We start from the raw sequence: 144179 nt of genomic DNA on the forward strand, positions 1-144179 counted from the left end.
GTATTGTATTAAGAACAGAAAGATGGTTGGAACAGGAAGTGAGTAGCTACGAAATTTTAAATTCTGGTTGGCTGGACGCCGTGGTGAAGGAGTGTTTATAACCGTCAGTATAACAAGAATATCGAGTACAGCTACTACAGCTATTGATTGTGGAATACTTAGGGTGAAGGTAAGTTTTAAAGGCAATAAAAAATAATGATTTGATACTTTTGTGGGGCACATTGCTTTGGAGCCATAATGGAATGTTTCCGGGAAATGCTGTTTTGTCGAAAATTTGCGTGGCAAGAGTAAAAATGGAGAAAGCCGCTTGTAAAGTTTCTGCTCACATTATAATATTACCTTGAGCAGCTGAACAGTGAACCAATTTGTGAGAGTGATGTCTTAGGTCTCCTCGTTACAATAATGCCACAAATTTTTCGTTCAGTTAACGAATCATTTTCCCAACAGTACTGAAAACAACCGTGGCATTTACTCCATAGCTTATTCGGCAAAGCTGTTGATTCTGCATGTTCTGTTCATCATATATGCTAAACTGGACGTAGTTTTAATGTTCTATAAAAAAAGAAATTTTATCGACTGTTTCCGATACAATACATCTGACAGTACAAACAGTACAAACATTGATATAAAATACTGCATAAACTACGGAATGACAATAAGATGGGTCTGTACGAAGAACATGAGATTTGTATACAAAACAAGGAGGTTATTATTAAATGAAAAAACAGAATCCTGCTTCATGAATACCAGCAAGCTGTAAACAAAAGTTACGTAGCCACTTTAATTTCTAATTTTCATGAAATAATGATTGTTAGCAGAATAAGTACATGATGCAATAATATCAACTTTCCATGTCGGAAATCCAATTTATAGAGTTCTGTCACTTTTTCATTTTTTAAGTTACAGTAATTAATTTCATATTTGTGTAGTAATATGTAAACTAAAAGTTTTGAACGTTGATACATCACAATAGATTTAAAGCAGCTCTTGCTTGCCATACCCTTTGTGAAAAATAACATCTTTGAACTGTAAAATTTATAAATGTTGTGATAATGATGTGTGTAGTGACAAACACGTATAGTTCACTACGACAGAATACGGCAATTACATTCGCTCAGATATACTTTAAGTACAGATTTTATATACAGTAAATACAGAAAAGTACATACATCCTTTCAGTGCTGTATATAATACTGTCTCTTCACCAGTGCAAGATGACGTAACTTCCAAGACAGCGGTGTCTGCCAAAGAGAATACATATGTATATGTCACAAGGAAAGTCAGCTACATAAAAGTACAGTAATCCAACTGATAATGACGGCTTGACCATCGAAGCGCGCGGTGGCACTAAAATAAAAATAAGTCACTGAAGCAGAATACAAATAACTCTTTCATCATAAGGTCATTGTAACATAGCGAACTACGTGTGCCAGTAGCAAAATATTTTTGCTTAGTTAGTGCGACATGAAACATATTACAAACTACCTAGAAAACAATGTCAAATATTCATTTCTCAATCACAAAATTTAGAGCATAAATGGACAAAACTCAAGAGTATCGTACAATACTCTTAGAAAGCCTAGTTGTCAAACAATAACTGAAGGAAGCTCAAAAGAATGTAATAACAGCTACGAGAGGAGGCCTCTGGAAACTTTATGTGAAATTTCTTCTACCTGTGTGACACAATATCTTAAGACTTTTTCAAATTACACGTAAGTTTACGAGCCAAAGCCATCGTTCCAGTCACTCAGCGGCTATACGGCAACGGAAGCAGATTGTGAGCGGGAGAGGTCAGAAATACTAAAAAATGATTCAAGTGGCTCTGAGCACTATGGGAATTAACTGCTGTGGTCATCAGTCCACTAGAACGTAGAAGTACTTAAACCTAACTAACCTAAGGACATCACACACATCCAGGCCCGAGGCAGGATTCGAACCTGCGACCGTAGCAGAAATACTACATTTCGGTTTCCGAAACTATATCAGTGACGAAAACGGTTTTACAGTTCTTGCTTTCAGTTGACGCACTAATGCCATACTGACAAATAAGTGATCTTAGTTACAATGACTGCGTCATACGTAATGAATTTACCAACATTCGCTGGCCAATGAAGGCTACGTTCTGGTAGGCGACCTGCGCACAGAACATCAGCTAAAATCGCTCAAACGGGGGAGGACAACTGGACCTGTTCGTGTGCTTACAAGATTGCATGTAGGATTTCTTCTGTTAGATCGCTGGAAGGGCTGCTGCTTTAAAAAATGTGTAGATCATTCTCGTTTTCGAGAAGGTTTGTCGAACAGTAGAACACACCTGTTGACCTATACCATTAGAGTCACACAGCTGCAGATTTTTTGAATACGTTTTCTGCTCTAGTATTACGATTTTTCTGAAGATCGAAAATCTCCTCTGTAGGAATCGTCATGAAATACACAAACAGCACTCGTATGAAACCCAGCTCGTTCTGTTCGTCCAGAGACCCGAAATGGAGCAGTGACACCAAGGTTTACACTTCGTTCTTTGACTTCCAGAAATTCTATACCTGTATGTAGGATGTTTAGGTTTTTTTTTATTGGTAACGCCGCCGCCACGTAGCTCTCTGTATGAAAATCACTGGCTGTGCTGTGTGCAGTCTGTGGCTGGTTTGTATTGTTGTCTGCCATTGTAGTGTTGGGCAGCGGCAGCTGGATGCTAACAGCGCGTAGCGTTGCGCAGTTCGAGGTGAGCCGCCAGCAGTGGTGGATGTGGGGAAAGAGATGGCGGAGTTTTGAAATTTGTAAGACTGGATGTCATGAAGTGCTATATATACACTCCTGGAAATTGAAATAAGAACACCGTGAATCCATTGTCCCAGGAAGGGGAAACTTTATTGACACATTCCTGGGGTCAGATACATCACATGATCACACTGACAGAACCACAGGCACATAGACACAGGCAACAGAGCATGCACAATGTCGGCACTAGTACAGTGTATATCCACCTTTCGCAGCAATGAAGGCTGCTATTCTCCCATGGAGACGATCGTAGAGATGCTGGATGTGGCCTGTGGAACGGCTTGCCATGCCATTTCCACCTGGTGCCTCAGTTGGACCAGCGTTCGTGCTGGACGTGCAGACCGCGTGAGACGACGCTTCATCCAGTCCCAAACATGCTCAGTGGGGGACAGATCCGGAGATCTTGCTGGCCAGGGTAGTTGACTTACACCTTCTAGAGCACGTTGGGTGGCACGGGATACATGCGGACGTGCATTGTCCTGTTGTAACAGCAAGTTCCCTTGCCGGTCTAGGAATGGTAGAACGATGGGTTCGATGACGGTTTGGATGTACCGTGCACTATTCAGTGTCCCCTCGACGATCACCAGAGGTGTACGGCCAGTGTAGGAGAACGCTCCCCACACCATGATGCCGGGTGTTGGCCCTGTGTGCCTCGGTCGTATGCAGTCCTGATTGTGGCGCTCACCTGCACGGCGCCAAACACGCATACGACCATCATTGGCACCAAGGCAGAAGCGACTCTCATCGCTGAAGACGACACGTCTCCATTCGTCCCTCCATTCACGCCTGTCGCGACACCACTGGAGGCAGGCTGCACGATGTTGGGGCGTGAGCGGAAGACGGCCTAACGGTGTGCGGGACCGTAGCCCAGCTTCATGGAGACGGTTGCGAATGGTCCTCGCCGATTCCCCAGGAGCAACAGTGTCCCTAATTTGCTGGGAAGTGGCGGTGCGGTCCCCTACGGCACTGCGTAGGATCCTACGGTCTTGGCGTGCATCCGTGCATCGCTGCGGTCCGGTCCCAGGTCGACGGGCACGTGCACCTTCCGCCGACCACTGGCGACAACATCGATGTACTGTGGAGACCTCACGCCCCACGTGTTGAGCAATTCGGCGGTACGTCCACCCGGCCTCCCGCATGCCCACTATACGCCCTCGCTCAAAGTCCGTGAACTGCACATACGGTTCACGTCCACGCTGTCGCGGCATGCTACCAGTGTTAAAGACTGCGATGGAGCTCCGTATGCCACGGCAAACTGGCTGACACTGACGGCGGTGGTGCACAAATGATGCGCAGCTAGCGCCATTCGACGGCTAACACTGCGGTTCCTGGTGTGTCCGCTGTGCCGTGCGTGTGATCATTGCTTGTACAGCCCTCTCGCAGTGTCAGGAGCAAGTATGGTGGGTTTGACACACCGGTGTCAATGTGTTCTTTTTTCCATTTCCAGGAGTGTAATATGCGGTTTGACAGCGTTCTGAGATAGCCGTTGTGGCCTAGCGGTTCTAGGTTCTTCATCCGGAACCGCTCTGCTGCTACGGTCGCATGTTCGAATACTGCATTGGGCATGGATGTATGTGATGGCCTTAGGTTGTCCTTAGGTTAGTTAGGTTTAAGAAGTTCTAGGTGTAGGGGATGTTAAACCCATAGTGCCTAGAGCCATTTCAACCGGTTTTTTTTTGTTTTTTTTTTTTTTTGATAGCGTTCTGATGTTGTAATTCTTCTATTCGTAATGAGTCTGCAACGGCAGTCCTCTGAAATAGTAAGGGAAGAACTATTATAGGTAACATCGTTTCGTTGATGGATATGAACTGCATTTACAAAATCAGAGCTGCTGCAGTCACATTACCTTAGTGCCTGCCGTAGTTTGAATCTTTTATTTAGCTGGCAGTAGTGGTGCTCGCTGTATTGCAGTAGTTAGAGTAATAAAGATTTTTGTGAGGTAAGTGATTTGTGGAACGTATAGGTTAATGTCGCCATATGAAACGTCCACTTTGAACAATTATACACGAATGTGCTTAAACTGAAACACAATATTTTTGGCGCAACGCAATCTGGCTTCCAAAAATCCCTACGAAAGAATGGCCCTGACTAGCATTAACCTATACGTTTCACAAATCACTTACCTCACAAAAATCTTCGTTACTCGAACTACTGCAATACAGCGAGCCGCTGTCGTCAAATGAACAGAATACAAGTTTATGGAGTATCTGACCACCTTCGTGATTTAAATGGAGTGTTAATAGAACAACACACTATGTCGTTCTTAACGGAGAGAAATCCTTAAATGTAAAAATACCTTCGGGTGTAACCTGAGAGAATGATAGAGCCATTACTATACACTATAGATTTAGTGAATGACGCTGTTCCCGGATGACGGATTTGTATACAGACGATGTGCAGTACTAGGGAAGTGTGGTGAAATGCGGGGAGATCTGCAGAGGATAGTCGCTTGGTGCAGGAAACAGCAGCTGACTCAGCATAAACAGCTATAACATAATGCTGTTAAACACATGTGTATGTCATTACATGATTGTTAAGCAACCTATGGAAACAACGGCATCCGTTAAATTTCTGTGAATACGCGTACGGAACAATTTAAAGAAGAACGACTGCATGAAAGCAATCGCAAGCAAGGCCAATGCTAGAATGAGATTCACTGGAAGAACTCTCAGCAAATGTGGTCCACCCATGTCGAAGAAGGCTTAAAAATTCATATCCGACCCTTACTTGAAGTGACTCACTACTCTTACCGGATAGGAATGGTAGAGGAAACGGAGAAGATCCAAGGAAGAGCGTCACGTTTCATCACAGTTTTCTTAGTAAGACAGGAAACATCGCCGAAATACTCGTTCAACTTCAGTGTCTGATGCTACAAGAGAGTCGTTGTGTGCATCGCAATGAGGTTTGCTGTCAAAATTCAGATTCGAACGTTTCTAGAAAAGTCATCTGATATTTTGTGCCTCATATATATATACATCGCGAAAGAAACCATAAAAGCACAATTAGATAAGTTAGAGATCACATGGAGCCTTATCCACCATTGTTCTTCCCGTGCAACCTACGCGACTTTAACAGGAAAGACGGAGGCGACATCGACACACAAAGTGGTCTCCGCCACACGCCTTAAGATGACATACACAGTACCGATGGAATTTAGTAAGTGCAGGTATGACTTTAAAAAGTTCACGGCAGTGGCAGTGCACGCGCAGGAGGCTACGGAGGTGTGATAAAGGTGTTGTCCGACGTTTTCCACAAAAGAAAGGAAATGGATGTTAGTAAATAAATTCAGTTACCTTTGGTAGCATTCAAAGTTCACACGCGTCCCTAATCATTCTCTAGCTTGAGGAATCATAATAAGTACTACGGATTGTTTCATCTGAAAATTAGCAAACACAGTCCGAAATGTCTTCCTGTACGGTTTGAGATAAAATTCACTGTCCTAGTGTTGGGGTAACAGTATGTAAAGTCAAATACTAATGAAATAATGGAGCTTGTACTGAGAAGTTTACTTAATTGTGTTTTTATCAGTGAACATCATCTCCTGTGAATGAGATCATTCAATTAGTTGAATATGTGCTTTTTATCAGAAATTTTATTTTAGCAAAGAAACAAAAAACCGAGTTAGGAAAATACGATACCTTTTTTTGGTTTTGAATTTCTTAAAAATCCCGTTTCCTTTTGGTTTTCAGCGTTCCCATAATTCAATGAAATGAGTTCCTCTCCAAATAATTTCATTCCTGGGAAATTGTTTGCAAATTCCTGTCAATGAACAGCGCGCGTGTAGGGAGATTGAGAGTGGGAGTGAGTGAGAGGGAGGAAGGGGGGGGAGTGAGAGGGGAGAGAGAGAGAGAAGGGGGGGGGGGAGTGAGAGGAGAGAGAGAGAGAGAGAGAGAGAGAGAGAGAGAGAGAGAGAGAGAGAGAGATTGTATGTATTTTATATGCAGTGTGAAGAGGAAGAAGTAAAACTGAAATAAGAGAAGAAAAAATGTCTCTAATACTTTTATTTCATCGTAGATCGCAGTGAACTGGCGCACAATTGAAACTGGAATTTTCGATAAAACGGTTCATAGAACGAAGTCGAGTAAATTAAAAGATAAAAAAAGGTGTGACTTGGCTGGCCCAGTGTACTGCGCTCCGGCTGAACAGTTCAACAGTTCACCAATCTCTTGCAGGCATCGGGGTCTGCAGCTACACTCGATGTCAAAGACGGGTCCTACGGGACGGAAAATTTAATGCTGCCGCGCTGAATAAATTATAAAGCCGCCACGGAAGGGACAGAAGAGATCCCCTAGCTTGCTCTCTTTCCCTGTATTTTACAGAAGCTTTATGTCGGTATCGTGTTATGTAACAAAGCAATCAAATGGTTCAAATGGCTCTGAGCACTATGGGACTCAACTGCTGTGGTCATCAGTCCCCTAGAACTTAGAACTACTTAAACCTAACTAACCTAAGGACATCACACACATCCATGCCCGAGGCAGGATTCGAACCTGCGACCGTAGCAGTCGCACGGTTCCGGACTGCGCGCCTAGAACCGCGAGACCACCGCGGCCGGCACAAAGCAATCGATGAGTACATTGGACACACAGGATATCATTTAAAATTTGTGTGTATCCTCTTGTAAGCGATATAACTGGGTTACAAATATTAATCGTGACAAAATCATTTTGTTACTAAATGAATTACACGGAATTAAAAACTGGGAGCGTATGACTCCAGTTGTTTTTGCACTCTAAAGCATAACGGAATTAAGATACCAAAACCCTGATAAGACGTACCTTCCCGCACATTTCTTTGGGCAGAATTCAACAAAGACCACACCAATCTTTGACAAAGCTTTCTCGTGGTCGATTTTCAATATGAAAAGTACCGTACCTTTTCTTCTGATATGCTTATATAATCATTAGTTTCACTGATCGTAAAGTGGCAAACGTCAAACAAAATAAAAGGCATTCCTTTGATATTTTCTTATTGGGAACCAATTGTGAGACGTCCTTTATATATATAATCTTCAAGATCACTACAGGTACATTTGAAATCAGCGAGACTTTCCTGAGCTGTTGAGAGTGACGGAGGACATCTTTAATAAACGTAATCCAATTTCCGTTTTCATAATCCGTCGACAACAAAGAATTTTGAGACCCAATGAAATTTCAGTATGTCCAACAAAACACGACGCTGACCTATAAAGTTTACATTTGCGCTAAAAGCGCAACTTTTGCGACTGTAACAAAAATAAAATATCATTGTAATCAGTGCCATACCTGTGTAAAACGGAGAACTTCTCATCTTGCCCCCGTATCGACCGTAGGGCTCCATTGGCAGTATTATTCACAAACCTTGTATCGCTAGAACACATTTTCTTTTAATCGTAAATGAATATGATTGATAGTCATACGGAGAAAATAAGTGTGTTTGTACGACTTCGTTAGTCTGAAACCTTTTTACAGAAATAACACACAAATATTTCCTTTAATATTTTTCTGCAGATTCAAAATTACATCTTTATCGTCATGACTTTTTCGCATAACTTAAACCCAATACACTTCAAAGATAAAGCACATTTTAGGTATCAACTATTCTCAGATTGTGTGTCTTTCAATGAAATCACGCTTGTGTGCAAAGAGTGCATTTAGTATGACTGCGAAGTCAGACCTAGCACATTTGTTCAAAGAATCTAAGAGCTGAAAATTTTGCCTCCGTCTTGCAAATATTAAGTGCTATTAGCTCTAATTTGCCTAACCTGACCTTTCTGTCTTCTCTACGCACCACGTTCATTGTGTTACGTATAAAACTAGCCGCAACTTCCTCTAAAACATCACCTCAATATAATTATTAAAAAATAGTAATCACTTTTAAAACACAAACTTCTTTTACCACACACACTCTAGTCCTGAAATGGCTTCTTCACACAACTTACAACTGTTTATACATAGAATATATTACCAACAAGAATCTTTATGATGCGAGGTTAGAAGGAAACAGAGGTAAGTTAATTTACACACACAGTCAGAACAACAGATAGTAGTCTTAATCGTTAATGAACTATATATTTACAGAGCAATAGGATATGTATATTGACAATACAATCTTTCTGCTTCTTCCCTGATTCTCACCAGCAAACATGATAAAAAAAACACTACACTGAGTAATCAGAGACCCCTTATCTAAAACAGCTATACTAACACGGAAACCGTCCCAGAGCTTTGAAACATATCGTGTACTACACGATATGAAAACATTGATTCTACTTTGTTCACATCGCGAGCAATTAAATGCCGTATTCTAAGTAACTTTAGTTTCCGAGTTAGAGAATAATGACGCAGGAATCAGAATACTCCGACAATAAAGCGTCAACCTTCATCTTGTCAGTTTGTAATGAGGTAGCGTAGTGCGCCACTTTTCGATTTATATTGGTACAGAACTTCATGAAACCATACGTTTAATTAAAGTTAACAATACACTGTACGACGCTGAATTTGAAGAATCTGTAAAGCATATTATTACAAATATTTTCTGTGACATTTTTGAGCAAATTATACGTGCAACAAGTTGGGTAGAAGTCAAAGCATAGGTAGTGTTTTAACGCCTATTAATTTTATTAAGTGAAAAACGAAGTCAGAGCAGCTGATGAATTATATGGCATTATCGTTCCGGTGCAGTAAACAGTTGTTGAAATGGAGAAATTGATATTTTGTTGCCTGCTAATATAATTTAATGGCGTTGCGTTAGTTAATCTGGACGCAGGAGAGCTAATGAAAAGTGTAATTTGGTTCGAGATGGATGGCGGAACTGTGCACGACGTACACCTTCCAAAAGAGGTAAGATACCCCACAATAAACTAACTTTCGTGATAAATGTAACAGCCACAAATGCTTCCACTCGTAACAGCTCTTCGAGACTTATGTTCAGTCTTGCTAATTTTTGTTGTCTTCTAAAACATCAACCCGATTCAATAAACGAATCCCAGATTTAATTTTCTGTAGTACGTTGCAAAATTGTTTTACTTGTAACTTCTGGCAATAATTATATTTTACTGTAGTATTCTACAAGCACTGTCTAATAAATTACTTAATACTAGTGTTCAACAACTACTCATTATGGTTTAGGGTCTGTTTGCTAAGGGTTTTTGTCTGTTGGTGATTTATGCAGGTTATTGGCAACCTGCAACTTTTTGAATTTGATATTACTGGTTATTTTTCAATCCACCGCAGTTCCATCAGCAGATGGAAGAGTATCTAGACCATTTGCAGCTAGATGCTAGCGTTATGGCGATGGGTCTGCCTCCGGGTATCCATTGTAAATTAATTCCGGCAACGTACATTTCAGCAAGGTCCCACAAATACACATCCATCCCCTCACTTACACATAGTACTTCATAGATTCTCTGGGCTTCAAAGTAGACAAAATCGAAGTCACATTTCGTCGTCCTCGATGGATATAATGACGTTTCTATGTCTGAAGGTAAAAAGACGATTATTGTCTAATGTTCCGTCGACGAAGACGTCATTAGAGACAGAGCTACTGCTCACAGTGGGGAACTGACGCGCCGCTTCAGAGGAACCATGCCGGCATTTACTTTAACCGATTTAAGGAAATAAAAACACGAAGTCCTGATATCTGGACGTAGATTTCAGTCGATATCCTCCCGGATAAAAATCCATGTCTTGTCACTAGGCCACCTCGCTTAGTATCAATGTTTCTACCACGTTTAGCATAATACCTCTCGAACAAAATTGTTTTCCTATAGTAACTTGCTTTTTATTTGACACAAACAGTTTCTTTCGTTAAATTTGTGATGTGCTAAATTATAACAAAAACTTGTGACATATCATCACAGCGTATCATAATACAGGCAGCAATGTGCAAAAACCATATGTAATGACCCCCTAGTTATTTTCAATAAAAAAACTGTTTCACTCAGGAATATGACTTCTTGCCCCAAACCGGTCATGAGCACAAGCAGGTCAACATCTTCTCCTACAATGACAAGACTTCCGAAATCTTTGGCTCTTGAAATGACAGATGTTACAATCATAACGTCAGCATCTTCTTGTGCCTGGTGCACTTCAACGCTACACTCCAGAAATTCCTTTTTAAGAAGTGTGATCAAACGCATCTTGTTTCGTTCGTTGTACAAGAACTTTTCCTGAGGGACTTGGTTCAACATCTCTGATTCAACCACAACGTCAACCGAAGAATGTTTTTTGGACCTACGAATCCTCTCAGCACTCTTTGTGCTACATTTGTCTCCCTCACATAGATACCCACCAAAAACAATAGCAAATTGAGATCCAAATTGACATTGCAGGTAAGAAACATAGCTTTGGGCTACTGACTTGAAGCAAACATTTCGAGTCCAAGTCACTTTGTGGATAAGGTACCCTCCATCAAAATTTCGTTTGGCATATGGCAGTCGTAACTGCTTGGTTAAAAAGTCATCATAATTCCCTTCACATAAGAAGCATCTCTCTTTGAACTTGAACTGACCTTTTTCCTGCAACCGACGTAGCACGCCTGTTGGGTTCTGAGGATGTCGAAGGCTAGCTGCTATCATTCTCTCATTAATGTACTTCTTGTAGCATGCTTCATGCACCATCACTTCACAGAGCGTTTTCAAAAGAACAGACTCCCTGCGTTTAGCGCTACAATCGGTAAGCGTGCTCAGTCCTTTCTTTTTCACATTGCATCCACCACTCATCACAGCTTTTTCGCAAATGAAACACAAATTCATGTCAGACATACTCATTTTCATCACCACAACATATACTGAATGAAAGCGACTCCAAACTGTAGGACCCTTATTGTTGTGTGCTAATAGCTGTCAGCGCGCTGTGAACAATCACTAGGGATAATTGCCTTCCTCCCGCCAAAGAATAAATACGCTTTTGTCCGCTAAATAACAATTGCTACATACTTTTTCTTATAACTGATCGTTAACGTCAATCAACTGTAGAAAATGTACGGCACCTGCATGCAATCGTATTACATATTGTAACACAAACTTCACGCAATCCGGCGTGAATGTCTTCGTAGTTACTGAATATGATGCTGTTTGTCCTGGGCCTGCAGCAGAGTAAGATGGTAAATTCCAGTGAATAACATGAGTAGTATGTTTACACCACACAAACAGAAACTGAACTAACAGTGTTCAAAAATTAGGTAATTTGCCACTTTGCTCGAAATTTGAAAAATTAGTATTTTTTGACACGTTGTAGCGCCTTGAATATTGGGAGTAGAAAAAAATGGTAAAAAATTTGTCGAGAATTTTGTGCTCTTTAAAAAAGAAAATAGACGTGAAAGCGATATGAGCAAATGAAACTGATATATTTTGAAAAAAACTGTAAAAAGTCCGAAAGTTTTTTGACTGCAGAAAGTTTTCCCAAGAGAAATTTTGTTGGCAAAATTTGGTTTTCTAACCTTTACAACAATATGAACGAGTCAAAAAAATAACGTCTTCCACCCCACCTTTTGCAAGGTACTGGCTTTTTTCTGACAATTTCACTGGACTACTAAGGGAACAGGCCATTCTAGTGTCGAAAAGGAGGACAGGACAACAGCTCAAGAGAGGTGTCGCCGAAGATCGACGCTCAATGACTCAATGACAGCCAACTCTGCACTGCTGACGACCGATTCAGTACTTTGCTGAGATTCAAATGACAACCCAGATCCTCAGAGGATTACATTTATGGCTTGTATGCCTAGTCCAAGTTCTCTGAGACCCAGTAGTTAATCCTTGTAAGCCCAAGCCTTTTTTTCTAAGTTGGATGCCTAAGGGGGGGGGGGGGGGGGGGGTGAGGGTTCGGCGAACCCACAGATGTCAAATGAGTTTACTGACGTAAAATTACAACTTTCAAAATGGTTTATGTATTTTAACTAAGTCATTGGTTTATAAATGTTGTTAATTGTTATAAATATTGGATTGAGTGAATAAAAAATTGACATATTACAATACAAAATACAGATATGTTCATATACAATAGACTACTCTGAGTCCCCAATTTCAAGGCAAGAGACACTCTTCACATTTTTTTCTGAATGTGTGTTACACACACGTTTATGACACTGTCCACAGTACCGTTTTGGTTTACTTAGGTTGTTGTACTTCTGCTTCTTTGTTTTAGCTTCTCCTACACAAACATGGCAACGACCTTTCACTGTAGGAGGCTGACGTGCTTCTGTTGTCACTCACTTCATTGATTTTCTTTTGTAGAATAGTCTCTATTGATTGAACTGTTTGGTTAGATAACCCTCTTGCATTGTCACTTCTTTCTTCTATCTGCAATTTCACTAGTTCCATCCCAGCTTGCAGAAGATAAAGTTTCCATTTGTTGTGTTTCTTTTCATTCCATCTTGGATGTTGCTGGATGAATATGGTGGTTGCATTGATAGCACAAATGCCGATGAGAGAGTAAAATACAGATAGAGACCATCTCTTTGTTCCCCTCTTGCAGGTGTACATACGCGCCATTTGATCATTGGTATCAGTTCCACCTTTAGTGGAATTATAATATGCATTTATCTCGGTTTTGTTCTTCTCTCCTCCAACAGTGCCTTTATCCTGGTGCATTGTTTACAACATGAGTAAGTTTTTTTCTTGGTTTCGTTTCTGCTATGTAGGACACCTAAGTTACTGGAGGCCTATCTGTTGATGGGTCTGTGAACAAGAACATTGATCAATATGGCTCTCGAATTGATGTGTTCTTCATTATATCTGGAAGATGCTTCCTGTTTGACTGGAGAGTTCCTACTGTAGTAACGTTTTAGTCTTGGTATAACTCTTCTGCCAAATCCACCGATGTGTAGTATCGGTCTGTAGCAATATTTCGACCAGTATTTTTCACAGGTGCTACAAGACGTTTGACGAAAGCCGCTGAGCCTCGTTCTTCTTTCGGCAAATTCTTAATATTACCTGTATAGGGTTCCATATTCAAGACGTATCTGTCAACTGCATCAGACATCAGGCGTATAAGGATGCCATACTTGGCTGGTTTATCCTACATAAATACGTCGAAGGAGCAGCGCCGTCTAAACAAGCTGAGCATGGTGAGGTGGGCCCCTAGTTTATACAGTAGTGGAAACCTATCATTCACTTTGTTGAAAATATAACAGATTGCTGTGAACTTGTCTTCTTCCCTTCTTTGCTGGAGGTTACTTCTGTCATCAAACCTTATGATTGCAATAAGTTCCTTGAAACGTTCTCTTGACATAGTACCCTTGTAAACTGGTCGACCCATTAGGTCTAACCAAAGATTGTGTACACTGACAGAACTAACCTTATTTGCCCCCACAAGTATCAGGATTCCTATAAAGGCAAACAATTCTTTCTCATTAGTCAAAGTAGCATTTCGCCCAACTGTCTCTTCATTTGAATGTTTTACTATAACATCCATGATGTCAGGCGTAAGAAGTAACTTCAAGGCTTCTCCAGGTGAATGGCAAACACCAGCTGGAGCTCCTCCTGCCTGCTCTCTTACTATATTAGCAACAGACCTTCGTGGAATTCTAGGATGTGTGGTTACGTACCTCCATCCAGACTTGGCCGCAATAACAATCTGATGGTCACTGCCTGAAGCTCTGCTATCTTCATCTTCTCTAACATCCACATCATTTTCCACATCTGAAACATACTCCATAACACCATCCTCATTTTCGGTTTCATTCCCCAGTCAGAATCTTCATCTAAAATTTCAATCAGAACTCTTTCTGAAGATGAGTCACGTATTCTTTTAGTCATTTCTAAGTCTGGGTTTGAGCAGTAGGAAACTGCACTAACTCACTGCAAGTTTACGAGATGAATAACAGCTGACTGACATCAACAATCACTTCCTTTGAAAGTAAACCGATTGTTGTGAATATTAAGAATACCAACCAACAAGAAACTGACTTGCCTTGTTGTAGAGATGAGAAATACAAAGCCCTACTAAGGGAAATTTTCTATAGCATGGAAGCCTAAGGGGGGGGGGGGGTTGTTGTACCCATAATAAGTTTGTTTATTTTTAATTTCAAATCAGGAATTTTCTATAAAATATATTGAAACTAACGTTTCATAAAATAGCCAACAAACAATAACTCAAAGGCAATATGTAGTATGAAAATTACTTGGGCAAAAGCAGGGGACATGAAAAAATTATGGGTTCAACGAACCACCCCCCCCCCCTTAGGCGTCCTAGTGTTAATGATGTTTCTTCGTAATTTGATAATTTAAGACGTTTTTTGATATTACTGTCTGTGTTCATCTCTGTCCTTCCGATGTTTTCCACACAATCAATGACTAGTGACATTTGGTTTGATTAATGGTGGTCATGCCTGCTAGTAATCAAACAAAACGTCAGTACATTTTTCCTTGTATCCTCTTAAAAAATTCCTATTCACCATATTTTAGCGTCGTGGAATCAATATTACACGAGTTACCACAGCATCGACAGCACTAAGTTTTATTATAATGGGCCAAGGAGAATGCTGGCGAAATAAGAATGAGTTGTTTATATAAAAATCTTAAACTGTGCTTTCCGATGCCTACACGTGAAAAAAAAGTGTTACAGAAATCGTGAAACAAATCAGGCCCAGACACTGACGTAATACTATGATGCACACGTGAGTATTGAGAAACTTAAACCTGTATGGACCGACATTCTACGCTGTGGTGGATGTTAACGCAGCATTCGGTTTGGTTAAGGACCCAATTACTGTACAGATACATTGTTGATGCCACTCTCTTTATATTGGGTAGGCCCGACCACTTTTAGTTTATATTAGTTTCCTTATTAATCGTTTCTATGTACGGTTACTACTGTGTCATCACTGATATACAACGTTGTAGAGATATATTTCAGAAATTCGAACTCCTAAACTGATTCTTTCCCGGAATGTAGTTAAATTTGTACCATATGATAAGTAAGGAGAAGATATCGAATATCTCCGGAAATCATCTTACCGAAGAATAAATTCTGCGAACGGTTACAATAATACGACCGCTTTCACTGTTGCCTTTTTCTTTGCCGCTGAAGTGACGCACTCACTTTTACTGCTTTTATTCTTTTTGGAAGGAGTGGGATTATTTTTTTAAGGAAATGAAAAGCAATGGAAATCAGAAGTCTTAAGAACCTCAAAGAATTGGTAATCGTTTCTGCTAGCACTTGGCTTACATTCACTGTAAAGTTTCCTTATTTTTTATCTATCTTATCTCTTCTACATACAACATAGTCTGCTATTTTTCGAATGCTAACTTCCGAGTCTGTTCTTCATGTGCACATGTTCAAATAAGACTCTTCTTTCATATTCTGAAATAAATCATATTATTGGCACAATATGAAGCTCCTGAGACAATGCTTCGAACAGCAGTACTGTTATCCTGAATCTATCCTACACCCACGAATAATGTATTACGAATCTGTACTACTTCCGATTGTACCTAATAAAATGTTCCCAGTACGCTTTTATAAATGCATACCTGAAGATCTGCCAGTATACTGGTTGACGTTCTTGCTACTTCATTATTTATATTTAGCATTTCACACCAGGTATCTGGCACTGTTTATCACTTGATTTAAGTTTAAAAAATGAGAAATTAAATTCGTATTTGTCATAATAATAATAATAATAATATAATAATAATAATAATAAGTTTTCAGGGCCTATAACATCTTTATGGCCTGCTACTATGCTTACTTTCATAGCTTTAAATGGATGCCAATGACATGATCGTCATTACATCCATGAATTTTAGGCTACTTGAAGATAAAACAAAACGTTATTTATAGTTTGAATGTTTAATTTTGATATTTCTGTAGGTTGCAATAACAGAAGGAAGCTCAGAGAAGGAACAGGCAGTTAGTGTCGCCATGTAAAATTGAGAATTGCTTCATAAATTCTTGTACTTGGGGAAACAAGAGCTAGAAGGGTACTAATAACTGTAAATAGAAAAAGGTGAAAATTGCTAGCGATGAGTTATACTGAAAACAATGGGACAGAGTACTTGTACCAGTCTAAATAATTCCTCGTATCTTCCGAATCCCCGAAAGCATAATAATCTTTTCAGTGCATCTACTTAACAATACAACCTCCCAAGAACATGCTAGATTGTATTTTCTTCCTGAAGAGCAAGGAGGAGAAACCTTCGTTCTGCTGGGTATCCAAACACTTTGTCTGATCAAAAGTATCAGGACAACTGTATGTAATGTGGAACTGACCACTAGAAGTCACGAGAGGCGGACCCCCAAGATAAAGGGAGATGGGAAGTACTATGTTGTCTGTTTAAAACCAGTAACAGCAGAATGCGTGCCTGAGGAGGTGTCAGTGACTTGTAACATAGACCAGTCATTGGATGTCACCTGAGTAACAAATCCATGAGAGACTTTTCAATACTTTCTAAAGCAGCCGTAGTGACTGTTGGTGATATTACGAAGTGAAAACGTGAACGAATAACCACACTTAAAAGAAGAGCAGGGAGATATCATGTATTGATGGACAGGAAGCGTCGACGATTGTGGAGGATCTCTGTTGGTCCATTATGCTGATGGGACATCGGCTGGTTAAGTAATTGTCAATGTCAACAGCTCCGCCTCGGTAGCGTTGCAGTAGCGTTACCGCCTTCCACACAGAGGGCCCGGGTTCGATTCCCGGCAGGGGACTGGGTGTTGTCTGTCCACCATCCTCCTTTTCATCATCATTGACTCGCAAGTCGCCGATGTGGCGTCACCTAAAAAAGGATTTGCAATACGGTGGCCTAACTCCTCCGAATGGGGCCTCTTGGCCAACAATGCCATACGCTTATTTCATTTCAATGTCAATAATATTCACCAACAACCATATTACTTATACATATTTTATTTTATTGTGAAGGCTACAAGATTCGGCATAACGATTGAATTCACGAAATACAGTGATTTATGGCACTATATGAGAAGTTCGTTTATTTTGATAGATGCATATGGGACCTAAACATGGCATAATAAAATGCCGAAACTGGTAGCTTTCAGAATAACATAATACCTTTAAGTACACACTGCTTGCGAATTTTATTGGCATCGAAAATTGTGGAGCATGGTTGTACAAAAGACATGAAATCACCGGAAGGAGTCAATCGTGAGGTCCAAAATGCTACCAATAGTCCAGCTGGCACGGTGGTAGTGCGTATGCAGTTAAAGAGTGGGGTACAGTGACTGAGCAACACTTGAAGTGATGTGAGGACTGACGGCACTGGACAATGCATGAATGGGAACGAGTGATTTAATGTATGCCAACAGCGAAGTACGGTGGATGTAGTGTTGTGGTATGGGGCGTGTCTTTCGTAGTTTGTCGGTTATGCTATAGTCCCGTTATTGTAGTTCAAATAGCTCTGAGCTCTATGGGACTTAACATCTGAGGTCATCAGTCCCCTAGAACTTAGAACTACTTAAACCTAACTAACCTAAGGACAGCACACACACCCATGCCCGAGGCAGGATTCGAAACTGCGACCGTAACAGCAGAACGGTTTCGGACTGAAGTGGTTAGAACCGCTTGGCCACAAAGACCGACCGTTATTGTAGTGAAGAAAACGATAATGGCGAAATGATATGAACACAGTTTATAGCATTGTGTACTGAGTATATCAGATAAATCTTTCGGAGACTGTGATTGTGTCAGCGTGGCAACGCAACGTGTCATAAAGCAGAACTTGTGAGGCATGATTTATGGAAAACAGTATTCTTGAAAAGGACTGGCCTTCCTACAGTCCCGATTTGAACCCAATAGAAATTTTCTAGGATGAGCTAGAAAGTCGAACTGACTTTGGTCTTGGCACTTGAAGATGAATGGGCTACCAGTCCTCCACAGACATTCAGACACCTCACTGGAAGTGCTCCCAGAAGAATTAAGGCCACATATTCATGTCCACTAACTGGCATCCTTATACTTTTCAGCAGATACAATATTTGAGTAAATCTGAGTAACTGATTTTGCTCTGATATGTTAAACAGAATTACAGAAGCGAAGTTTCGAATACTTGTCAGGTGGGAGTTTGAGAGAAGGATTAGCTGAGTAAGTGGTCTTTAATGCAAACGGATTAACGGGAGTATTAATAGTGCCTATTTGTTGTGTGATTCTCGACAGCTCCCAGACATTTAGGAAACATCATAATCGAGCAATAACATATTAAGGAAAGTGGCTAGTGATAGCTGGGGTTCTAATGCAAGCAAGTACCTTAAGAACTACAGCACAAGCAGTTGTGTATCTTGTAGCTAAATACCGTTCTTCTGTTTCGAATAGAAGTAGCCAAGTCAACAAAATAGATATCCCTACAAATGATGCGATGAGGAGTGTGGCGTTCGCCAATATCAAAATCAGAGGAGTCAGAAACTTACCGATTCATGAAACATTCAACAACTTACCAAGCACCCGATTAAAATCTGGATAATCAATCTCGGTAAACACTACCCAACTCGCCCCAGCAAGCTATAATCTAAATAGTGATTGGAGAAATCTATGGGCGTTCACTGTTGATCATAAGAAGTTAGGTAATTTAAATCTGACCATCCAACTCCCAGGTGCTAATCAAGCAAGAAAAATACGGAGTGCCCTCAACCGTATCATAAATGTCCACGCCGTGACCAAAGCAACGCTACACATTTGGGAGTTACCAGCGATGACCAGTGGGACTGCAGACAATCGGGAAAAACACTGGAGCACATTTTGCACGAGTGCCCAAAAAGAAAATTCATGGATACCTGGAAATACTTCGTAGAGGCACCACCTGCTGCAGTTATCTGTCTGAGGTCTTTGGATCTCCGACTACGATGGAAAATAGATATGTCAACTTCTTTTAGCTATTGATGATTCTCCAAATTACATTATTACCCATGCGTACATATACAGGGTGAAACGGGTCTAAGTGCACATATTCCTATTGGTAACTGAGAACGGTTACTGAAAAACATTACATCAGTGTTTATGTCATTTGCAGACTGATAATATAGATATTACAAGTTATATGTTTTTTAGGTTGGGTAGTATCTCCACATACGCATAGCCCAAGTGCTTATTCCGCCTTGGCTGCAGTGTTGAAGTGAGTACGTGTGAAAGCAGACAGGAATAGTCCACTTACGAGGAGAACACAGCAACTGCCATAACTCGATTTCCAGAAACTTTCTTCAGAGGAAGAGGGATCACATTATACGAACATGTGTCTCTGTTACCCGTAGATACGCCATCGTTTCTGAGAAAACGACGGTCAGAGTTTTCGTGGTACTTGATTTGCCTACCTGTATTTAGCGAGGAAATACTTTAACCTAAACGGTGGCACAGTGGCAGCGGTCCCTGCTTCACGCTTTTGAGCCCCATGGTCGAAACTTGATTATTGTTTTTATTTTTGTTTTCATTTACCTACCCATTCCTTTAGAAGATAACAGCACGAATGTGTGCCTATTTATATTAAGGCAGTGTTGTCCTTATTCGTCTACTAGTTGTTTGCTTGGTGAATGAATTAAGAAAATGCAATAAATGAGTAGAAAAATCATTCGGAATCGTTCCCGGTGAAATTCCTGCGGTGTATCTTGAGTCACAATCAATTGCAAGTGCGAGTTTTCCAAAACGTGGTCCCCTTTGGTGTGAAATTAATGCCAACGCGTGAAATATTCAGCAATTTCAGCGACGATTCTTTCCCGAATGAGACTGATACCCAGCAAGGTCACTGTTCAAAACCTGCTGTCGCGCGATGGTGATGGTGTTCTGCATTTCTGTGCTTTGAATCTTTTTAGGAAATGCAGCAAAATATAAGAATTAAGAACCATTATGAGAATAAACTATAAGAATATTTGAATTTAAAAAGAGTGTAACCCCTGAAAATGCCATACACAAATATACTATATAAAATGTAAGACAGATATTGTCAAACACAGTGTTTTTACTATTAATATAACGTGCTTGTATCTCCTAACTCCGTAACAAACGGCCAGCTGGGGTGGCCGAGCTGTTCTAAGAGCTACAGTTTGGAACCCCGTGACCGCTACGGTCGCAGGTTGGAATCCTGCCTCGGGCATGGATGTGTGTGATGTCCTTAGGTTAGTTACGTTTAAGTAGTTCTAAGTTCTCGGGGACTGATGACCTCAGAGGTTAAGTCCCATAGTGCTAAGAGGCATTTGAACCAAGAGCCATTTGGAGTGAGGTCATATCACACCGCAGGAGCATAGTGCTCAGTCATTTGAACCATTTTTTCCATAACAAACATTCATGAAACAATCTTCTACGGAGATGGATACATAATTTAAGTAAAAAAGTTAAATAAATGGAGACAGTAATCGAGTTCGAATACGGGACGCAAAACTGAGAGATCGCGATGCTTGCCACTATGCCACCACTTTGGCTGAGCCTGTCACATAATAAAAGGTATCTAAAGTACGTCGAAACTTTGAACGTCGTTTTCTTAGAAACAATAGAGGATCTACAGACTAGCTGAGACATGTGTTCCCTTATTTTGTCTTTACTTCCACTGCGATGTATATGGGAAATGGCACTTGTCGTGTTTCCCTCGTTAGTGGTGCAGTTACGGCAATCGAGAGAACATCATGTAGCAAATTATGTGTTTGTGGGAAGACGTAGACACACAGAAAGAAACAACTGAATGATGTGTGTACATATTGATGTGCAATATATAAAAATATCTGCACTTATACGAGTTTCACCCTGTATACAGATGTATGTATTTGTACTGATTCATATCATTTTATGTTGCAACAAATTAATTGTATGTAAGTCATGCGCTAAATAAATAAACAGATTGTGCCTGTGCCTCATGTGGAGACCGTCAGAGAGTTGGGTGGGACTTAGAAATGTGGGAGTTATATCGAGTGGTGGATCGTTTGGTGGCACAGCCGCCGTCCGAAAACAGCGGTCCTCGTCTGGGGCTAGGCAGGGCGCGATTGCCGGGGAGAGCAGAGGCGATCCATCAGCGGCGGGTGACAGCCGGACCGGAGCTCTGGGGGCTGCAGATGTAAGGGGGCGGCCGGCCGGAGCGAGGCGCCTCTTCCTCAGCGCAGCACTGCAACCGCAGGACACGGGATAAAAAAATACCAACCTACATGAGGACGTGTGCTAATGGAGCAAAGTCTGCAGTTGCAGTCAGTGGCATGCGTCCGCTAAAATGAACAGTTTACCACTTGTATGTGTGGTTCAAACCCTCATGTTTGTAAGACGTGCTAGGATGTCGTTTGTGTCCGACTGTAAACGAGAGTCTGTTGCTTGGAATTGTGCAGTTCTATCACACTTCATATATGTTGTCTCTATGTATTATCCTACCTGGAAAATTCTACAAGGTGTGTCAAACTGAAGCAGGTGATAATGGGTCTAGACTCATTTATACTTAAATGTGAAACCAATAGTTGGAAACGCATATTTATTGTTTTACGGACGTACACACCATGTACCGCACAGCAACGACTTGTCTCATAGCAATTGTTCAAGACGTCCACCACCATCCTCGACGCATGTATAGCAGTTTGCATGTAGTTCTTCCGCACTCTAGAAAAGATCCTGGGTTTCTTTTGTGTACTGGGACAGGCAGAGGGTGAAGAAGTCTACACTCCTGACTCCCAAACAGGCATACTATACGCAACTTAGCTCACAGCATGTATGTCATGTGACAGCAGCATTCATCCCACCAGGAAATTAAACTGTGTTGCAACACACCACTATCCCCAGTGTTAGTTCCACCAGACAGCTTATTATGTGTCCATTGCGAGGTTTTTTACTGCGTACAGTGTCTGACATGTAACCGAATATGGAACATCACTCATCACGAGAGTTGCCAGACATGCATTTAATGTATGGTGTAGTAGAATGTAATGCCAGTAAGCCAGGATGAATGTGCAGACAACGCTTTTCCAACAGGTATCCTGCTAAATGGGAGACGTTCATCTGTGTGGATACCAACTTATAAGAGATGGGGTCATCCACACAACAAAGAGCCGGTCAAGGTTCCCGCCAAAGACATGTCCAAACACTAGACTTTGAATAAATAGTGTTGGATCCCGTGGCTGACCAAGCACTTGTCAATTTACCTGTGAAACGTACAATTTGAAGCATGCAGCGTGGGGGGTAACAGTGGAAAATGTATTGCGCCCCTATCATCAAGAACGAATGTAAGAACCGGGACCCATATTCACTTCTGTCAATGGATTATTCACCGCATGTGCAGTAATACCGATCCTTGCACAGTTGTTCACAGATGAGGCCTCATTCACCTATGACGGTGTTTCCAACAGCCACAACAGCAATGTCTAGAGTAAGGACAATCGCCATGTCACCCACATCAGTGGCTACCGGCAACGATTCTTTGTCACCCTATGGACAGGCATTGCCCAAGATTACGTAACAGGACTTCATATGTTGCCTCCCGTTTGGACTGGTCCACGTTACTTGATGTTCCTGCGAGATGTGCTGCCACAAAAAAATGGCTCTGAGCACTATGGGACTCAACTTCTGAGGTCATTAGTCCCATAGAACTTAGAACTAGTTAAACCGAACTAACCTAAGGACATCACACACATCCATGCCCGAGGCAGGATTCGAACCTGCGACTGTAGCGGTCTCGCATTTCCAGACTGCAGCGCCTAGAACCGCACGACCACTTCGGCCGACTGTGCTGCCACAATTCCTGGAGCTTGTACCACTTGTTGCCTGCGGAAGGATGTGGTTTCAACATGACGGTTAACCAGCCTACTTCGATGTTAATGTACATAAGCACGTATCAGTATGTATCCTCATCGTTGGATTGGAAGGGGTGGTTCTGTTCTTTGCCACTGCTATCGCCCGATCTCACACCTCCATACGTTCTCCTGTAGTGCTATATTAAGACGTAGATGAAAACCTAGTTGCTAAGGTCCAAGCTGCCTTTCTTCTGGTAGAACAGACACCAGTGATCTGTGAGGGAGTGTGGCAGAATTTCATGCGTCACTGCAATGAGACTGGCAGTCGTCACTTTCAAGAATTAGTCTGAGCTACGTTGTGTTATGCAGTGTACGCTTCGCAGTCCACAACAAAATAAATACGCGTTTCTGACCATTAGTTCCCTACCTCAATACAGTCGGTTGTGGACCTACTATCGCCAATTTCGTTTTGATCCGAAAGATATGAGATGTCTTGTATGGACATTCATCCCTTCGTTGCATTAGATACTACAGATTGCTGGCGCGTGGCGCTGATGATGCTACAAGTTGTGGATAGTTGTAACAAGAGGAATCTGTGAAGGAGTAAAATATTCTTTGATAAATAACGTCATAAAGTAACTTTTGATGTCCTACTCGCTTTTGCCGGATACTAATCCAGGCATACACCAGACTTCACTGTACACAGTTGTTTCACAAGACACAAAAACCTAATACTTGGATAAAACACAAATTAGAACTCAATAATCGCTAATACACAACAGTGACCGGTTGTTCCGACATCATAGCGAATCAAGTGCGTTTTATTGCGGTGTCTTTTAGTATTTCACCACTGTGTAGTAACGTTTCTGACAACTGTGACGACAGCGTTCGTAACACGTCCATTTGAGTCGGACACCCTCGCTTGACTGCCCTCACTGCGCATTTGAGCTCTTGGAGCTTCCCGATGGCAAAAATCCTCTCAACCAATTCGGTGCCAGGACTCATTCCGTTTCCTTGTACGGCATGTATCCTCTGAGCAAATGAGAAAGAAACACGCACTTCCACGTCATCTGTTTGCTACGTGTCCAGTGCCACTCACTCCGTCTTCAGGCCACAAGTGGACCATCACGACGATCCGAACGCCGTGTCATCCTCAGTTGAGGATGCGGATAAGAGAGGCGTGCACTCAGCACACCGCTCTCCCGGTCGTGATGATGGCATTCTTGACCGAAGCCGCTACTAATTGGTTGAGTAGCTCCTCAACTGGCATCACGAGGCTGAGTGCACCCCGAGAAATGGCAACAGCGCACGGTGTCCTGGATGGTCAACCATCCAAGTGCCGACCACGCCCGACAACGCTTAACTTCTGTGATCTCACGGGAACCGGTGTAGCCACTGCGGCAAGGCCGTTACCCACGTGTCTACTGCTACGTCACTGCAAATTTCATCAGCCTCTCGTGCTCTGCCCAAAGCTCGGTACTATTGTTCAAGCTCATGAAATCTAATGGGTTAAATATGGGAAACTGGTGATCCAGAACATATCTATTACATAGTTCATCTATAATCTGCATTGTCAAACACAGCGTTCACTTCTAAACCGCGTCACTTGTTGATTACAAAGATGCCTACAGACATGGTATGGCTTTCTGTATCCTCAATGACAGGAGCGTGTTCATCAAGTGAGGGCATGATTGCCAACATACCTCTCTTCCTGTCTCCATACTGCACTAATATTTGCTGGCGTTGATTCGTGGGTAAAATGACTCATCCAAAATCCAATTGTGAGCATAATCCATAGTTGTGGATGCAACTGGGAATGGCGCTGCTAGACACAAGAAAAATATCAGTCGTCAAACCGCTGTGTCGTGATTTGCTGAAGAAAAATTCTGTGGATTCTGTATCAGAAGGCTAAGGAACTAGAGGCCAGGACCGCAAGGAGAAGTAGCTTGGAGTGAACTGGCAATACAAAGGATTGTTTTGAGGAGAGTAGGTGTGGATAAAGATTCCTGACTCCATGTCAGGTGTCGACATCCTCACATAATCGCCTTACAGTTCAGTAAAACAGTTCAAGAATGTGAGGGCTGCAACTCACTGTAAGAGGTAAGCACATCTCTAACATTTTTAACACCTCTTGCGCGTATAAGTATGATCTCATTAACACAGTAATTTGATATAATAAAACTAAGCAATAAATTATACAGAACTATTACATACCGTAGACAATTCAATTATATTGACATAGCTTGAGGTTACATCATATTTACTAGCTGTAATATGTAAATCACTAATGTATTGTCACTAGACACATAGTTATCAAATAACATACTAACACGTTTAAAATATCGTAGCTGGTTAGAATACTCATCATATGAGCAGAATACATGTATAAAAAAATGGTTCAAATGGCTCTGAGCACTATGGGACTTAACAGCTGAGGTCATCAGTCCCCTAGAACTTAGAACTACTTAAACCTAAATAACCTAAGGACGTCACACACATCCATGCCCGAGGCAGGATTCGATCCTGCGGCGGTCGCGCGGTTCCAGACTGAAGCGCCTAGAACCGCTCGGCCACACCGGCCAGCTAATACATGTACACCAATTAAAAATTGTAGTAATAGTACATACACAGGAGGTCAAAAGACAATGGCATCAAGTATATAAATAAAATAGGTACAATAAAGTTTATAATTTTTCCTCTGGTCTTGGGGTATCCAGCATCAAATACGATTGGTCACTGTTAGCTTGTGTAAAAGCATTAGGTTATCCAGCATTTCTATCCATGGATGTTTCACAGGTTTATGACCCCGTGTCACCAAAAGCATCGGATCCGTTTATCTTGAGGCTTTCTGTTTCCTCATTAAAGCTACTACCAACTTTGTGGCTTTCTATCTATAACTTCCCTGAACAGTGGACGCTGTACCTCTTTTCCACAGCGAGAACGTTGGAAAATTTTGATATGTGATCGGTCTTACACAGGGCATGCTTCCCAGGCCAAATTCTCCACCTGCCCCGACCTGTAATACTGCTTAAGCTCAATGGTCCTGGTGTTGATGGATCATCTAGGTGCTCCACTAAAAACTTTTCACATGTGCACGGTATGCGATATATTCCCGACATTGTGAGTAGGCCTTCTCGTCCTTTGACAGTTTCAAGGGAATCATGCTGAGGAATCAGTGTTGAATGAAGTAGGACACTGAAGCACTGAGGCTTTACATATAAGAAGGACTAGAGCTTGTCGTATAGGAAGACGAACCATACATCTCATTTATGGTCGTGATGTTATTGTACAGATTAAAAACTGATGTGACAATGTCTTCAAAGGTTTTATGAACGTGTACTTTCATCACAGAAACAAGGAAAAGCTGCAGGGTAGTTCAAATGGCTCTGAGCACTATGGGACTTAACTTCTGAGGCCATCAGTCCCCTAGAACTTAAAACTACTTAAACCTAACTTAACCTAAGGATATCAAACACATCCATGCCCGAGGCAGGATTCGAACCTTCGACCGTAGTGGTCGCGCGGTTCCAGACTGTAGCGCCTAGAACCGCTCGGCCACCCCGGCCTGCTGCAGCGTAGTCAGTCCATACAGTTATGTGTGAAGTGATATTTATAGAGGACAACACTACAAAAGAAGTTAGCAAACCAGTTTCATTGTACTGAGGGACAGTGCGTTGTTCTGTAAGTGTTTGATTGACTTTATACACCTATAACAACAAAATGCAGGAATTAAGCAAAGAATGTCCCCTAGGCCCACAAATCCCTCCAGTAGCAAATGCGAAGACAATGTTTTGACTTCTTACAGCACTCGTAGAAAGATTTAAGTAGTCATACTTCTCGTGCGCCATTGAAACGTGGCATTCAAATTTTCTTGCTTTTATCATTAATTTTGATATTGCTTAGTAGTTTAGAAAATTAGGACTGTGGGGTTGCCAATAATAAAATATTTATTAAAGATCTTGGACTACAGTGACTCGTAGTAAAGTGCCCTACGTTAGTTCGTTTCTTTAATGCGATGAAGGACTCACTGATTTCCGAATGCTTTTGCGTGCATGGTAGGACACAAAGCTTCGCAGCTGAGGTGGGTGAACAGAAAACGTTACAGAGAACAGCACTTTGCGTGGCAACCAGAGGGACAGGCATAGATGTCGGGGAACTGGGACTGCGCATCGTCCCAGTGGGTTGTCGGGCAGATGTGGGGGCCATCAGGGGGTGGAGAGGCGTCATGAGATGCAAAATGTTCAAATGCGTGTGAAATCTTATGGGACTTCACAGCTAACGTCATTAGTCCCTAAGCTTACACACTACTTAACCTAAGTTATGCTAAGGACAGACACACACACCCATTCCCGAGGGAGGACTCGAACCTTCGCCGGGATCAGCCGCTCAGCATGAGCTGCACGAAAGGGCTGTTTTCTCATGTTTTTCAGACCGGTTTTGTTGGTAGCCAACGGCTGCTTTCGAAAATACAAGGTGAACGAAGTAATGGGCTAATCTGTTGAGCGGTAATTCACAATTCAGAGGCTCTCCGATGTCGGAGTATCGCGATGTACATTTTTTAGCGTTGGGTTGGGGGGGGGGGGGGGAGTTTTGCGATATGTTTAGCATATGAAGTTGATATTCTGTTTTGGTGAATTCTCTATATTGATGGGGAAACCTAACTATTGGGCCACAGTGTTTTGTAATTTTTCTGTTGGTACTGCTCAGACACTGTTCATCAGGAAAAAAGAGTGCAGAGAGTAAAGGAAAGCCAAATTTAACCAATGATGGACAGACGTCGGTCGGTTGTGGTCTGTAGTGTTTCATGAGTAGTCTTCACTTGGTGGCGCTTCTTTGAGATTCGTTGGCAGATTTCTGTAGAAGTGAAGAGGACGGTGTTGCAGACGTCACGATTGTGCTCTTGTTTTCTCCAGTCAGCCATCTCCACTTCAGCCGCATTCATCTCAGGATGCGAGAAATTTATGGTGAGCATTAAAAGTGGCACCAACGAACTAGTTTATTCTAATCATTATTTGACGAAATTCATATGATCGCCCATCTCAGATTAAACGTTCATTTATTAGATGTGTAATCGATTTAATGAGTTAATAAGCTTTGAGTCACAGTGTTTTTTGGCGGGAATCTGTGACATTAAATTTGAGTCTCATATCGGGATTCGACTTAAATGGGTGCAGTTTTTCAGATAGTAGAAAAACTCTGCTTTCCATAATAATATCTAAGTAGAAATTTTATACAGATAGAATTTATTAATTATTTCACTGTCTTCCTCATGAGTACCGTATGATGCGTCCGCCCGGCTTGCCGCACGGTCTAACGCTCTGCTTCCCGAGCGGGAAGGTGTGCCGGTCCCCGGCACGAATCCGCCAGGCGGATTAGCGTCGAGGTTCGATGTGCCGGCCAGTCTGTCGATGGTGTTTAAGGTGGTTTTCCACCTGTCACGGTGAATGCGGGCTCGTTTCCCTCATTCTGCCTCAGTTACACTATGTCGGCGATTGCTGCGAAAACACTGTCTCCACGTGCGCGTACACCATAATTACCACGCAAACATTTGGGGTTACACTCGTCTGGTATGAGACAGTCCCGGGGCTCCTGGGTATCCAGAGGGGTCCACTGGGAGCCGAACCGCACAATAAAACTGGGTTCGGTGTGGGGCGGCGGTGGGGCGGGTGGACTGGAGTGGTCTGTTGTAGAGCTGTCAACCATTGACGGCTTCAGCGGGACGAAGCCTCTCTGTCGTTTCTAGGTCCCCGGTTCAATACACAATGTACAATGAACACACCATATGATTCTCAATGTTTTAATGAAATAAATCAGAGTGTTGAAACGAAAGATTGTTTTTGTAAGTTATCCTGCTGTCATCTTGATTATTAATGCAAGGCTCCCACTTTTGATCTGTATCTAGGATCTAAAATCGGGTTACCCACCTAAAATTGTGCAGATGTAAATTTATATGGTATATCTTAGAGAAGTAGGAGGCTTACAATTAGTTTCCTGGGTTGGGAGATAGAAACAAGAAGGGGGGATTTTGCACCATATGTAAATGGAATGGTTAGAAACTCTCGTATTTGGTACAAATATCTCTGCTTGCGACTTCTTTGCGTTTTTCAATGTAGACGTGAAAGAAATAGTAATAGAACCTTTAGTCACCAATGGATGAACTGTAAGGTCTTATTTTTTATCTTATGATCTACGTAGCCATACGCAGATAGTAAAGTAGCTTAGTGGTGAGTATTATTACACTACCTGACAAAAAACGTGAAACACATAGAAGACATGATCAGATGTCATTGCAATTTCGTGCATATACGCATTATTGAAGGGTATGTAAATACTTAGACCTAAAGTTATGTTACAGAGAACAGCCACCAGCATTGTTACTGGTCCTAGTAGAATATATAACGGGTGTGAAGAGCGTCATATGTTGAGTGAGGATTGTGCAGGACAGGGAAATCAAACGTCATTGTGTGACACAGCGTTATCAGCACATGACAGAATTTGAAGCTGACCTCATTGTGGTTCTACATTTGGTCAACTGATCTAATATGGGGCATTTGATTCTGACAGCGGTTCCATGTTGGACTGCATGGAAACGTGAATGGCAGCAGAGTTTATCGTCAAGGTTCCGATCGACCACGTGTCATCACCGCAGTCTAGGATCGCCGTTATTAACGTGTTGTGCACGAAGTAGGTCATAGCTCATTCACATCTGCGCCTGCCAGCCAAGAACAAGTAATGGCGTCCCTTCAAAGTCGTGTGTCATCCTGAACCATTGGTTGGAGACTAGCAGCAGTGAGACTTAGGTAGGTAGGTAGCAGTTAACATTACAACACAAATATCTGAGTGTTGAGTGCTGCCATAAAAGGGAAGCATGGACTGCTGATCAACGGCATCGCACTGTGTTCTGTGATGAATGGCGATTCGGCACTTCCAAGGACGGACGGCCATCGTCGGCAGGGGTGGTGGCGATCTGGGCAGAGGTCCCAGTCCTCCAATGTTAATGAGATGCACAGTTTTATTACTGTCTTTATGGTGTAGGGAACCATAGGGTTTGACTTCAGGTCAGAGAGTTGATAGTGACTGAGGGAACTCTGACGGTAAAAGGGTGGATCACAGAGTTCTTGTGTTCACACGTGTCACCTCTCATGCGACACTATTGTGGTGCCATTTCTATGAACATTCTGCGTGATATTCTGTCCAGCAGGATCCCCAGATGTGTCATCAGTAGGACCTGTATGGGAGCAGTTCGGACGTCAGCTTCTTTCCAATGTCAGTATCTAGGATACGAAGGATCATTTACAACAGTTGTGGTCACCTTGCCACACGGGAGGACATAACGACTTTACGACACCCTTCTGCACCGAAACAGACCACGCTGCAGGCCACAGTAGGAGGAACATCATACTGATTTGTGGGGTCATACTCCCAATTCTTTGTAAATTTGACTCGATTTTGTAATCATAGAAATATGATATACCTTCTCAGTCTGTGATGTTTCATTTCGATTCCTCCTCTCCTTATGGGTGCTTCATGCAGGCAATGTGCATGTTATTGGTGTTCTAGAAATAGATACACAATAGAGAGATGCATGAATCATTTTTAAGTCCGGAAGAACCATGGGTGTCTGTACGCCTGTGTCGAGAACATCTAGATTTGCGCTGCGAGTCACGGCACCGCGCCTCGGTAAACGGCCCGTAAGTCTGTGCGCTGTCGGAACACGTGGCGGCGGCCTAGTCTGCTACACACGGCCAGAAATAGCGTAGCTGCCGCTGCAATATCGGAGCCGGCATATTAACAGCGCGTAAGCGCCGCCGCTGCGCCAATATGGACCACGGGTTGGCGCCGCGCGGTGAGAGATATTGCAGCCGTGGAGCGGCGGGGCGGCGTGGGGCAGGAACGGGGGGTCCTCCTTGCCGGCAGGTCGCTGGGTAAGAAGCTCGGAGGGGGCGGTGGACGTGGGCTCCCTCAGGACGATATCGCAGAGGGGCCAGAAACCCGCTGATCCTCAAGCGTCCTGCGCTTCTTGCTTTGGAAGAGACCGCTCAGAGAGGTAGCTATTGTGATTGCTTCAGGATGAAAAGGCCGCTGAGTGAATCTGAAAATCATTCCCACACATTCTCTCAGGTCTCCACCTGTCCACTGTGGATGATGTCCCACAAACAACGTGACTTTTGAGTGCATCTACATCTACATCTACTACATCTACATGACTACTCTGCAATTCACATTTAAGTGCTTGGCAGAAGGTTCATCGAACCACAATCATACTATCTCTCTACTATTCCACTCCCGAACAGCGAGCGGGAAAAACGAACACCTAAACCTTTCTGTTCGAGCTCTGATTTCTCTTATTTTATTTTGATGATCATTCCTACCTATGTAGGTTGGGCTCAACAAAATATTTTCGCATTCGGAAGATAAAGTTGGTGACTGAAATTTCGTAAAAAGGTCTCGTCGCGACGAAAAACGTCTATGCTGTAATGACTTCCATCCCAACTCGTGTATCATATCTGCCACACTCACTCCCCTATAACGCGATAATACAAAACGAGCTGCCCTTCTTTGCACCCTCTCGAATACAAATTTATTGATGAAATATATATACAACTGCCGATCGTTGCATCGAGCACCAGCCCCACCTGAAATACAGGTATTTGGAAAAATCAGCGGTGGCTGAACACAGCCTGCTTGACAACCGTAAGATTTTATTTGAAGAAACGAGAGTAATACCCCACGCATCGAATTACTGGGACTCTGCGATCCGGGAAGCAGTCGAAATTAGACTTAGCGATAGTAACTTTAAAAGATACAACGGCTATGCACTTAGCAACAACTGGAAGAGTGCACTCGATAAAGAAAAATCGCAGAAAAAAACTTCCCACACTGATTCAAGGGATGGTGCTGAAAGCAACGTGGGACAGAAACTTCATCTATGGAAGTAGAGGGCACCACTTCACTATGCGCCATATCGCTGTTTCCATGACGTATTCCACCCAATAAGAAGTCATCCTTTGCATATAAAAGTCAGATCCTCGCTAGTTTACGACCCCCCCCCCCCCCTGGCATCCTGTGTTTTCTCTCCGCCTAACCTCTCCCTACCTCCCTTCTCCCCCCACGCCGAACCCTTTTGTATTCCCCTCCTCTGCCTTCCCCACTCCCTGTCGCGTCTGCTCAGCACACACCACCCCTCTTATTGGTCCTCATCCTCCATTGACTCCTTTCCCCCCATCAGCCTTCTCTTTTCCTATCATTTCTCCTTTGTTATTTTCCCATCATCTGTCCAGTTTCCCTCCACTTGCTCTTGTCTGTGGTATGTCGTATTTGCCAACCTTTCAGTGCAGTTTTCCAGTGAATGATCAGTGTTGTTTCGTCTTTCCAAGTGTTGCGAACAGAAACCATGCTGTCACTGGGTGTGAATTTTATGTCTTTTGCGAACAGAAACCAGACTGTCGCCGTGTTTTTTCCTATTTCAGTCTCCGATTTTATCACCTGTTTTTATTATTTATTCTATTCATCTTTTTAAACCAAAGTCTGTAGGCTGAAGAGCGGCATACTAAGCTACTGCCAGCCCGCCCCCGTTGGGGGAGAGGGGGGGGGGGAATCGAAATTCAATACGGGGAAAAATAGTTTACGACAGTCAGTTTTTAGCCCTGACGACGACCATGGAGGTAGTGGTGGAAAGTTTGAAGTTTTATCCTGAATTGATGCGGCATGTACACCGAGAGTTCTTTCGTTCTAGAGTTTGTATGTGTTTATGTCCAGGAACTTCTGGACTGCTTTCAGTCAAATTTGTCACAGAAACAGCAAGCTACTTAGTTGTCAGTACTATAGGGTTTATAGCCTCCTAGCTCCAATATCTACAGAGATTGGGCAAAAACGTGTTTTTCTAGTCACCAGATTATAGGCTGTCCTACATGACAGGCTTATTGCATAGAAAGAGCATCAGTTGACTGATCACCCTGCTTTGTAAATCAGTGTAATTGTCAGGAGCAAGAAACTGTTTTCCAAGAGCTAGGCTGCCTTGCACAATAGGCATGCTGTGTTGGAGTAGTATCAACTTGTCTTATAGACCTGTTTTGCAAGGCAGCAAGAAACGGTTTTCCAGCACCCAGTATTTTGGCTTCCCTGCATGATAGGTGTGTTGTGTTGGATTAGTGTCAGTCCGGATGGAGGATCGACAGGAAGAGAGCCGGCCAAAGAGGCCGAGCAGTTCTAGGGGCTACAGTCTGGAACCGGGCGACCGCTACGGTCACAGGTTCGAATCCTGCTGCGGGCATGGGTGTTTGTGATGTCCATAGGTTAGTTAGGTTTAAGTAGTTCTAAGTTCTAGGGGACTGATGACCACAGCAGTTTAAGTCCCATACTTCTCAGAACCATTTGAACCATTTGATAGGAAGGGAGGCAGGCAGGAGGAGATGCAATGGGAGAATGGGGAAGGAGGGTAGAGATAATGACAACGGGAGGAGGAGCAGGGCAGGCAGTGGTAATAGAGGAGACAAGGAGTATGAGGAATGATAAGGGGGGGGGGGGGGTCCTCAGACCAAATGCCAAACCATAAAATTGCTGGTTGCAGCTGTAATATCGCTTCAGTAATTCCTCGAGGGTTTTCTGTGTCCCAAAACCTGCAGTCCTGTTCACAAAGCCATTCAACACAAAGTGTGCATTATCAGTGAATATTATTTTATTGATGAAATTATTGTCTGCTCTTTGTTTCGATCTTTGTTTGAGGAAATTCTTGGAGTTTTTCGTGATCTTTTGGCTTTAACTTTTGTGACAGTTGGATTTTATAGGCGGGAAAGTGCAGATCGTCTTCCAGAATTCGTTGCTTGCTGGTTCTTGAAATATAAAATTATTGTGAACGTCGACGGATACATTCCAACAGCAACATTATCACTCACGATGGTGATCTTTTCCGCAGGATGATTAACAAAAGGACACTCGGAGGGTTTAATGCCCACAAATGAACCAGTTTTCTCAAATTCAGCTATCAGTCTCGTCACTGTTGACTTATTTGGTGCATTATGGTAGTCAAACATTGCGGTGAGGCTGCGAATAGCATCTGCATAATATGCACCACTATGACAAGAAACTGTTCCGTCGTGAGGCTCTGCATTGCAAATCACAATGAAAACAGATGCAAAGCGTGCAACGTTCAGTTTTGCCACCATGTTAGAGCAAGAATGAGGTCATTTCAAAAGATGCATCCAAAGAATGAAATGGCGTGATGAAACATAATAACGCTATTTTTACTGATGATATGCCGACATTTGTTAATTCAAAATTCAAATACAGTTATCAGATAGAGTACATTTAGAAATGCCATCTTCGGGAGTGGAATCTCCCATAGGTCAATTACATACAGAGGAGTCCATCGAGAAAACCTAAAGGCGAAACTAGCAAACACAACAAAAGTCTGTAGAACATTCGGGCCCAAATCCGTGGCACATGCGGTTGATAAAGAGACGAGCAGGCCAGTGAGTACCAAGCACTAGCGAAGGCTGATGTCTGGTACCGCCGTTCCACGCAGTCGTCAACAAGGAGCGTGACCCAGCACACGGGGACCTCTGCTCGTGGTCCTCCAGCCATGCCTTATCCGCAGTAGTCGTCTCCAGCTACAACGGTATCACCAATGACGTTCGCAGACGCCGATTAACAACTAGTGGAAATCGAAGTGATTTAGAGACAGGATATCCAAGAGCGTTAAATCGCCGCTCTCGGGATATGAGGTATCGGGTCTACCCCAGACCGAATCCGCCTGCCTCGGTGATTAACGGCGGATGCTGGTGAGGTAGCGAGGCTGAATTAGTTTTCAGGTGGTTTCCCACATCCAGCTAGGTAAATACCGGGCTAATACCCGTGCCCGGCCTGAGATACATGTTACACAAACAATCAGAAAACTTTATCGATATGAACATGGTTTTACTCTAGATGCAGACAGATAGGGTACACAGATTACATCTCAGAGAGGGGTGGTAGAGTCAGCAAGGGAATATTGCTACCAAAAACCACTAACATATCTTAAACCCATGTAACAGTGCGATCCTGCCAATAAAACGGAAAAAGATAGCAAAACAAGAAAACCGTGGTGGTTAGAAAGCACGACTATTGAGGGAAGGAATCGGTTGCGCGGGCTTTTAGGAATAATTCCGGCAACTGGCTGTATCGATTTACAGAAACAATAGAAAACTTTAAATAAGAAGTACGCAGCAAAGTGAGCCTAACCTCCAGTCGTCGTCATCGATGTCATGAGAGATGCAGTACTAGCTGAACCAAGCTGTGTAAAGAAATCGGCCGTTTCTCAAAGGAACCATCAACGCATCCCCGAAACTGATTTTGAGGATTTTCGTAATTCCTAAAATAGGATGACCAGTTTTAGCTGCAACTGCCGGGTCTGCTGTTAGCTTTGACTGTCATCAACCGGAGTCCGATTCGAACACCATAGTTTTTTAGTAGATATGGTGGTTGTACGCCCTTGTCTTCCCTCGACCATTGGTTTAACATACGCATCCAGTTATAGGGAGGCCTGCAGTTTAGTGTGGACTCCAATTCGGAATTTTCCACAATAGCTAAAATTGTCAGAGGTAAAAGAAATGATAAGTGACAGTTCTGAATCCTAGGACTGAACGAGAATCGAACCTTGAGATCCAATCTCTGGCATTTCACCACTGAGCCACACAGACATTAACAAGTGGGCATGTAACCTTTAGCTTGTGGATACAAAAACTAAGTAAGAAGCAACACCAGAAAATGAGAAGTACACAGTAGAACATATGAGTACTACTTGGGTGTTCTAGCGTGTACATCGATACGCCACTTCAAACAATGCTCCAGAACTAAGCAGTTGGCTGGTAGAGGATCATTATAGTTGATATGAAATGGATATCATCACAAATACAAGTAAATTACTAAGCAACGCATTATGATGCCAAAAGGCAGGACGTTCTTTAATATGGAGTACGGTGACATTGGCAACCCAAGGACAATTTAATTTGACACAAATCGGTAACAATGTTTTGTTCAGCGTTTTCATTGTCAGAACAAAACTATGAACCTGTTCAGTCAGTATGATATAAATGTCCGGTAGGGGACTGACGGTCACTAGTGGATTTCCTTTTTTACATGTGGTAGATTTAGATCTTTTTAATGTGAGTTGTTATGGCAGGTAAAGTCTTTGTCTTAAAGCTGTTAACCCAGTAGTTACAAATAAAGGAGAACGGAGAGCGCTGCTAGTGCTTTCTGAAACATCTAGGAACAACAGGATGACGTTAATAACTGAAAATTACGTCAACTTTTGGCAGATTCTCTATGGGTTCGAGCAGCTAGCGGAATTGGTAAAAACTGCGTCTTGCTTGAGAAATTAAGTTGGAGTTCACCATCTGCAGCATCGTCGATAGAACCGACTGTGCTCCTTTGTTGCAGAGCTCGAGTGAAGCGTGTGAATCATAGACTCACGTGGTTCTGTGACCGTGTAGGCTGCAGATTCCTTGACTTGCGCCATCGGCTGGTGGGTTTTAGGGTTCTGATTAAAAGGTCGGGAAACCACTATACTCCTAAAGGCTACAGAGGCAGCGGGGGCTGTGTGGAAGGGACTGGTCGGCTTTTTAGGTTAGAGTGTTTCAGGAAACCACAGAAAGGGCGTCCTGCCAAACGGGGACAAGGGAAACACAGTGAGGTAGTTTTAGCAACAATCGGTATTCTAGTTGTAAATTGTCGTAGCTGTATTGGGAAAGAACCAGAGCTCCAAGCCCTAATAGAAAGCACTGAAGTTCAAATAGTTATAGGCACGGAAAGCTGGCTAAAGCTGTAAGTCAGTCCTGCCGAATTTTTTTCAAACGATATAACAGCGTTCGGAAAGGATAGATTAAATACAGTTGGTGATGGAGTATTTATTGCTGTCAGTAGTAGTTTACCTTGTAGTGAAATTGAAGTACACTCCTGGAAATTGAAATAAGAACACCGTGAATTCATTGTCCCAGGAAAGGGAAACTTTATTGACACATTCCTGGGGTCAGATACATCACATGATCACACTGACAGAACCACAGGCACATAGACACAGGCAACAGAGCATGCACAATGTCGGCACTAGTACAGTGTATATCCACCTTTCGCAGCAATGCAGGCTGCTATTCTCCCATGGAGACGATCGTAGAGATGCTGGATGTAGTCCTGTGGAACGGCTTGCCATGCCATTTCCACCTGGCGCCTCAGTTGCACCAGCGTTCGTGCTGGACGTGCAGACCGCGTGAGATGACGCTTCATCCAGTCCCAAACATGCTCAATGGGGGACAGATCCGGAGATCTTGCTGGCCAGGGTAGTTGACTTACACCTTCTAGAGCACGTTGGGTGGCACGGGATACATGCGGACGTGCATTGTCCTGTTGGAACAGCAAGTTCCGTTGCCGGTCTAGAAATGGTAGAACGATGGGTTCGATGACGGTTTCGATGTGCCGTGCACTATTCAGTGTCCCCTCGACGATCACCAGAGGTGTACGGCCAGTGTAGGAGATCGCTCCCCACACCATGATGCCGGGTGTTGGCCCTGTGTGCCTCGGTCGTATGCAGTCCTGATTGTGGCGCTCACCTGCACGGCGCCAAACACGCATACGACCATCATTGGCACCAAGGCAGAAGCGACTCTCATCGCTGAAGACGACACGTCTCCATTCGTCCCTCCATTCACGCCTGTCGCGACACCACTGGAGGCGGGCTGCACGATGTTGGGGCGTGAGTGGAAGACGGCCTAACGGTGTGCGGGACCGTAGCCCAGCTTCATGGAGACGGTTGCGAATGGTCCTGGCCGATAGCCCAGGAGCAACAGTGTCCCTAATTTGCTGGGAAGTGGCGGTGCGGTCCCCTACGGCAGTGCGTAGGATCCTACGGTCTTGGCGTGCATCCGTGCGTCGCTGCGGTCCGGTCCCAGGTCGACGGGCACGTGCACCTTCCGCCGACCACTGGCGACAACATCGATGTACTGTGGAGACCTCACGCCCCACGTGTTGAGCAATTCGGCGGTACGTCCACCCGGCCTCCCGCATGCCCACTATACGCCCTCGCTCAAAGTCCGTCAACTGCACATACGGTTCACGTCCACGCTGTCGCGGCTTGCTACCAGTGTTAAAGACTGCGATGGAGCTCCGTATGCCACGGCAAACTGGCTGACACTGACGGCGGCGGTGTACAAATGCTGCGCAGCTAGCGCCATTCGACGGCCAACACCGCGGTTCCTGGTGTGTCCGCTGTGCCGTGCCTGTGATCATTGCTTGTACAGCCCTCTCGCAGTGTCCGGAGCAAGTATGGTGGGTCTGACACACCGGTGTCAATGTGTTCTTTTTTCCATTTCCAGGAGTGTAGATAGTTCCGGCGAAGTGGTATGGATAGAGGTTATGCTTGACAGTCGGACTAAACTATTAATTGGATCGTTTTACCGAACCTACGACTCATAAGATATAATTGCTTAACAGTTCAAAGAAAACTTGAGTCTCATTTAAAATAGGCTCCCCAATCATACAATTATAGTCGGTGGTGACCTCAGTATACCCTCGACATGATTTAAAAATTATACGTTTAAAGCCGACTTCAGGCATAAAACGTCATCCGAAATTGTACTGAATGCATTCTAAAAAAATTATTTCCAACAGTTAGTTCATGTGCTCACTAAAAGCGTAAATGTTCACGAAACCATACTTGACTCTTAGCAACAAATAATACTGGACAAATAGTGAGTATCATGACGGATACAGGGATTAGCGACCACAAGGCAGTTGCTGCTACACTGACTACGGTATCACTCACAACCATCAAAGAGAAACGCTAAGTACACATATTAAAAAAAGCTGATAAAAATTCTCTTAATACCGCTTTAAGAGACAGTCTCCACTCTTTCCGTTCTCATCATGCAGCCGTAGAAAAGATGTGGAATGATTTGAAAGAGGTAGTATCGACGGCAGTTGTGAGACGTATACCATGTAAACTAATAAGTGATGGTACTGATACCCCATGGTACACGAAACGGGTCAGTTCGTTTTTGCAGCGGGAGCGGGAAAAGCATGCCAAATTTAAAAGAACGCAAAATCCCCTAGATTGGCAAAGTTTTCCAGACGTTCGAAAGATAGCGAGCACTTCAATGCGAGATGCTTTTAATAATTTCCACAGCGAAACTCTGTCTCGGAGATTCTGGTCATAAATAAAGCACACCAGTGGCAGGACGCAATAAATATTCACGGCGCGATAACAACGGTGAAGTCACTGATGACAGTGCCACTAAACCAGAGTTATTAAACACGGTCTTCCGAAATTCTTTCACCAAAGAAGAAGTAGTAAATATTCCTGAATTCCAATCAAGAACAACTGCCAAGATGAGAAACATAGAAGTAGATATCCTCGGTGTAGCAAAGCAGCTTAAATAACTTAATAAAGGCAATGAGTATGAGATAAGAGAATTAGGGCACGTACAGAGACATATAGACAGAGATTCCTCCCTCTCACAATACACAAATGGAACACGAAGAAATCGATTATATTGGGACGATGTATTCTCCGCCATCCACTGTACTGTGCGATGTAGATTTTACGTGTAAACATAGATCATTCAGAATTTTACATTTTCCAGTGCTGTCATGAAACACACCAATGATTTATCTTCATTTGCTTCTAATAAATGTAAAGCCAATATATGGATACAAGCATAACTATTACAGTGACATAAATTAAAAGAATGTAGCAAATGCTGTTCGCGAGAGGGATAATTTTTGGTTCAACATTGTCTGTTGTAGCTTAATTGCAATAAATCTGTGTATATTCAGTTTCTTACAACAGAACACGGATTTAACTTGCATCCTTGGTAAAATCAAAAGCCGCATCTCTCTAGAAGTTCTTGTTCTGCCTGAAATTGCTGCTGTTGCCAGAGTTCACACCGACATCTCAAGTAATGGCGTCTTTTCGAAGTAGACCGCGGACCGTGGTTTGCGCCTTCGGTATAAAATTATCGAAGACAGGGAGGAACTCAAAAGGCTCGTTTAGCTGAAAATGTCCCGAATTCTTACGTAAAAGTAACTCTGCCTTGCTTAACGCTAAAATTTTCACTTTTCTGTTCCAGTAAGGACCATAAGGAACAACTAATGTCGTTAACTGTTCCTCGAGTACAGCTGCGTCGTTAATCATTACCATTAGTACACCGACATATAGCAAGCTTTGAAATTTCCGTTTTAATCGATGAGATTTAAAACGAACGAACAATTAGCTGCAGCCACTCCGTTCTGTTTGTTGTTTACGTTGACATGATGCAAAAAAGTGTAACATTTCAGAACATCGAAGCAGAAGTATTTTAATTGACTGAATAAATGTAGATGGTAGCAAAATTCCTTGAAACATATTTCAGTAGGTCTCATAGAAGCAACGATTTTCATGAACTCGTTTGTTGCAATCATGAACGTAGAAAGATGAAAAGTTACATGTATACATAAGATGTAAGAATGCAAGGGTAGCTGGTGATTTTCTTGACGACGGTTATTGCAAAGCAACCACAAACCAGGTGTGTGGTTGTTTTGGAAGTCGCGTGAAAATTTAATTTTCGTCCCAACATCTCATTCGTCTCACTAACTGTAGCTTCAAAATTTAGACTGTTTCCTCACACTAACATTAATCACAGTTGTGGGACTGACTGAGCCATATCATTTTTCTGCGTATTTATTATGTATCCCATTGCCCAGATCTTTCATACCATTTCCAGGAATTGCGTGGTACTGGAGGTTTGAATCACACTTACAGCTTATTGCAGCGGTAGCAGACGCAAGCCACGATCAGACATTTAGTACAGAAATAAATGAATACCTGATATTACAATGATATGAGCCAAAATCAAAGCTTCAACCGAGTTTTAGATCGTTGTCTGCTAGCAGGTAATTCATGTTACACCGTCGGAGGAGAACTGAGGTGATAGATGAAGCAGCCGCTGCCTGTGTACGAGGACGAGGTGACCACAGGTACGGTTGCCAGGGAGGAGGGGCAGGGCTGTAGCGGAGCAGTCGGCAGCCGAACCACGCAGCTATTACTGTGCGAGCGGCTGAGAGAAAGTTCTGCAGCGGCAGCCTTCCTGGAAAGTTACCGCAATTCACGCGTCTTCGGAGAACCAATCATAACCAGTATAAAAGAAACCTAACTACGAATAGTACCAACCATCGAATCGTTTTGAAGAATTTCAGATTGGAAAAGAAACAAAGTTTAGTAAATTTTCTTCTCACTCTCATTTTGAACAGAGGTACAACACATGCTTAGCATGCTCATACAAGAGCTGCTTGCTCTCCAGAGATCTTATATTGTTACTTGACTTGCCTTATTACGCAATGTATTGAATATCGCCGGAAATGTTAGGTTAATTTAGGAATTTCTCTAGAAGATTTGTCTAGCGTAGTTCTGAAGGAAATTTACCGCCAATTTCAAAGAGGGTCTTGGAGTGAGGATGACCAAGGCGTACCAAAAGTACAGTTCACTTCGTTCTTACACCATCTGAACATTTGTACATGAAACGTAAGCTAGGAGAGCGATGTGATTAATTCAAATACGGTTGTAATTAAATGTTTTTAAAGACCTTCCTTTAGCGTACGGCGTCCCTCCGATATTCAGCCCAGAAGCGTAGTAGACAACATAATCGAAATTACTGACGTTTCGTGACAAAGGGTGTCGTCCATTCTTGTCGACAGAATGATCATTTATTCATCAGCATATCTTCGATCTTTGTATAGATATACTGGTAGCGTGCAGTAACACGTATGTCAGCTTTCGATGTCAATCGAGTAGTGACATTTATTACTACCTACGAGACTGAAGTGCTGTTCTGAACGATTTAGAACGTCACAAAAACTACGGAATCCTATAACGCCATTGAAATTGTATTACCTTTGCGTAATACGAACGATGAAGTGCTACAGTCATGGAACTCTATCACACAAACTGACATAAAATGCATGCACGTATGTATGCTTGCATTCAACGTTTTCGCGGTTATACCGATTACTAATGTACCAGCATTTCACATTTGTAGTGGCTTATCTCACACTTACGTTAATCTAAGATCTTGCAATGTTAATCACTTGGATTCGTTACCTAGATGTATGTACTCCGTAAATTTCATTACTCTACATTAATTAATTTTTGATGCTACGATTTTTTCTCTTTCAGTGTTTACACATCGCTCTTGTAAAATTATTTGTCAAGTTATTGGTTCAAAGTGCTCTGAGCACTATGGGACTTAACATCTGAGGTCAGCAGTCCCCTAGAACTTAGATCTACTTAAACCTAACTAACCTAAGGACAATACACACGTCCATGTCCGAGGCAGGATTCGAACCTGCGAACGTAGCAGTCGCGCGGTTCCGGACTACAGCGCCTAGAACCACATGCCCACCGCGGCTGGTGAAGTAGATACTTCCTGCGATGTAGTATGGGTAGAAGCTATACTTGAATACTTGACAATTGGACTAAACTATTAATAGGATCGTTTTACCACCCCCCCCCCACCCCCCCCAAATCTCAGAAGATACAGTTGTGGAATAGTTCAAAGAAAATTTAAGTCTCATTTCAAAAAGGTACCCCAATCATACAAGTATAGTCGGTGGTGACTTCCGTCTACCCTCGATATGCCGGAAACAATATACACTAAAAGCCGGTGTTAGGCATAAAACGTTATCTGAAATTGTACTGAATGCTTTCTCAGAAAATTATTTTGAACAATTGGTTCATGAGCCCACTCGAAGCGTAAATGGTTGCGAAAGCATACCTGACCTCTTAGCAACAAATAATACTGGACACATAGTGAGTATCATGACGGATACAGAGATTAGTGACCACAAGGCAGTTGCTGCTAGGCTGACTACCGTAACACTCACAACCATAAAAAAGAAACGGAAAGTACATATATTTAAAAAAAAGCTGATAAAAATGTTCTTAACGCCTGTTTAAAAGATAGTCTCCACTCCTTCCAATCTGTTCACGTAAGCGTAGACAAGAAGTGGAATGATTTCAAAGAGATAGTATCGGCGGCAGATGAGACATATATACCATATAAATTAATACGTGATGGTACTGATCCCCCATGGTTCACAAAACAGGTTGCATCGCTGTTGCAGAAGCAGCGAAAAAAGCATGTCAAATTTCAAAACACAAATTCCCCCAGACTGGCAAAGTCTTCCAGAATTTCGAAAGGTAGCGCGTACTTGAATGCGAGATGCTTATAATAATTACCACAACGGAACTCTGTTCGGAATCTGTCAGAAAACCCAAGGAGATTCTGGTCATACATAAAGGACACCAGTGGTAAGACGTAATCAATACCTTGTCTGCGCGATAACAACGGTGACGTCACTGATGACAGTGTCACTAAACCAGAGTTATTAAACACGGTTTTCCGAAACTCCTTCACCAAAGAAGAAGAAGTAAATATTCCTGAATTCCAATTAAGAACAATTGTCGGGATGAGAAGCATAGAAGTAGATATCCTAGGTCTCGCAAAGAGCTTAAATCATTTAGTAAAGGCAAGGCCTTCGGTCCAGAGTAATCACATAGATGTAGATGTAGATGCAGAAGCAAAATGTGTTTGTCTGTAAGTAAGCGCTCACGGACCGCTTACATCCTTAGTGTCAGTGCTTAGGATGAAAGGAAAAGGGCAAAGTTTTGCCGCAATGTCCTAAACGCTTCAAGTGGTGGAGCAGACACAAAAGCCGCGCCTGTGACAGAAGAAAAGAGGAGGCCCCGTCATGTGGTAGCTGCGGTGGGCCACATGGCCCGAACTGATGCGGCTCTCGGGCCTTCTCTGGCTACAGCCGAGCCACGGATGAGAAGACCACGACCAAGAAGAAACGTCGTCGAAAGGGAAGACCGCAGCATCACCACCAAGAAGCAAGCAGAAACGTGGAGACTGCAATCACCGCCTGAGAATATGCAGCAGGGTAGCGACGAGAGGCGAATCACACTGTAACAAGATGTCAAGATGACAATGGCGGCCTGCCGCACCCCCTTGCAAACGGAGAGGGGGGCACTCTCGGCTGACTTGGAGGCAGCGAGGGCAGAATAGAAGGCTGTTTTTGCGGTACACGTTGAGGAAGCCAACCTCCGGCTGCGGAAGCACTCAAGGTCGATTATAGGAGGCAGTGAGGGCAGAATCCAAGATTTTTTCTTGTTTTTGTGACACATGTTGAGCAAGCCAACTTCCGGCTACGGAACCGCTCCTAGTTGATTACAGAAGACTGGACTATCTTCATGGGCGTCACGTCGAAACGCCTGGAAGGGTGGCGACACTGAGTCAACGAAGCTGCTCCAACAATGGTTAACGAGGTTGACGGAGGAAACGAGAATTCGCGGATCGCGACGCTACCATTTGGGACGACGCTTGGAATCGGCAGCAACTCCTCTGAACTGTTGGACGTCCCAACCGACAGCGATGCTGTGTCCGTGGAGCTCTCCCATCAGCAAATACCTGGACGGTGAATGGGCGTCCGCGGCTCTTGATGTGGCGACTCTAGGGAAGAGACTACAGCCAACCGGAGCCTGCTGCACCTAGTCTCCCCTGACAGAGCGCAGCAGAGGGGGCCCCCGAAACAGCGCACGGCGCTGCCGCAGATTCGGACAGAGACCTCTTTGTAACACTGGTATCGAGCTGCGTCGTACCGTCGCAGGCAGCAAGCAAGCAAGTCTGCTTCTGTCCTTACTACCTGTCCAGAATGGCGCAGAGGTTTTTTCTCATGGTGCCTGCTCTTGGTATATTTTCCTTCAACCTTAAAACTTCAATTTCTTCGTATGTTCCTGTCCATATTTCCAGATGGGCCCCCATTAGTGTGTAATCTTACCCAGATGTATGGATTGACAGTCCCGCTCCCAGAGATAACCTCGATGTAAATGAATAACTAGTACAGAGGTGAGAGTAGCATCTATTGTGATGGTAGCCATGTCAGTGCGGCGTGGAGGGGCTCCATTCTTAATATAAGAACTTGAAGACCTGCCAGCAATTATGACTACTGTTTCCTTTCCGACAGGATATCACATACCCAGTTTCACAGCTAAGATGATACTCCGTTGGTACACAATTTGATTAGTAGCTCTTCGTGAGGAACTGAGTCAAAATCAACTTTAATATCAGATCACGCCGCGGTTCGCAACTGGAAAGTATTCTAGTTCATGAAACAGTTGAAATATATTTTCATCTTGTGTAGCGCATAGCTCCTCCCGTGCGGTCGAGAGAATGTATGAACTCGTGTTGACTGCGTAAGGCAGGAACAGCGTTTGGGAATCCTCATTTGTACTCTGTTTGCACATTGCAAGCGTTGCGTTAAAAGTGTACATAACTTCCGCTTATTTTTTTAAAACATTATCTAACCTTTAGGAAACTGCAGATACAGAGTATAGGCACTTTCTCTAGGACACAGTGCATCCGAACTTTCTCGAGCAATGTGCGTTCAACGCAAATCTATATACGTGAATACGATAATGTAACTTGGAGCTACCGGCAAATAGAGAAAACGAACTCAACTTTAGAATTTCATATGTGGAAACGAGAAAAAAAATTGTATCACTGACAACAGCTCCCTCAGCAGAAAATTGTTTATTTGAAAATCGTTCATTTTTGCACCGTAACTGTGATGTCAACTCATTGGTTTCGACGATTTGTGCGTGTTAGGAGATGAAAAAAAAATTTATAGCGCAATGGATGTGATTCATAATGTTTCATTCAGAACCAAAAATAGTTACATTTTTAGCTCTGAAAAAATTTGTTTCTAGTTGGAACATTTCGAAAAATTATTAAAAAGTATGAAATATTTGTGTGTTGGTTTGCGATAATAGATGTTCAAAAGGGTTTCCCACTTGTTTTGAGCATAATTGTGTCTGACTTTCTGCACATTGGGATATCTGAATGCAGCAAACTCCTAGAACTAACCATAATTTTCCTTCTTGCATTGTAAGGCCTATCAGTTTTGAAAGGTTTTTCGACAGTACTAATTTTTCTCGTGTTTCCACTTGAAATTCCGAAGATGGGTTCTCTTTCTCAATTTCTCAGCAGATAACAGGCAATGTAAATTTCACCATCCTGTTTGTCCTTATCGACTTCTCTAAAATGACTTTAACCCTAAAAAGATCGGACTCACAGATTTCGAGTAAAAGTGGCAGAATGATAAGTCTGAAGCCTCCTATATTTTATCAACTGTTATGTCTAAAATTTATGTCACAGTGTACAATGAGGTCACAAAAGTCATGGGATACCTCCTAATATAATGTCGGTCCTCTTTTTACCCGGCATAGTGCAGGAAATCGACGTGGCACGGACTCAACAAGTCGCTGTAAGTCCCCTGCAGAAATATTGAGCCATAGCTGCCTCTCTGGCCGTCCATAATTGCGGAAGTGTTGCTGTTGCAGTATTTTGTGCACGAACTGTCCTGTCGATTATGTCCCATACATGTGCGATGGGATTCAAGTCGGGTGATCTGCGTGGGGAAATCATTCGCTCGAATGTCCAGAATGTTGTTAAGACCAGTCGCGAGCAGCTGTGGCCCAGTGACATGACATAGATGTTTGGGAACATGAAGTTCCTGAATAGCGGAAAATGGTCTCCATATAACCGAACATAACTATTTCCAGTCAATGATTGGTTCAGTTGGACCAGAAAACCCAGTCCATGCCATGTAAACGCAGCCCACACCACTGTGGAGCCACAACCGGCTTGCACAATGCCTTGTTGACAACTTCGGCCCATGGCTTCGTGGGATCTGCTCCACACTCGAACCCTCCCATCAGCTCTTAACAACTGAAATAGGGCTCATCTGACTATGGCACTGTTTTTCAGTTAATTGTGGTCCAACAGATATGGTCACGAGCCAGGGAGAGATGCTGCAGTCGATGTTGTGGTGTTAGAAAATTCACTCCTGTCGGTCTTTGCTGCCACAGCCCATTAACGCCAAATTTCGCCGCACTGTCCTAATGCATACCTTCGTCGTACGTCCCACATAGATTTCTGCGATTGTTTCATGCAGTGTTATTAGCAGTGACAAGTCTGCCCAAACACCGCTGCTCTCGGTCGTTATGCGAAGGCTATAGGCCACTACATTTTCCGTGCTGAGAGGTAATGTACGAACTTCGGTATTCTCGGCACTCTCTTGACGCTGTGGGTTTTGGAATAGTGAATTCACTAGTGATTTCCAAACTGGAATGTTTCACGCGTCTGGCTCCTACTGACATTTCGAGTTTAAATTCCGTTAATTCCTGCTGTGTGGCCAAAATCATGTCGATATTTTCCCGTGAGTTATGTGAGTATGTATAACAGCTCTGCGATTTCACTACCCTTTCATACTTTGTGTACGTGATACTACTGCCATTTGTATATGTGCAGATTACTGTCCGATCACTTTGTCACCAGAGTGTATCAAGACTTGACGTGCGTTGTCATTTTCGGATCTGAATGACCAGTGTCCTCCAATTTATACTTGGAATGAAGAGTCGACCTGTTGGCACTACACACACTGGCAGATGATGTACACCGGGCATTCGCCATACCCACACTATGCCATCGGATCGTCGAATTGTGTACCGTAATTCATCACTCGACACAACATTTTTCCACTGTTGAATCTTCCAGTGATTACGTTCCTTACACCAAGCGAGGCTTCGTTTGGCACTTACCGGCGTGATGTGTGGCTTACGAGCAAGCCACTCGACCATGAAATCCAACTTTTCTCACCTCCCGCCTAACTGTCATAGTACTTGCAATGGATCCTGATGCATTTTGGAATCCCTGTGTGTTGGTCTGGATAGATGTCTGCCTATTACACATTACGACCCTCCTCAACTGTTGGCGGTGTCTGTAAGTCAACAGACAAGGTTTGCCTGTACGCTTTTGTGCTGTACCTGTCCCTTCACGTTTCTTCTTCACTACCACGTCGCCTAGGGATGTTTAGAAGTGTGGAAATCTCGCCTACAGGTGTGCGACACAAATGACACCCAATCACCTGACCACGTTCGAAGTCTTTGAGTTCCTCGGAGCGCCCCTTCTGCTCTCTCTAATGACTACTGAGGTCACTCATACGGAGTACCTGTCAGTAAGTGGCAGCACAATGCACCTAATATGAAAAATGTATGTTTCTTGGGGTATACGGATACTTTTGGTCACATAGTGTATTAAAATTGTTGGATTTGTGAAAAAAAGACTTTACTGTTTTCTCTGTCTTCTGCTTGCAAAGCTGAATACCGAAGCAAGTTCATTAGATTATGACACAACTGATCCGTCTCCCAAGTCAAAGAAAATCAGAAGGTATGAATAAAAACCAGTGTCAGTATTTCACAAGAATTTGTAAGGAGGAAATATGTAAGGGAGGACAGACAATTTGGCACCTCGCATCTGTCATAACACATGCGAAGTATCGCTATGTTCTCTAAAAAATAAGACCGTTTATTCGAGAAGAATTGTCAAAATTCAGTGATATGACAGGAACGATCTTTCAGAGCAAAAGAGTCTGGTAAACAAGGGCTCTAAAATTCACAGCTTAAGAGCTATGTGCGCTTAAGCATCTTTGCTACTGCATACGTGCTCATAAATCATAAAACATTCACAATGGAGCCCAAAATTTTTGGCTTCCAATGATCTTTCCTGTCGAATCCCTGAATATTGATCTTCCCGCTTGAGACACCCTGTACAGTGCATAGACCTTTTCCTGTTAACTGGTCTTACGAAGCCACAATGAAAATGACGAACCTTCAAATACTGAATTTTCTGTGCTTTTGTGTATGCTTCTGCTGTCTTGGATGTATCTTTGCAGGAACATCTTCAACCCACAAGGTTTTCAAAGGATCGTCCAAATACATTCAGAATGACTTATTGGACGGTATATTATGCACATTTCAGATTGCTGTAAAAACGAAGATAGGAGTTCAAGTTTTATATGGGCCATAATAGGTGGAACAACTGAAATTCCGGCCTGAACACAAATATGAAATCGTTATACAAGCCAATGCACACCAACTGAACTTGATTGTGTCGTAATGTGCAAGAGAAAAGCCAAGAACCCTTTCTTGCAGTCGAACTGAAATCGACAATTTTCTGCACAATATCTCGCTTAATAAGTATATTGTTTACGTTGATTGCTTCAAATCTGTACAGCAGAATTAACATTATGTTAAACAATTGAACGTAGGTATGTTTCTCTGTCATATACTGATTTATTGATGTTATTTTAGGCCAATTTATTTAATTTGTCGTTATATTTTATGCAAAATGACATTTATAATGATTTTCTATGCACAACCAATTTTGATTTCGAATGTATACCGTATGTTGTATTAGTCATGATCCGTCATTACTAATATGTAAGAAAATGCTTTTTGCATGAAAGTGTCTACCCGTCAGATACGAGGGCAAGGGTAGTAGTCTGACGCTCACAGTGAAGCGTAGTGTTTATAGGTACACTTTTCGGGCAATACACGTTGTCTGATTTCTTTCTATAAGATTAATTCATTCCTATGTGATTCAGGAAGGTCTTCAAAACATCCTTCTACAGCCACAAAATTCTTTAGATGTGGGAACACATGAGGTTCAAGAAGGTGTCTAGGTTAGTGGACGGGGCCTCTGTGATGCGCTTGGTATGAACTTCAAACATCCTCACTTTTCCATTACCAAGCAATCTTTGTGGACTAGTGCAGAGTCATGGTGCAAGATGGCTTCCTTCTGTTTGCTTGACATATAAGATTCTTCTAGGGTACTTTCGTAATATACATAAGTTTCGAATTTATCCTTTCTGTGGTAATGTCGTGGGAAAATCCATTTTGAATCCGAAAAATTCTGACTAGAAGATTACAACAGCAGAACTTGATATCGACTTTCTTAGGCAGAATCTCAAACTTTCAGCCACTGCTCTGATTTCTGTTTCGATTCTGGCGTGAGGCGATGAACCTTCATCTCGTCTAGAGTAAAAACTAAATAAACGAATAAATAAAAAGAAAATATTCTGAGGAAAGGTGGATTTATAAATCGGACCAAACATTGTTGAGAAATTCGTTTCCCCATTTGGTTTTCGCTAAGCAATATGCAAATGGGACACCCATTGTACAAGAAGTCATCTCATTGTTAGTTCTCCATGTGTAACACACCTTACTCCTTCTGACAGGCCTAAAGCCTCACCTGTTCCATGCGTCCTTAGCCACCGATCGTATACTACCACATTGCTCACTTTTTCGGTGTTTCAGTTTTTGGGATATGCTTCACTTCGATGATTTTCAAGACAGGTTAACCGTGGGAGGCGGTGGTGGTGGTTCTGGAAGTCGGTCGTTCAAGTACTCGACAGTAGTTCATATTTAGGTTTTCCATTATTTTCCTAATTCACTTATCAATGGCAGGATGGTTATATAGGAACAACACAGCCGTTTTAAGCCCTAATATTTCTGTCTTTAAAAACCTTCTTCGGCTTGAGAGTACTTCTAAGAGGCGTTTTTCCCATGGGGCCGATTTCGGTTCATATACTTCCATGAAAGACACAGAACACGACTATTTAAGTGCATTATTAAGGAAATTATTTCCTAGATCCAGTTCGCAATTGGAGTTATATTAGTGCGGAATACGTACCATCAAAAGAAAAGTATGCTATGAAGAATAGTTTCGTGCCAAGCGGAGAACTTTTGACGTTATCCTCTGACTTCAATACCTATGATCATTGAACATTTCAAATACTACTGCCCGGACAGAATGGCTACTGCACTGAAGTAGCCCACACGAAAATGCAAGTACTTACTGTTTTCAAAGACTCGAAATTAGAGTGTAACAGTCGATGGAAGCTAACGTGTAATATTTAGCGAAGCATAAAGCAAATGTTATCAGGAAAAATCTGCATCAAATTAAAATTGTAATTAAAGTTAATTAAAATTAATGAGCGGATGTTTTCGTCGGCGACAGGAATCAAAAGCTGCAGCCTCGGTTTGGAGAGGTTTCCAGTGCAGCCAACCAAGCACAGCCGATGTCAGTTTCTCTGTCGCCAGTAGATAGCACTGCTTGTATGCTAGAAAATCATCCGTAAGTGTTTCAGAGGCTCTTTCTTGCCTTCCACTGCCGGCGAGTCGGAGAAAAGAGCAACTAGCTGTAACCAATATTTTAAGTGGAAATCACTGTTTCAAATGTTAATAAATTCAGCTGAAATGAGATACCTTTATAAGAAGATAGCTGACACTCTGCAGATAGTCTGCACGTTAGAACAATATGCGTGATAAGAAACTCTCAATAATAAAATGCTTTTTAATCATTATCACAGTCAATGTGACACCCATTTTCCGGCCAACAAATGTGAAAGGAGATACTATACTACTACATTATTCTACATTCTTAAATATGTTCTCGGTATTAATAGATAATTGTATTTCACAATATATTTCCTTAACAGATTTCTTCCTGATGAAAGGTTCTCGTTTATTTTAAGCATGGAGCAAATGCAGTTTGATTTGCCAGGTGACTATTTGCAAATTAAGCTGCATCCATCAAGTCTGCGAAATTTTCTTTCTTAGTTTTTTTTCCCTGATAATGTGTGAAAAGCAAATTAAGGATTAATAACTTGAAAGCTTATCCCTTAAAGAATAAATAAGTTAATATTTATTCTAAAAAATTAAATAAAAACAATCAACTTTAAAAAATTAAATTTTTTCTTAAGAAACAAGATTTCTTAGGAAACGATTAACATCTCATTTCCATAAATAATTAACAATGGTTATGACACATTAACTACAAATTATTTATAAATCACCCTAAATCTAGAGAAGTAATATAAATACTAAAATTTTGATAAACCCTGATACAAAAGGTACAACAAATAAAATCTACTTTACAAAATTTAAAATATTATGTGTCATGATTTTTCCAGTTAGAGCTCTTCAACTTATCGCCGACCGCGGTGGCCGAGCGGTTCTAGACGCTGCAGTCTCGAACCGCGCGAACGCTACAGTCGCAGGTTCGGGTCCTGCCCGGGCATGGATGTGTGTGTTGTCCTTAGGTTAGTTAGGTTTAAGTAGTTCTAAGTTCTAGGGGACTGATGACCTCGAATGTTTAGTCCCATAGTGCTCAGAGCCATTTCTTCAACTTACCAACAGACGTGGGACACCTCAAAACGCAATACGTCGTTTACCTGACAGTTTTAAATTCTTAGGATTACAACTTGATAGTAAATTCAACTGAGAGGAACAAATAACATATCCTTTTTTCAACCAACAGCGTAATTCACGGAATCGTTACTAGAAATGAGAATTATATATTCATAAATATTTAAAGTCATCACTTTGATCAAGAAAAGTACAATTATTCAACACACGATTTCAGTTACTTGTACGCAGTCATAAAAAATTTAAGCCTAGAAGATGTTTTGGTGGCCAGTACCTTTTACTTCACTAATGAATTCCTCACTAGGCCCTAATGATGTATTATTATTAATGATCTGCAAATCTTAATTGCAGTTAAATGCTCACTATAAATAAGTGTCTTAAACCGATTTTATCTTTGATACGTGGCTATAAAAGTGTAAGAATTATCGTGTGGATCTCAGGGCTTTACACACTTATATGTTTTGTGAAAAGTTTTTTATTACCTCTGAAATGAAAATTAAGAAAGTTTTATTTATTCCACATCCATACGACCTGTAAATTTGGGATCAACGAAGAGGCGTTAGCATTTTTTTCCTTTTTGTAAATATTTCTTATATATTCTTGTTTATGGCGTGTTATTCGTTTTGGAGGATCTACTCAATACAGATCTATGAAACAAAAACTATGTATAATTTCATCTGCCGTCAAGCTCCTCTAACAGCTAGTATCAAGGTTTCGTCAATACGAAGAACGTTGGAGGGAGTATTCAGAACACACGAAGGGGTTTCAGAAAGTAAATTATACATTATTGCACTTGCCAGACAAGTTTTATTGAACGTTTCAAAACACGTCAAAATGACACAGATTCATAAGAATATTTTTTTACTATAGGCACCAAGTCTCCATAAACAACGATCGGAGCGCTCTACCAATTGTTCAGTTTCTCGAAGACAGAATCCCGTTCCTTGATTAAGCCATTCGAGGACCACTGTGTTAATGTTCTGCCCATTGGAAAATCTCTTTCCCCAGATGTTCTTTCCGGTTTTCAAGTAGATAGAACCCATGTGCTGCAAGATATGGACTTTCCTACAACACCACCCATGTCGGTGAGGCCTTTTGGCACCATTTCGCAACTTGGCATTTCGCCCGCAAACCTTGAGAATTTCACGGTGAAAATATGTGCAATTCAGAATTTTTGCCAGAAAAATCATGCTGTATCGCGTACCTCAGCTTTGGAGTACGCTTCCTGACACTGCACCATTTCAGTTGCAGACTGTGATGTACCTGTCACCCGCACCGCGGCAGAACTGTGTCTGCAGGAAACCGGAACACGTACTCTCACTTGGTAATGCACCACGCTATCTGCGCAGTGGCGTTAGCGTGGGACGAATGTAGCTTGTTTCCTGCAGCCTCCAAGTATTATCGATGTATTTCGTCTTGTCATGTCATTTAGTGGATCTGACTGCAGAACATTTAGCTTTCAAACTGCGCTGAATCCTTAGAGTCTTGTATAATGGAGAATCCTGTAGCATTAACCATTTGCTTAAAGTCTTGTACATACCAGTTGTATAAAATCTATTTGTCTCATATGTATCGTATTTTGTGTATAATCTTTTTATTCTCGTTATACACTGGAGAGCCTAAGAAAGTGGCACACCTGCCTAATATCGTGTAGGGCCCCAGCTAGCACGCAGAAGTGCCGCAATACGACGTGGTATGTATTCGACAAATGTCTCAAGTAGTGCTGGACAGAATCGACACCACGAATCCTGCACAGCTGTCCCTAAATCGGCAAGAGTACGAGAGGGTGAAGGTCTCTTCTGAACAGCCCGTTGCAGGGCATTCCAGATGTGCTGGTACACTCGTCAAACTGTCGTACAGGAAAATATCCACTTCATCGCTACCTCGGAGATGATGTGTCCCATCGGTCTTCCACCGACTACAACACCACGTTAAAACTCACTCAAACCTTGATAAGCTGCCGTTGCAGCAGGAGTAACCGATCTAATAACTGCACCAGATACTTGTTGTATTATATAGACGTTGCCGACCGCAGTGTCCTATTCTACCTGTTGATATATCTCTGTATTTGGATACGCATGCTTATACCAGTTTCTTTGGCGCTTCGGTGTACTTCACCTCACTGAAAAACGACCGCAAGATGTGATGGGACCGATGGATTTCACGTACTATCAAAACGCACTGTCATCATTCCGGCCACAAGTTCAGGTTTAGCGTGATATGTAGCCAGTGTCTTAATGTGGAAAAGTAACTGATTTATTCCACGTGGTGGTATTCGGCGATGGATAGTGTTGTCGGCCGCATCTATGTATTTATTTTCGTGTGAAGGTATGAGACCGGGCGAATGTATAGCTCTGGGAGACCGGTATCCGGGTTTCCCGCACGCTTTGCGGCGAAACTTCCATTGGCCCGCAGCCTTTCCTCCGCTACCCGCCGCCTCCCTCCTGCCACTTTCCCAGTGCCCATGGCAGCCTCATCAGTTACCAGGAGACCGTTTATCTGCAGACTTTTTCTCGGGCAGGCAGAGTTGGTCTACACTGCCGGCTTCCCTTCTGGCGCTGCTGTCAATCGTGAGCGAGCGCATGCTGAAAGTGCACTCTTTATGTCTCTTCCACTGACGGGGATGTTTCCTAGTCTGAGAACTCGGAACGGGAAAATAATACACGACTTCCAGCTGGGAGGGAGGCCGCTGGAGTGTGGCGTAATCCCTGAATGTATAAAGAAAGTGAAAGATCAATTGGAACGTAGAAAACTTCGCGGTTGGAAGTAGAATCCGTATACCATTAACAAGTGGTAAATATTGCAGGATTTCATGTATGGCCGAGCGGTTCTAGGCGCTTCAGTCCGGAACCGCGCTGCTGCGACGGTTGCAGGTTCGAATCCTGCCTCGGGCACGGATTTGTGTGATGTACTTAGGTTAGTTAGGTTTAAGTAGTTCTACGTCTAGGGGACTGATGACCTCCACTGTTAAGTCCCATAGTGCTCAGAGCAATTTGAACCATTTTCACCGGTGCCTAGGCTTACACACTACTTACTCTGACTTACGCTTAGGCTAAGGACAACACACACACACACACACACACACACACACACACACACACACACACACACACACACACACCCATGCCCGAGGGAGGACTCGAAACTCGGACAGCGTGAGCCGCGCAGCTGTGGCAAGGCGTCTCAGACCGCGTGGTTTATCTTGGTGTAATCAGCTTGTCCGATAATTACTATACTCATTAAAATTTTCAACACAGCTATCTACCTAACGAAGGAAGACTATTAGCTTATCAGTGAAGTATACTGATCCGTTCATATAATAAAAGTACTCTGTCAGTAGTATTTGTAGCTGCAACGGCACAGTTAACGTCCCTCCTGCAGAAAATGTCCACTCAAAAATGTCCACTCACTTTCCGGTGCTTCCTTCTTCTGAACTCCTGGCCATACGCCTGACCTGTCGGAAAATGCGTTAGCTGCACTACACGTCTCCACAGGTTGCATCAAATCCTTTTCTGGTATAAGGTTATAAGAGCTATTAAACAATAGACAGTTTGAGGGGGAAAATTTCAATGTATTGTTACCAGCGTGATACAACACCACCAAACCCTCGCTTATCTTAGGTAACCGACACTCACACGCAGTAACAGTCAATCTTATTAGCCAGCTTATGTTATGTAAGCGAACATGTTATCAAAAATATTACGAAACGCGTTGTCTGTGACAGAATACTCACTCAAATATTCCACAACTCGATCCCTTTGAACGTTTAGTTACTGATCTCGACTTGCACAATATGCCATGCGGAATTTAGTAAAAAGTCACCACATCTGTTCAGAGCTCCTAATACATGCTTCCAAACATGATGAAGGCTGGGCTACGAACTTTACTTTAGACTTCAGAAAGCAATTCTTTATCACACAAAATACGCTCGAATGTACTGTCTCCTGATTGGCTGGTGTACATCACAATCAATCCGATATCGGTATTAAGCCGCGCAATCCCGCATATTTTATTAGAAACCAATTGCACCGTGATAGCTGCTCTGAGCAATTAATTACAATAACCGATGTATAAAACCCACCAATATCAAAATAATCCCTTCTTTAAACATTTGAACTATTGTAAAATGTATCTTGTTTCCCTGGTCCCATAAACTGGGTAACTGCACTTCGCAAATTTCATCTGAGAGTATAATTCACTCTCTTTGTACTAATGCAATTCCCACGCGACCATTTACTCAGTTAACAGATATTAATTTGCACTCAGACCATCATTCACACTAATAATTAGACATGTTAAATCAACGATAATCAACAGAATAAGTGATACTCAGAGAAGGTACTGTTTTGTTTCCATTATGTACTGTTTTGCCTGCATATGACTTACGTGCGTTAGACGCTGACAACTTTCGGCCGCGGTCGTAACTATCAGGAAGTGCTGCATAGTAAGTACATCTATCGTGTCAGAAGCGTTAACTTGTTTAGGTACCATTATTTTCAAATAAACGTAAATAAATTAGTTTTGGGGGTTGAAACAACTAATAAATGGACTAAATAAACAAAATAATGCTAAAACATATTTTATGCAACATAAAAACAACAACATGAAGCCGTTATTCACATTTTAAGTACATTGTAGTAATATTTTTGTGGCAATTTCGACGTTTCAACTATTTTTTCTTTCTTTCTTTTCTTTTCTTTTCTTTTCTTTCTTTCTTTCTTTTTGTTGTTCTCTTGTCTCTTGGTAATTCAGCAAAGTAATGTCCCCTTCCATCAAACCGAGGATCTTGTTTTGCCCTCTTACTGTGCCGCCATCTGTTGATAGTCACCCTCTTGTTACTTTCAAGTACTCCGGTGATGATTCGACGACGAAATGTCAAATGAGCTAGGGTTTTTTCATTCTTCTTGGAAGGCTCCCAGACATTTTACTCTGCAATGTCTATGAAATGTGCAGTAGTGTGATAAAACGCCTTTTTTCCTCTTATACAGCATCTATACAAGGATACATATGATGAGCTCGATCTATACTTCCGCAAGAGAATTGTAGGATTGTAATAGGTTAGGCTGACGTACGCTAATCCTTTTCCTTTATAACTCTGTCAAAGTTGGCGGCTACAGTAACAACTTATTGCCTTTCTAACGGACAGTGAAAATCCTTGATGCTGAGTCGGATCAAACTTCATGTGATGCTCTCTTTTCTTTGTTTCTCTGTTGATGACTAAGTACAACTTCTAATCCTGTTTTCTCTTATTGTTCCAGTTGCTTCCACGACCGTCTTTATTATGTCACGTAGTCTTTCAACACTGGTAAAGAGGATATCAAAGAAAATTCTATGTGCAATGCGTAGAAGCAACTGGTCCACGTACTTCATTACCACACTGTAGGCCACATCTTTGGTCTCATAATCCATCCTACTGGTACCAGTACCTTGGTTGGGTTCGATCCAAATAATATATCCACTACTAGTGCCTCCACAGCAGAATTTGAATCCGCATAGGAGTGGTTTCTTTTTATGAATTATTTACACCCATGACTTCGAAAGTGCGAGTCATCGGTTCATCGACAGAATGGTGTCGCACATGAGGCGCAAATTATTTGAATCTATCATTCACCATAAACAGTAATCGACGGGTTGTCCCCAAACGGTTTGACTTCTGTAAATTATCGTTGTCGCGTGCATGCATGTTGAGAAAGATGAAGTCTGATCGATCTCCGTACTTGGCATGTGCTATAGTGATGGAGAATATACATACATGAAAAAATGTTTGGCATCACCTCGGTTCCGAGAGTTCCAGAACCTGTACAGAAAATTGGAATAGAGATCAACACAAACATCATTTCCGTCCTTTTTATAGCTCATAAAAACGACAGATTGTATGTTGTACCATCATACAACGAGACCATCAGAAGTGGTGGTCCAGATATCTATACACACCGCTACCTATAATACCCAGTAGCACGTCCTCTTGCATTGATGAAAACCTGTATTCGCCATGGCATCAAAGCACTATTGGTCCAGATTGTCCCACTCCTCAACGGCGATTCCACGTAGATCCGTCAGAGTGGTTGGTGGATCACGTCGTCTATAAACATCCCTTTTCAATCTATCCCAGGCGTGTTCGATAGGGTTCATGTCTGGAGAACATGTTGGCCACTTCAGTCGATCGATGTCATTATCCTTAAGGAAGATGTGCACGACGGGAGCGCGAATTGTTGTCTATGAAGACGAATGTCTCACCAACATGCTGCCGATATGGTTGAACTACCGGTTGGAGGATGGCATTCACGTATCGTACAGCCGTTACAGCGCCTTCCATGACCACCAGCGGCGTACGTCGTTCCCCACATAATGCCACCTCAAAGCAGCTGGGAACCTCCACCTTACTGCAGTGGCCGGACAGTGTATCTAAGGCGTTCAGCCTGACAGGGTTGCATCCAAACACATCTCGACGATTGTCTGGTTGAAGGCGTATGCGACACTCATTGGTGAAGAGAACATGATGCCAATCCTGAGCTGTCCATTCGGCATGTTGTTGGGCCCATCTGTACCGTGCTGCATGGTGTCGTGGTTGCAAAGATGGACTTCGTCATAGATGTCAGGAGTGAAGTTGCACATCAGCCTATTGCGCACAGTTTGAGTCGTAATACGAAGTCCTGTGGCTGTACGAAAAGCGTTATTCAACATGGTGGCGTTGCTGTCAGGGTTCGTCCGACCCATAATACGTAGGTAGCGGTCTTCCACTGCAGTGGTAGCCCTTGGGCAGCCTGAGCGAGGTATGTCATCGACAGTTCCTGTCTCTGTATCTCCTCCATGTCCGAACAACATGGCTTTAAATCATATCTAGACGACTGGACACTTTCCTTGTTGAGAGCCCTTCCTGGCACAAAGTACCAATGCGGACGAGATCGAACCGCGGTATTGACTGTCTAGGCGTGGTTGAACTACGGACAACACGAGCCATGTACTTTGTGATATTCGCTATTTTTGGCTTCATTAAAAAAGCAAATAGTTAACACTTTCAGCCAGAAGGCAAATACTTGTTTATAAAGAATGATTAATGTATAATACGGCATCGCATAAAGATGGTGGTATTTCCTAAATAATGAAATTGGTCGTCTTTGGCAGCAACATAAACAGTAGAATACGGATGGATATGCGATCCTTCACTATTTTGTTCGCTGGAGAACAAATGAAGCCTTGAGCGCTGAAGACCTGCACAGTATTTCTTAAATAAGACGGACGCAGATTTGTGGCAGTCTGATCTAATTTTTTACTAAATAAATAAAAAAGTGTTCCGCCTAAGTTTGAGTGAAGTGTGAAAAGGAGAATTGTTATAACTTATCGTGACGACGCACGAGCGACGCAAGAGGACAATGGTTATATAAAAGAGCGCTCAATGGACATGAAACGGACCTAAAAATCTACCGTCATTGTAGTACAAAGCTTAAGGTACGATATATGTTTTAGTTGTTATAAATATATGTTCTGGAAATATTGGATAATTTAGCAGTGCTCATTCCTATCATCTCTCGGTATTATTTTCATTTTAATTATGCATTTTACTAAGATTACAGACACCAAGACCAGCAGTCACATTAACAAAAAGAAAACTGTTTTATCGTCTTCTTGCACCAGCTTTAATATTGAATTTCCTTTCTGTGTGATGTAACAGTTGTTTTTGCGCCATTAAGAACTTTCTGGTCCCTCAGGAAATTGTTTTGTCATAAGAATAACTTGACGGCCGTGTATGATCGTACCTACGATCATGAAGTAATTAGAAAGACGATAATGCAATTTCTTAACCAATAGCACGCTAGCTGTGACTGCTTCAAGCCACGCGAAACTGCAAGTAAAGACTATTCACATTTCGTAATGCAACATTTTATGACTATGGTCAATGCATGATTCTTACGCCAATTGTGACTGATTTTCCATTGAACAACAACATCACTTTTATTTTGTTACATCAGAACCTCCTTCCTGGTGGAATGACTGGAACTGATCGGTTGTCGGATCCCCTCCATGTAATAGGCGCTGCTCATGCATGGTTGTTTACATCTTTGGGTGGGTTTAGTGACATCTCTGAACAGCCAAAGGGACTGTGTCTGCGATACAGTATCCACAGTCAACGTCTATCTTCAGGAGTTCTGGGAACCGGGGGTGATGCAAAACTTTTCTTCATGTGTGTATTATTGAGGACTGAAGTCTCTGTTATGTGTATGTGTTTTGTTTATTAAGGATATGGAAGAACACTACGAACTTTTGCACAAACCCAATTTATTGTGTGAAAAAGGTGCAACAACAGGCTATTACGCATAAGTGTCTTGGCCATTAGTATACAGGGTGTCTCTCCCAAGACTCGTCAGGCGCTACTGCTTATGCAGGTATCTGAACTTTTGTTTTTGCAGTGGTTAGCTGGTGTCATCCCAGACAAGTACTGCTCGTCAAGTGCTCCGTGAGACGCTCTGTGCTGACAGAAATAGTCGGTTTGTTTCCCGACACGAGAAAAATTAGTTTGCAAGTGTAAATTGAAATACCCATCCGATAGAGCGGTCCCAAATTACTGGCTCTGAGCACTATGCGACTTAACGTCTGAGGTCATCAGTCTCCTAGAACTTAGAACTAATTAAACCTAACTAACCTAAGGACATCACACACATCCATGCCCGAGGCAGAATTCGAACCTGCGACCGTAGCAGTCGCGCGGTTCCGGACTGAGCGCCTAGAACCGCTAGACCACCGCGGCCGGCCTCAAATTTTTCTAATGCTATATTAGTTCCTACGTAAAACCCGTAGGAAAACTAGCACTCTAGTAACAACTGAACAGCGCGGCTGCATCTCATCAGCAATCAGAGCGGGCCTGGGCGTTGCTGGCGTTGCTGTCGTTGCTGGAGTACTGGTTTTTCTTCGTGTTTTACTGTCCCTGTTAATACAGATCGATAAAACGATTATCGCACTAAAGTAATTTGGGCTAGTGTATCGAATGGGCAATTAAAGCTGCGCTTTGATCGTAACAGGAAATAAACCGATTTCCATCGACACTGGGTTTCGCATGAAAGACGTGATAAGCAGTATTTGTTTGGGCTGCCTCCAGATACATATTGCAGAAGCTTAATTGCAAATATTTTGCAACCAGCAGAGAAAATGCGCCTGCCGACACACGGGAGAGATAGCATGTAGGTGATACATACAACGCGTTTTTCATGGGCTTAAGTCGGCATCGGTTTCGTCATACATGATGAGTGGTCAATAATCGTGGATGTGACACACATGATCGTTCGAAGCAAATTAGTGTAGTGCACATGAGCTCTCAAATGCAGACCGTAAGAGCTGTGTGTACTTGTACAGAAGAAGGATGTGTTTCACTGTAGCGAGGATGAAAAAGCGCTCATAACTCTTAAGTTATCCACTTTAGCGCCAATATCTACCGGATACTGTTTTATTGTTGCGGCCCATATTGACACTACTTAAAACGTGGTAAGCAAAGAGTATGAAGTAAAACACAATTTCAGTTCTTGTATCCAACATGTATGAAAGCTAAAGAAACAGTGATAACTTATTCTTTCGCGAAGACAATGTTGTATAAAACATTGTCGGACGTCTTGCGGCTTGAACTTAAGAAACCGTAATGAACGTGTTGTACAAGTTCTGTACCATCACAGGATTTCGTCATCGAGTAAAACTGAAGTGATATCAGGTGTTCCCCAGGGAAGGGTCCTGGGACCTCTGCTGTTCATAATAAATATAAATGACCTGGGTGACAATCTGAGCAGTTCTCTTAGGTTGTTCGCAGATGATGCTGTAATTTACCGACTAGTAAGGTCATCCGAAGACCAGTATCAGCGATTTAGAAAAGATTACTGTATGGTGTGGCAGGTGGCAGTTGACGCTAAATAAAGAAAAGTGAGGTGATCCACATGAGTTCCAAAAGAAATCCGTTGGAATTTGATTACTCGATAAATAGTACAATTCTCAAGGCTGTCAATTCAACTAAGTACCTGGGTGTTAAAATTACGAACAACTTCAGTTGGAAAGACCACATAGATAATATTGTGGGGAAGGCGAGTCAAAGGTTGCGTTTCATTGGCAGGACACTTAGAAGATGCAACAAGTCCACCAAAGAGACCGCTTACACTACACTCGTTCGTCCTATGTTAGAATATTGCTGCGCGGTGTGGGATCCTTACCAGGTGGGATTGACGGACGACATCGAAAGGGTGCCAAAAGGGCAGCTCGTTTTGTATTATCACGTAATAGGGGAGAGAGTGTGGCAGATATGATACGCGAGTAGAGATGGAAGTCATTAAAGCAAAGACGTTTTTCGTCGCGGCGAGATCTATTTACGAAATTTCAGTCACCAAATTTCTCTTCCGAATGCGAAAATATTTTGTTGAACCCAACCTACATACGTGGGAATGATCATCAAAATAAAATAAGAGAAATCAGACCTCGAACAGAAAGGTTTAGGTGTTCGTTTTTCCCGCGCGTTGTTCGGGAGTGGAATGGTAGAATAGTATGATTCTGGTTCGATGAACCCTCTGCCAAGAATTTAAATGTGAATTGCAGAGTAATCATGTGGATGTAGATGTAGATGTAGGGGTCTTAGCTCTCAAGTTATGCATTTTAGAGCCCATCTTTACTAGACTTGTTTGCTTCAATTGATCGTCCCTGCCATATCCATGAATATAGGCTCTTCAGCCTGGGGCAACCAGTTGGCTACAGCCGCAAGTTCGAATCCTGCCTCGGGCGTGGATGTGCGTGATGTCCTTAGGTTAGTAGGTTTAAATAGTTCTAAGTCTAGAGGACTGATGACCTCCCATAGTTCTTAGAGCCATTTGAACAACCAGTTGTTGTTGTTGTTGTGGTCTTCAGTCCAGAGACTGGTTTGCTGTAGCTCCTCATGCTACTCTATCCTGTGCAAGTTTTTTTCATTTCCCAGTACGCACTGCAACCCACATCCTTCTGAATCTGCTTAGTGTAGTCATCTCTTGGTCTCCCTCAACGATTTTTATCCTCTACACTGCACTCCAGTACTAAATTGGTGATCCATTGATGCCTCAGAACATGTCCTACCAACCGATCCCTTCTTCTTGTCAAGTTGTGCCACAAACTTCTCGTCTCCCCAATCCTGTTCAGTACCTCCTCATTAGTTATGTGATCTACCCATCTAATCTTCAGCATTCTAGCTTCTATTCTCTTCTTGTCCAAACTAGTTATCGTCCATGTTTCACTTCCATACGTGGCTACACTTCAGACAAATACTTTCAGAAACGTCTTCCTGACACTGTACTCGATGTTAACAGATTTCCCTTCTTCAGAAACGCTTTCCTTGCCATTGCCAGACTACATTCACAACCAGTATAACTCCAAATTCTCGAAGGGAAAGGCAGCAGCATAAAAACTAATCGCAAAGCAACATAAAAACTCATGACATGACATAGTTTGCTATAGAAGAATACTGAAGATAAGGTGGATAGATCACGTAACTAATGAGGAGGTATTGAATAGGATTGGGGAGAAGAGAAGTTTGTGGCACAACTTGACTAGAAGAAGGAATCGGTTGGTAGGACATGTTTTGAGGCATCAAGGGATCACAAATTTAGCATTGGAGGGCAGCGTGGAGGGTAAAAATCGTAGAGGGAGACCGAGAGATGAGTACACTAAGCAGATTCAGAAGGATGTAGGTTGCAGTAGGTACTGGGAGATGAAGCAGCTTGCACAGGATAGAGTAGCATAGAGAGCTGCATCAAACCAGTCTCAGGACTGAAGACAACAACAACAACATGACATAGTTTCAGACCCAAAAATTTTTCGTGGCTGAAGCACACTCTTTTTGACGAACCAGTGTATTCAGTGGTCAAAGTGAAGTTTTCCTTCCAACTTTTTAGCGTAATGCAAATATACAAGATGATTCAACTGCCCCTGCAGACAGTTCTCATGCTACCTGCAACGCCTTCAAAAACCACGCTCGAAATCTTCATATTCTCTCGCTTGTTACGCGAAATGTAGTAGTTCTACACAAAACAATGAAGAGAACATTTTTTATAGGAAATTTAATGTAATTAACTTTTGTACTGAGATACGTTTTTTCTGGAGGCAACAGTTTTCGAGCTATTCAAGAAAAACGCGTTTTAAGGTGTCTTTTGTAAGTTTTTCTTGAATAATTAGAAACCTACGGCCTCTAGCGAAAATGTATCCCAGTACAGAATATAATCGTCATTAAATTTTCTACAAAAATGTTCCTTTCATTTTTTCTGTAGACTAATAATTTTAGTGTGGTGAGGGAGACAGTATGATGATCCTGCATGTAGTATTTGAAGGCACTGCGGGTTGCATAAAACCCGTGAGGAGGCATGAATGAATCAGCCTATTATGTATGTAGATTTTTCACCGGCACTAGAACATCAAACGTATGATTTGACGTACAGGAAGAAGTGTTGTGTACATCGTGCGCTCTGTTCACTTTCCAGAAAGTACTTGCGAGCGGTGCCCTCTATAATGAACACACAGAGACGCCCTGTCTTGTGGAGGGAGCAATTTCGGGGGCCGCCGCGATTTACATTTAATTGGTAAATAATTCTGCAGGCTTCATTCTTGTCAGCCAGCCGTTGGGAAACTCTCGTTCGGATAAGTGGCATCGGACACATACATTTATTTCCGGATCATTTATGTTTTAATTAAGAAATGCCTTGATTTAGTTGAAACGGTTAAGCGTAGGCGTTAACGACTCTCTCTGGTGGCTCGAATAGTATTGAGAGATCTAAATTAGAAGCGAAGTCACCCTCACGTTTTGCTCTCGCACAGCTCCCACCCTTTATACAACACATCAAGCTCAATTATCAGACTATACGTGGCTTAGTCGAACTAACACCACATTTCGAGGAAAATGTTAGTTACCAGGTATCTACCCTTTCTACGCAGTCAAAGGCTTCTGTCACCACTGCCGGCCGCTGTGGCCGATAGGTTTTAGGCACTTCAGTCCAGAACCGCGCTGCTGCTACGGTCGCAGTTTCGAATCCTGCCTCGGGCATGCATGTGTGTGATCTCCTTAGGTTAGTTAGGTTTAAGTATTTCTAAGTCTAGGGGACTGACGACCTCAGATGTTAAGTCCCATAGGCTTAGAGCCACATGAACAACTTTTTTTTTTTGTCACCACTGTCAGATTTTGGGTAAGAGGATATACCCAATACGGGCAGTCACTACTCGTACACATCATACATTGACTTTTGTTAGAATAAGACTACAGATAGAAATACGTCAGACCTGACGAAATAAGAGTGCATATTCCGTCAACTACATTCCACATGTGAAACAAGTATCCATGCCCGTCCTTTGCCATGTTATTGCATTCGTATGTGAAAGCCAGGCAAATATTAAAATCAACTATCCTTTCCCTGACCTATTAAATCAAGTGCCAGAAACCGAGGAACTTTGAAGCTGACGTACGAAACAACAACTATCACAATAAGTTTCCATGTCTTCCATGAAAAGTCAGTGGCAAATGAGGTACAAAAACCAGCTAAAGGACAAAGGATCATAAGAGACTCCATTTGATAATTTTTGGAAAATCAAAAGTAGATTTCTTAAAAGACTGAGGTAGGAAAAACGTTGCAGCCTGATTCCACTGATGAGCTTCTCAACTGACTGTTAATATTTCCAGCAGTGGCATTAACGCTTAAAAATTTATATTTACCCATCTTTTGGTGCACTGTTGAACAATGGGTGGCAATTAAAGAAAGTGATTTAAGTTACTGTACGTGAACGTATATGCATCCCATCTCGCTCAGTTTTTGAAAATTCAATGTATCACGGCAGTGCCAGTGATTTCCATTTGATGCCTTGTTTCCTGAACTGGTGTTTCATAAGCTGCGACATCGTCGGGAAAAAAACAGTGACCCGTATATGTAATAAGTTTTCTTTAATTTACGTCTATGGTCACAATTTTTTTGTTTTCGGTCTTTAATGACCATCATCAGATCTGCAGCAAAAATGGGAAAAGCATAAATCCACTCGAAAACTGTATACAGTGCTTTCACCTGGTATGAATAAGTCAACGCAACCACCAATCGTAATGGGGAGTTTTTGAGAAGCTTCAATATTGTTGTGGGATTGAATTGAGCCTCTGGCGTAACGCGTCTCTTGTACTTACAATATTTATTTCGTTGCTAGATCACAAGACAATTCAGATTTGAGATATTAACTAACAAAGACTAACTGCAAATTATTTCTTCGTTGGCTTGTGTAGTTCGTTTGATACTAACGACAATCTGTGCGTGATTTTTAAGAAGCGTAGGGCACCTAAGAATGAAATTGTCGGTCTGGGTGCCTATTTCTTGCCAGTCACACAAACATTAATATTTGAAAACACAAAGAACGGGAAATACATGATTCACAGACAAATGACTCTCTGCTCTGTTTACGTGAAGTGGACATCTCTACAGGATGGTTATCCTCTCACAGAACTCAAAGTTTCAAATTGATAGCGGCGAAGGCCTTCCGTGTGCGAAACTCGCGAAAGAGAGCACGACATCAAAGGGAAAGAAAAGCAATAAACAGATCATTTCATTGGAAGAGATCGTTTTGATAGCAATTTGTTTGCAATCGGAAAGAAAGAAATTAGTTCGATATTGCTAGCCCGTAAACGTGTTTGTCAAAGCCAAGGCTACGATGTGTGGGAAAAGGATAAATGGAAAAAAAAGTGTGCGAGTTGAAGAGGGGAGGGCAGGAGAGGAAGGGATAGCAGTGCTGTCTACAGTGAAGAGGGCTGGTCCTGAGAGAGCGTGTGCAGTACTACATGACTGGCTCAGAGCTCCTAACGGACGTTCTTTGAATTTGCAATGTCCGAACCGACGATGCGAGCAAGCGCTTGGCAGGCACAAGCCCCTCTCAGTGAACGTGAATGAGACAGTAGAAATATGTTAATAGTGCTCCAGTCGAGATAAACTCCTTTTTTATTTTGGTTCATTAATGCTCTCTCCCCCCCCCCCCCCCCCCCCACCCCTCCCCATAGTAACACTTGACTGTAACTTTTCACAGACATATAACTTTCTAAGCGTTTAGAGGAACATTCTGTACCGTTCGAAAAAAAATGGATCATCGAAATGATAAAACCCAAGACTAATTTCTTGGTCCCCTTGATCACTTATTAGCAAATAAACTGTTATAACTGATATGCTATGCGTCAAACGTTTTCAACTTGTACGTTAAACGGAAAAGTTTTTCTTACGCAAGCACTAGCTATGAAATAATTCTTCGATTATATATAACTGGAAGTAAAAGCTAGTGTATCTGGGATTCGTCGCGGAATGCGTTCTTTCAATACGTAAATCGGTTTCAGTGGAATTATATGTTGTTCGTCAAGTAATCCATCAATTGTTTCCGTGAGCAGCAGCTGAGAGTAAAACCTGGCCCGCAGTTCTGGCTTAAATCCGATCACGTAGAAGAAGTCCCAGTATTATACGGAAAGGAAAATAGCGTTTAAGGAACTTTCAGGATGCAAAGTAAGTGTGGCGGTTGCAGGGCCTCACGCATTGACGTCAGAGAAATGGCATCTTCCGGGACAGGGATTTACTCGGTACTGTCGCAGATTACCAGCGGTAAGGACGCGTCTCCGCACACCCACTAATCTGCCCGCTAGGGAGACTTAAGCGCCATCTAAAAAATATTAAATGAGGTGAAGTTTACAAAGAGCCTAGCGCAAGCTCAAAATTCGACTTGTTTCTTAATGAATTTGTATCCACCCCTAGAGGTAGTTTTCTCATTCAGAAATAAAAAAAAAAAATGTTTTTTAGCATTTTTAGAAATTCAACCACTAAGTGGGTAAAGTAGTGGGTGAGAGTCTTTTGATAATAGATCACGGTTAAAGAACTATTAAGACATTTTTAAAACTACATGTGTGAAAACTTTTATTTGACTTGTCGGTAGGAAATGAAAACATACGTGTTTCATTGGTTTTTTAAAAGTGAACCCTCAAAGGGATGAAAATTTTTATGAAATTATTTCGTTATGGAACCTATTTAAAAGGTAAATCTATGAAATTTTGATTTGTATTTAGCTTGTCTGTTAGGAATAAAGAAAGTACATGTTCCACTCTTTTTGGAAATTCAGTCCCTAAGGGGGTGAAATAGGGGTGAAAATTAAAAAAAAAATATTCATTTTGTTAAAAAAAATTTAAAGCTAATTCTATAGAAACTGAAGTTTCACTTCTCGGTTAGATACAAAGAAATGTTCGTTATGGGATGAAAGTTTCTGTGGAAATATCACCGCAAGAACGCAAAACTTTGGGTTCCATTTACCAGAATCGCTTTTCTGTGGTGTCACCGCCAGACACCACACTTGCTAGCTGGTAGCCTTTAAATCGGCCCCGGTCCGGTAGTATACGTCGGACCCGCGTGTCGCCACTATCAGTGATAGCAGACCGAGCACCGCCACACGGCAGGTCTAAAGAGACTTCCTAGCACTCGCTCCAGTTGTACAGCCGACTTTGCTAGCGATGGTTCACTGACAAAATACGCTCTCAATTGCCGAGACGATAGTTGGCATGGCCTTCAGCTGCATTATTTGCTACGACCTAGCATGGCGCCATGATCAGTTTCTACTGATATTGTAAATCATGTACCGTCAAGAGCGACGTTCGCCATTAATGGATTAAAGTTAAGTGTTCCACCAGCTGCGTCCTTTTTTCACAATTCCAGTTCCCTTGTCATGTTCCAGACCTCACGCCAGCCTGCGTGAGGTGAGACGCGTGCATTTCGGACTCCCTTAGGTATACGGGTTGGCTCTCCTGCGAACCACAAGACTTTTCTGTTAGAAGTACATTCGAAAAAAACTATGCTGCTATGGCCTTAGTTAGTGTGAAGAGTTTAGAAGATATTGCAATTTGTGAACCGCATAAAAAATCATCAAGGAAAAACAAAACAAAACAAAAAAAATCAATTCAGGCCATATACCTTACGCTAGCGTAGTAGCGGGTGTTAAGCTAGTCTCTTACAAGACACTAAAACTTACTGGCCCTGTTACACGTTTTCGTCACCGTTGTCTGCTTGACTGATTATGATGCCAAGTTAGAGGCATGCTGAGGACCATCACATTGGCCGCCATCAGTATCGTGTAGACGCTAGGAGCTTATGACGAAAGTACTACTGTGGGAGTCGTTGACGTGAGAGATTACGCGGCCTATCAGACCACGGTTAAAGAACACGAGAACCACATACGGTTCGGACACCACAAATCCGCGATGGCAGAACACCAAAATGAATGTGGGAAAGTGTTTGTTTGGATGCAGAATGGAAACGTCTTTACCGCCCATATTAAAATTTTCTGAAATGAGAGTGGATTAAAGTGGCAGAAGAGTAAAACTTCAACTGCATTTAAGATATAAAAATGCCCTAAAAACTTATACGAACAACTGTGCGCGCGCGCTCGGATTCACACGCACGCACATCCACCCATCACTCCACGCCCCCCTCCCACCACCTCAACCCGCTTCCTCTTCCCCTCCCCCACACACATACAAATGTCAAAATCATGCAGTAGTCGGAAAGAATTAAAATGCTGTGGCAGACACCAGAAGCTGGATGAGCGCTGAAATAAAAATGATGCGCCAACCCCTCTTCATCATACTAAAATCATCAGCTTGAAAGCTTTTTTTGGAAGCCAGACACTACACAAGATTTTATAAGTTTGTATCGTCATCAGCTAAAACAGAAGGCATATCCACAAATAAAATTGTAGCTGCGCTCTCATCACAACGTGAAATGCACTTGATTGAACTCTGGCGTACAGTGATTTTCACTCCGAGCCATCACAGAGTGGAGGATCCATTTGACGGAATACGAAGCCGTGTGGTTGGGTACAGTGCCATATTCGAAGACCGACCAGGATTATTTCATGCCGTCCAGAGTGGACGGTATGAGTACGCCATGGCCAAATTGTTGTCTTCACCGATCGCTGTTTGTTCCCTTGCTGCCAGTCACAGGCAGAGTTGCGTGCGTCGCTCTCTCACTCAACAGTGACATGACAGCGTGGAAGGGGATGGCCTATTGGCGTATTGTGCCACGTCGTTTTCTCTGCATGCCTCCTAGTTTGTTTCTTCTACCTGTTCTGCTCATTAGATTCCCACGTGCCCTGGTACCCATTGGAGTAAAACATGTTTGCCTTCATGTTGAGGAATGTAAAAGGTGCCCGACATGATTCATTTTCTTTGATAGGTAAATTTTCTGCACTGCCTGTACCGCATTAAAAGCAATCGGAGCACAAGAAAAACTTCTTGTCCCAAAGACGACTCATCTTCTTTAGGGACTTGACGATCGCTCCGAGGTCAGTATGCACGGTGTTTCTATTGGGAAGGCGAGTCCTGAACACATCAGAAGAAACCGACGGAACAGCCAAGGGAATCCCCTTGCTTTGAACAGTAAGCCTTCACTATCTAAAATGGTATAAAGCAAAGATGTAATATTTAAAGGAAGTTGAGACTTTCTTAAAACATGTCAACTCTAAAAATGTGCTGAGAGTCTTCAGGAAGCAAGGTGGAAATCTACTCCAACGCTGATATAAAACTTTAAAATCATAACCCATCTTTAAAGGCAGTGCCTGTGTGAATGCGGTATAACCACATTGCTCGCTGTCGACTACTAAAAGGTGTTTCTGTGATGTGTGAGCAAAAGTATAGTATGCAGGCTTCTGTGGCATAGATGCCTTATAGACCTCTCCTGCCAAGAGTTGTCGTCGCCCGATGTTAAGCGGCAGCTCGGCAGTCTCAGCTTGGAGGATTGGTAAAGTGCTGTTTCTAAAGGCTCCAGAGATCAGTCTCATTCCATCATGGTGCATACCTTTCAACATTTTGAAATCGGATGGTCTTGCACAATCATACACGATACACTGATGATCAAACTGAAATCGCACAAAAGCTCTTTACAAATGGAGCAGACAAATTTGATCTACTCTCTTGAACTTTTGCTAGTACATATTACAATTCTTATTGCCTTTAGGGACCGTCTTTTCAGGTCCCAAAGATTTAGCCACCGGGTAAGCTTTAAAACAAATGTCAGTCTCATAAACCTCCCTGTTTCCACAAGATTAAAAACAGTACTCGTTATCCTCAACTCAGTAAAAAAAGTGGAATGGTTAAATAGTCACACTTCTAGGTGAGAAATTAAGACCTCTCTTCTCCGCCAATTTCTCCAACCTACTAACAGTCAACTGCAACGCACTAATTATTTTTGCAAGGCTACGGGAGAAACAAGCATCAGAGAAATCGTCTACAAACGAAGATGTTGTAAAACAATTTTGACTGTCATCTAGCTTGACGTGTTCTGTTCCCTTGTTCAAAGCAGACAGAGAGAACAACACCGATGCGATATTCAAGATAAATCGGTGATTATGGGGTGGGTGGATGAAGATTGTGGGGCGGTGGTGAGGGGAGGAGGAGGGGGTGGGGGGGAGACAGTCTAAAGATGTACTGAAAACGCCCAAACTCCCATACAGCTGTCCGAGAACATTTTGCCTCCAAGTAATATTACAGGTCTTCTCGACGTCAAACTACAATACATCTGCCTCCCGAGAATGACGTATTGCTTACCCGCTTCCAGGAAGGTCAGGCTATTACAGTTTGAGGAGACTCCGCAGGGTGGCTTGTTCTTAAACTGCAACGTAAACCTAATAGTCATTGCAATAATCTCAGGTTGCCCTCCAGAATAATGACTGGGGAACCTTATGACAACTAAATGAGACACTGATCTCAATTATTTTGATTTATTCCGATGGATTTACTGACAAAATAAATGAAAACAGTGACAACAATAATGTAATAAAGCCTCAGCATATCTCATATAAGAATTGGGGAAGAAGGGGGGGGGGGAAGCTAATAATCACGCAAGTGAATTAATTGTAATCATGAAGTGTCCAGTGACTGTCGTGATTTTAACTGACAACAGACGGTACTAAAGAAGGCAATATAACACACGAATGGTTGGAGCTGAAAGTAGACCTTTCACTGTCGTTAAAACACAAGTCTTCAGAGTGAAGTTCGAGGCAATCGAATTACTGTAAAATGACTTCAACATCCGTACCCATCAGCTTGTGATTGTGGCTCAACTCAGCGTAGTACTGCAGGTGGAGACTAAAGTGGGTCCTACATTTTTCTATTTCCCCTATACTGTAGCTCAGTCGGTCCCCAGCATGGAAGTCTCGCGACAGAAGCTCCCGAAGATCGAGAAATTTCTGATTGAATTTTAATTAATAGGAAACCTTGCATTGCCCTGTTTGTCTCCCTTACTAAATTCAGATTGGCTGGGCTCCGAATCTTCCAAGCGCAGACTGGAAAAAAATGCCCCTTATAAAGTCAGTAATTTTCGTCCTACCATCTTCTACAGAAAAGAGTCGCTTCACTGACCCTCTATCTTTATCTGTGACCAACAGGCAATCTTTATTGTCACTGCTACGTTTCACTGAGTAACCTGTAGCGTATTTGCGTTAGACAATGCTGGCGGTTCTTGCTTTTCGTCAACATTTGTTTTTTGTGAAGTCAATGCATTCAGGATTACCTCACGTTTTCAAAGGGCATAAACTGGGGGACACCATTAAGTTTTTGAGTTGTTTATCACCGGTGACCGGCGCTTTCTAGACGAACGGGCTACCTTTTACATATGGGGACAGTAGTGCCTTCTGCTAAAAAGCGAACCTTCTCACTCCACTCCCAGGTCGTAAAATGTTTCCGCCAGGAGCTTTTGCCACAGGAGATACTGTATGTATTCGTTCAGAACGAAGGTGGACGTCCCGGCAGTACAAAAGCGTCATCTATGGCCCGTGGCCTCGTCTCTCCATTGGCAGGCTTTCTGCGAATTATCGCCAGGGATAGCAACCGACTATACTGTCAATGGTGAGCTAAATGCTTTTTCCATCATTCAGAATCCTTTCAAAGTTGTCTCACTTCCACAAGGCACGCAAATTCAAAACAAGACTAAAAGAAGAGTAATGTTGCTTTAGTCAGTTACTGACAATTACTTACTCATTAGTACTTTTATCTTATTCCTTAGTGTGAATTACATGTTTCTATCAAATATTTAGTTATAAATTTGCATACGTTTTGTGACTATTCCTGAAAAAACGCACGTTGTATTTAGGTAGGCCCTTAACCACAAAGAAAGATACGAGAAGTGGTACAGATTCTTCATGAAGAGAGAGAGTCAAGTTGCTCACAATCATGAGCCGTGATGATCAGGGGCCTCCATCGCCATGACAGACAGCACTAGCCGACATGAGTTCGTGAGATCACCCCAACACACGCGGCAGCATACATTTCAGTGGAAAGCACCCAACTACAACCAGATGCGGTGGGAGCAGCACTACGTCAAAACATGTAGCTCCCTCCTGGTTCGCCACTGTGAATGAATAAAACTCTGTCTTCAATTACAATGCCTTCTTCACCGCTCCAGACATTTAATTAGGAAGCGAATTTTGCTCGCGCACTGTTTAAAGGACTATTCGGACAGGAGTCAAAACATTGTAGTATAGTCAACGTTGCGTTGCCGCTGTTATTTTACATACGTTGATGAATGCCTCTTTCACCAGTGACCGAATATCTGGTACAACAAATCATGACGCGATTTACAGTCCACTAAAATAACATGGAACCTTTTTCACCTTAGATACCACACAATATAAAATTATGTGCAAAGCTTTTTTCTAAAGCTTTTACGTCAGATAAACAATCCTGTAATCAGTGCATGTAATAGACACTGCCAATTTCGGAGGCAGTCATTGTTGCATCAAAGAAATCATCTGATTACTTCCCAGTTTGATACACTACTGGCCATTAAAATTGCTACACCAAGAAGAAATGCAGATGATAAACGGGTATTCATTGGAAAAATACATTATAACAGAACTGACATGTGATTACATTTTCTCGCAATTTGCGTGCATAGATCCTGAGAAACCAGTACCCAGAACACCAGAACAACCACCTATGGCCATAATAACGACCTTGATACGTCTGGGCATTGAGTCAAACGAAGCTTGGATGGAGTGTACAGGTACAGCTAGCTGCCCACGCAGCTTCAACACGACACCACAGTTCATCAAGAGTAGTGACTGGCGTTTTGTGACGAGCCACTTGCTCGGCCACCATTGACCAGATGTTTTCAATTGGCGAGAGATCTGGAGAATTTGCTGGCTACGGCAATATTCGAAAATTTTCTGTGTCCAGAAAAGCCCGCACAGGACCTGCGACATGCGATTGTGCATTATTCTGCTGCAATGCAGGGTTTCGCAGGGATCGAATGAAGGGTAGAGCCACGGGTCGTAATACATCTGAAATGTAACGTCCACTGTTCGAAGTGCCGTCAATGCGAACAAGAGGTGACCGAGACGTGTAACCAATGGCACCCACATACTATCACGCCGGGTGATACGCCTGTATGGCGAGGACGAATACACTCTTCCAATGTGGAAGCGACCATCATGATGCTGTAAACTAAACCTGGATTCATCAGAAAAAATGACGTTTTGCCATTCCTGCACCCAGGTTTGTCGTTGAGTACACCATCGCAGGGGCTCCTGTCTGTGATACAGCGTCAACGGTAACCGCAGCCATGATCTCCGAGTTGATAGGCCATGCTGCTGCAAATGTCGTCTAACTGTTCGTGCAGATGGCTGTTGTGTTCCAAACGTCCCCATATGTTGACTCAGGGATCGAGACATGGCTGCACGATTCGTTACAGTAATGCGGATAAGATGCCTGTCATCTCGACTGCTAGTGATACGAGGCCGTTGGGATCCAGCACGGCCTTCCGTATTACCCTCTTCAACACACTGATTCCATATTCTGCTCACATTCTGCTCATTGGATCTCGACCAACGCGAGCAGCAATGTCGCTTTAGGCTACAATCCGACCTTTATCAAATTCGAAAACGTGATGGTACGCATTTCTCCTCCTTACACGAGGCATCACAACAACGTTTCACCAGGCAACGCCGGTCAACTGCTGTTTGTGTATGACAAATCGGTTGAAAACTTTCCTCATATCAGCACGTTGTAGGTGTCTCCACAGGCGCCAACCTTGTGTGAATGCTCTGAAAAGGTAATCATTTGCATATGAGAGCGTCTTCTTCCTGTCGGTTCTATTTCGCGCCTGTAGCATGTCATCTTCGTGGTGTAGCAATTTTAATGGCCAGTGGTGTATATCTTATTTTCTATGGAGCAAGGATATCCACACAGAGGCAGCAGCACAGCTGAGACGCCGCGATCGAACTGAGCGGTGGCTTGCCTGAGCGAACGGCTGACTGGTTTCCTGTTTCCTGGCTACATACAAAGCACTACCAGGTGCGAACCGTATTTCGTCTTGAGGAAGCTGGGATACGGCTGGGGACGAAGCTACTCAGGCGTTCAAAGATGCCACGTGCGGCCTAGCTACGAACAGTTTCAAGCTAGACCGGTTTCAGAAGAGAACCCGTACGGCAGAGTGGAAGCTGGCTGCGTTACGTCAGCAGCTGAGACCGTCAATCCTAGAGACCACAGTTCAGTGACCGGCAAGAGCAATCGGCCCGAGCGGGAGAGAGGGCTGCGGTGTGGCCGCTTCACGCGGCGGTGCGCCGCGCCTCGGAGCGGGGCCCACGGAGGATCGGAAATCGAACGGCACTCGATCAGCCGGCCTCTCGCAATTAACAAACGCGGGCGGCTGCAGCCTGCAGGCGGGAAACAGCCGGCCCGCCGCACCGCGCCGAGCACTCGTTAGCTGCTGACTTGTCCCGTCCCGACTCCCGGCGCGCCACTTCCTATTAAAAAACCAACAAATGCTCGCTGCCTGCGGCACGGTGGCCGCAAAGTGCGCTGTTCGCCAACCGTTCAGGCTGTAAAACACTCAGCACATTCGTATTTTACAATGGTGGTACCATTCCAGCATATTACGAAGAAAATAAGAAAACAACCAAAAGGCAACGCCTGGCACTTTTTTCCATTGAAACGTTTCGCAAAATATCCGAAGAAATCAATAACATTCAAACTCTGATCCGCTGGAATCAGCTATCGCAGTTTTCCTAAGCCTTCCTGATACACTTAGACGTTAGCGCATGCGACGGTCGTTCAATACGTAATGCCACACATCTGTTTCAAAAAGCGATTTGTATATGTTGTGTACATATACTAATGTCCACGTTGTCAGTGCGTACACAACGTTCGCACTAGAGCGCGCCCCGCTAAGCACAACAGCGCAGGCGCGGCACTCGTCCTTCTCCGCACTACGAGATGGCGCTGCAGTAGATATGGACCAAATTCTGCTTCCGCCGATCCTCGTATTAATATGTAACGCAGCCAATGAGATTGCTGCTAATGTAGAACCTTTTCTCCTCGCGGATCACACTCGCGCAGTGATACATGAACGCGCGATGTATTATAACGAGTGTACAGACCTTCGTTTACTCAGTCTGCATTTGTCTGCACCAGTCTGTACCCGTCTGCATGTCTGTACCAGTCTACAGTCAAGTTTCAGTCTGCGCCTAATAAGATTACCATATTCCTGCACATAGCCATGAAGGTAAATGTATAGGCATTTTTTAAGGAGCAGAGATATATGTGAAAACAAGATTAACGTACCAATACCAAAAGAACTTCAGATTGTCAATTGTAAATAGCATCCAGAACCAAGTTAAGTAATTTTTATGCTTGATTAATTTTCACACACATTTATTAAAATAATAACAAGTTCTGTTTAAAGTAGCTCACTGTCAATCTGCTACTCTAAGCGTGCAAGTGGCATTTCTATCGTCTGACCTAACGGCAGAAGATAAACACGCCACGATAAGTCCACGAGACTTATTGGTGACACTAGCCTACTTCGTTAGAGCGACAGGTGAAATAATCTGATGGTGTGTGTACCGAAGGTCTTACAGTACGCACAGCACAGTATACATAGACATCGTCCTTGTTGGTGCTTCACATTTCCTGTTTGTTCTGTGTGTCCTGAAGTTTCGAACCGTTCTGGCAGATGACAAACCGTATTACATAGTCAAAGTGTCGTCTACATACGACTCACGTTAGAAGCATCGTGCTGTTATTGAATTCTTGTGTGCAGAAAATGAAACCGTGGTGAACATCAATAAACCTTTGTGTGCACTGTATGGCGATGCTGCACTTGATAGGAGTACATTTGGGCGATTTATAGAGAGAGAGTTACAACCTCAGGAAACGCAGAAAAAGAGCTCCATGACTAGCCACGCTCGGGACGTCCTGTCATAGCCACTGCTCCAGACATGCTGATTCGTGCGGTGCCACTATTCGTGCCGACCGGCGCATCACAACTCGACAGTTGGCTCTACAGCTGTCGGTCAGCATTTGAAGTGCATTTGCAGTGATCGAGACTCTCGGAAATTCAAAGTGGTGCTCACGACACGTTCCACGAATGCTCACAGCGGACTAAAACACTCAAAGAAAGGCCATTTCATCTAAATTGTTCGAGCGTTTTAAGACGTACAGAGAGGCCTTTCTGTCACGGTTAGTTACGGGGGACGAAAGCTGGGTGCACCACTCTGCACCGGAAACAAAAAGGCAGTCCATGGAGTGGAATCATCCTAATTCACCACAAAAGAAGGAATTCAAGACAACCTCGTCTGTCGGAAAAGTCATGGTTACAGGCTTCCGGGATTGTGATTGCGTCATTCTCGTGGATGTGTTGCCAAGAGGGTCAACCATCAATTCAGAGGCATACGCTAAGACTCTGAATAAAGTCTAGAACCGTTTCCGACGTGTTAGATCGGACAAGAATTCGGCATAAATCTTGCTCCAATACGGTAATGCACGCCCACATACAAGTCTCAGAACCCGGGAACACATCGGCAAATTAGGTTGGATATCATTGACTCATTCATCCTACAGTCCAGACTTGGCACCCTGGCAATTCCATCTCTTTAGGCCACTTAAAGATTCTCTACGGGGAACGCACTTTGAAGATGAAGAGAGTTTCAGTCATGCAGTGAAAACATAGCTACCCCTACAGGACAAGAGCTTTTCCCAGCAGGGAATACACGCTCTTACACAACGTTGGCATATAGCCATAGAACGTGACAGTGACTACAAAGAAAAATAGGACATGGACAAGACATGTTGACGTATATTGTCACCAAATTCTGACTCTTAACAGTAAATGCGGGGCATTACTTATTGAACGACCTCCGTATATCCAAGGACAAAAGGTATACTTGAGCTTTGTCTATGTCGCATAAAGACGGGACAAGAGACAATACGTTCTGCCTAACTAGCGTAGGCCTATCTTCTTGTTGCATACCATGACGGCACGAGAGCTCCGCCTCACGCTGCTTACGCCACGACAGCCGATTCCAAGAGCCTTCAGTTGGATTGCATTTTACAGGTATTTTTCCAAGGGGATTTAACGACAGTATCACCAAGTGCTATATCAATGTACCTGGGTTTTCAGGAGCTTTAGAAAGCCATTAAAAACGTATATTGTTACATTAATGAAACAGATATGAGTTACGAGCATTAATCATGCAACAAAATTACGTATCCCTGTGCGTACTATCATTTCTTGAAAGGCTCGTTTGATTATCTTGAACCATTCAAGAAATAAAATGAGTGTTATGTTTTATGCATCTCACCTTAATCATAATATCTGCCCCTCACCTCCAGTTGTTTCTGGATGCATTATGTGTTCCTACCTCTCACCGTTAGAGTATGCGTCCACAATCGTCCAACAGTTTTCAACCGTGCTGCTGGAGGAATGGTACCGCCTACTGCAACAACTCGTTAGCAACTTTATGGCCAGCATGATAGCGCGTTGCAGAGCGTGCAGTCCTGCCCTTGTTGATCATGCACTGTATTAAGAAGCTTCTCTCGCATTTTATAGTGTTCGGGGGACTATTATACGTCGCGGTAATTTCTGTCTTTATTAAAAAAAATATGATTTCTGTTCGTGCCATTGTGATTATGTTGAATTACAATAATTTCACCATCTTTCTGTTTACTCAGTACGTATTTTGGAAGACGTAATGTATTTACTTACTCCTATCGGAATGTGGGATCTCGGAATTTCTCAGCAATGCACAACACCCTTTTTTGTATTGTCTTCCTTTGAAATTTGTACCACTATCAAGCAGAATGACTGAACCCGTAATTAATCGTTTATCTTCTGCACTTCTCCCGTTATTCCAAGCTGATAAGTCACCTACATCAACAAACAATACTACAACACTGATGACCGATTCCGTATGCAGTGGGTAGTAGTGTGTCAGCTGTGTCCCACACAGGTTTCAAATAAATCATTCCGGCCGTGCTCCTACAGATTCCAAACAATACTAATTCACTATCTCATCGGTGATGGGAAGTCAGCGAGGTGAGGGCTAACATCCTGCCAATGAGATGATCATTTTAGATGAAACATAAGTTCAGATTAAGTAAAAATGTGGGAGGATATCAGCGGTTTCCTTTTATACGAACGTTCTTGATGTTGCCTTGATTAATTAACACCTTAATCTGGGTCCGGCATGGATTCTTTCACCACTCCTGCCAAATGCACCGTCAAAGTCTTAACGATTGCGCTAGCATGTGTTTTGGTCTGTTTACATTACATTTAACTGCTTTGAGGTCCCCTTCTTGTGACTCAACCACTGCTCTTCACCTGCAGGTCATATTGCACTTTCTAACGACATAAGGACTTATTTGTACTTGCAACATACGGAAATAACCTAAAATGATGCAGATGTTATTCATATTGCTGATATTTGTATTACTGGCATTACGCCATGTTCTGAGGCATCGTTTCCTGCCTGATGTTTCTTCCAATGCGGAAGACAAGGCTTTAACGAGTCAGAAAGCAGCTACGGGCTCAAACAAACTGAAAAAGCCGAACAGTTTACACATTTCCACGCAACGGTCGGTTCGTGTTCACAGTACAAATATCAACAAGATTGAAAATAACGGCTATGAAATTCTTCATTATAAAAAATATTATAGATTTTCACCTATATGCTTACAAGAATGTGAACTATTTTCGACGTCAGAAGTCATTATTGGGGCAAGTACGATGTTCTGGAAAATTTATTTATTTATTTAGCTTATGGCATGACACACTGCATTGGAAACAGCCTAAAAGAGACAATACATTGTTAAAATATAGGATACAAACAAATTAAAATAATGTAAATTGAACATTGGCACATAACAATAAATGTAAAACTATATTACAAAACAATAAGACTGCATAAAGTTCAGATTGCAGTATTTTCAGCAATCACAATTCCACACTTAAGTCCTGCAGCCACTCCAAAGCTTTAGGTGTTACCCTCAGGACGTCGTCATCAGTGCCGGTGAACGCGCTCAGTGGACACTCGCTGACGGTGTGGTGGATGGTTTTTTCTTTGGCACCACAGTCGCACCCAGGGTCAGGGCTCAAGTTCCATCTCTACATCGAGGATCCGCATCGGCCATGACCTGTCCTTATTTTGTTCAGTATTATCCAGGTTTTTCTTGGGAGGTGAAATCCCGCTGGATGTTTGAGAGTCTCAAAGTATGCCGTCTAGGTCTCTCAAAAAGATCTGTTGGAAACGATGTATTGTAGATTTTGTAATTTCTGCCTTCTGGAGGAAAACCACTGACTGTTGGGGTAGGATTCTAACGGATATCAATCTGGAGGAACACTAAGAAAAACCTAGTGTGGAAATGAGTCTTATCCCTAACGAAACATGTATCAAATAGCTGAAAAACCTTCAATTCGTGAAGTGCATGTGTGTCGTCTTAAGATGTAGTAATGTGTTACGGTACAGTATTTAGACCGGCAGGGGCTACAGCTTCTACGAATTGTGCTTCGTTGGAAAATAGATGGAGATATTCGCTTGAGAAAAGCAAATTGAAACTAGAATATCAAATACAGTCATCTTCGGCGTTTATCATCGTCTTCACCTAAAATTCACAAAGCGGGTGTGCTTCTAGAAACTATTGACAGCAATATTCGAATGGCCATCTGTGGTTTGAAAAAATACTTGGCGTTTGTAATGAGGTCCGTTGTGGATAAGTGCTCCCATCACATTCGAAATTCTACTGGTTTTATGAACAAACTTATTTTTACCAAAGTGCCTCTGGAGAATTCACTATATCTCATGGTCAACAAGTTTGGGAAAGACATAACAGCACTGTTCGAATACACATACTCCTCTGTATATTTTTCGCCTCCTCCAAATCAGCAATTTGCCACTGACGACTATTATATATCTACTGCTCACTGATGGATTATAACGGAACGAAAACTGAGTAACACACATCGAAGTTTTGGCACTGTATCGTGAAGTAACAGCGTGAATAAGACTGTCTAAGGATGTTATCAATTGGGAGGGTGTTTTCCAGCCGAATACCACATAGAATTCCACAGTGGGGCTCCGTGCAATGCGTAGCCGACGTTCAGCTGAGTTTTTACAAATCGAAGATGACCTACCTGATATCGATATAGCGAACTTTCAGAGCAGGTGGCCCTATGAGCAACGCACAGGTTTCACAGCGGAAGTGCGTGCGCTCAAGTAACTCACGCACACCGACTATTGGGTAAACCACGCCTGCAGCTTCGTCGTCTTAAATAGAGGAGCTCGATATACCCTCATCAGCATACGCTTGATAATGGCCAGAAGACTCTTTGCTCAAATATTGTGGCAGATGCTACTGACGCCAGCCAGCACTCCTGTTCATGTGGCTGTCTACGGGCAGATTACAATTGAAAGGCTGTAACGCTAGGCAAGCCAACAATGACGTATTGATCGAGAGAATAATTGGAGAGAGAGTCTACCTTAGGCAATACAAGTTCTTTTTGTTTGTCAAATGTGTTCCGGCACTTTTTGTGCTATCTTCAATAGGATACTTTTAGTGTTCAACCCGTCCGCCCCAATAGCTGAGTGGTTAGCGTGACGGATTGCCGTCCTACGGGCCCGGGTTCGATTCCCGGCTGGGTGTTGTGCTGTCTACATCATCATTTCATCACCAGACGCCTCGCACGTCGCCCAATGTGGCGTCGAATGTAATAAGACGTGCACCAAGGCGGCTGGACCTGCCCCGCAAGAGGCCTCCCGGCCAATGACGCCAAACACTCATTTCCATTTCCACTGTTCAACTTGAAAGTTATTGCAATATGGTAACATTCGAATTTCAACTTAATGTTGTTATACATATGAAGGGATGATAATTATATGTTCAATTATACATTGGCCTACATATAGAGTTAATGACACATTTTACTTAAATACTATAAAAATTTTAGTTTTATAAGCAAATATTTGTATAGTTTCACACACACCTTACGTGATGCTAACAAGTTATTTTCATGCTCGTAGCTTTACAGATAATACACATATATAGAGTTAAGAACAGATTATTTTGTGTGTTATTCGATCATTTCAGACCGAAAACCTCGTTATTTCGTTATTTAGCATATTGATTACGATTTTTGCTTCTCTAGCTTTGTTTTTCGATATTTTAGAAAGAAGAGATTGCAACTTACGCTGTCGGGTTTAGTCAAAAAAATGTTTTCGTAAAATGTAATAGATTACGATTAACGTATCAGTCTCTCGTAGGTGTTATGGAAAAAGCTCTGTGTACGATATTATTGTTGTGTTCAAAGGTCTCTTTTCCAGCCAAGTATACTTTTATTCTTTTCCATTGTGAAACTTAGAGGGAATGCAAAGTCTATACTATAATCAATCATGATTAATAATCCAGACGATTAGATGAAGCTATTGATAATGTAGGCAAAATAAAGTTACAATTGATTTCTTTATTCCGCGCTGGTTAAGTTTTACACATGACGCTTGACCGCTTCCTAGTGGGATTCTACATACTGAATAATACGCAGTTAAATATTAAATGGAGGTTCAAACATCTAGAAACTGCCCTAGCGAGTTACATTCAGGTTTTTTTCTCATCGTGTGCGGAACTATGGAAGCCTAATCTGTGAGAGGGGTAGAACGCTCGGGCTGTCTAACATTAAAAATGAGAAAACCCCTGCTTCCAGCGCTGCTGGATGAAATATTAAAGGCGCACCACTGAAATTGTGGAAGCGTTAACAGCATATAAATATTGGCGGAGAAGCTTACAGAGGATCAAGGCATAAGGCTTTCTGCTGGCTTGTAGCTAAAATCAGGAAGGAACATTGCTTTAAATTGTCTTGATAATTTGTTTGAACCAGGTCTGGGACATTATAGCTGAACTTCCTTTGATTGTGGGTCGACTGCTAGATTTTATAATGATTGAATTCTACAACAGTGGCAAAAACATCACATACATAATGCTTGCTCGAAAAACTCTGTATTATCAATGGTATCTTATGAAAATATAATATACGACAATATTGTAATGCCATAAATACTGTTAATTTGATGTTAGCAAGAGAACTTAGTATCCGAACACATTATTCTATTCCATTTAGTTGAAAGGAGATTTCCCCTCACCAATTACGCTGCACAGTAACTGTGTCTGTTGTGAAGACAGGGTATAGAGTTTTTAAGGTGAAGACGGCAGAGGACGGAAACCAAAACGTTAATATAGGAGGAAGGCCACTCGAAAGAATGTGCATCTTGTAAGAAGGTCCCTGAAATCAAACTGGCCGCTAAGCTTCAAATACATGTAGATAATTTTGGCTGTACAACACCAGTGCTATGAGAACTCGATAAACAAATTCTATTTCAAAAAATGGTTAAATGTGTGTGAAGTCTTATGGGACTTAACTGCTAAGGTCATAAGTCCCTAAGCTTACACACTACTTAACCTAAATTATCCTAAGGACAAAAACACACCCATGCCTGAGGGAGGGCTTGAACCTCCGCCGGGACCAAATTCTATTTCCTCTGTTCATATAAACGAAGCGAACAAAAAGAAAAGTCCATTGAAAGACAACAAATTCAAACACTGAGTATCTACAAATGGGAACGAGCCAAATGTATACCTACAGCTCTTTTAAATTTGTCGCTAACTACAGTAGCTCCAGTCCTCAGTGGTTTGCACTTTTCTGTTCGCAGACTGGACAGAGATAATGAAGACACGCTGCAGTAAAGCTGTTCAATAGTTTCACAACACATTCAAGAATTTGGTAAAAGGGTAATCATTTTCAGCAACTACAGCTCCCACTCACTTCAAATTATTTCTGTCTCTGGATAAGATTTGCATCCAATTTCCTCTTAGAAACAGCACATAAGGAGTAGTACACCTCGACAAACGCAACAAGGATTAAAATTTTACCAAAACTTCTTTGTGACACGAGTTTCTTGGTCCGCTTCCATTTGGTTAAATCTGGTTTCTGATAACCTCGATTTTGAAAATGTGTTTAAACATGTTTCTCTGTTCTACTGTATGTTGGCAACCTTTTCACAATCTTGTAAACTTTCTCCTCTGATGCTTTTGCGGTGGCATTTCCGAATGAAATCAGAGACATCTTTCAAAAGCGCGAGTATTTTGTACGAAATAGCGTGATTTCATTCATATGGAAACTCCTCAAAATGGCTCCAAGCACCGTGGGACTTAAAATCTGAGGTCATCAGTCCCCTAGAACTTAGAACTACTTAAACCTAACCAAACTAAGGACATCACACACATCCATGCACGGGTCAGGATTCGCACCTGCGACCGTAGCAGCAGCGCGGTTGAGGACTGTAGGGCCTAGACCAGGTCGGCCACAGCGGCCGGCCTTATGCAAACTACTGGATAGGTGTTCTCTTGTGCATACTACCCAGACATGATAAAATAAGAAATGAGGATGTTCTGTGGATAATAGATAATATAGGAATATGTGAGAAACACTAATCAACAAGAGCTGGAGGATGATAGGACATAAGATATCAGAAATGAACTACCAAAATACTTGAGGGAGCCATAGAGGAGAAATAGTATAGGGGGAGACAGAGATTAGAGTATATCCAATGAATAATGGAGGATGTTGTTACTTTATAGTTTACACCTATAAGCTGCATTGTAATTTGCAGGTTCCAGTAGACAATAAAGTTAAATTATTTACACTACATGAAAATTGACAATAATACTCATTACAGATAACTATTGTATTGCTAATTATTTGTAGTTCTTCTTTGTTATCAACACAGTGAGAGAGTCTTTTTATTTCAGTAGCATCGTGGAGTCTCTTAGCTGACTCTGGAAGGGAAGTGAACAGAAGAGTCATAAAGCCGTTTGGCTCTGAAAGCCATTATTTGCGAAGGCACAAAAGAGGGTAAAATGGTCCACCATGTCCACACAGATAGAGCCTCTAGAAGGACGGGTGGCCCACCATAAAAACTGCATTGCGTAAGAAGCGTAAGCAGTCCTCCTTAGCTAGATAAGAATCTGAAGGCGAGAAGAAAACTTTAAATCTTCATAGTGTGGAAGTAGCCGTTGAGTTCCGGCGTGCCTTGATAGAGTGTTTGTTCATATTCTAGTAAGAGAATTTCTGATTGGTTTACAGTAATTATTTAGACAGAATAGATGAGCTTCTGGTTGGTCAGTGCCGAAAAACTATGATGTAGTGGGAAAGATTTTCTGTTTCCTTCCCAGTACCATATCATAATGGTTAACAATGACAAAATTCATAATATTAGAAAATTAACAAACTAATTTATAAAATTATTATTGTTTGGGATTCATAAGGTCTGGCGAGATTCCAACACTGGCAGAACCAGCTGTCTCACAGAGTAAAGTGAGAACACACTTTGCTTAGAGATGTTGCAGACAACACTTGTTCAAAGGCTAGATGTAGAATTACGGGGAGAGATATCTCTGAGTTGGAGCAGAGTATAGAGGACAAATTGAAGTTAGAAATTTCAGCCACTAGTGCACCCGTCTCCGACACCTGCACACTGTAAGAGTGGTAAGCATGCTCACAGCCAGCTAGCTGCACCCATAATGTATTTTGGTGAAAGCATTGGTCTTCGTTTATACTTTTCCTGAGCCTTTTCTCTAAATTACTAACCTTTTTTTTGCAATCATTTGCAGTATTTATGAGACTGTTTATTCCATGTTTTTGCGCATCCATCGAGCCATGTCAAGACTGTAGTTTATATTTACGACTCCTTGGCCACTTCTACATCTACATGACTACTCTGCAATTCACATTTAAGTGCTTGGCAGAGGGTTCATCGAACCACAATCATACTATCTCTCTACTATTCCACTCCCGAACAGCGAGCGGGAAAAACGAACACCTAAACCTTTCTGTTCGAGCTCTGATTTCTCTTATTTTATTTTGATGATCATTCCTACGTATGTAGGTTGGGCTCAACAAAATATTTTCGCATTCGGAAGAGAAATTTGGTGACTGAAATTTCGTAAAAAGGTCTCGCCGCGACGAAAAACGTCTATGCTGTAATGACTTCCATCCCAACTCGTGTATCATATCTGCCACACTCTCTCCCCTATAACGTGATAATACAAAACGAGCTGCCCTTTTTTGCACCCTTTCGATGTCCTCCGTCAATCCCACCTGGTAAGGATTCCACACCGCGCAGCAATATTCTAACAGAGGACGAACGAGTGTAGTGTAAGCTGTCTCTTTAGTGGACTTGTTGCATCTTCTAAGTGTCCTGCCAATGAAACGCAACCTTTGACTCGCCTTCCCCACAATATTATCTATGTGGTCCTTCCAACTGAAGTTGTTCGTAATTTTAACACCCAGGCACTTAGTTGAATTGACAGCCTTGAGAATTGTACTATTTATCGAGTAATCGAATTCCAACGGATTTCTTTTGGAACTCATGTGGATCATCTCACACTTTTCGTTATTTAGCGTCAACTGCCACCTGACACACCATACAGCAATCTTTTCTAAATCGCTTTGCAACTGATACTGGTTTTCGGATGACCTTACTAGACGGTAAATTACAGCGTCATCTGCGAACAATCTAAGAGAACTGCTCAGATTGTCACCCAGGTCATTTATATAGATCAGGAACAGCAGAGGTCCCAGGACGCTTCCCTGGGGAACACCTGATATCACTTCAGTTTTACTCGATGATTTGCCGTCTATTACTACAAACTGCGACCTTCCTGACAGGAAATCACGAATCCAGTCGTACAACTGAGACGATACCCCATAGCTCCGCAGCTTGATTAGAAGTCGCTTGTGAGGAACGGTGTCAAAAGCTTTCCGGAAATCTAGAAATACGGAATCAACTAGAGATCCCCTGTCGATAGCGGCCATTACTTCGTGCGAATAAAGGGCTAGCTGCGTTGCACAAGAGCGATGTTTTCTGAAGCCATGCTGATTACGTGTCAATAGATCGTTCCCATCGAGGTGATTCATAATGTTTGAATACAGTATATGCTCCAAAACCCTACTGCAAACCGTCGTCAATGATATAGGTCTGTAATTAAATGGATTACTCCTACTACCCTTCTTGAACACTGGTGCGACCTGCGCAATTTTCCAATCTGTAGGTACAGATCTATCGGTGAGCGAGCGGTTGTATATGAGTGCTAAGTAGGGAGCTATAGTATCAGTGTAATCTGAAAGAACCTAATCGGTATACAAATTGGACCTGAAGACTTGCCCGTATCAAGCGATTTGAGTTGCTTCGCAACCCCTAAGGTATCTACTTCTAAGAAACTCATGCTAGCAGATGTTCGTGTTTCAAATTCTGGAATATTCCATTCGTCTTCCCTGGTGAAGGAATTTCGGAAAACTGCGTTCAATAACTCCGCTTTAGTGGCACAGTCGTCGATAACAGTACCATCGGCACTGCGCAGCGAAGGTATTGACTGCGTCTTGCCGCTTGTGTACTTTACATACGACCAGAATTTCTTCAGATTTTCTACCAAATTTCGAGACAATGTTTCGTTGTGGAACCTATTAAAGGCAAATTTCGCGCGTCTGTAAATTTTAGCCCATCTTCGGGATTTCGCGTTCTTCTGAACTTCGCATGCTTTTTCCGTTGCCTCTGCAACAGCGTTCGGACCTTTTTTGTGTACCACGGGGGATCCGTTCCATCTCTTACCAATTTATGAGGTATGAATATCTCAATTGCTGTCGCTACTATATCTTTGAATTTGAGCCACATCTCGTCTACATTCGCATAGTCAGTTCGGAAGGAATGGAAATTGTCTTTTAGGAAGGCTTCTAGTGGCACTTTATCCGCTTTTTTAAATAAAATTATTTTGCGTTTGTTTCTGATGGATTTGGAAGAAATGGTTTTGAGCCTAGCTACAATGACCTTGTGATCACTAATCCCTGTATCAGTCATGATGCTCTCTATCAGCTCTGGATTGTTTGTGGCCAAGAGGTCAAGTGTGTTTTCGCAACCATTTACAATTCGCGTGGGTTCGTGGACTAACTGCTCGAAATAATTTTCGGAGAAAACATTTAGGACAATCTCGGAAGACGTTTTCTGCCTACCACCGGTTTTGAACAAGTATTTTTGCCAACATACCGATGGTAGGTTGAAGTCCCCACCAACTATAACCGTATGAGTGGGGTATTTATTTGTTACGAGACTCAAACTTTCTCTGAACTGTTCCGCAACTGTATCATCGGAGTCTGAGGGTCGGTAGAAGGAGCCAATTATTAACTTAATTCAGCTGTTAAGTATAACCTCCACCCACACCAATTCGCACGGAGTATCTACTTCGACTTCACTACAAGATAAACCACTACTGACAGACACAAACACTCCACCACCAATTCTGCCTAATCTATCTTTCCTGAACACCGTCTGAGACTTCGTAAAAATTTCTGCAGAACTTATTTCAGGCTTTAGCCAGCTTTCTGTACCTATAATGATATCAGCTTCTGTGCTTTCTATTAGCGCTTGAAACTCAGCGACTTTTCCAGCGCAACTACAACAATTTACAACTATAATTCCGACTGTTCCTTGATCGAAGCACGTCCTGTAATTGCCAAGCACCCTTTGACATTGCAGCCCATCCCGCACTTTCCCGAGGCCTTCTAACCTAAAAAACCGCCCAGTCCACGCCACGCAGCCTCCGCTACCCGTGTAGCCGCCAGCTGAGTGTAGTGAACTCCTGACGTATTCAGCGGAACCCGAAACCCTACCACCCTATGGCGCAAGTCAAGGAATCTGCAGCAAATACGGTCGCAAAACCGTCTGAGCCTCTGATTCAGACCCTCCACCCGGCTCTGCACCAAAGGTCCGCAGTCGGTTCTGTCAACGATGCTGCAGATGGTGAGCTCTGCCTTCATCTCGTAAGCAAGACCGGCAGCCTTCACCAAATCAGATAGCCGCTGGAATCCAGAGAGAATTTCCTCAGATCCAAAGCGACAAACGTCATTAGTGCCGACATGTGCCACCACCTGCAGCTGGCTGCACCCTGTGCCCTTCATGGCATCCGGAAGGACCCTTTCCACATCAGGAATGACTCCTCCCGGAATGCACACGGAGTGCATACTGGATTTCTTCCCCTCCTTAGCCGCCGTATCCCTAAGGGGCCCCATTACGCGCCTAACATTGGAGCTCCCAACTACCAGTAAGCCCACCCTCTGCGATTGCCCGGACCTTGAAGGCTGAGAATGATCCTCTGAAACAGGGCAGGCAGCTGCATCTGGCTCAGCCAGAGACAGTGCCTGAAACCTGTTTGTCAGACGCACCGGGGAGGCTTTCTGATCAGCCTCCGGGGACGCCTTTCGCTGCCTGCCACGCCTTGGAACGACCTCCCAATCAACCACAAGCGAGGGCTCAGCCCCACTGCGGGCAGCAACCGGGGCAACCACAGCGGCATACCGATCTGGGGACAGACGGGACGAGGTTGACATCCCCGTGATACCCATGTCCGGCTCCCCACAGTGGTGCCCATTGGCAACAGCCTCAAGCTGCGCGACCGAAGTCAGCGCCGATTGCAGCTGTGAGCGAAGGGATGCCAAGTCAGCCCTCATCCGAACACAGCAATCGCAGTCCCTGTCCATTCTAATCGATGTTGAACAACAGTTACTGAAACACGAGTCCGTGCCTAGATAACGCAAGCGAAACACGCAAAGAATGTATCAACTAACCTGTACAAATGCCTAAATGTTTGTATACTTGATTGAGTGGATAATTCACTTTGTTTGATGTCTTGTGGCAATAAACAAAACTGATCAAGAGTTAAAATGGCGGTGTTAATGCTTCAGATGCTTTACATCGTCTCCCCTCACTAGGTTCCTTTCGTAGTTTGGTTGCTCCATCCATTAATATGTCCATATGAGATGTAATGCTCATACTTTCACGCTTAATTGGGCCACCCGTAGTTAATTCCATTTAGTAAGACATTATATGTTGTGCGATCTTGTTCGTTTTGAACTTGCTTGAATATATGGGGAACTTCCCTTCCATGTAGGTCCCTGGAGATCGGATCTGTAGTATCTTAGGAGTATGCTAAACAGCTCAACCGCCACCTCCCAACGTCAGGTGTAGGTGCTACTCTGAGATGAAGAGATAGGCACAGGAGAGGAAGTGTGTGTGTGTGTGTGTGTGTGTGTGTGTGTGTGTGTGTGTGTGTGTGTGTGTGTGTGTGTGTGTAACGAGAAACGCTGACCTTATATAACATGGATGTCCACTATAGGGTAAGTCGCCCCAACACACCTCGCACACAATAGCTTAGTTCTGGGACGAGGACAGCCATAGATCAACCGTACTATGCCACATCTTTCCCATGTAATGAAGCATGTACGTATGGAGACTGGGGGGGAAATGTGTGGTGTCACCGCCAGACACCACACTTGCTAGGTGGTATCCTTTAAATCGGCCGCGGTTCCGTAGTATACGTCGGACCCGCGTGTCGCCACTATCAGTGATTGCAGACCGAGCGCCACCACACGGAAGGTCTAGAGACTTCCTAGCCCTGGCCCCAGTTGTACAGCCGAATTTGTTAGCGATGGTTCACTGACTTCTACGCTCTCATTTGCCGAGACGATAGTTAGCACAGCCTTCGGCTACGTTATTTGCTACGACTTAGCAAGGCGCCAGTATCCGTACTATTGATATTGTGAATCATGTACCATAAAGAGCGACGTTCTCCATTAATGGATTAAAGTTAAGTATTTCACCAGCTACGTCCGTTTTTCTCAATTCTAATTCCCTTGTCATGTTCCAGGCCTCACGCCAGCCTGCGTGAGCCAAAACGCGTGCATTTCGGCTTCCTTTAGCAATACGGTGTTGACTCTCCTGCCAACCACAACAAAATGTGCAATCCAGATAGCCTACTTCTGTGAAAGATGGTGGAAGTACTATACTGCTTAGGCTGTCGCGTAGTGTATTTCGTTGGAACCTATGGAACTAATGAAAGAAATTTTACTGGTAATGCCAGTGAAACTATTATATATGACAATGTTCATAGGATACTAAAAGAATTTACCGATCCAGTGATTGCATATACCCGCACACTCAGTCTCAAGGGTGGAGATGTCCATGGCTAATTCGATAGATATGAGGATGCACGATGATGACAATTAGAAGATTTCTTCGGTTCCACAAAAGTACAATTTTAAAATCATTGGTATACACTTGAATTAATTGTTCCTGGAGTTAATTTGCATGAGTAAATTGACAGAGTATTAAGTTAATTGGTTTTTAAATACGTCTACATGCTGGATATTTATATTTGCTTTCGGATAACAAAAGACAACATTTGCTTAGATAACACAAATCAGTATATAACACATTTTCACTAAATAAGCTACAGTTTTGTAAATATAGTTACTATCGAAGAGAAGAAATTGCCTAGAACGAACTTTTCACCTTACTTTCAAAATTTTCTTTGCTGTCTGTCGGGCATTTAATATCATTGGGACAGCGATCATAGATTTTGGTAGCAGCGTTATTCACTCCAATCTGAGTTAGAGTCTGTTTTGATGATGAGAAAAGAAATTAATTTTCTGTTCTAGTGTTGTGATTATTAATTTCAATATTCCTTTCAAATTATAATGAAATATTTATAACATAAAGTGCCTAGACTGGATAAACAAACAACAGAGAAGAGTTAAAAGGGCGGTTTTAACGCCTTAAATGTTTTACATCGTCTCCCCTCACTTGAGTACAGCGCAAAAAACGTTCATAAAACTGAGTGAAACTGTCAAAATAGTCGTTTTTTTGGATTTTTGTTCAGTTCGCGCTTTACATTGGCTTGAATGTCTGTTTATGTCGTCAAAACGTTCATTCTTCATATGATTTTCTGCCCTTTGTCGTTTTGTGGTAAGTTTGTGTTGATATCCCAAGTCTCGTTACCTGCTGTGATTCTTTTTTTTTTTCACAAAAGAATTGTCCACGTTTTGGAATTCAGTCAAGTCAGTGCAGGCGTCCACGCGTTGTTCTTTTTTTATTCGGAAATCAAGGTGTGCAGGATAAATTTTGTAAAAACTTTTCTCTTCTTGAAAATATTGTGGAGAATTTCTTCGACTTCTAGTTTAAAAACATTTCTCCGTTGCGATATATGACATAACAAAGTAGACACACTATGGCCGCATATCCTCGGATTGAGCCTGTCTACTCACAACTGACTAATCGAACGCACATCTCTTGTTTACAGTTGTTAGTTCAAGCAGCCACCGCAGTTACCGCACTGAAGCCGCTTATGCTCCCTGAACAAAGTCTGTCTCGGAAGGCCGGCCGCTGTGGCCGAGCGGTTCTAGGCGCTTCAGTCCGGAAACACGCGGCTGCTACGGTCGCAGGTTCGAATCCTGCCTCGGGCATGGATGTGTGTGATGTCCTAAGGTTAGTTAGGTTTAAGTAGCTCTAAGTCTAGAGGACTGATGACCTCAGATGTAAAGTCCCATAGTGCTGAGAGCCATTTCAACCATTTTTGTCTCGGAAGTTTCCAAGTGGACGGTGTGTATACTGTAATGCTATAGTTAAGGTACACTATACGTTCAACACTTAACTGTGGAAAGACGATCGTGTGTTAACACCAAATGTTATTCATATGACGTGTTTTCTTTAAAATGTATTACCGCAGAATTCAAAATTTTCTTCTTATCTGCCTATAAGGTAACATAGGTAATATAGCTAATAAACAGTTCGAAGTTCCCCAGCGGCTATCTGTATACAGTTACAATAATAAGTAACACACATATTAGTTCATCTCGCGAGTACATGCTTCTATGTCACGATGTCTACAAGATTCGTCCTTCAGTTCTCCTCGATTTCAGTTCGGCATTTATACCGGGTGTTTCCCCCAACTGCCGTCAGATCCATAATCTCTGGTGTTGCGACAGATATTTTCAATCTTTTTATTTGCGTTGGGTATTTGGAGTCAGATCAAACACTTGCTGCTTGTCACGTACTTCATGCGGCCCCCAGCGTCAGCAGAGAATGTCGGTTTGTTTCCGATTACAAACAAAATAAATTTTTAAACCGGAATTTTACGTGCCCATGCGATAAAGCGCTCGTAAATTAGTCTAGTCCTGCGTTCGTTTTATCGATACGTGTTAACGACAGTGAAACACGAAGAAGAAACAACATTTCAGCAGCGCTTCAGCAGCTCTGTGTGCTTGGCGGTAGCAGTCATCGCGGGCCAGGGAAGTTCTGTCTCTGCTGCAGCACTGGTTATTCTTCGAATTTTACTACCCCTCTTAATAAATATAGATAAAACGAATACCGTGATTAGCAACCGCTCTACCAAATTGGCAAGTAAAATTTCGCTTTAAAAATATTTTGCTTGTAACGGGAAACAAATCAGCCCTTTCCATCGACGCTGGGCATCGCATGAAAAACGTGATCAGAACTTTTTGTGTGGGCTGAGTCCAGTTACATACACAATGCAGAAATGAAATTTAAAATATCTGCCGAAACACCACAGAAAACGCTCCTGATGATTCTTAGGAGAGAGACCATGTACGCAAGTGTGAACTCAGGGACAGTTCTCCACAACTTACTTACTAACTCTACAAAAGGACGTTAAACCACTTATACTTAACTTCTCTAACCCTCTGTTTGCTACTCGTTCGGACGAGCACAAGGCATGTGTCTTTCCCTGACACTGTAGAGCTTCCAAATAAACAAGAAGCTTACGCAGTTTTACAATCCTTCATCTGCACATTTGTGGTAATTTTCTGCCACTGTAATTTCCTTTAAAAGGCATACCTGAATCCTGATTATTTCAGACAGTTCTACCTCGAATGATTCTGGCCGCCACGTACAGGCCTATTCCGTGCCAAAAGCTGAGCTAACCCAACAGTTCTCTGTTACGCAGATGTGGACGTGATTCAGCGTTTCAGCGTCTCTTAATTGGGCAAATCTGTATTGTCACACTTATTTTAAGCCAACGGTAGCCCACCCAGCTGGTATAAACGTAGCTGACGAAGACTTTGGTGGCTGGATGTCATAGTTGCTGATGAGTCTTCTGGGCTGTATGGCCTGATCAGAGAAACTGTTATGGCGTGAAGTCGGTGCTGAGAAGCCAGTGGGGAACGACAAAGAAGAGACGGCCGTGAGAAGAGGTCAGCCAATCGCACACTGAGCAACCTCCCTCCTGGAAGACAACGTGACATCGGCAGCCCCTATGTGTAGAGGACATAAGCGACGCGCCTGACTGGTAGCTGCCCCCTTCGGTAGCAGTTACTATGTAGGCCACGTCATTAGCGTGCGTCGTAGCCTCTACCATTAGTACTCTCTACGTAGCACAGACTTAAGTTAAGTCATTGTACACTACTGGCCATTAAAACTGTTACACCACGAAGATGACGTACTACAGACGCGAAATTTAACCGACAGGAAGAAGATGCTATGGTATTCAAATCATTAGCTTTTCACAACATTCACACAAGGTTGGCGCCGGTGGCGACACCTACAACGTGCTGACATGAGGAAAGTTTTCAACCGATTTCTCATACACAAACAGCAGTTGACTGGCGTTGCCTGGTGAAACCTTGTTGGGATGCCTCGTGTAAGGAGGAGAAATGCGTAAAAACACGTTTCCGATTTCGATAAATGTCGGATTGTAGCCTATCACGATTGCGGTTTATCGCATCGCGACATTGCTGCTCGCGTGGGTCGAGATCCAATGACTATTAACAGAATTTGGAATCGGTGAATTCAGGAGGGTAATACGGAACGCCGTGCTGGGTCCCAACGGCCTCGTATCACTATCAGTCGAGATTACAGGCATCTTACCTGCATGGCTGTAACGGATCGTACAGCCACGTCCCGATTCCTGAGTCAAGAGATGGGGACGTTTGCAACACAACTACCATCTGCATGAACAATTCGACGACGTCTGCAGCAGCATGGACTATCAGCTCTCAGACCATGACTGCGGTTACCTTTGATGCTGCATCACAGACAGGAGCGCCTGCGATGGTGTACTCAACGACGAAACCGGGCTGCACGAATGGCGAAAAGTTATTTTTTTTGTATGAATCCAGGTTCTGTTTACAGAATCATTATGGTCGCATCTGTGTTTGGAGACATCGCGGTGAACGCACATTGGGACCGAGCGAGGTGGCGCGGTGGTAGCACACTGGACTCGCATTCGGGAGGACGACGGTTCAATCCCGCGTCTGGCCATCCTGATTTAGGTTTTCCGTGACTTCCCTAAATCGCTCCAGGCAAATGCCGGGATGGTTCCTGTGAAAGGGCACGGCCGACTTCCTTTCCCGTCCTTCCTTAATCCGATGAGACCGATGACCTCGCTGCATGGTCTCCTTCCCCAAAACAACCAACCAACCAACCAACGCACATTGGAAGCGTGTATTCGTCATCGACATACTGGCGTATCAGCCGGCGTGATGGTATGTGGTGCCTAATCTCGGTCACCACTTGTTCACATTGACGGCACTTTGGACTATGGACGTTACAGTTCAGATGTGTTACGAACCGTGGCTCCACCTTTCATTCGATCCCTACGAAACCCTACATTTCAGCAGGATAATGCATGACCGCATGTTGCAGGTCCTGTACCGGCCTTTCTGGATACAGAAAATGTTCGACTGCTGTCCTGGCCAGCACATTGTCCATATCTCTCACCAATTGAAAACGTCTGGTCAATGGTGGCCGAGCAACTGGCTCGTCACAATTCGCCAGTGACTACTCTTGAGGAACTGTGGTATCGTGTTCAAGCTGCATGGGCAGCTGTACCTGTACACGCTGTCCAAGGTCTGTTTGACACAATTCCTAGGCGTATCAAGGCCGTTATTACGGCCAGAGGTGGTTGTTCTGGGTACTTATTTTTCAGGATCTATGCACTCAAATTGCGTGAAAATGTAATCACATGACAGTTCTAGTGTAATATATTTCTCCAATGAATACCCGTTTTTCATCTGCATTTCTTCTTGGTGTAGCAATTATAATGGCCAGTAGTGTGCCTTGTGTTGTTGTAATGAAACTCATTAATATGGGTTTTTTGATTGTTTGTCTAGTGAACCGAGTATTCAGGACGATTGGAGACAACAACATTGGCGACGAGATGAACGAATAGCATGGCGATGACGATGTCCAAAAAACATAGCGACAGCCTGTTAACCCCGAGGCATCGGCTGCCACTGATTGTCTCTGCTTTGTTTTCTCGTGGGCTTTAGTATTATTCTGGAACCTTAATTCTACCTTGTCTTTTCTTTGACGGGGTGTGTCTACATGTTTGAACAGTGTCTCTTAATTTTTTTTCCATTCAGTGCTTTCTGTGCGCGTTGCAGAAATTTTCCTTGCTTGTGTTCGTATTTTTCTTGTTCGCGTTCTGTTTATTGCATTTTCCTATTCCAAAATGAGCAACCCACCACTCCCACCACTGCTCAGGGGTCTCAGCTGCAAGCAATAGATGTAGCACAGCTAACACAGATGTTTCAGTTTCAGACGCAGTAGATTGCAACCCTTCTAAACATGGTACAACAGTTATTCGGCAACCTATCAACATATCTGGCCATGGTTCGTTCGATTTGTTTGGCTTTTAGGTTCAGGGCAATGTGTTGTCAGTGACTGCATTCAATGCCAAAGACAGTGTAGCTCACTTGCTGAAAGAATTCCCTGAACTCTTTTCCGGAGCTTTAGGCAAGGCTAACAATTTTGTTGCACATACTACTATGAAAGACAATGCTCAACCGAAATTTTGCCAGGCCAGAACTGTTACCATTGCACTAGAGGACAAAGTGCCTGCTGAACTTCAAGAATTGCAGGATAGTGGAGCTGATGCACCCATACAAGCTAGTAAGTTGGCAAGTCCACTGTTTTTGCTCCCCAAACCATCAGGTCGCATTCGTCTCGGACTTTAAGTCTACAGTCAACCAACAAACTGTGATTGACAGTTATCCATTACCACGCCCAGAGGATCCCATGGACGGATTAGGTGCTGGTCACTACTTTTCAAAAATTGATTTTCACGACGAATATCTTCAAATACCACTAGATGAAGAATCTCAAAACGTGTGTGTTGTGAACACTCATTTGGGCTTGATTACATATTTGCGTTTGCCTTTTGGTAGTGCTTCCGCACGCGCCATTTTCAAATGGTATTTGGAACAGCTGACTTCTCAAGTACTAAACTGTTGAAACTATTTGGACGATATTTTCGTAGCAGGTCGTACGCCTGAAGAATGCATTGCAAATTTGCGTGCTTTGTTTCATGTGTTACCTGATGCAGGACTAAAGTGCAGACTGGAGAAGTTTGATGTTTTTAACCCTGCGGTGCAGTATCTTGGTCATGTAACAAACAGTCAACTTATACATCCCCTTCAGTCACATTCGTTTATCATAAGTGACCTGTCAGTTCCTCGCAGTGTTACAGAATTAGAGTCAATTTTAGATTGATTGGTTGGTTGATTCGGGGGAGGGGACAAACAGCGACCTCATCGGTCGAATTGGTTGAAGGAAGGATGGGAAAGTAAGTCAGCCGTGTCCTTTTAAAAGAAGCACCCTGGCATTTGATTGAAGCGATTTACAGAAATTACGGAAAAGTTAAACCAGGATCGCCGGACGCGGGTTTCAACCGTCGTTCTCCCGAATGCGAGTCCAGTGTGCTAACCACTGCGCCACCTCGCTCGGTCAGTTTTAGGGAAAATGAACTATTACATTCCTTTCATACCGAATGCTACACAAATCGCAGCTCCATTGTATCGTCTGCGTCGTCCTTTGTTTGGACAGATGAGTGCCAAGGAGCTTTTAAAAACTTAGAGGTACCTTGATCAGTGATCGATGCTTGTTCAGTTTGATTCCGACAAACCAATTCTGTTGCAAGGTGACGCTTCTTCTTACGGAATCGGTACAGTGTTGTCAGACAGAATTGGTGATAAAGACAGGCCCATTGCTTTCGCATCAAAAGTGTTGTCCAAAGCTTAGTGTAAGTATTCACAAATAGAGAAAAAGGCATTGACTATTGTGTATGGTACCACTAAATTCCACAACTATTTGTATGGCAGAAAATTCTACTTGGTAACTGATTACAAGCCATTGCAGTCCTCGTTTCATCCGATGAAGCCGGTTCCTGTACGAGGTGTCCAAAAATTGCAAAGATGGGCTTTGTTGTTGTTTCAACACCAGTACGAGATTGTTTATCATCCGACAGCTCAACATGGTAGTGCAGAAGCACTTTCATGTCTTTCGATTGGCCCTGGTACAGACTTTGACGCTTCTGCTGCCTCTTGTTGTCACATCGGTGCCCACGATTCGGAATTGCCTCAGTCCTTTCCTCTGAACAATAGGAAAATTGCAGAGGCCACGGAAGCTAATTCAGGTTTGAACATATTGCGAAAATACATTAGCACATCTTTGCGTCGCTCACTGCATAGCGCTAAGAACTCTGTAGTGCCTCGATACTTTGCACGTCACCGTAGACTCACTATACAGCAAGGTATTAATCTTGTTCAAAATAGCAGTGGAAAGTCGCGTGTGTTGATCCCTAAAGGGGAACTGTTCGTACCAAACAGTTAGTCGTCGACACAGTACTTGGCAGGGTATGGACACCCAAATAGAACAGATGACGTCGCAGTATCACACATATGCGGAAAATCAGTCCGCTTCGCCACAAAATCTCTCTGCTTGGCGTAAGTCACAGTCACCATGGCAACGTGTGCACACAGTTTGCGGGGCCTTTTTGGAACATTCGTTGGTTGATTGTGGTAGACTCCTATAACAAGTTTCCTTTTGCTGCGCCAATGAACTCGACAACGTCACGTAGCACAGTTCAGGCCTTCTCCTTTTTTTTCCGAAGGTCTGCCTGAAGTCTTAGTGTCGGACAACGGTCCCCAGTTCACGTCAACTGAATCTGAAATATTCTGGGAACGCAATGGCTTACAGCATGTAACTAATGCACCGATCAATTCACAGTCAAACGACGAAGCGGAAAGTTTTGTCCGAACCATCAGGCAGCAGATGGACAAACTTCGCACTGAACACACCAGGAATCAAGAAACGCAACTGTTTCTCGCATCATATCACTCGTATCCACTAGATGGACCATCGCCGGCGTAATTGCTTCACGCCCGCCGCCATCGGGCACTGCTCCACCTGCTCCACCCTCCGCAGCATCCGGCGCCAAGGAGGGTCGCAAGTAACGCTTCGCGCCGCATGGTATTGTGTTTTTCAGGATTTGTAGCGGCAAGAGACGGTGGGAACGAGGAGAGATCCTTCGTCAACTCGGCGGATGCATGTATCTCATTTTTGGCCCTGACGGATTGCAGTGCCAACATCACAATCAAATTCGCCACTGTCTTGTGCACGGTGATTCTTCTGTATCTGTTCCCCCAGATTCACAGATCCCAAGGACAGCGCAGCCACAGCAGCCTCCAGATCATGTCATCACGACGGCCCAATGGGAACGGAGCCTTCACCTCCTCCACCTTCTCTCGTCCTACCGATGGAATTGGTCCAGTAGCCCACACCTTGTACATCGTGGTATGGGCCTAAGGAGGTGTACGAGTACCCTTATGGGCGTTTCCCGAGTGACGTTCCCACCAGAGCGAAGACCGGATGTTGGGGTATGACCGGAAGTCTGACGCCCCTGCAGCCACAGCTTCTGGTCCATCGGAGCGTCCACGCTCCTGCCTCCCATCCCCCCCCCCCCCCCTCCACCCGTCCACCACCCGTTGTCGTGTTCCATGGTCCGTCGCTTTTGGGGGGGGGGGGGGGAGGGAGGAATGTTACGGCGTAAAGTCAGCGCCGGCACGCCAGTCGGCAACAGCAAAGACGAGACGGCTGTGAGAAGAGATCAGCCAATTGCAGGTTGACAACGCGACAGCAGCGACTCCTACGTGAATAGGACATAAGCGCCGCGTTCGGCTGGTGGCAGCTTCAATGTTAGCCCCTTCGTTAGCGCCGCATCGTAGCCTCTATTATTAGTATTCTCCACAAAGCACAGACTTGTGTTTCTCTATTCTGAAGAAGACTGGTTATTTTGTATGTCGTCCTTTGATTGCGACTCATCTATCAAAATTAAGTAATTGTACCTTACCTTGTTGTAATAAAACTCATTAATACGAGTGATATGATTGTTTGTCTAACGAACCGAGTATGCAGGATGCCTAGACACAACAGAAATTTTTCAGGTCCTGATGTTTCGTCGAGAGCTTCACTAGACATCCGCAGAGATGCTCGTGGTAGAGCTGAGTCTTGCCGCCTGACGAGTCAGACGTCGGGGAGCGACATTAATACTGTATGAGGTGAGCGTGGACGATACGACAAGTGACCAGCAGAAAGAGATAAAACCTAACTATCGACTGTCGCTTGTCGGGATGAAAACTTATCTATCGATTCTGCAGAGCCACTGTTCATATACCCTTGATTTTCAGGGCATCTTGTTTCCTGTTAAAACTGTCACTATAACTGTCTCTATGCCCATACATTTCGATGGCTTCTCTATATAGTCGTAGGCAACAGTTCATCATAGAGGAGAAGTCCGCTCCCGATAGCTGAGTGGTCCGCCGGCACGGTAGCGCAGCGTTTTCGGTCAGAGGGCTACTGAGTAAAGGAATCAACGAGCAACTCGATCGGATGTCTCGTGACGTCCGCCCAGAGCAAACGCAACGAACAATACCGAACAAAAAATAAAAAAAAAAGTGTTCAGCGTGGCAGAATGTCAATCCTAAGGGCCCGGGTTCGATTATCGGCTGGGTCGGACATTTTCTCTGCTCAGGGACTGGCTGTTGTTTGTCCTAATCATCATCATTTCATCCCCATCGACGCGCAAGTATCCGAAGTGGCGTCAAATCGGAAGACTTGCAACCAGCGAACGGTCTAACCGACTGGAGGCCCTAGTCAAACAACATTTACATTTATAGAGGAGAGAATTTTGGTTTCGGAATATATCACTTCTTGATTTCCTGACTAAACAACATGCTCTGCTACAGTTGATTTCTTTGTTTTCCCTAGACTTCAATGTTGTTTCAGTTTTTATTAACGCTTCTCTTGATAGTTACGATGTAGAACTTTCTACAAGTAAAACTACAAAAGAAGAAGGTACTGAACTCAATGATGTATGGACTGTGCCTCTGCAGAATCGATAGATAAGTTTTATCCTAGACAGGTGACCGTCGATAGTTGAGTTTTACGTCCGACAAATACTATCTCTGCTGTTCAAGAGTAAACTTTACCACACCCACTTTACATAGTATTTATGTCTGTCTCCGGCGTTGGACTCAGCAAGACTCAGCGTTGCTAGGAGCACCTCCGTACGGAACGTCAGGAACAGAAAAGTTTCTTCGAGCACGGCCACATAACCCAGAAGATTCACCAGCAACTATAAACTTAGCTGTAACAGTTTTTACGTAAGTAAAGATAAAAAATCCTCTTGAGCCAAGTTCTGCGTTGACAGGCATCGAAACAGAGTAGTATGTTTCGACTGCGCTTCGTGTTGGGAGCGCGTTGACAGGCGCAACGCAAGTGACTTGACGGCGGCGCAGGGATGCCGCACGCACCCCGTCCAGGGGGTCAAGTCAGACGCAACAGCGCGCAGGGTTTGGGATGCAGAGCAGGCAGAGTTCCCACGGGCCGCGCCGCGCCGGCTGATGGAATCCTGGGGGCGCACACAGCGGCGCGGCTCGCGGCAGGCCCCGCGCCACTTAATATGGCGGCGCTCTGCTCCGACACACGACCTCGCAGCCGCTGCCTTTGATGTGCGCCGCCCCGCCGCTGATGGAAACTGTTATATGCTAGGCCTGCCTGCAAACACGTCACAGCTGGCTGTCAGCCGCGCCGCTTCCGAACTGCACCCAGCAGCACAAACAAACACCACCACTATAGCACAGCGCTTTTATAGACGTACCGGAAATGTTGTGATAACTCACTGTCGTGACGTGTTGGTGCTACTTATCAGTCAGAAGTAGGGGAGGAGGTATACGGTGCAGTCACATTAATTTGATCAGCAGCTGTGTTCGACATCAACCTGAAATAACCAATCACGGACGGTAGGTGGCAGCTCCAATAGTAGACGGTATATACCTCGGTGGTTTGATAAAACTGCTAAAAACGAAAGTTTGTTTCGTAAACAACTCACCGTACTTATCGACGTACTCTCCTTTGAGGGATATACAATTGGTCCAGCAATCCTCCAGTTGTTTCTTCCCATACAAAATAGGTTCTGTCAAACTCTGCAAAAATACTCGTTGACTGAAACTATCACTTCTTCACTTGATGAAAATTTCTTCCCAGCAAGGCAATGTTTCAAGCTAGGGGCCAGGAAGAAGTCACTTGGGACTAATTCTGGACAATAGAGTGCATCAGAAGCCTATTGAAAGCTCAGTTCGTGCACTTTCGTCACTGTTATCGTTAATGTGTGGAATGGTGTATTATCCAGGTTGAGAGTAATTTTTTGCGTGCCAAAGTTGGTCTTTTTTCAGCCTCCGCAAGTTTCAGACCTTCCAAAAATGACGCATAATTGGCTTCAGTTATGGTTCTGCCTTATTTCTAGTAATATGTGAGGATTATTACTTGGACATCCCACAAAGTATAGGCATTCACCTTCCAGCAGACAAACAGGTCTTTGCCTTTTTCGGTGTACTTTCACCAGGCGTTGTCCAATATTTTGACGGCCGTTTTCAATCTGGTATGTAATGATGGATCCAAGTTTCATCAACAGTCACAAACAGGCGAAATAAGTCTTCAGGTCAACTATTAAACAACGGGAGACGTTATGCTGAAATGTTGCACCGGATGCGCTTTTCGTCAACTGGTGCAGTCGTGGCACTTATCCCGCACATATCTTCTACGTAGCCAGTTTTCCGTGCAGGATTTTATGCAGCCGCTGAGTTCAGATGCATACAATCTCAACAATCTCACGAGTTTTTATTTGACGGTCTTGCATTATCATATCATGGTCAATGGTTTCCTTTGTGGTGACATCATTTCGACGATAGGAAACGGGTTTGTCTTCGGTGCTTGTCCAACAACGTTTAAACTCATTAATTCAAAAGTAAACGGTCTTCAATGATGGCGCAGAATTCTTGGGAAATTAATCAATTTACGTTTTGATTTGTTTTGCAGACCAACCCTTCAGATGGAAATGTTTAGTAAGAGCACGAAATTCGGTTTACTTAATTTTCAGTCACGGTCGACACACCGACCAATACAGACAGCTGTCAGCAATGAGCTGTACGATGTACACAGTTGAAATTTTTTATACGATCCTTGGAATAATCGCGGTAACCAACCACTAACTCACAATAAAACTGTTTCATTCTTTCGTGGAGAGTTATAAGACTTGCCAAACCACCCTCGTAAAGCGAGTTGGGAGGACGCTGAAAACAGTTCAGTCGTTGCGGTAATTCGAAAATTAAGCAATATCTCTGACGTCCAAAAGGGCATGATGATTGGCTATCAGGCCAAGGGTGAAATCATTTCTTGGTCAATACGGGGCCGGTTAATGCTGTTTGTGGATGATGCTGGAGTTGTCGTCTGATGATGTCCCATATGTGCTCGAGCCGATGATCGAGCAGACCAGGCAACGTGACGACACTATGCAAAGCATGTTGAAGTACAACAGTGGTAGTGGGTGAGATTTATCCTGTTGTGAAACACAGCTTGGAATGCTGTTCATGAATGCCACCACAAGAAGTCGAATCACTATACTGACACACAGATCTGCAGCCAGGGTGCCTGGGATAACTAGGAGAGTGCTCCTGCTGTCATATGAAATCACAGCCCAGGCCACTAATTCCAGGTGTAGGTCGATTGTGGTGGAACGTAGACAGGTTGGTTGCAGGCTCTCAACTGGTCTCCTTCCAGTCAACACACGGCCATCTTTGGCATCGAAGTAGAACTAGCATTCATCAGAAAACACAACAGATCTCCATCTTGCCGTCAGGTGAACTCTCACTTCACACCACTGAAGTTGGGGTCAGTGGAACGCACGCTGCAGGGCGTCTAGCCCGGAGCTGTCCTCAAATAAATCCATTTGTAACACTTCCTTTGTCACTGTGGCACCAACTGCTGCTCAAATTGCTGTTGCAGATGCAGCACGGTGTGCCAGAGCCACATATAGAACATAATGGTTTTACTTCTTGATAGTTTTACGTAGGCACCCGGAGCCCAGTCTTCTTTGCGATCTTACTTTCCCATAACCACCACTGCCAGCAACCATGTGCAATGGCTATATTCATGGCAAGTCTCTCTCCAATATCGCGTAAGGAACATCCAGTTTCTCGTAGCGCTAGTGAGCGACCACGATCAAACTCACTAAGGTGTTGATAATGGCACCTCTGTCACTTTAAACGCATTCTTGAGTAGCATCAACTCACCACGTCCAGTCTCAAACGCAACTCAAGCTCACGACCGTTACAGCGTGTATTTAAAGCAAATCTGATCTTCAACCTCATATTGGTGGTATTAGCGCCACTTTTATGTGACTGGCGCGAAGTCTGAATAGATACCATCTTCCAGATGTAGAAATACGCCTACCAACCTTTTTTATGGTGTACAACTCCTTCTCGGTGTTGCGATTTTTTTCTGTCTGTGTATCTGATTATCAAAGATGCTGCAGTTCAACGACACAGCACACAGGTGGCACTTCGGAAAAGAGGCGGATATTACCATTACATTTACAAATTGGTAGATAGATAAAAGTTGACGAGAAGGACTGTGGAAATCTCAAATGCTAATTGAACAGCGGAGACGGCAGTCCATTAAAATTTATTAGTATTGTTTCACATACGCCCCCTTTCCCGAAATGGTGTCTTATATAATATTGTAATGCAGCATCTTTGACACTCATGTACTTAAGAGTTCACTCTGTGTTTGCTTTAATATGTAGAAAGCCAGCCAAAACTCGTGATGTGGACTGGTAATTTGTTTTATGACCCAACAGACATACTTAATAATGGGAACAAAAGAGTATGAGTGTGAAAATACCAAAGCTATATGAATATGCCTCGTTGGAGAAACGAGTGAAAACGAATGTGCCAGGTGGGTATTTCACGAAGTTACATCCAACTCAAGTCTGTAGAGCAACTATCCTTATTACACGTTCGTAACTGTGAATTATTGTTTAGGGCAACTCGCCTGTAAACCAACATGAAATTTCCATAATGAGATTTTGACGCTGCAGTGGAGTGTGCGCTGATATGAAACTTCCTGGCAAATTAAAACTGTTTTAATCTGCCAGGAAGTGTCATATCAGCGCACACTCCGCTGCAGGGTGAATATCTCATTCTGGAAACATCCTCCAGGTTCTGCAGTATCCTTTCTTCCAGGAGTGCTAGTTCTGCAAGATTCGCAGAAGAGCCTCAGTGATGTTTGGATGAAATGAGACGAGGTACTGGTAGAACTGAAGATGTGAGGACGAGTCGTGAGTCGTGCTTCAGTAGCTCAGTTTGGAAAGCACTTGCCAGCGAAAGGCAAAGGTCGCGAGTTCGAGTATCGGTCCGGCACACAGCTTTTTATCTGCAAGGACGTTTTAGCATGAAATTTGTTCTGTCGAATGCATGAAAGCGAACTGTTCAATTCATATGCGTAATAATAATTTGTGAATACTGTAATTTGAAACAAATCTGTAGCAGTTTGCTGCTGTACAGCATAAACAACAGCCAAGATCTGGAATGACGTTTTTGTATGACAAAATTCCATAACTATTTCAACTTCCATAGGTTTCGACCTGCTTACTATATTCAAGCCTTGGTCTCTCTTGGTAATTTTTGCCCCACACACATTTTTTTTTTAAATTACCAAACTGACCATATCTTGATACCTCAGGCAGGTCCACTCGACCGATCTATTCTTTTAGTGAAATTTTGTAGATGAATTTATTTTCTCCCAATTTCGATTCAGTTCCTCCTATATAAAAATTCAGTCTCCCCACCTAATTTTCAGTATTCTTCGGTATCATTTCATTTGCAAAGCTTCGGTTATCTTACAGTTTCAACTGGTTAGCCTCCACGGTTTACTTCCATACAAGAATTTACATTATACAGCTACCATCAGGAAAAATTCCTTTAGACTTACATTCATTTATAATCGATGTTTCCTTCAGCCGTCGTTAGTTATTTTGCCGCCTAAATGATATAGTTCATCTACTAGTTTTGCTGTCTCATTTTCATAATCTAATTCTGACAGCCTAACCTGTTATAATTCGACTATATTGTATTAACGTTTCTATGCATATGTCTTAATTATGTACTATGTAGGACATTTCACGGTGTGTATCAGAGAATATACCTGCAATACTATCGCTTTCCTTGCCTTGCCTTGCGAGAGGGTATAAGTGCCAGTTCTCTAATTTTACTGTCATTGTCAGATTGTGAAAATTATCTGGGGGGAAATAACATACTTGATGATGCCACTTGGAACGCGTCGTTCCGAAATTCATACTGTAAACCTCTCAGCTATGCACAATAGCTTCGAAGTAGATTCTGCCTTGAAATTCGTTTATTATATCCGTGACGTTCTCGAGCTTAGTGGAAGAGTCCGCTACTATGCGCTACTCGTCTTTGGATTTTCTCTGTCTTCTGTATTAACCATAGCTGATAAAGATTTCTGGCTGACGAGCAATACTCTACTATTGCTCGAGTAAAGGATCTGTAAGCTACCTATTTCATAGATGATCATATTTTCTTATGGGCCTTCCAGCGAATCAAAGTCACGCAACTACCTTTCAAAAAACTTATACTGTCGTCCCACATGAAACTGGTCATCAAATGTTCAATCATATTGTCAAACCTTCAATATATTGACTGTCTGAGGGCGCAGAATGATGAATCATCACTACTAGAAAAACTGACGAACAATATTGTTGGCCCCAAAAATATTTTCTGTGTTGTCAGTAATTACTAATCGTGTAAAGTTGAGCGTAAATGGTTTGACAATATTCGCCTCTCAGGTTGACATAACTACATAAACTAACAAGACAGCGTTAGTGTGCAACGTTATGGTTTCAAATCATCTTTGTGCATGTACTGAATAGGACGTCTCTGGAGTAGTCTTTTATTTACCACTTTATTTTTTAATTTGAAAATATGGTAGGAGTGTTAACTTGCTGAACTACATAGCAGCGTAGAAAATCGCTTGTACTTCGAAGAGTTCGTCACATATACGCAGTGACTAGCAGGGTGGTCTGTCAAGAGCACGTCTGTCCGATCGCATTATCACAAAATGTAAAAAATATTTTACGTTAGTCACCTGATTATATCATTGTAGGATAGGTATAATTGCTTCACAGTTCTCAATAAATTCTTGCTAATTATGTTTGCTGCTATTACAGCACTAAACTTCCATCGTTAGAATGAACTGGCGGTCGCCTTAAATCTCACAGTTACAACTATCAGTCGTCGATTGGTACTGCTTCTCTCATAAAAGTATTTTAATTCTCTGTTTTATGTCGTATCAACATTAGTAATTTGCTGTAAGACGCAAGGCTCATTAGAGAAAAATTTTAATGAAACTTTCGGATCCGTGATTATGGTTTTAATCAGTAAACTAAGACATGACAAGTCGCTCCTTTTTCCGGCCATTCTCTGACCCACTTCATCTTTTTCGTTGTTTACAATATTTACCAGCTGTGGCTAATATTATTGCGGCACATCTTAACCTTTTAAAATCGCATTTCCCAATGATAGTATCATTGGTGGTGTGAGAAATACTGAAGATTTAACAAACCAGTATTGTCAATAAAAATTTAACGTGTGCAGGCCCCTTAAGACGATTCTGAAGCATTCTTTTAAGTGTCTTACGTTCGTGATCGCCTCTTCTAATTCAACGCCAATAGTTTAATCAAAGAACAATTGAAATGTGTTCATGTTAATCGTCTATGATCAGTTTTTGTACGAAATGTAGATCAGCTGGAGGACTCTCTGTAATTCGTTAAAGTTCTCTGCCTTCGTGAGTCCCGAGACCATAGCCTTGCCGATAACTACTGCCATGCCACCTAGCAGTGACAGGTCGTGCCAGTGGAATATTAGCGGCCAAAAAGGAATTTTCGGGTCTTTACGCAAGAATGTAGCAAAATGCGGTTGTAGGAAGCACAGCGAGTCACAATTGAGGAAATGCATAAATACGTAAAAAATGATGTAATAGAATTTGAAGCCATTTTGACTATTTTTGGACCATGAATGTCTCAAGAAATGTGTAAACATTTTTTTTTAAACTACCGGTACCAGTCACATACTTTGTCAACTATTGTATTAGTAATTTATTTAGCGACATGTTTCGAGGGTTAAATCTCATCTTCAGGCTAAATGGCATTACAAAAACAACTTCATAGTAAGGTCATATTGATATTACAAAGGCTTTTCGTAAATTCTGTGGTCATTTTTGTTCTTCTGGAGTGGCAGTCTCGTTGTGATGTGTTGCGGTGTATCCATTTCCGTGGCTCTGTTGGTCACTGTTCACAAATTGTCACTAGCATAGCAGTAACTTGGAAATACGATCACAAACAGTTCTGTTTGACCAAGAGAACCACGAAAATGGATACACCGCAACACATCACAACGAGACTGCCACGCGAGAAGAACAAAGATGACCACAGCATTTACAAAAAGGCTATGTAATATCATTATGACCTTACTGTGAAGCTGTTTTTGTAATGCCATTTAGCTTGAAGATGAGGTTTAACCCTCGAAACATGTCGCTAAATAAATAATTTAATAGTTCACAAATTTTGTGACTGGTAGCAGTAATTTAAAAAAAAACATTTTACAATCAAGTAGTAGTTGAGGGATTCGCCAGTTAAAATTGAGGTTATTGTGGTGTGTCGCCGTAATAGCCACGTAAGGAGAAAATTTTGTTAGGTAAAGTTTGAAAAATATTTTAAAGAAGTGAAGTGATTTTTTTACTTTGCTTCGCTATTTTGATGAAATATGTGGTGTAGATATGAGGGCAAAGCTTACTTACCAACCACCAGAAACTCCAAAGAGAGGGAAAAGACAATTCGTTTTAACTGAACGGAACCTGGAGTAACTGGAATATTAATTGAGTGTTTCGTAAAATTTTCGTTAGGCCTGCACAATGGATAAAATTATGATAGCTGTTTTAGTTTGTAGCATAAAATGCTGTTCTAAGATGTTTTTATGAACTATTATTCAGACAAAACTACTTAGAAACTGCTAGACCCCACAATAGAAATGCCTTAATAGTTTGAACACTCACAAACTTTTTTATTTCTAAGCCCTACAGTGAAATTTACTATTCTCAGCACCGTAATTACTTATTCAAATGCTACTGGAGGTCCCACACTACTGTGATAGGGCATACGTTGACGGACATCCACAGGATGCCTCTTCTCTCTTGCATCTGTTCTTAGGAAAAGGATACAATGGGGTAAGTACATTAGAACAAAAGTTACCTTTCGTTCACACATTGCAAAAATACTTTCACAAACATATTTTGTTATTCTGACGGGAACAAGTACTAGGAAAGATACTGTTGTGCGATGCACCTTATGCAAGTTTGAGTTATTTGTTTTAATTCAAATCGAAGAGTTATAACGATTTGTTTCTTGTCATCAATGAGTTACAGTTGAGTTTAGTCTTACACTCCTGGAAATTGAAATAAGAACACCGTGAATTCATTGTCCCAGGAAGGGGAAACTTTATTGACACATTCCTGGGGTCAGATACATCACATGATCACACTGACAGAACCACAGGCACATAGACACAGGCAACAGAGCATGCACAATGTCGGCACTAGTACAGTGTATATCCACCTTTCGCAGCAATGCATGCTGCTATTCTCCCATGGAGACGATCGTAGAGATGCTGGCTGTAGTCCTGTGGAACGGCTTGCCATGCCATTTCCACCTGGCGCCTCAGTTGGACCAGCGTTCGTGCTGGACGTGCAGACTGCGTGAGACGACGCTTTATCCAGTCCCAAACATGCTCAATGGGGGACAGAGCTGGAGATCTTGCTGGCCAGGGTAGTTGACTTACACCTTCTAGAGCACGTTGGGTGGCAGGGGTTACATGCGGACGTGCATTGTCCTGTTGGAACAGCAAGTTCCCTTGCCGGTCTAGGAATGGTAGAACGATGGGTTCGATGACGGTTTGGATGTACCGTGCACTATTCAGTGTCCCCTCGACGATCACCAGAGGTGTACGGCCAGTGTAGGAGATCGCTCCCCACACCATGATGCCGGGTGTTAGCCCTGTATGCCTCGGTCGTATGCAGTCCTGATTGTGGCGCTCACCTGCACGGCGCCAAACACGCATACGACCATCATTGGCACCAAGGCAGAAGCGAGTCTCATCGCTGAAGACGACACGTCTCCATTCGTCCCTCCATTCACGCCTGTCGCTACACCACTGGAGGCGGGCTGCACGATGTTGGGGCGTGAGCGGAAGACGGCCTAACGGTGTGCGGGACCGTAGCCCAGATTCATGGAGACGGTTGCGAATGGTCCTCGCTGATACCCCAGGAGCAACAGTGTCCCTAATTTGCTGGGAAGTGGCGGTGCGGTCCCCTACGGCACTGCGTAGGATCCTACGGTCTTGGCGTGCATCCGTGCGTCGCTGCGGTCCAGTCCCAGGTCGACGGGCACGTGCACCTTCCGCCGACCACTGGTGACAACATCGATGTACTGTGGAGACCTCACGCCCCACGTGTTGTGCAATTCGGCGGTACGTCCACCCGGCCTCCCGCATGCCCACTATACGCCCTCGCTCATAGTCCGTCAACTGCAAATACGGTTCACGTCCACGCTGTCGCGGCATGCTACCAGTGTTAAAGACTGCGATGGAGCTCCGTATGCCACGGCAAACTGGCTGACACTGACGGGGGCGGTGCACAAATGCTGCGCAGCTAGCGCCATTCGACGGCCAACACTGCGATTCCTGGTGTGTCCGCTGTGCCATGCGTGTGATCATTGCTTGTACAGCCCTCTTGCAGTGTCCGGAGCAAGTATGGTGGGTCTGACACACCGGTGTCAATGTGTTCTTTTTTCAATTTCCAGGAGTGTATATTATGCTGAATGAATGTTGGAAACGAAGCATCACATTCAGCTGTACGAACATAACCGAGTAATATGTGTTCCCTTATATATTATTTCTGATTGTTCCTAAATTGTTAAACCTATCAGAGCAAGCAGGCAGCACGCGTAACACTAGACGGCGGTGACAGTAGTTTACATTTGTTTACACTGATATTCGCTAAACCACATTTTTAACTCAAAATTTTATTTAGAATTTCTGTTTGTCGCGGCTTTATCTGTTGAGAATGATTGAAAGCTTTGTGTCTGAGCTGTTAAATAGCTTGCATACGGATTCTCGAGAGGGTTTATCTTGTGTATTATAGACAGGAAGGACAACAAAGCACTACAAAATACACGTAAACTTAACAAACATGTTGATAGTCCTAACCGCCGTCTGCTTCACGTCTGCTGTGCAGCGAGCTACCTTAATTTGAGTATTAACCGTATTTTTCTTACTTGTCACTTCTTCTTCCGTGTGTTTTTGCTTTTAGGAAGCTTTAATTGTCGAGTGCTATTAATAGTGTTCCATAGATTTCGTGTTTGTTTTGAATACAGTCAGAGAGAGTCCTTTTAGTCAACCATAGTGCCAGTAGTGCTAGTGTTTGTTTTGAATACAATCCAGAGACAGGTAGTGCTATTTTCATTGTTTTCTACAAGAAGTGGCTAGCAATCACAGTTTAGTCAATAATCAGCCACCTTTAGTGAATTAGCAGTCTAGTTAAAAGTTGATTAAGTCTCTTCAGTAAATTGATTCCTTAGGATGGATAGGATGTGTGGCTACTGATTACGGACGCAGGAGGAGCTGCCCACTCTTCGCGAACAGCTGAGCGTGTTGATGGCCACGGTCAGCCGTCTTCAGGCTGCTGCCTCGGAGTGTAGCGGCAGTGGGGAGTCTGGTGTGTCGCAAGGTACACCCGAAGTGTTACATGCTTCACCCACTGTCCCTGCTGTCGAGACATCTTCGCGGGTACCGGGCGCGGTTGGGCCATCCTCTCCCCAAGGGGAGTGGCGGGTTCAGCGGCGTTCGCGGCGCACGAGGCGGACGGTAAATGTGGAGGCAGGCCGTGTGGCATCGCCCGCTCTGCCTGTGAGTGTACATGTGGCTGCTCCTTCAGCAAGGTCCGAGCAGGCACACGGGGGCAGGGTTTATTAGTTATCGGGAGCTCCAACGTTAGGCGGGTGATGGAGCTCCTTAGGGAAATAGCGGAAAGGTCGGGGAAGACGTCCAGTGTTCACTCTGCCTGCTTGCCGGGGGGTCTCATCCGAGATGAGGAGGAGGCCCTACCGGCGGCGATAGAGAGCACTGGGTGCACTCGACTGCAAATTGTTGCTCATGTCGGCACCAATGACTCCTCCCGTCTGGGTTCAGAGGTCATCCTCAGTTCGTAAAGGCGGTTGGCGGAATTGGTGAAGGCGGAAAGCCTCACTCGCGGGGTGGAATCAGAGCTAACTATTTGTAGTATCGTTCCCAGAACCGATCGCGGTACTGTAATGAAATCCTAAACTCAGATTGGAATGTATACCGCAGAGACACGCTGGACAGTGAACGGGGAGGCGTGTTCATAGCGATAAGAAGTGCAATAGTATAGAAGGAAATTGACGGAGATCCGAATTGTGAAATGATTTGGGTGAAGGTCACGGTTAAAGCAGGCTCAGACATGGTAAATGGATGTCTCTATAGGCCCCCGGGCTGAGCAGCTGTTGTGGCTCAGCACCTGAAGAATAATTTGGAAAATATTTCGAGTAGATTTCCCCACTATGTTATAGTTCTGGGTGGAGATTTTAATTTGCCGTCTATGGACTAGGAGACTCAAACGTTCATAACGGGTGGAAGGGACAAAGAATCCACTGAATTTTTTTTAAGTGCTTTATCTGAAAACTATCTTGAGCAGTTAAACAGAGAACCGACTCGTGGCGATAACATATTGGACTTTCTGGTGACAAACAGACCCGAACTATTTGAAACAGTTAATGCAGAACAGGGAATCAGCGATCATAAAGCGGTTACTGCATCGATGATTTCAGCCGTAAATAGAAATATTAAAAATGGTAGGAAGATTTTTCTGTTTAGCAAAAGTGACAAAAAGCAGATTACATAGTACCTGACGGCTCAACACAAAAGTATTGCTTCAATTACAGATAGTGTTGAGGATCAGTAGGCAAAGTTCAAAACCATCCAATAATATGTGTTAGATGAGTATGTGCCAAGCAAGATCGTAAGAGATGGAAAAGAGCCACCATGGTACAACAACCGAGTTAGAAAACTGCTGCGGAAGCAAAGGGAACTTCACAGCAAACATAAACAGAGCCAAAGCCTTGCAGACAAACAAAAATTACGCGAAGTGAAATGAAGTGTGAGGAGGGCTATGCGAGAGGCGTCCAAGAAATTCGAAAGTAAAGTTCTATGTACTGACTTGGCAGAAAATCCTAAGAAATTTTGGTCTTATGTCAAAGCGGTAGGTGGATCAAAACAAAATGTCCAGACACTCTGTGACCAAAATGGTACTGAAACAGAGGATGAGGGACTAAAGGCCGAAATACTAAATGTCTTTTTTCAAAGCTGTTTCACAGAGGAAGACTGCACTGTAGTTCCTTCTCTAGATTGTCGCACAGATGACAAAATGGGAGATATCGAAATTGATGACAGAGGGTTAGAAAAACAACTAAAGTCGCTCAGAAGAGGAAAGACCGCTGGACCTGATGGGATACCAGTTCGATTTTCCACAGAGTACGCGAAGGAACTTGCCCCCCTTCTTGCAGCGGTGTACCGTAGGTCTCTAGAAGAGCGTAGTGTTCCAAAGGATTAGAAAAGGGCACAGGTCATCCCCGTTTTAAAGAAGAGACGTCGAATAGATGTGCAGAACTATAGACCTATATCTCTAACGTCGATCAGTTGTTGAATATTGGAACACGTATTATGTTCGAGTATAATGACTTTTCTGGAGACTAGAAATCTACTCTATAGGAATCAGCATGGGTTTCGAAAAAGACGGTCGGGTGAAACCCAGCTCGCGCTATTCGTCGACGAAACTCAGAGGGCCATAGACACGGGTTCACAGATAGATGCCGTGCTTCTTGACTTCCGCAAGGCGTTCGATACAGTTCCCCACAGTCGTTTAATGAACAAAGTAAGAGCATACGGACTATCAGACCAATTGTGTGATTGGATTGAGGAGTTCCTAGACAAAAGAACGCAGTATGTTATTCTCAATGGAGAGAAGTCTTCCGAAGTAACAGTGATTTCAGGTGTGCTGCAGGGGTGTGTCATAGGACCGTTGCTATTCACAATATACATAAATGACCTGGTGGATGACATCGGAACTTCACTGAGCCTTTTTGCAGATGATACTGTGGTGTATCGAAAGGTTGTAACAATGCAAAATTGTACTGAAATGCAGGATGATCTGCAGCGAATTGACGCATGATGCAGGGAATGGTAATTGAATCTCAATGTAGATAAGTGTAATGTGCAGCGAATACATAGAAAGATAGATCCCTTATCGTTTAGCTACAAAATAGCAGATCAGCAACTGGAAGCAGTTAATTCCATAAATTATCTGGGAGTACGCATTAGGAGTGATTTAAAATGGAATGATCATATAAAGTTGATCGTCGGGAAAGCAGATGCCAGACTGAGATTCATTGGAAGAATCCTAAGGAAATGCAATCCGAAAACAAAGGAAGCAGGTTACAGTACGCTTGTTCGCCAACTGCTTGAACACTGCTCACCAGTGTGGGATCCGTACCAGATAGGGCTGGTAGAAGAGATACAGAAGATCCAGCGGAGAGCAGCGCGCTTCGTTACAGGATCATTTAGTAATCGCGAAAGCGTTACGGAGATGATAGATAAACTCCAGTGGAAGACTCTGCAGGAGAGACGCTCAGTAGCTCGCTACGGGCTTTTGTTAAAGTTTCGAGAACATACCTTCACCGAAGAGTCAAGCAGTATATTGCTCCCTCCAACGTATATCTCGTGAGGAGACCATGAGGATAAAATCAGAGAGATTAGAGCCCACACAGAAGCATACCGACAATCCTCCTTTCCACGAACAATACGAGACGGGAATAGAAGGGAGAACCTATAGAGGTACTCAGGGTACCCTCCGCCACACACCGTCAGGTGGCTTGCGGAGTATGGATGTAAATGTAGATGTAGATAGGGCGTGGCTGTTGTCACTGTGGTGAGGTAATTAGGACTAGTATACAACATTCCTATATGATAGGTTACAGGATGTTAAATGAAAGTAATGTATTGAATTTCTTTAATTTTATTTTCAATCTTATAGGACGACAGAAATTCAGCAATATAATCGTAACTTTACTTCTACATACGATTCGGTAGTCTGTTAGAATTAATTCTACTGGCAAGCGAGAGTAACTACACTCCTGGAAATGGAAAAAAGAACACATTGACACCGGTGTGTCAGACCCACCACACTTGCTCCGGACACTGCGAGAGGGCTGTACAAGCAATGATCACACGCACGGCACAGCGGACACACCAAGAACCGCGGTGTTGGCCGTCGAATGGCGCTAGCTGCGCAGCATTTGTGCACCGCCCCCGTCAGTGTCAGCCAGTTTGCCGTGGCATACGGAGCTCCATCGCAGTCTTTAACACTGGTAGCATGCCGCGACAGCGTGGACGTGAACCGTATGTGCAGTTGACGGACTTTGAGCGAGGGCGTATAGTGGGCATGCGAGAGGCCGGGTGGACGTACCGCCGAATTGCTCAACACGTGGGGCGTGAGGTCTCCACAGTACATCGATGTTGTTGCCAGTGGTCGGCGGAAGGTGCACGTGCCCGTCGACCTGGGACCGGACCGCAGCGACGCACGGATGCAGGCCAAGACCGTAGGATCCTACGCAGTGCCGTAGGGGACCGCACCGCCACTTCCCAGCAAATTAGGGACACTGTTGCTCTTGGGGTATCGGCGAGGACCATTCGCAACCGTCTCCATGAAGCTGGGCTACGGTCCCGCACACCGTTAGGCCGTCTTCCGCTCACGCCCCAACATCGTGCAGCCCGCCTCCATTGGTGTCGCGACAGGCGTGAATGGAGGGACGAGTGGAGACGTGTAGTCTTCAGCGATGAGAGTCGCTTCTGCCTTGGTGCCAATGATGGTCGTATGCGTGTTTGGCGCCGTGCAGGTGAGCGCCACAATCAGGACTGCAAACGACCGAGGCACACAGGGCCAACACCCGGCATCATGGTGTGGGGAGCGATCTCCTACACTGGCCGTACACCTCTGGTGATCGTCGAGGGGACACTGAATAGTGCACGGTACATCCAAACCGTCATCGAACCCATCGTTCTACCATTCCTAGACCGGCAAGGGAACTTGCTGTTCCAACAGGACAATGCACGTCCGCATGTATGCCGCGCCACCCAACGTGCTCTAGAAGGTGTAAGTCAACTACCCTGGCCAGCAAGATCTCCGGATCTGTCCCCCATTGAGCATGTTTGGGACTGGATGAAGCGTCGTCTCACGCGGTCTGCACGTCCAGCACGAACGCTGGTCCAGCTGAGGCGCCAGGTGGAAATGGCATGGCAAGCCGTTCCACAGGACTACATCCAGCATCTCTACCATCGTCTCCATGGGAGAATAGCAGCCTGCATTGCTGCGAAAGGTGGATATACACTGTACTAGTGCCGACATTGTGCATGCTCTGTTGCCTGTGTCTATGTGCCTGTGGTTCTGTCAGTGTGATCATGTGATGTATCTGACCCCAGGAATGTGTCAATAAAGTTTCCCCTTCCTGGGACAATGAATTCACGGTGTTCTTATTTCAATTTCCAGGAGTGTATATACTACCTCTCTCGCAGCAGCAGTGGCCGACGTTAGTTTGTTATTTCGATGCCTAGAGAGAAAATGAGACATTATGCTAACATAGACTTTTTATTTACTACTTTGCTTTGTGTTTCCCACACACACACACACACACACACACACACACACACACACACACTGAATAATAAAAGATAGAGTTACTCCTAAAATAATGAGCACTAAGACGTGGACTCGCTACAGCTATTTCATTTCTTGGTCGCCATGAGCAGAGATATAAAAATTCGTTGGTAAGCGGAAAATCAGTTTATTAGTATAAAATCCATAAATTTAAGCAAACTTGCGATGGATATTACATCATCAATCAAACTAGGCGCAAGAACAGAGAGTCTTGTGGCATGTTCTCGGTAGCTTCTGGCTTGATAAGATCAGTAGTAACCAACTCATCTACACTGGAAGATAATCAGAATGTACATATGGATACGGCGAGTAGTGGTTAGTATGTCATTGGACACTTGCGGAGGATTCTGAACTTGAACGTACTACAGCAGTTGTTTACAGTGTATCGTAGCTTATTGTCGGCAGTGTAAAGTATTTTTCCCTCTGCGGACGTAAAGTGAGATAATAACGGGATCCGGCAGTCGATCACAGCAGGACGTATTGGAACCAATTTGAGGCTCGTCGTTTCCTACTGCAATGGGGCGTCGGGTATTTGTTGGAAACCGGGAGAGCGACAAATGCGCCCCATCCCATCTTCTGTTCGTCGTGGACAGAGTGGGCAGTGGTGGGGGAACGGGGTGGGGGGGTGGGGGGTTAGGGGTGTTCGATAAGCGGCGGGGAGCCATCGGCAAACCGGCAGAGCCGACCCCGGCTGTTGTGTGGCCGGGACGGGCGCACTCCAACTGCTCCAGCGGCGACCCTGCCCAGCCTGCAGCCCAATCTCCGCGACTTCTTAACAGCGCGTAGCACGCGCAGTGGTCTCACGGCGTTCTGTCAAGAGGTCCCGCTAAAGTAGCCGTGAGAGAAAATTTATAATCTATTTTTCTGCCTACCTCTAATTTACATCACCGAGGTAGATCAGCCGTGATCTTACAGCAGATAGTTCAAATTTGGCTAGTTAGGAGCCTCTGGACATATTGTAAAATCCTTACCTTACACAATATAAAGTTATTCCAATACCTTTTCCGAGAAACTATTGGGAATAAAAACATGGCGGTCGTATGGTACCGGTAGGCCTTTCGTGGCCTGAAGACGGAGTGCATTTCACCGTGAAACAACCAGCACTTAGTAGCACTCTTTTCAGGAGTACACAACTTGCAACATTTCCTTCACTGAACATTGCCACTGCATCAAAGACACCAACATGCAGTATACTAATTGACACAAACACTGTCTTGGAAATTCTGGCCTAGATTGTGCTGTTGATTATTAGTCTTATATCTTTGAAAGTTTATGTCAAGACCTCCACAATGGCACAATGTAAAGCTGGTTTGTGAATAAATTTCTCACTATTTTGCTGTGTTCTGTTGTATGGGCACGGAATCACTTTCTGGAGGGTACTGGCCACGAACGGGTTTATTATCTGCTGAAGAGAGGTGAGACAAAACTGTCGATACTGCTTTCCTCATATCTCCTACTCTGTTAACATTTCGCCTGGTGATCATGACACAGTAATATTCATTCTTTTTACTATGACAGATTATGTGAGTCTCTTCTCACCATCTAGTCCTCTGCCATCTTCCAATTTCTTTCCCTTGTATGCAGTACTCAGTCGCCGCAGCCTCGTACACACTCGCTTTTATACATGAAGTATGCACTCCAGTTTAGTAACAGTTACATTTCCATTATATGGTTTCTCTTCCTCAATTGCATTTACAGCTTTTGAATCCCTGTCTCCTCAATAATTGCCCTCGGACGCAAGTGATTCAAAAAGTCAAATTTCAGTGCGAAAACTGTCAAATGTACAGGTCACGCCCGCGCAGTGTTTTGTCTCAGTGAATGAGTAAATCAGAAATAAGGCAATAACATATATGCATTATACATCACTGCAAAGGGGAGATATCGTAGATTAAGGTCAATGAAAGAAAAGTTTGGAGCCCTTTAAAAGAACTTCCGTACTTATGATACACCTTCCAAAGACAAAATCGATGGAATTCCAGCTTTCAAGTCGTTAGATTCTACGAGGGAACACAAGAAAGTAATGAACCGTGTTTTTGTTCTTAGCCGAAAACAATGCTACGAATGCGAAACGTTACGTATGTGTCATCTGAAGCCTTCTGAGCGAGCGCGCCAAGTTTCCGTCACTCCCGACAGATAGCGTAGCTGCAGGACTGTTTCAAATTGGCGTTTGTAGGTGATGTACGTTACAAGCAACGTGCCGTCATTGAGTTTTTCACTACAGAGAGAGAAATTGTGGGGAATATTCACAAACGCTTGTGCAAAGTCTATGGAGCATCTGCGGTTAACAGAAGTACAGTTAGTCGCTGGGCAAGGAGGTTGAGGTCATCAGAAGGTGGTTCGACGGAGCTCCACGATTTGCAGCGGTCGGAGAGTCTAGCTACGGCTCTCACATCTCATACTCCTAACCTAGCCCCCTCGGACTTCCACTTGGTTTGGCCGTTAAAGGACGCCATTCGTGGAAGATATTTCGAGGACAATGAGGAGGTGAGTCACACAGTGAAGCTCTGGCTCTGCCAACAGGACAAGGACTGGTTCCGACGAGCCATAAACGCCCTTGTTTCGCGCTGGAGGAAGGCCATAGTACGAGATGAGATTACGTGGAAAAATGGGGTGTGTGGATAAAACACCATTCTTTCGTGTGTGTAATTCTCATTGTGTTCAATACAGAGTTGTTGCAGAAAAAATGCAGCGCATTGCTTTCTGGGCAAGCAATAGGATGGTTTACCTTTTTTTTATGAATCATTCAATACAACGTTCAGCCAATGCTTTTGTGTTTCCCAGCGGTGCTAAGATTCTGTACTGCAGATGGGTTTTACCTTTTGTTACTCATTTCTTTCATCAGCATTATAAACAGTACGCAGTGCGCTCTATAAAAACTCATCGTCATAACTCAATCTGAGCACTTACACATTAAGATACAAGGGCGAGGCAAATACCAAATGCTGATGTGGAAAATTAGCGCTCCCACGAGAACTGCGACGTTCCTTCTTTCCACATTGTAAGGAAAGGTTAATCAAAATTAAATCATCTAAGGAAAGGATACTACAGTGTAACGCCATATTTATAACAAGATAGAAACTTTATTCAAATGGTTCAAATGGCTCTGAGCACTATGGGACTTAACATCTGTGGTCATCAGTCCCCTAGAACTTAGAACTACTTAAACCTAACTAACGTAAGGACATCACACACATCCATGCCCGAGGCAGGATTCGAACCTGCGACCGTAGCAGCAGCGTGGAACCGGACTGAGCGCCTAGAACCGCGAGACCACCGCGGCCGGCGAAACTTTATTCACAGTCAATTATTTATCTAGTCGTTACCTGCTTCGAACCTATAGTTATCTTCAAATAGTTATAATAAGCCCACAAAAATCTGGTAGCTGAAGCAAGGTTTTCATACGGTCACAAGCAGCTGCTGATCGCATTTTGAACTACTCCAAATGTCATGTCAGCCTCTTCATACCTTTAACAAGCGAGGTATGAGGACAAACATTAGGTCAAAAGTGGTAACAGCAGGATAAATTTTAAGAAATTGTGACAGTGAATAAAGTTTTTCTAGATCTGCCAGTCGCTTTTATTGTGCGGTTCTATGGGAACTATATACTGTTAATCGGAAGCGAAATAAGAAAGGATTTGGAATTAACAAGGAATGTGGCATGGAGTTGAGCCACAGCAGCAACACCAAAAAAGCAACCGGAATTTAATACAAAAGGGTGTCAATAGGAATTGCTTGTTTGCAGCAGAGTGAAAATTCGAATCCGGACTGTAGTCAAACTGCAGAAGCACGATATGGATGGAAGGCAGACGTTATAAACGGACAAAAGTAGAATGCAGATTAAAATGAGCGTCAGGCGGGAATGAAATACAGCATAGACTGGATTGAGAGTCAATGCAGAATGGAGTAGACCGAAATCAGCTTAAGTTCGAATTAGTAAAAAGTCACCATTACGAAGTTTGGGGCTTTAACCTTCGTCTTTCCCTACCGCTACCTCACCCCCCCCCCCCTCATCACCCTCCAAGTCCTACTCCACCGCCACCACGCCCTTGTACTTCTTGAGCGCTGAACGTTTGTCTTCTGATCGTCTCATTGGCTGGAGATGTACACTGATGAACCAAAACATTATGACCACATGCTTAATAGCTCGTTTGTCCGTCTTTCGAACGAAATACCTCACTGATTCTGCGTATGAGGGCTCCGACAGTTTTGTTGGTAGGTTTGTGAAGGTGTATAGAATTAGATATCTACGCACGCGTCATGTAATTCGCTTAAATAACGGGCGGCTGATTTGAGTACGGCTTGATGGCACCCAATAGCGACCCAGATGGGTTCCATAGGATTTACATCAGGCGAATTTGGTCGCCGAACATCAACATGAGCTCACTATAATGCTTCTCAAACACGGTAGCACGGTTGTAGCTCCGAGACACGGACAATCACGGACAATTATATCGCTGAAAGGTGACATCACCGTCGGGGACGACGTCAAGCATGAAGGTATGCAGGTGGTTCGCAGCTGTCAGTGTGTCTTCGATTACTGTCAGCCCGCATCTCGTGGTCGTGCGGTAGCGTTCTCGCTTCCCACGCCCGGGTTCCCGGGTTCGATTCCCAGCGGAGTCAGGGATTTTCTCTGCCTCGTGATGGCTAGGTGTTGTGTGATGTCCAGAGGTTAGTTAGGTTTAAGTAGTTCTAAGTTCTAGGGGGCTGATGACCATAGATGTTAAGTCCCATAGTGCTCAGAGCCATTTGAACCATTTTTTTAAATTACTGTCCAAGGTTCCATGCAAAGGTAGGAAAATGTCTCTCATAGCGTAATACTGCTCCCATCAGCCTGCATCCGTGGCGCACTGCGCTTCGAGTCGCCGTTCACCTCGGTGACGGCGTTTGTGGAGACGACCGTCGAGCTAGTGTAGCAAAAATGCGATTCACCCGAAGAGCTGCCACGCGACCGTCGAATCCCGATGGTTCGTTGTCCACTGCAATCGTAACTGACGACGTCGTTATGACAACAGGTGAGCACATAGGGGTTCAACAATGTAAGATAAACGGTGTGCTCCGAAAAACTTGTGCCTGGAACACCATTGTGCTCTTTCGGCAGGGACGTACTTCACAGAGCAGACAAGCCAGCGAATACCGCGATCTGTAAAGAATCTGGGACATCCAGATTCAGTAGTTCAGCACTCAGTGGTAGTTTCACTGTCGTCCTACCTCTTTAAGTAGATGCCCACTACAGTAGTGGCACGTGAACATTCTGTGTAACAATAATCTACCCTTTGTCAAATTGAATTACCTCAATGGACATTCCCACTTGGAGCCCATTATCTTCGTTAGGGTGATTCCCCGTCCGTGTCTGTTTCGCTTACATACTTTTGTTACCGTGTCACGTGCCTGCAACGCCACTAGGCGGCATCCAAGTTCGCGATCGGCAGCGGTCACAATGTTTTGTCTCATCAGTGTGTGAGCAACAGATTGGGCAGATGTCCTCATCTTCATTTCTGGTCTCACGGAGGTGCCATCTTTCTGCTGAACTATCTCAAAAGTGCGGAAAATATTGTATCTGTAGACAGTTGTTGTGGACATTCTCGTCCTCCTGCTTCGGAAAAGATCTTAAGGCGTCGCATTCTCTGAAGGACTCTATTTCGGTGTAAGGCTGACGATTCATGGCGTGTCTCAAACAAGCTTGTGTACTTGAAAAGTCCTGAGTCGAATCAGAGCGGCTGTACATCTCGTTGAGGGGGACACTTATGAAAATTACATCTTATTTACAAAATGCACCAATTCCAGTATTTTGAAGATATGGAAATGAAATTCTGTACCACGGCTTTACATGAAAATAACACATTTATTGATAAATGCCTAGTATTATGTTTATTTAAATTTTCATGGAATTTAAAGATTAAAAAGAAGTATGTATTATTTTTATTGGACATAATGTGTAAGGGGAGAACCATCTGACAACATTAAATGTCAGTAGTTCCGACAATAACAGGGATAATAAGTACTAAACACCACAGATGCCATCGAGAGAAGGCTGATAATACAGTATATGAATTTTGTAAACTGCTCTAGTTTGTAGTGACTGACTTTATTTCGGACTGCAATCAAATATAGCGCTTTTTGTAAGACAGTCTGCATGTACGAAGCTTGGCGCCTATTTATAGTTTCGTAAGTGCCTCACTGCAGCGACATGTCTATTGGTAAGGTTCTGGAAGAGATTTTAAAAATAGGTAACGTACTATACATCTATTTTCGTCGAAAATATCTCTTTGTAGATTTGTGAATGAGCTTTGCATAGAAAAGGAATATAGTGTAGATACTTTAGTAGACTATTTTACTATGCGTGACCTCTACTTATTCGTTTGCAAGTAGAATGTATGATATATGATGTATTTGTTACCGTTTTAGTCATCTGAGTGGCAGTAATTTTACTTATCGTTTAGTGTGGCTTGTTAATTAAATAATATAATGAACTTGCTTTAGGAATTCCTGTATGTGTGTACGCGTAGTAATATCCGCTCTTGATTATCAGCTGAAGATAACGATACCTGCGTTGACAGCAGTAGCAGCAGGGTATCGATTATTACCTAGTGTCCGGTATCTCCCATGTGTTTCCTGCGATGTATCTCTAGAAAAGGCCATTACTGTTTGTCAGATGACGCTGTTAAAATCCAAGTGGCGACTATATTTTTAAAGACGGCTACAGTGCTCAGACACCTGAATGGCATAGTTAACTATAAAAAGCCCAAGAATGTTTGACGAATAGTCAAAACTCTAACTGCAGTAATTGTTTCTTGCAAGAGAGGGAACAGTCCTTGATGTGAGACAAGTAAAATTGTGATACACAGCATACAAAGTATATACAATATATAGTGGATTATTTCTGAGATCGTATGCCATGAGATAAATTAGATATTGCAGTTAAGTGTAAAATGGTCGTCTTCATCAGTGTCAACATAAGCTTTCCGAGCTTTTTTATGGTGGCTTTGATAATACCTGTGATCAAGGGATAGTATTCATAATGAAGAGTGAAGTCTAGATACATTGTAGCAACGTTGTGCTGTGCTGTGTGATAAAAACGTATTTCAGGTATTGATAACACCAGTAATCAAGGGGATAGCATTCATAATGAAGAGTAAAGTTTGAATATATTGGAGCAAAGTTGTGCTTTGCCGTACGATAAAAATGTGTTTGTATGGGCTTCACCTTTTCATGGTTAAAATTTATATCCATACATCTGACAAATTGTCTTCCTTTGTAATAAACAATACACTTTCATTATCAAAAAAAAAAAAAAAAAGCTGATCGGTTCTGAAAATCGTTGAAGTGGGACACATGTGTTCCACGAACCTAGCTAGATCATTGTTTTCATGTTAACCTAGGATTTTCAGAGCTAAATTTTTAATTGTAGAGAGCTTTTATCAGGAAGCAATTACGGAAAGAAGCCTAGAAAATCAGTAGCAAAACACATTTACTCTCCTTACAATGAAAAATATGAAACATCGCACGCAAATCTTCAATGTAACATTTGAAGATGGCTTTGACGTACCACACACCAATGTTTTCTACACTGAAGGAAGTTTTTTCGTGCATATATGTCCCACTACACACAAATTAAATACAAATCAGCAGAATTACTGAGGTGTGTGTTATGTTTGAGAACAATATTTATGATGTATAATTATTATTTCAGAGATTCTTGGAATGGAGAAGATGCTGATTTCATTAGATTTTCATGAAACAGACGCATTGTGCGACCTATAAAAACACGCCGCCGGATTTGATCGCTCACAGACTTTTATATATACATCCCGTAAACCGTAGCACGTTTCTCCAATATGCGAAAGCCCCTCGCTGCGTTCTAACATTAGACAAGTATGAGATACAGATGTCTGAAATCTCATAACTGCGTATTAGTTTAGTAGGACATATGTATCCCATCGATCACGAAAGGGTTAAAGCGAGTAGAGGAGCTCTGTCTCCTGCAGAGAAACAGGAAATTTCGTTGCGAAGTGCAGTAAGTTTATTATGTCGAGCCTGGGAGACGATATGCGAATCCGAATCTGTGTATATTGGTAGGTCTGATGGTGGGTATCGAAATACTTAAGTAAAATAGCAGGACACAACATATATTTTCCTTTTTCTTTTCTAAATTGATTTGTATGAGTAATAGGTGTTGGAAGAAACTGGAGTTTTTTTGTAGAACAAGTAGGACTTCTTTTACAGTTATGACGCAGGTACGTAATCCTGGTGTTCTGAATATTCTGCATCATTTATTTTCCTGCACTTCGTGGTTATGGATGATTCGTTTCATTATGGCATTATTTTTTAAATAGTAACATGGCTGACGGGACCTACCAATGGCTGGTGCTTTACATGTCTGTAATTTTGAAGGATCTAGACAGTTTCTCATGTTAGCCTTCCATTTTAAGAACAGTTGTTTGATTGATGATAAACATGATCCAATAACGAATTGTAGTTGTTATTAGATTAGTATTTTATGTAAGTCTACTGTCTTTTCTAGAAATTTCGTATTTAGTTCACCTCTTTGAGGGAAAAGTTGCCTACATAAGTTGCGTAGTAGCGGATTTCGGTTTTAGCATTTTATTTGGTAGACAAGCAAGTACTAATTATTAATTTCATTAGAGAAGAATCACTATTTTAGGAAAATCCTATAGTTACAAGCTTTATTCCATGATAACCAAAATCTTGGCTTCACGACGACTTGGTATTGTTGTGTAAAATAATATGATGGGGAACGACAGTTTCGAAATATCTTTTAGTATCCTTGAATTACTTTATTTGTTCTGAGCCAGCACTCAAGTCGGTTTTGATTAGTCGTAATGAATTTGGGGCAGTGCTAGATGATAAGGCTGCTATGGGGCCACAGGATGAGAGATATTTTCTATTTTGTTTCATGTCATTTCCTGATCATGTATAGTTCAGTCGTAAGGAAATGATGCTAAAATTCATTTGTTAAACCTTTTATGCAATAAATCCTTGGTTATTTCTGATAAATTGCTTCAACAGAGCACTTTAAATACTGTTGTCAGTGGCTTTCAATTTATGAAGAGTGAGATTATACACGCACTCTCATATAAAACGATGTTACCACACGAACAAAGACAGAATACAGATTGTAAAAATGATTAGTGTGTATCACAAGAGATACTCTGTAAATCACTTTTATTTTCTTAAAGGAGAGAGATTTTTTAATTTTATTCGGCATGGTAAACGCATGACACTTTCGATTAGGTGTAGTAGGTAAATCTGGTGAGCTTTCGCCTTACGTAATCCAGTCATCTGACACATCTGAATTTAATCCCTAGAATGATTCTACATTTGAAGTAAACAATACGACAAGATTTGCTACGTTCCTGTCTGTAATTATACTCAAATACACAGCCAGCATTCGTTCATGTCTCACTAATAATGAGTGCTACTTGAAGGATTTCATATTTTTAAGTAGTTGGAAAAAACTGCAGGGAGTTTATATTTGATTGGTGATGACATTTCTGCGATTCCTGTCACGTTTACTCTTCACTAATAGAAAAAAATGGGAATGATATGAGCAATATTCTACAATTGCTAGAATTACGATATGTTAAGTACAGTTTATAATACAACGTTGTCACTATGACGATATTCTTACAAATTTTACAATCACCCATTTCCGCCTTATATGGAAACACTTCAAGGAAATTTATATTAAAACAGGAATCAAATTCTTAAATAAGTGCGGAAGTCTCCAGCAAAGTCTAAAAAGTCAATTATAAACGCTGAGAAATAACTATATGGCCTATAGGCAAAATTCAAGTTAAAAATGCTTAAAATCGGTCAGTTAAAAAGAGAAAATATTGGTGCCGTATTATGTTATATTTGTATGATTTAAGTGTAAGGGTAGGATAAAATCAAAAATAATTTTTCAATCAGCATCATGAGAGTACGAAGTACTGATGAACTACTGCTACGTAGTCATCCATCAGGCATCATTCCACTGTACTGCTGTAGGTGTAGGTTGTTCGTTCACCACCCTTTCGCCTATTACCGTACGTTTTCCAAACAATAATGAGAGCCATGATTCTACAGCATACAGCACTCCAGTTACCCTCAGGGGACTTTTTCGCCCTCGCTCCTGTGTTCCAATGAAGGAAAAATACTTCGCAGTACTAAGTGAAGTAACGAGGGTCTCCAATCACTCAGGATGTAGCTACAGGTAAACTAAGGTCTGATTTACAGTGTAATATTTTTCTGTGAAAGACAAAGGGAGGAAGTCGGAAGACCATATCAAGTCGCTCCTCTCTAATCTCAAGATAATACTATATTACTTGGCTTACGGTACGAGGGCTTTGTAGGTGCTTAAGCGTGGAGTCGAAAGAGACGTTATGTGTGGCATGGCATACTATTGTTATTAACGTGTGTATGGATTCGTGTGCTAAACGCAATGACGGTTTTCACACTGTTGTTTTGGAAGAAATCAGAGAGTGAGATTAGCATTTAACGACCATTCGACATCGACATCAAGGCCATGAATGACAGTGTTTTGTCTCACTAACATCGTTGTGACTGCCGGCGAAATTGTCTTAGAATGGTGGGACACGCATGATTTCACATCTTATGGGTACTACCGATCCACATCATCCATGGCGCTGCTGGTCAATTTGAAATACGCACAACTAGCATCGCTAATGGTCACTGGCTGCATCATATCTTCTTCGTACGGGTAGTGTGATGTGGGAGCCTACAAAATTGGTGGATATCACCCGTCAACTGACATTGGACGAAAATAGCGGAGCCTACATCCATAGCAAGAAGAGTGAAATTTCTGGGACACTAGACGCTGGTATATGAACCGCTGGGCGAGATGGGGTTGGAGGTATGAGTGCTAAGGCCTTGTTGCGCTCAATAATCTCGTCTTTTTGATTCTTGTGGCACATTGGTACATAATGTCTTAACGGAAATAAAAGGTGTCTTCAGCCACTTCGGACTGTAACTAACATTGGTCCCCAAAACACATAGTATTGTGGTGCAATAAATACTGAAATATAAGTAGTGGAACCTCTTACTATGATATGGCGCTGTAGGTGACTATTCGAGTAGCGGAATGCAATGGATCGTATAGCGAATGCTATATAGACGAAGAAACAATCGCAACACCAAAAAGGTTTGAACAACATAAAACGAATGTTGCTAGGCGTATTTCTACCTCTGGAATATGACATCTACTCAAATTTCGAGCCAGTCACACAAGAGTGACGCTAGTACCGCCACTATGAGGATGAAACTCAGGTTTGCTTTAAATACACGTTGTAACGGTCCTGAGCGTTGCTTACCTTTCAAATAGGACATGGTGAGTTGATGTTAATCAAGAACGTTTATAAGACGACAAGACGTCATTATCAATACCTCACTGATATTGAACGAGACCGTGTAATTAGGACTGCAAAAGGCTGCATATTCATTCTGAGATACTGCGAAAGACTTAGCAGGAACGTAGTCACTGTACATGATTTTTGGCAGCTATGGCGTACGGCCGCAAGAAGTCATGGCTCCGGGTGACCACGTGCCACTATCGATAGGGAAGACCACAGTGTTCGGCGTATGACCCTGGCGCATCGTACTGCATCTGCAGCGGTAATTTGAGCAGCAGTTGGCACCAGAGTGACACAACGAACTGTTATTTTATGGACAACCGCGAACCAGACGCCCTGTAGCGTGTTTCCCACTGTCCCCAAACCACCGCCATTTGCGTCTTCACTGGTATCAAGTGACAGCTCATTGGAGGGCAGAGTGGAGATCTGCTGGGTTTTCTGATGAAAGCTGGTTCTTCCTCGGTGCCAGTGAAGTCCGCTTGTTGTTTGGAAGGAGACTAGTTGAGGGCGTGCAACCAAGCTGTCTCGTGCGAGACACACAAGACCTGCATGTGCTCTGCGGTGCGATGTCGTATGACAGCAGGAGCACTCTTGTCGTTATCATACGCATCCTAACTGCAAAATTGTACGCCAGTCGGTGATTCGACTTGTTATGCTGTCATTCGTGAACAGCATTCCAGGCGGTGTTTTCCAACAGTGTAGCGCTCGACCACATACTGCTGTTGTAATGCAACATGGTTTACAGAGTGCCGACTTGTTGACTTGGCCTTCTCGATTAACAGACATGTACCCAATCGTACTTAGTTCCAGCATCATCCACAAACTGTGTTAATCGCCCCTGCATTGGGCGACCAAATGAAACAAGCATGGAATTCCATTCCACAAACGGACATCTCGCACCTGTACAATACGATGCATGCACGTTTTCAATGCTTGCATTCAATATTCTGCCGGTTACAGCGGTTATGAATGTAACAGCATTTCACATTTGCAATGGCTTATCTAACGCACACATTAACCTGTGATCTTGCAGTGTTAACCACTTAAATATTTTACCTAAACAAATGTATTCTCGAGATTTCATTACTCTGCATTAATTATTTTTTGGCGTTGATATTTTTTTCCATTAGTATATGTCATACATTGTACTGCAGCGCTCTCTGTTTAGATGCCAACGGCGTGTAAGAGCAGTGCACACTTGACAACGGGAACTAAGGAAACTGACAAAATCAAGAGCTAACGGGAAAGCCAATGGAGTACAACAGCTTCAGTAATATGGTCAACGACGTTCGTCAGAAGCTTCGGAAGACCGGCAATACGATCAGACCAATACATACCATCACGACGGTGTCAGCTATAACAATTAAAATTTTTGGGCGCTTGTTGCGACATTTCAGTAGTAATATACGTTTAGCTTTACTCGGATATCTGTGAGGCCACTAATTAATGTCTCTGGCTTGTGTCTGCGTCACAGCGTTTCTGGTCGGACGAGCCGATGTCTCAACAAATTTTTAATTATCATTCATGCATTTAAAGAAGATGAAATGTTCGTTAAGTTGGATAATAAGTGTTGCATTTTACCCAATAACGAGAATAAAGTTTTAGAAAAAATACATTAAGAAATGGGATGCTGTCGCTAATTACATCTAAATGTGACTTTGGCCTCCATAGGGTGGTACGAAAGTTTATTAACTCCGGAAACCTGCTAACTTATTACAGGTGCAAGTGTCCACGTAGTGTAATATTCAATTACTCGCTGTCCTAACTAACAACGGAACATCCAGAGCTGTTAATCATGGATTTTGATGCGTTCAGAATGGTTCAAATGGCTCTAAGCACTATGGGACTTAACATATGAGGTCATGCATCCCCTAGACTTAGAACTACTTAAACCTAACTAACATAAGGACATCACATACATCCATGCCCGAGGCAGGATTCCAGTCTGCGATCGTAGCAGCCGCTTGGTTCCAGACGGTAGCGCCTAGAACCGCTCGACCACAACGGCCGGCTTTTGGTGAGTCTTAAGTATGTTGTACAAAGAGCTGTTCTGAGTACCTGTCCAGTAGCCTTTCATACAATGGCTCCTAGTGTCATGAAAAGTCGATGTTAAAGTTTTAAGCGTACCACCTACATCCGTAACGTTAGTCATGTTTCTACCAGCGAGCGTAGCATAGCGGCTAAGATTTCCGGCTACCACGCTGGCAGAACTGGCTCAGATGCTGTCCCTGTATTTTTTCTTCTTCGTACAGAACATCATTTAATTGTATATGTCACCCAAATTTATTAAAAATTCATCCTTTTTGCCGTAGTAATTTCATTAGTAAAACAATCGTTACAATAAACATCCTGGGAATGTTCATTCCTTTTGTGGTTCCTAGTTATAATTCCAAATACACTACCGGAAAAATAGTACAGCCTTTTAGAACTTTCCAACTCAGTCAAGATTTATTGTTGTAAGAGTGCATATGGAACATTTGAAATGATTACATTCAGAGATCATTAGCACAAGCTCTTCTATGGCACCAGGTATCGACCCCTATTGAATCACCCATGTCAGTACACGGTGTAGCTTCCACGGGTGGCAATGCAGGCGACGACTCTGGCATCCAGTCAATCGTACAGATGACGAATACTGTCCGGGCATACGTTATTCCACGCCTGCTCGACGTGACCACATAATTTTGTAAGAGTTGTTGGCTGACGAGTCGCATGAGTCACTTCTCGCCCCATAACATCCCACACGTGTTCAACTGGAGACAGATCTGGAGACCGTGCTCGCCAGGGAAGTTGCTACATGTCTTGTAGACCACGTTGAGTCTCACGGGAAGTGTGTGGGGAGCATTATCCTGTTGGAACAACACGCCACCTTCCTGTTGCAATAACAGCAAAAGAGCGGATCTAACAAAATTCTGCACGTACCGAGCTCTACTTACCGTCCCTACTAGAAACACCAAACGTGTACGACAGTTGTAGCTTGTCACAGCCCATACCATTATGCCCGAAATGGGGTCAGTGTGCCTTGGACGAATCCTCTCTACGAGACAGTGCTCTCAACTCCTGCAATCACTTGCCTTCAGGCAGAATCTGCTTTCATCGTTGAAGACCACGGCGTGCTACACCTTCCAGGTGATCCTCTGACGGCTGCTGTCGAGCCGCATATGTGGATGCTATTGTGTGAGCGGCCCGTAGTTCCACGGCTAATAAGCGGTTCGCAACACTTCGTTTTGACACGTCTGGGCTCACAGGCCCTTTTATCTGTGGTCAAATAGTTGTACGATCTGCCACTGCTGCCGTTACTACAAGGCGACCCTTGCGGGCGTCAGTGGTGCGTGGAAGTCCAGAACCTCGTTACAACTGTGCTAATGTTTTCATAACCACTGAGGCCAGCATTATGGCACATCTGACGCAGCACGTCCAACTTGAGTGGCAATAATCTAGAAGGACAATCTTGCCACTCGTAAGGCCATAATTTGAACACTTTCAAACTCGCTCAGCTGGCTGTAGCGAGCATGAGTGCGCCTCTGTGGCATGGTTGCCTGCTTGCTTCACATGTTTGCAACAAATTGAGCCTTCTGGTTGTGAGCATTCCCTATTAAAAGGTAGACACAGATGGCGATCTGGTAGCTAAGCCACTAAGCTATCTGTTGGTGGAGGACGTTGAAACCATTCATCAGTACGTCTACTATCCCCAAGGTGGCATATGTCGTCATCGGACCAAAATCGACATCGTCTTTCCATGTGCACTATGTATTTGGGCAGTCCGAAAGCATTCGCAACGATGGACGATGAATTAACATCTGCGGAAGGATTCTAGATAGAATCGAAAGCGGTCATATCTAATTTTGACCTTGATTAAGCAATTAATATCGATCAAACCGGTTGCCAGTACCAAATGACATAGAATAGACCTCTTGCGGAAAAAAAAGAAAGGTTTGAACAAAGTAGCCATTCCTTCGCAGCACAGTATACTATAGTCGAGTAAGGAAAGACATTCCCCTACGTTTTCTTATGAGTGCTCGAATTATCCGGGAAATTTTATCCGATTGTTAAAAAGAATTGAGAAGGTGATTCGTAAATTAAAAAATGTAACTGTGTCCTGCAGGAAACCAGGCAGGTTCACGAAAATGCCGTATGAAGAATTTCTAAAATCTACTACTATTCCGTACGTGGGACAATAAAAATGTATTACCATTACTGATTCGTGGAGAGGGCAGGCTGATCATACACTTCTCGATGAAATCCTTGTGGATGAAAGGAAAAAATTACGTTTTCCAGTTCGTCAATCCAGTTATATTTTTTAAATGTAGGCTACACTTGTCACGAAAAAAATTCCAATACTCCAGACTTGCTTAAGACTAATAGAGAAGTCGCTTCGACAAAAGATTCAATAAAAGAGGTTCTTTTATTCAGCATCGGTCTAGTGTATCTGCATTCACAGGAATGATCAAATACTTGAGGATCGTATGGAAGATGACTGAAGAGAGAACAATCATTTTCAGCTTAAACGAACTGTGTTTTCCCGTATCGCTTCTGAATAATCCGTGTGCCTGTAAGGCAACAGGTTTAATTAAAAGTGGGTGGAGCTCCACGAATGTGTGCTTCGTTTTGCTCTACGACAAATACCATCCGGAATTCTGTTCTAGCACAACGAGTGATGCAAGTGACAGGCGAGTAAGACGACTCTGTAATCTGTTTTTTAACAAGCGCAATATACATTCTAAGAAAGTTTGCTGCAATGGTTAAATTATTAACAAAATTACTGGTGCCAAAATGACTATTTAATGGTATTCTGAACTATGAAACTCAGAAAGAAAGCACACCGGTGGCGTTTGAGGCAGTACTGTCACCGTGATAGCTGTAAACATTAGCCGCTGCACTGCGCTAGCTTAGTCCACACGTAAATAACGTTATGGATAGAAGGGATAGTCATAAAATTACAGCATCTATTTTCTCGGAAAGTGGGGGCCGACAGAAGAAAAGCTGCGCGCTACGTCTCATGATAGTTCCCTCTGCAACATACCTAAGACTCATCAAAATCCTTGATTAACAGGTTTGATAGTCCACTTGCTAGTTCAGGTTCCTACTTACGGCGATGCTATTCTAAGTCCGGAGTGACTATTCACTGAAAAATATGAGTGAAAAATATCGTAGGTCTGTACTGTGCTGTCTGACATAGTCTGAACGCACTGTTAAATTACTTAAAAGTCGAGAATAGCTCAACTCGCGATAAACACAAACCGCACGCTTGCGCTGCAAAAATTTTCCAAGTTACAGTGTCTCCTGACAACACGTATTCTACGCTTGAAAAAATCGAGCAACTAAATCACCGCGCACCGAGAGACATAGATTCTACCCTTCAAAGTGTCTCCGAATATCTATCCCAATGCCAATATGGCGACCTTCTTTTACGATCACAGTCAATCATGGTCTGGAATTTCTGTGAATTTACGTCATAGAACATTAGGACATATAACTTCTGATCAACGCAGGCTATCTTAAGACTAGAGCTACCAAAAAGCGTGCCCGTAAGGCCGATCAAAATGGCATGTGATAATAAACTTTTGGACAAATAGGTCGCTTGTTAACTTAAATAAAGCGATGGCAGATTTTACGAACTGGAGGCAATATTTTGTTTTTGTTAACTACACCTCGAACAACTGCAATAAATTTACAAGACACACATTAATCTTATAAAAATGATCTGTTCTTTCCACAGTGGCTGTCCTAATTTACATAGCTGTAGTAGAATTTGAAAATGCGCAAAATTATTAAACACTAATTAAACAATTGATAGTTAAACATAAAAAACTTAAGGTATAAAAGTCGATTATAAGGTGCGCTCACGTTTACCAACATATGCTGCCATGTTGTGGGTGTATTTGTTCCGTGCGATTAGTTATACTAGCTTTAATTAATCATTTCTCATCGCCGAATTAAGTACAAAAGTACACAGTCAAATTGCTCGTTCAATTCGTCCCTATGTGTGCTTACGTATATACATAATAAAAATTAGCTGCCTTTCGTAATAAAGAATATGTTAAATTATCTGATTCAATGCTTGCAAAAATTAAATGCGAAATATGCAGAATGTTCCTATATGGGACATAAGACACAATGATCCTGAATAGTGAGAGTGTCAACAAATCTGAACAAGTTGAAACAGGGCTCGCCATCTCTGCATCTCTTACATATTTTGAAAATAGTGTTTGATCACTGCAGACACAGAAAAGTGGTCACACTGAAGCAAAGAAAGCAAATATCCTGAAAATGCATCTGGTTATATTTATTATTTGAGGCTCGCCTAACTATATGGAAATTGTAAGACTTAAACGGATCTCAAAATGTAAGTGTGTGTGTGTGTGTGTGTGTGTGTGTGTGTGTGTGTGTGTGTGTGTGTGTGTGTGTGAGAGAGAGAGAGAGAGAGAGAGAGAGAGAGAGAAAGAGAGAGAGAGAGAGAGAGAGAGAGAGAGAGAGGTCTTAAGGGTCATCGGCCCCTAGACTTACACACTAATTAAACTAACTTATGCTAAGAACAACACACACAGCCATGCCTGAGGGAGGACTCGAACCTCCGGCGGGACGGGCCGCGCAGCCAGTGACACGGGGCCTGTAAACGCGCGCCGCTCCACGCGCTGAAAATTTAAGTCAGATGGAAAATACAAAAGTTATATTTAATTGACTCAAGTGACAATTGACGCTGAGTAACGCAGAACACTGTTCTAGAAGTTGTTGCAAACCAAAATGGAACGACTCTAAACTCATTGGGACCAAAATTCATTTGGAACACTGCAGGAAGCTAAAGCGAATAGATCATTCACGTGTGGGCAGCGTGTAAAAGCAACATAAATGAGGCAAATATTCAACATAGATAACTGAGCACACAAGATGCGTGACCAAATGAGTTGAATACGGGCTGCTCAGAACATTGATTGCGCTACTGCTGAGCGAAACTTACATTCTTCTAGTACAGAAAAGGTCGTCAGTCAGCACCAGATGTTAGTAGGGACGTGAATCTGTCTTAAAAACCAAGTTCTCCTCAGAACACTAACAACCTTCAAGCTCCACATGGAGAGGAGCCTGAATGCTGCTACCAGTCTGACAAACAAGTATGTTCCGTTTTATAAGCAATAACAGTGGAAAGAAACAGAAAGGTCCCACTCAAACTTTGCATAAAGAATAATTACGATTAAAGAGATTGCTATTGGTTTCCAACAGTCTCTCTCCATCAACACCGAGCAACTGCGCCTGGTGGCGGAGGCATTTCTTTGGATTGAACAGTCCCCAAATTTGGAAGGAAGCGATGTACTTCCTTTCGCAAGGCGAGGACCAGGAAGTGGCCTTCTCTTTGATGTGCAGAAAGAAAGGCAATTTTCACCCTAAAGTTGTGGCGAGTTGCGGCATCCGCGCCTGTGGTAAGAGGATCAGTGCCAAGAACAGTCCACACTAAGCACTTAGGGAAACAGCCCATTCTTCTGCGAAAAGTGGCTGCCACCCAGGTGGCGCTCGTTCCCTTCTTTTGCGACTTCTGCCGACCTTACGGGTCTTTGGAACCCTCCAGACGCACTTACTTCCGATGAGCAGTCGAATAGTTGCCAGTCCGAGCAAAATATGCGAAGCTCACAAAATTATCACACAATCGTCTCAGGAATGAAATAAAATCGCAGATCGTTATGTAAAAATCATGTCATTGTTTTTATTATATTCTTTGTGTTATGGGTATAAGTAAAGATATTGTGATAATCGGTATCTTAATACGTAGGCACTTCAGTGTGCTAGTTGCTTTTCTGTGCGCCTAACAGTTTTCCCGCAAAACCTATCACGTAATTTACTACCAGATGCTTTCTACGCAGTCGTAACTGAAACACAAGGTGGTCGACGCCTGTCGGTATAGGCTTTCTATTTTGCGTCCATCCATCTACACATCAACGCCTGACCTGCTGCCCAGCGAAAAATTAACAAAATGTCTCGCTTGTGCCACGCGTACTGGGAGGCACTAATCGATCTAAAAATGTACAGCTCGTAACAGCTATGAATTTTAGTGTGCAGATGGGGTAAATACTAATGTAATGTTGTTCAGTATGCATCGTACAATGGAAACTGCTGATACTAATATCAATAATATAGGAAAATATATAATTAAACTTTCCCTATTTAACACGCTATAACACCGAAACTAATTACCGCACGAGTACCAAACTTTGTGGCATTAATGTACAGAGTTAGTGGTGCACGATTTCCTTGCGTCACAGTGCCACAATTCGGTTCCAAATATGGGCAGGTGGTGCCGTGATCAGTCATGGTGATTCATAGTCTCACACACTTGACCAGTAGCAGTGCACTTGTTAACGTGTCAACAAGGGCCAGGACAAAAGGAGCAGGGCATTTTGGTGAAGCTCTGTTATCAAAACAACAGTAATGCTGCAGGTACACTTCGAGAATCTCGCCGGCGGAAAGGATCGAGGAAACTCCGAAACAGATTCGGAGTCGATCGATTTGTAAGCCGAACGTTTCCAAATGCTTGGCCGGCACGACCATCTGTTCTCATTCCCTGTAATTTCTGGTTGTGGGGCTCCCTGAAGGACTGGGTTTAGCAGGCGAACATTCGCACATGTGCTGATCTGAAGCGAAGCATATGAAGAGACGTAGCCAGAATACCTACGGACATGCTTCGTTCTGCTGCGCAGAGTGTAATACTTCGCTTTCAGGCTCTTCTGGACACTAATGGGGGCCACATTGAGCCACTTTTGTAGCAGTAATGGTAACAGTATCTAATGGTATCATGTACAGTAGCAGCACATTAAAAGTGTTTCAATTGAATTGATTCTGCATCATTTCTCTTCTCCGTGCCCTTGACATTAATGCTACCAAGTTTGGTACTAGTACGTTAATTAGAAGTTCCCATGTTATAAAGTGTTAAACAGGGAAAGTTTAATTACAACCACCCAGTATTGTTGGTGTCTGTAAAGAAGACAAGTTACGTTGCAGACAGTCACAATTAATAGATACTTACATAAAGCTTTCGGCCACAGCCTTGATCGGCAGAAGAGAAACACACGCCATTCATAAGCAAGCAAGCTCACTTCACGCACATATGTTCACCATCTGCGGCAGCTCGGTTTGAATCTGGCCGGAGTTGTCGGTAAGGTGTGCGTGAGGTCAGCTTGCTTGTGTATATGAATGGTTTGTGTTTCTCTTTTGCCGATGAAGGCTGTGGCCGAAAGCGTTATGTAAGGATCTATTGATTGTGACTGTCTGCAACTAAACTTGCCTTTTTTATGGTAAAATGCGATCTATATTTTCCTACATTGCATACAGAGTATCGTGTCTCTCCTAGGACTCGTCAGGCGAATTTTCTCTTGTGTTTCTACGACACCTAGCGTCGATGGAAGGCTCTGTTTGTTTCCAGATACAAGGAAAATGATTTTTAAACCGCAATATTAACGTGTGTATTACAAGGAGCGCTCCAAAATTAGTCTAGAACAATATTCGTTTTGTAAACATATGTTGACAGGTACAGTAAAATAAGAAAAACAGCAAGTACTGTAGCAGTGACAGAAATTTACTGGCCCGTGGTGACTGCTACCAACAGACATAAGCGCTGCTCAGTCGCTACTGGAGTACTTGGTTATTCTTCGTGTTTTTCTGTCCCTGTCGATACAACGAATATCACACTAGACCAATTTTGGACCGTTCTTTCAAATGGGCAAGTAAAATTCCGATTTCAAAAACGCTTTTGTGTCCAATGGGAAACAAGCCGACGCTTTCCGCCAAAACTGGGCGTGTTGTAGTGAGCAGTATCTATTTGGGCAGACTCCAGCTACACATTGCAAGAACTAAAGTGTAAATATCTGCTGCAACACCAGAGTAAACTCGCCTGATGATCCTCGTCAGTGAAAAAGCTTCGGGACTGAATTAATAATAAAAAAAGAGGAAAGTTCGGATTTTGGTTTTAATGTCTCGGGTGTTCTTTATAGTCTCGCACCACTTGAGTACAACGCACGGTATGCTGATACAACCCTGTGAAGCTGTCAGAAAAGTCTGTCGTTGAGCTGTTGTTCAACTTGTGTGTCACATTGCCTTAAATGTCGATTATGTCGTCAAAGCGTTGACCCCTCAAGTTAGTTTCTACACATTGTTGTTTCGTGGTAGCACCAAGTCTCGTCATCCTCGAGGATTCTTTTCCACCAAAGAAGTGTCCGCGTTTCGTATTTCAGCCAAGACGCGGCAGGCGTACATGCATCGATGTTTATGTTAGAGGGTCAAGATGTGAGGAACAAACTTTGTACATGCCTTTCGCTTCCTCAAAACATTCTGCAGAATTTCTTGAACGCTTACTTTAGAGATGTTTTCCATTGCGATTTGTGAAAAAACAACTTGACACATTACGTCCATGCGCCCACTACTTAACACTGCCTGCTCACAACTGTTTTGTTGAGAGCACATTTGTTTTTTGCAGTTGTTAGATCAACTGGTTAAAGCTGCCACGGTAGGTACTGGGCTTACGCCGCTTATACGCCAAAGTTTCTGAGGAGTCGCCAGCAAGTGAGTACAGTAATATGCCTTTGAAGTGAATGGCTCTGTCCCTCACAATACGATGAGCTTAGCAAGAAACAAAGAATCGTATAATAATTTTATAGATATCATTCACGTAGGATTTTCAATGATTTTGTATTCATTATCAGAGAAAGCGTCGCAGCCAGCTCTCTAGCTGATCTCTAATAAAAAATTAAAAAATAAAAGAAAACTGACTGAAGGGATCAACACCAAACTTCAACGGGTACAACCACATACAACGAACAATAACGAATAAAATTCAAAAAAATAAAATGAAGTAAACCGGTAACGTTAAAAGAACCTCGTAATTAGATCTTGTTGATAAAATAAAGTAAAGCTGCAAGTGCTTTTTTCTTTTTATTAATCCAAGAAAGAATTGTACCGTTTGATTTCCACCGTATTTTCGTTGTAAGGACTGCAGTAAGAGAATATTTAAAGGAATATGTTTCGAGGCAGTATGTGGAATTCATCTCAACGCAATACGCATAGTAATAAAAGCACATTATGGAAGCCGGTAGAGATAGTCCTTGATATTCTATAATGCTTGTGAATAGAGGCGAGAGATTTTCTTGGAATAAACTTGTGTATAAAAATATAAAAATTATTTTGAGTTAATGATTCTAAAAGTATTGCTATTACGAGCGCATTTCAACAACTGCCCTTTTGAATATGAAAACATTGCACGACGGTATAAACAGACAAACGTGATAACATGGTCCTTGGATACTCAGCCATTTTCCCTCTTTAATTGCAATGTATATAAATGAGGCGCTGCGCGATAGCAAAGGATAATCTGCTTTAGCCGGTGGTGCTGCAAAATTATCCTTATAGGCATGCACCAAATCCTTTGGAACCTGAGCTGAAAAAGAGGCAGAAATTCGGTTTAATATGGAATCGATAGAGAGGCTGTGCGTTTTGCATAAAACATGAGATGATCACCAGAATTTGCATAAGCAGTACGTAAACAATTTTTGTCTCTCCTAATAATCGCTGACATAGCAGCAGTGACCGCCCTGCCAAGATAAAAAAAAATTCGCTAAGGTATCTGCTGGTAATATGAAGGTACGCAGTGGAATTAAATTTTTTAGGCGCTTAGGTAAAAGTGCTTGATAATGTCAGTCATACATGAATTTTTAAAGTTGCTATATTAAAAGGCAAACTGTAATTTTAAAATTAAGTTTGTTTTGTAATGCTAATTAATCAGTTGGTGAACAATATAGGCGTTAAAAGTTGCATATCATCGTTCTCTCAGTCAAATATGAGCATGCCAGTCAAAACTGAAGGGAACGAGAGAGAATTTGGGCTATAAAATAAATCGAGTAATTAGAAAAATATATTTTATGCCCAATAAAATGCGCGTTTAACTTCTCCGAATATCAATACGTAGTTGTTATTTATGTTGTGATGCAACAAATGTTTTCTGTGTTCTTAGTTATCATCCGGTACATAAGGGCAGTTTTATGTTCGTGGCTGCAATGAGTTATCTTCGGAACCTACAGACGAAAATACTGCTTCAGCAGTTTTTAACGGCGCAGTAATCAAAGCTTTAGCACCTCTATCCGGAGAACTTCCCCACACCTTTTACTTTAGCAATAATTCACCAGCCATTCTACAGTGCCATGTTCTTTTGTAAATACCGTTTACGTCTTCATACTACGGTTATTACATTAATATATTATTCACATATATCTTTAACTTTGAAATGTCCGCGCTAAGCTACTGTCCGTTAAGCTTACCCAGGAATTCTTCACATCGTTTTGTGAACACAATAAATCAGAAAATTACAGTGCTATGAAATAGAAGTAAACGACTGATATTATTGTAGTAATGGCAATTTTGAAAGACCTTTGTCAAGTTGTATACATTATGATAGAAAGCGATGTACATGCGGCCTAGATAATACTAAGGGAAATAGTAAGGAAATTTGTTCACTTAAAAGGAATTATCTTTAATGTATATTTACCATATTTAATTCTGATATGGTACAGATATTAGTTACTGCTGCCCATTTGATGACCATCTGATAGCCATTAAGTTTTGTAGCCTCTGAAACGTGTTGAAATTGATAGCCTATAAATCAGGAGCGATTTCTTTTATTGTTGTGGTACAAGTTTTGTATCACCAATGGTATATTCTGATATATACAACACTATATGCATCATTAAATTTGGAAATTATTGCAAAAATTCTGAAGAACAGTGATTTAATGTCATGTTTTCTTTTTTATTTAGTAGACGTTTATGGACTCTACAAAGACTTAATTCTAAGTTCCAAGATCTTTCCTAACAATACATTAGCTTTCACTGTCCACCTGACGATCTGATATCGTGTTCGTAAATACACTCCTGGAAATTGAAATAAGAACACCGTGAATTCATTGTCCCAGGAAGGGGAAACTTTATTGACACATTCCTGGGGTCAGATACATCACATGATCACACTGACAGAACCACAGGCACATAGACACAGGCAACAGATCATGCACAATGTCGGCACTAGTACAGTGTATATCCACCTTTCGCAGCAATGCAGGCTGCTATTCTCCCATGGAGACGATCGTAGAGATGTTGGATGTAGTCCTGTGGAACGGCTTGCCATGCCATTTCCACCTGGCGCCTCAGTTGGACCAGCGTTCGTGCTGGACGTGCAGACCGCGTGAGACGTCGCTTCGTCCAGTCCCAAACATGCTCAATGGGGGACAGATCCAGAGATCTTGCTGGCCAGGGTACTTGACTTACACCTTCTAGAGCACGTTGGGTGGCACGGGATACATGCGGACGTGCATTGTCCTATTGGAACAGCAAGTTCCCTTGCCGGTCTAGGAATGGTAGAACGATGGGTTCGATGACGGTTTGGATGTACCGTGCACTATTCAGTGTCCCCTCGACGATCACCAGAGGTGTACGGCCAGTGTAGGAGATTGCTCCCCACACCATGATGCGGGTGTTGGCCCTGTGTGCCTCGGTCGTATGCAGTCCTGATTGTGGCGCTCACCTGCACGGCGCCAAACACGCATACGACCATCATTGGCACCAAGGCAGAAGCGACTCTCATCGCTGAAGACGACACGTCTCCATTTGTCTCTCCATTCACGCCTGTCGCGACACCACTGGAGGCGGGCTGCACGATGTTGGGGCGTGAGCGGAAGACGGCCTAACAGTGTGCGGGACCGTAGCCCAGCTTCATGGAGAAGGTTGCGAATGGTCCTCGCCGATACCCCAGGAGCAACAGTGTCCCTAATTTGCTGGGAAGTGGCGGTGCGGTCCCCTACGGCACTGCGTAGGGTCCTACGGTCTTGGCGTGCATCCGTGCGTCGCTGCGGTCCGGTCCCAGGTCGACGGGCACGTGCACCTTCCGCCGACCACTGGCGACAACATCGATGTACTGTGGAGACCTCACGCCCCACGTGTTGAGCAATTCGGCGGTACGTCCACCCGGCCTCCCGCATGCCCACTATACGCCCTCGCTCAAAGTCCGTGAACTGCACATACGGTTCACGTCCACGCTGTCGCGGCATGCTACCAGTGTTAAAGACTGCGATGGAGCTCCGTATGCCACGGCAAACTGGCTGACACTGGCGGCGGCGGTGCACAAATACTGCGCAGCTAGCGCCATTTGACGGCCAACACCGCGGTTCCTGGTGTGTCCGGTGTGCCGTGCGTGTGATCATTGCTTGTACAGCCCTCTCGCAGTGTCCGGAGCAAGCATGGTGGGTCTGACACACCGGTGTAAATGTGTTCTTTTTTCCATTTCCAGGAGTGTAGTTCTGGAGTCATCACAGACAGAGGCTAAGGATTCTTGGCAGGACGGTGCCGAGCTGTCTGTAGCGGTATTAGCCGAGCTGTCTGTAGCGCTGCAGCCATGGACTGTGTGGCTGGTCACGGCGGAGGTTCGATTCCCCCCGCGGGCATGAGTGTGTGTGTTTGTCCTTACGATAATTTAGGTTAAGTAGTGTGTAAGCTTAGGGTCTGATGACCTTAGCAGTTAAGTCCCATAAGATTTCACACACATTTTTAGAACTGCACAGACGTACCTACAAGGGATGGATAAAAATATGGAAACACCAAAACAGAACACATTACCACGCCTAATGGTGCATAGGAAAACGTTTTATTGCTCATGAAAACCACATATTGCATGTTTTACCACCATAAAGCGAGACATTCAGAGGTGGTGGTCCAGACTGCTATACACACGGGTACCTCTAATACCCAGTAGCACGTCCTCTGGAATTGATGCATGCCTGTATTCATCGTGGCATACCATCCACAAGTTCATCAAGGCACTGTTGGTCCAGATTGTCCCACTCCTCAACGGCGATTCGGCGTAGATCCCTCAGAGTGGTTGGTGGGTCACGTCGTCCATCAACAGCCCTTTTCAATCTATCCCAGGCGTGTTCGATAGGATTCGTGTATGGAAAACATGCTCGCCACTCTAGTCGAGCGATGTCGTTATCCTGAAGGATGTCCTTTACTAGTTGTGCTTTATGGAGGCGCGAATAGTCGTCCACGAAGACGA

The sequence above is a fragment of the Schistocerca gregaria genome, chromosome 1, assembly GCF_023897955.1.
Source record: "Schistocerca gregaria isolate iqSchGreg1 chromosome 1, iqSchGreg1.2, whole genome shotgun sequence".
In the NCBI taxonomy this organism is placed as follows: Eukaryota; Metazoa; Arthropoda; class Insecta; order Orthoptera; family Acrididae; genus Schistocerca; species Schistocerca gregaria.